We start from the raw sequence: 133,969 nt of genomic DNA, 5'->3' as shown, positions 1-133,969 counted from the left end.
GGAGCCGCCCGGCTGGGCGGGTGGAGAGGCCGAGGGTGTTACTGCCGTGGTTTAAAACAGTGCGGTTTTCTTTCCTTGCCTTTTAATGCTTGAAAGAACTAGTAGCTTTGTCAAAGCCCTAAGCTGTAGAGGTGGGTGTTTTAGTCCTTGTTCATAGTTAATTGTTGCTCTTGATGATAGTTTTTCTAGTGTTAAAGAGCATTTTTAGTGTCTACATCGCACAAGTGTAAAGTAGAAAGTAAATAAGATGTATTGTACAGATCCCTATTGGAAAAAAAAAAGTCTTAGGACTTCTGGTGTGTTCCAGTTTGGCAGTTTTGTAACCTAGATCTCATGCGGGATGTTCAGGATTTTTTTTCTTTCTTCCTTAGGAGCAGTTTTGGCAAAAATTGTTCTCTTTCGGAGGCGGCTGCCAGTGGTTTATTTGTTGTGTGTGGTATAGTACCTGCTTTCCTTTCTCCCCGGTATGTGTTGCAGGATGAATTCCTGAGGCTGAGCTGCTCTGAGAGCCCTGGGCTGGGTAGCCTTGTCTGTATCCCCTCTGGAAGTGGTGTCTTCAGGGCTGTGTTTGTCAATTAACGAATTGCACTATAGCGTGAAAACTAGTTCAGCTACATATTAATGCTTTCAGAATGTCTACTTAATATGGGGTGGGGTCCCTCCACAAGGAGCCATGTGGCGAAGACAAGGGGCAATGGGTGCAAGTTGCAACGGGAGAGGTTTCATCTTGGCATAAGAAAGGAATTTCCTGTAGTAAGATCATTCATTCGAACAATGTCCCCAGGGATGTGGTAGAGTCCTCATCGCTAGAGGTTTTCATGATGGTGTTGGGCAGGGTATTAGATAATCTCATCTATGCTCTTTTTCTCATGGAAGGTTGAATGAGGTGATCTTTCGAGGTCCCTTCTAATTCGGGCAATTTTGTGATTCCACGGGCTTTTATTTCTGCCTGAAAACACGGTTTATTGCAAGGTGTTTTCATGAGATGTAAAAATACTGCCTGGCAGTTTATTCTGAAGCTGTCCTTTATGAGTGGGTGACTTTTCAACCTGTTTTCTGATGATAGATTTAGTAAGAGGTGCAGCTAAATGCAGAAATATTAGGTACTAAAATACTAAAATCTATTATTTTTACTCTGTAATTTTATGTACAGAGTTAGTGTTCCCATTCTATCTTCTCTTCCTTATACCTTCTGTGCTTTACAGACTGCATTGATATACAGTAATATTCTGTGTAAAAGATGACTTGGTTTTTGTGATCTGCTGTGTATGGGGCAGTTCTTATAATCTTCATAGCTTTGCTTGTGGTTGCCCTGATAAGGTTGGGGTGGTGTGTTTTTTTCCTTTTTTTTTTAACAGTATGTTTTATGCTACTAATCCGAGTACAGGAAAGATGCATCTTACACTAAAGGATTTTTCTGAATAAAGACATATTGGGTTAATATATACTTGCTGATGCTATGAAAATGAACAAGGAATTTCAGTCAAGGTCTGCTTCAATTTGACGTTTAGACATAGTGGCATAACTTGTATAGCCTAAAATTAATTTGTGTATCATGGCTTCAGACTAAACCGTTTACGGATCAAATGCAGCTCTGAAGTATTCAGAGTGACACACATGTTGAAAAGGAGACTGAACTGGGCAGAACAACAGATAATGTTATTCCTTACTTAAATTTGCATGTCAGAAACATTTATTCTGTAACATAAATGAAGATCTCTTCTAGCTAATCAGGATTCAGAAATGGCACTTGGGAGATTTAATTTTTCAGTAATTCATGGTCACTGGTGACCATGGTCACTCTTCACATAATAAATGGTTTGTGTGTTTCTGTTATTAATCTACTGTAAAATTCTACAAGAAGCTTTTAAATGTGCAAAAAGTAGAGTAAGTTTGTGAGGCTTGACTGTGGCTAAGACTTCATACATATCAATTTTTGCCTTTTGCTTGTAGCAGCATTTTAGTTTTGGAACCAGATATTAAAATTGGCTCCTGTTGTTTGTAGCTGAAGAGGCGTCGGTTCTTTCCATTCTTGTTGATGTATCCCAGACATTTAAATTTTTTAATCTACGATTAACTTTTGTGTTCCATGATACTGTGCAGAAAATCACTTCCAGTTACAAATGTTCTTAAATATCACATGATGTTATTTGTGCAGAAGGCAGGAATAGGAAGTAGACAAACATTATTAGGGCTGATGATGATGGGCAGAAGCTTCATTGCTTCAGTCATTCAGAATTTGGCTGGAAAAAGTGTTAAGTACGTGCACCTGTGGTAAGAACTCAGTCATAAGTAAGAGCACCCTCTAGAGGAGGAAATTCTGGTAATTGCCAGTGATACTGGTTTCTGTCCTCCATTTCTCACTGTAAGTGTTGGATACCACCTACCTGATAAGGGTTTGCTCTACAGGTAATGGGTAACCCTATTTTTCTTTGATCTTGTATGCATTTAAACTTGTCAATCCTTCTCCACCCTGCATTTTTGTATTATAGTGTTACACACACACACACACACACACACACACACACCCCCGCACACACCCAACTTGTTCCGTTTCCCTGTTGTTGTAACTACTAACATCCCTACAGGTGTCCTTGGCATCCTTTCCTGTTATATCCCTTTTTCCCCAGCACAAATCCAGATTCCACATGCAAGCCCTCCTCTGCCTCAGTTTTTCTTACCTTTGGTGCTTTTTGCCCCGAGTATCCTTTGCTTCCCACCATCTACTTTCCTTACATGCCTTCCTTCCTAACGTTATCTAATGCTTGTTTTCTTATCTCTTCTTCCTGCCTGCCTTTTGCAGTCAATATGCTCTGAGAAGATTATAGCTGTATATGTTGTCTTTATCTTACTCCCCCCACCTCTTGCCTTTTTGCAGAGCCAATATCAAATGAAGAAATTCAGGTGTCTCTTTTTCATACTCCTTTACTGCTAATTAGACAGAATCAGCTCATTCTCATTTGTCCTTATTTGAGATGTTTTCATCCTTTTTTTCCTTTTGTCTCCCATAATGCTATAAGTTGCTATCTCCCAGTTTCTCTTCCTGCCTCTTCCCCTCCTTGTTTTTCCAAATGTGTGCTGTAGGGGTAGACACTTGCATGTTGGTGATGGTTATTAACTTCAGTTTTGCATATTACTTTACCTATTTTCTTTTTACTGCAGCCATAGCTTTTAATGCTCCCAGGCATTAAAAAAAAAAAAGCCCCAAAACTTTGGTATAATTTGGTCTTCCATGTGTATTGCTCTCAAGTGTCTGTGTTTGAATACCCCATGGTTACTTTCATTCTACCGTGGCAGTACAGAGTCAGGGCATGGGCCACTTAGTCCTGTATTCCTCTGACTGGAGTGTAGTTGGTGCTTGTGGAAAGAGTACAAGAGGGCAAATTTGGAGTAGTATTTTGTCTTAGCTTCCTGCAGCCTATGGGTTGAACTTACTTCATTGCCGGGCTTATTTTCAATGAATCAGTGTAATTGCTGCTTTAGCACATTTTGATTTTGGTATTCAAAATCTTTTCTGGGAATGTGCTCTGTAGTTTAAATTTGTTGCATGAGATAACATTCCCTTTAAAAAACAAACAAACAACCCAAAACCAAACCAATCCCCCCCATTGCTCAGTTTAAGTTTTTGCCCCCTCTCCCCTGCTTGTAAGAAATTGCGATCGCATCTTACACATCTTTTAGGTTGCCCAAAAGTTTGTGTTCTTCTTTGCTAACTCTTTTTTCATTTAATTCTTTCTTCATACATTTAATCTCTGCTTGAACAGAATCCTCTCAATACCTGTGATTTATCTTTGAGGGTCTTTTCAGTCTCCCCTATGTTTTCTTTGAGATGGGGTGACCAGAATGGTGTGTAGTATTAGAGTCATATCACTAATTTTGTATCCTGGTGTACTGTTTTATTCTGTTTTGTTCATAATGACTCCTACCACTGTATTTGCCTCTTTAACCACTGGTGAGCATTGACTGAAGTTCTGAGAACTCTCCAGAATGACTCATCTTTCCTGAGAAAGGAGAGTTTAGCATCTGCCATTGCATACTTAATGCAGCATTTTCTCCCCTGTGATTTAACAGCATTGAATTTCACAGGCTGTTTGTTACATGCACAGTGATAGGAGATCCTTGCACAACTTTCTGTAGTAGGCTTTTACAACCAGAGTGTTTGTATCACTGGCGTACCTCTTCGCCTTATTTCATGCCATTTCCAGATAACTTCGGAGTTTCTACAGTAGCTGACCAATTTGTTCAGAAGCAGAAGTTCCATAGGCTGTATTCGGGTTCCATAGACACCTACCCTGTTACCATTTTAAGAATTGGCATCCCATATATTTTATTGATAATTAAATTTTTCTCCATCTTCTTGTTAAAGAAAGGCACTGGGTGGGAACCTGCAAGTGCCCCTGTATTGAACTGCCTTCCAAACTCTTGCTCTCTTATGAGTGACATAAGAGACTATCCTTACCCTAGTGCTCTCCTTTCACAAGGCACTTTCAAAACCTTCTACATGAGATGCTGTTCATATACTAAGCCTATTGATTAGCCAGGATGGTGTTATCTCATTGATTGACCTAAGTACCACCAATTGATTATATTAAACTCTTTTCACTTCAAAATGAAATTTTTCTTGATTGAAGGCTTCTGAATCTGAACCTAGAGCCCTGATTTCTACAGATGGTACTTTTATGAAATTAAGAAGACTGATAAAGCACAGCTGAAAATAAAGCCTTTAAGTGTGTGTATATGGTATTTTAATTACTAATATGCTAGAAAGCGCTTCTGTTGGTGGGGCTTTGAATATATGAAGCTACTTGAAAAAGCAGTCAATTATAGTATGCCACTAGGTGTCCATCTACTGTTAGATTGAAGCTAGAATTTTTTTGCATGGTTAAAACCAGAAATTGAAAAAATACTTTTTTTTAGTTTGGCTTTGGTTTAGTTACAATTGTGGCTGAAGTTGCTTTGGTTCAGTTTGGTTTTGAAGTTCTCTTGACTCATTCACAGAGATTTAGATTTGTTTTTTTGTGGTCAAACATCCAGTATCCAGGCTGGCCAGAATTTTTGCGTCCCTCTGCTCCCCAAAGTCTAGAGAAAAAGCAGTATAAAATATAAACTCATGTTACCGTAATTCTGTAGATTTTTTTATACTAAATAGCACTGTTTCAGCAGTGTGATAGCAATAGAGTCAGTACAATATAAAGGACAGAAGGGTTCTAAAATATATGCTCAAATGCATTGCTCTCATCTGTTGAAAAACATTTCTGTAAAGAAAACAGTATTATTTACAAGATAGCAAATTTTTGCCAGAAACAACTTCTAAAGAGTTTATATTGGGTGTTTTTCACTTATTTATGTTGACATCGGACCAGAAGAGTTACTCTGTGCATCAAAAGGTATCTAGCATGCTGGTCAGTATGCTCTTTATAATTTAGTTCATTTTCTCAATGGCTTCAAGCTGTGTCAGGGGAGGTTTAGATTGGCTATTAGGAAAAATTTCTTCACTGAAAGAGTGGTCGGGTGTTGGAAGAGGCTGCCCAGAGAGGTGGTGGAGTCACCATCCCTGGAGGTGTTTAAAAGACGTGTCAATGTGGCACTTCAGGGCATAGTTTAGGAGGCATGCTGGTGTTGGGTTGATGGTTGGACTTGATGATCCTAGAGGTCTTTTCCAAGCATAATGATTCTATCATTCTTGCCGTGAGCTATCTTCTCTGAATTTTCTTCTTTCATTGCATTCACTGTCTACTTTTCAATGCTAATTTTCTCCATGCAGTAAATGAATTATAATAGATGTGTATATACAACACTGTCTTAATAAAAGCTAGGCTGCCACTTAACAACAATTCTTTCCTTCCTGTGTGCTGTGTTATACACCCAGGAAGTGCTGTGAAGCAAACTAACACCTGAGCGCTGATAGTTTTTTGCTATTAATATCCCATGTTATTCCTCAAAATTGCCAAAAGTAGTCAAAATAATCAACATAGCTGTAGTAAATTTTCTCAATTTCAAGGACAGAAGGGTTCTGAAATATATGCTCAAATGCATTGCTCTCATCTGTTGAAAAACATTTCTGTAAAGAAAACAGTATTATTTACAGGATAGCAATTTTTTACCAGAAACAACTCCTAAAGAGCTTATATTGGGTGGGTTTTTTTATTTTGAAGAAAAACAATAAATAATTCAGTCTCTATGCATTGAGAGGGAGGGGGCTTTTTTTAAGGTGCTATTTATTTTCTTATTTCTGATGAAGGGTTTTTAATTAGCATGAATGTTATTTGCAGGAGACTTGAATTTAATCAAGCAAGTCCTTTACTGAAACAGCTTGTTATACTGTAAGATTTGCACTCCCAAGGAATTATTCATTTAAAGCTTTGTACACATTCCTCATTGTGATGTGTTGGCTTCAGCTAGCAGCCAAGCTCACACACTTCCACCCCCACGGCAGGATGAGGCTGGGGGAGGAACAGATAGAACATGAAGAACAGGAGTGGGGAAACCTATAGGTCAAAATAAAGACAAGGAAGTCATTCACCAGATACTCTTGTTGGCAAGACAGACTCAGTTGGGGAATTTAAATTAATTTATTGCCCGTTACCATAAATGTTTAATTACTGATTTGAGCATTGGAAAACAAAGATAACAAACATTTAAACACTTTGGGAAAACACTTTTCTTCCCACTTTTCCGGGCTTAACTTCACTCCAGATGCCTCTCTTCCCCCCACTTGTTATTGACGCAAGTTACCCGTACTACATTCAGTGAGGTGGTGGGTGAAGCAGGAGTTAGGGGTCAGTATGTAGTGGTTCTTTTTGTTCCTTGTTTCTCCTTTGTTGCTTCTTCATGCTTGCTTGTTTGCTGTGCTCTGCTGTGGGTCCTCTACTGGTCGCAGTCACTTCGGGATAGTACGTGCTCCAGTGTGGGCTGCAGCCTGTTTGGGGTTTTACCTGCTCCAGAATGGAGCACCTCCTACTCTGACCTTGTTGTTCCTTTGGTACTCTATGTCAGTCCTCTCAGTCTTAGCTTTTTCTGTTCTTTCTTAAAACTTTCTTAAACTTTCTTAAAACTGTTTTCATAGAAGTGCAACAAATTTTGACTGGCTCACCTTTATCCTCCAGTAGGTCCATTGCCGAGCCAGCTGTATCTGACAGAGGGCAGTCCATACCTCTTTTCACAGAAGCCCCCCCCTGCAGCTCCACCACCACTACCAAACCTCGTTCTTTATACCCAGTACTCTAATAAAGGGATTAGCTTGAAGGCAAGTAAAAGTTAGATTATTACAAATAAAGATCCCCCCCCAATTTGTTAGCAGGTGACTCAGTAAAGCTGAGGCAGTGATTGGACTGGATTAGTTGCTATTTGATATTACACATACTACAGGCATGGCTGAAGACCTGAGGGAGAGTACCAAGACCATAGAAAGGATACATGGAGTTCAGGTTCCCATTCCAGGTTTACCCTGTGCTATTTGCAGCAGGTGTATCCTGAAGTGAAGGTTATGGGCTAAACTAATGCCACAGCAGCAGAAGGAAGCAGTCCCTGCTGCCTAAGCTGATGTTGCCGAATCCCACAGGGAGGACCCTTGTTGAAGACCTAGTTGCAACGTGTTGGTGATCAAGAGGACATAAGTTAGAACCACTGATACCTCCCATGCTTTGTCCCTCATTTACAGGTGGTATGCCTCTGTGGCCGCTGGTCTTGTGAAGGTTTGGGTATCAAGAGTGTTGGCTTCTGCTGATGGAAGGATGTTCATATAAGAATGTGGTTTTTTACCAGCAAATCTATGGCGTGAACTTGATGAGTATCTGCTCCACTGTGCCAAGTACCATGTAAATGCTTTCAGCCTGCAATACTGAATAGTAAGCGTGAGGTCAGTGAGAAGGAAAAACTACTTTGTGTACGCTGCCTTTAAGAGTGTAATGTGCTTGGGGCAACTGCTGATCGAGTTTGCACCTGACCTTGCCAAACAGTAGTTTTGTTTGCATATCATACTCTTAATTAAAGTGTCTCTTTTAGATGCATGATTGGTCTCTCTTGACTATCTCTATTTCTTTCCCCCATTCCTCTGAAAGCTTATATCTCGGTTTGTCTGAATTGAACTCACTTTCAATTCCAAGCCATTTGGAGAAACTTGGCAGGGGTGGTCTTTCCTGTAGAATATGACATCTGAGATGTCATGTTATCTAGGTGGGAGTTCAGGGTTCAGTATGATGTACTGTAATGTCTGGAGCAGACTTTTTTTTAGTGCCTGCATCCTGTAAGCTCTGTGGCCCGAAGAAATTCTATCAAACATCCATTTCTGAACTGCATCTATAACTGTCTGTAAAAACATGAGAATGGACAAGGTAAGTGTTGATGACTGTTTCAGAGAGACTGCACACACATTGTAAAAGAGACTCCAGATCCTGAAAAAGGTGCTTCCTAATCTTACAGCTGGATCTGAACAGGTGGAATTCATTGGTCTCTTGTATATACATACAGTTGCAAGACTGGTATCATATCCCTTGAGGAAGAGACCAATTTCATGTTGCACTCGAGCTTTGATCACTCCCTCTGATTTGATAGCATGTTTAACACTTCTAATGTATATATCAAAATGGGCTAACTTCCATTTAAGCATGGAAATGCTCAACAATGTGAAAAGGTTAGAAGAAAATTCACGACATTTGGATTTAATTAAAAAGGGCAGCTGAGTGGACTGTGGGGAGACTGTTTTTCTTGGGAAATCCTTGGGATCGCAGTAATGGTCTCTGGATCATAACTAAGCTGGTTTGACAGAAGACTGGATAGTTTACTCTCCTGTTGATACTGATGATAAAGTTAATCCATAAACGTTGCCTTGTAAAATTCTGATTCTTTTGCTAGATATGCTTATTCTAATTAAGAAACAAATTTTTGCTTTAATTAAAAGAATGCTTCTTCAATAAAGTAAATTGCAGGATTTTGTCAAATATCCATGTTCTTTATTACTGTCTTCAGGGCAAGCAAGACATTGGATGTTTGAAGGTCTTTCTCCTTCATGAATTAACCTCATTACTGTACTAATGACATTGGACTTAATTAATTTTGGAGATAGTTGTTTGGTAAAAACATTTACATGTTGTCATGCTGTAAAATCCAGGTGGAAAGAACAAATGTATATGAAGGAATAAGGAAAGGTGTATGAGGCAATGAGGAAAAACTGCTCAGAATAACTGTAATGGGAGAACACCTAGGAATTGCTCCAAGACTGTTTTGACCCATCTTGGTAATTGTCAGTCTACTGAGAAAGTGTGGCCTCATGAATCGACACAGAGAACTAATTTGATAGAAATTGGAGTAAATGCCAAGCCTACATCTTCGGCTTTCCCCAGTCTTTCCCCCATGCATAAATACACTTGTGCTCAGTAAAGCCAGTTTTTACTAAAGATTATTTGCATTTTTCAGTATCATCAAGTGACATGATTTGAGTTTGTGGTTTTGCAGGAGGCCAGGCCACTACTGTAAGCAGGTAAGTAGACAGGCAGCAGGCAGGTCTCACAACATGTGCTAAAAGAATGCCATTTGTACCGTGCATGAATGAAACAGAAAAAAGTAATGACACTGAAGTCCTGGGGGCACAACTGTGTGTGTAATGGTGTACTTCATTCAGTTGTTGCATATTCTAAACTTTTACTTTATCCTTGAAAATTTCACTAGGATTAAGTTATTCATGTGTGTAAGTGTTTGTACAGCTGGAACAAAAGAAATTACATTTGAATCCCCTAACCTAATCGTAAGTCTCGAGCTACTAATAAAACGATCAAGCCAAAAAATCTAGTCAGTTTTTCAAATGAAAAGCCAGCTATTATTTTTTCCTTCTATAAGTAACCAGAGTCTCCCTTTAGTCCTATGGGACCGCAGCACAGTATTTAACTGTGTGATAAAATAACACTAAGTAGAATACAGTATGTAGTGGGTTTTATCATCCTCATTGTTACAGGATGCCTACTCTGAACTACCAAGATAAAATGGGTGAGTACAACCAGAAGGATTTAAGGACAGAAGAACATTACCTGGAAATGTCACTTCCAATCTGGCTGTCATATCTTGGAACCTTTCCACCTGGTGGTGGCTTTGCATGTGACTGTCACAGTTTTGTTGCATTTTTACTTATGCATTGAATGTTTTAAAGTTTAAAGCCAATAGGGTATTTGTTTGGTTTTCAGTGAAATAATGTCTACCTTAGAAGACTGAGTGAACAGAAGGATGATTTGAAAATGTTTCTCAGAACTAAGACAATTCCTGCAGTTTTAAGCACTGCAGTCAAGGAAGCTGCCACTGAACATGGTCTGGAAACCAGAACTGAGACCTCCAGCAGTATTAGTAAATGAACACTTCTTTGCCTGTTTTGCTGCCTAGAAACAGACAAAGGAGCAGTTTAGAGCTGGAACTGGAGCAGTCTGGAAGTTATAACTGTTTAGGACAAAATCCCCAGTGTTCTTTACAGGAAATTGTCTTTCTGCTCTGTTTTACAAGTGACTTGTGCACGTGTTTTTTTTTTAAAGTGGACCCTACTGTTAAAGCTTTAACTTCGGGCTCTCTGCAATGATCTTCTTTAACCCGAGTTCTAAGAGGCATCTTTGTGTTCTGTATGACAATAAATTTGTCAGATCCTTGGTTTAGCAAAAAATTTGAAATTATTTTTCCCCCTTCCCTGGAAGTCTGAGAGAGATATGGGCTGCTAGAAGTGCTCTTGTCCTTAGGCAAGTATGAGTGTCATTTGGTAAAAATTAGTGTTGTTCTTTAACAGGCACAATCTTTTGCTTTTCAGAGGCAATAAATAAAGCTACAACAGGGCTGTACTTGATCCATAGGGCTGGATGGCTTCCTTATCTTTCGGTGGCAATGTTAGCATTTGGATAACTAGCCATTAAAGTGTGAATGGCAGAGTTAGTTTGGCCAAATGTCCCTCTGACCGGCTATCCTGTCTGACAAACAACATCTATACAAAGAAGGGTATAAGAACACAGCAGAAATGTAGTAATACTCAAGAATCAAACTCCTAGAGCTAAAAAGTGGCATCTGTATATTTAATGACCTCTGATACACTTTACTTTCCACTTGTCCATTCTCGCTTTGTGCTTATCTGAACTGCAAAGCATTCCACAGCTGTTGCTGCTTCTTTCTCTCTCGTATGACACCCTGTGATAAACTGAGGCTCTTCAATAGATAAAATCTTCAAAAACAAACAAGATGTCAGAAGAACAGAAGTAAAACCCAAGTGAAATCAAGTGTTTAGGTGACAGTGACATGGGTTATGAAATATGAAAAGGAAATTTAAAAAGTAAGGACATGCGGTTGTGACTGTTTTATTAACTTGATCTAATCTCCTCTTTATGTACCAATCAAATCAGAAGTGTTCCAGATAATATAAAAGAGCTCAGTAAACCCTCCATTCTTAGGAACATTGCAAAGGTAATTTTGCCAGATGTTCTAATTTCCTTTCTTCTGTATGAAAACCAGTGATTGCTAGAGGAGAAAAACATATTTCTGTAAAAGATGGGGGTGTCTTTGTGGATTTTCTTTGTGCCCTTTGGTTGAAATCCCTGTTATTGTCCCTAAATAAAAAAAAGCCACAGCAAGGTTTGACTTCAGTAATGACCTACATCAAAAGCCAAGAGTTGAGAGAGAAAGCAGAATGTAAAGCCTTACATTTTAAAGTACTTTTTTCACTGTTAAAGCTGTAGAGGTTTTACTTCCTACATTTCCTGGTTTGCCACACTTCAATATCTGTAGTAGGGCGGGAAATTAATAAAATGGAAATATAGTTTATTAGCTAAATGTGTGTTCTTCTAGACACTGCATGTGCATTCAGATCAAGACCCTAAAGACATGATGAAGATTTAATTTGCTGGAGTGAAAATGTAATGCTGCAGGAGTGGCACAGTAGTGCACAGGTAAGGGCAGTTTTCACTGTAAGCCTGAGTTTGATCCCGTCACAAATAACCACATAAAAATTGTATTGGACTCAAAACCTAACCTCAGCCACAACAAAGTAAGCCGCCTTCTTCCTTTCCCTCCCCCGTCTGCTTCTATCTATGAAGTACCTTAATGTGTCCATCAATGCAAGCAAGAGGAAACCAGGCTCCCAAGAGACCTTGTTAAAAGCTTTGCTATTCATCATAACAAAATCAATTATACAGTAGTTTTCTTCTGACCCAGAAAGCAATATTCTGCTTTGAGTTAACTAAGGAATAAAGACTGATTTTGCATTTGATTTTGAAAGGGATGCAGTGACGTGTTAGACTGGAATGAGAGTCCTAGGACTCAGTTTTGACTGAGTGTTTTAATAAGTTGTTTTGTAAGAACATCTTAACTTCATTAATACATAATTCACCTCTTGCTGGCTTCTGCAATGGAGATTTAAAGCTCCCTGTAATGACATTAATGTGATGGCTTAGCTCCTCTGAAACTAAGAGACTGCCTTTTTTCTTCTACTTAAAACAGGTGGCCACCTAAGGCATCTGACTGTTGGCATGGTAGCTTGTCCCTGTTAGAAAGGGTGGGAATCAGTTTTTGTGGCAGCTAATACTGCTCCTCTGGCCCTGCACCTTCACTAAACCCTGACTTGTTTCTTATAATTTAATTATCCCCATCTATTCTTTCCTTTTATTTAAAACTACCATTCTTGATGTGTGATGTAAGCCTGTGTGCAGAGGTATCTGCCTGTAACAGGCAGTATCTTGTATTGGCTTTATTTGGGAGGATGAATGAGTTCAGTGTTGCCAACTAATGGGATTAGATCACCTCATATCAATGTCAGCTACCTGGTTTTCTACATGTAGATATTTGTGTTCCCCAGCTTTGTTGCTGTTTTTGGCAACATATATCTGCTGCTGGAACTAGCATGGAACCATGAGATGTCACTGCAGGGTTGAAAACTGAGCCAGTGATATTTGTAAGAAGTTAGTCAGTTTTAAAAATGTGTTTTTGTGAAGAATTTTCACCTTCCCTTGCTTTACAGTATTCTGTAAATAGGTATGGTTTGAATGATCCCTTGGGAAAGACAAACATTCAGCAATGTCAGTCCCATACAGTGACCAGGGGACTCCCTACCCCCCAGGTACAGATTAGCAAAACATTACAGTGTTTGATGCCCAAAATCATTTGTTCAACAAAAGACACAATGAAATAGAAGCTGTGCTGCAATGATAATTTAGCCTGCTACAGCCGGGGATAGATCTGACATGCCTTTGGAACAAAAAGGGTAGTGGGTGAGCCTTTAATTGTCTTTTGGGATAATGAAGTGTAAGTGGAGATGCATCAAGCTGATGAAACTAAACATGATCACCCTTTCATGTGAGAAACTTGCTTTACAGCAACCCCTTTTTTTTTTTCTTTTTGGTATCTGGTGTCAGATTTATTTTAGAAAACTTTGTAGCTCACTGTAGTGTTGCCAGTTCAAATCTGTATCAGTGCTTTTATTGTTTTGTAGGAAACTGGCATTTAGTGAAGGGTTTATAGGTCTGCCTCTCCACCTCTGACAGACCAGTATCTTGTTATTTACAGGAAAAAAGGTAGCTTTTCCATTATCCTTTAATTTATCCTTGATTTTATTTATTCCTTAAATAGAGTTTACAAAATGGGATGAAACTATAGTAGAAGCTCTACCACATGGAGTTTATTAGGCAAGCTTAATGATGCAACTCTCACTAATAAACCGATGCTCTTGGTGACATTTTTAAATTTGTGTTAAGGTTGAGCTGTCTAAAACAAAGTAATTGTGTCGGACTGACAGGCCCTGTCTTCACATGCATTTGCACTATACATGGTACATGTTCGTGGGCAAAAGCTGCCCTCTAAGGCAGGTGTTGAAGGTAGTAGATCACAACATTTTTACTTTCTATAGTCTGTTTAAATCTGTGCTTATTGTCAGGCAAACTGACAATTTCTATCTGACTTAAAATTTGCATGATTTCTCACTTCCAGAGACTGGGTTGATGTGTTTTCATCCTGTCCATTGATTAGAAAAAGTATTATGTATTTAAAGGTATGCTCTGGGGTTAAAGATTCTGATGCAGATCCTGAACAGTGTTGGGCAACTACAGTGTCCATTAAGTCAAATATTAAACTTCTTAGTAGAATCCTGAGCAGATTCACCTCATTCACAGTGACCTATTTTTCACTGGAAAAAAAAAAAATCTGCAGAAAGAGAGCACAAAAATTTGCTTAAATGTACTTCCTTGAGTATATGTGCTACAAGTGTTCGGTATCTACCTTAAAAGCTGTTTTCATCTGAGATCTGCACAGTTTAATGAAAAAACAGGGTGGTGTCAATCAAGTATGAAAATACTGGACTTGCCGAAGCGCATCCATGTGAATGTGTAGCCATGAGGATATTTCAATCAGGGATAGTGTATATTTGCTGTCATTTAGTCCTTTCTTGCTGTGTTCTTAAATTTTTGAAGTGGATTAGCTAGTTTTTCTCATGACCAGGCCTTAGGACTGTAAGTTTAGTGGTAGCTTTAGCCATGGCACATAAATTTCCTAATTTAACTTGACAGGGATGACAGCACTAGTTTTAATGGATTAAGTATGCAGAATATAAAAGGAGAGATATGAAGAAGGACAACTTAAAGCTGGGCGTGTGGAATCAATGTCATGGTAGGATTCTTTTTTCAATTAGAAAAATCTGTTACAAGCAGTGAATACCATAGTTTGACTTACTGCTTTTTCTGGCTCACTGTAAGAAATTTCCTTCTTTTGCATCTCCATAATACAAAGTCTTCTACTTTTGGATCACTTGTCATCTCATAGAGACTGTCATGCTCCTGCTAGCAAACTGGAAGGAATGCTTTTTTTTTTTTAAATGCCACTGCGTCTTCTCTGAAAAAAACAGAACAATGCAGTTGTTCCACTACTTGGTGTGCTGTAGTCCACACTGTGTAGAGCTCCTTGTGATGGGAGCAGGGATAGATTCACCAGGAACATTGACCATGTGATCTCTGTTCCAGCGTTAGCCTTGCTTACAGTGGCATTACTAGCTCATCCACATTATGGCTGCATCTCACCTTGGTTTTACCCCTTTTTCAGTTACTGTGTTCAGAAGGGACGGACTTATCTGCTAAATCTCCCTTTCAGTGGAAATGAACCAAAAGATTTCTCTAGTACCTTGAAGTAGTGTGGCCAGTAGAGTTACTCTTACAATAGTTGGTCACTGCCAGTGCCAGGCAATCTAAAGTGTAATAGCTTTTCTTTTTCCAGGGAAAGAGATTACTGGAGAGGTTGGAATTAAAGCCCCATCTGTAGGCCAGATCCTTATCCACTGTAAACTGTGGCATTGAAGTTACGGATGCTTTGCTCATTTATATCCCCCAGGGGTATGTTGGATAGGAAGTAAGTTGAAAAAAAAAGCAGCCTATCTTTTCTGAAACAGCTGATTGTTATAAAACAGAAGAGAACAAAAAGTGTGTGGGTTTTGAGACTGTATGATACATAGATGATGTTTCCTGGGGGGGGGAAAAAATATGACACAGCTGTAAGTTAAAGCAAGTTGAAAATAAAATGAAAAACTGAAGAGAAAGGCATGGTTCTTCCAGCCTTTTTCCTTCATTGAATAAATGGTATATGCAGACAGTGCATTCTGATCCTTGGCACAAATTCAAAATCTAACGTTCTCTGAGAGGCAGTCTTCTGAGTTTATTAGTTAAGCTCGTTAATGGAGTTTAAATAGCTTTATATTCCACTGTAGAAAAATTACATCTCTTAAAACATTGTTTAGTGATGGAAAACAGGCTACTTGTTAAATTCTAGAACGCTTAGCGTAAGCAGCTTGACATATGGGTTTGTTCAGGAAGTAGAAGATATGATAGGGTATCCTATGGTAGGGCCATTGCTTTCTATAGGACTGCAGCATGTAATTAACCTTGTTATCAAGCTGTTGTAACAGTATGCTTTTACGACCCCTGGTCTCTCTCAGGCCTATGGTGATATGTAAAAAGTTCCACATTAGTAAAAAGAACAAAAGGAGCAAAAGGAACAGGTTTTCCTCAGACTCTTCCTTGGAATGGTTGCCTTAAACCCAAGTCATTCAACTCTGGAAAAGCACCTTTACATGGGTGGTCTGGCAGTAAATTTCTAGAAATATCCTGAGCAAGCAATTGGCAATGGCAGCCACTTTTTCTCTCTGTTCTATGAAAAGTAGCATTAAAAAGACCTGAATGTTCTCTTGTGCTCTCTCCCCTTTGATTAATCTAAGGGAATTTTGTCTTGAATCATCATCTTTGATCGGGGCACATAAGCTTTCAGCCTTTCCTGTCCAGAGACATCTCAAACAGTTCTGCAGCACGTACAAGTGTTTTTCTTACCTAGAACAACTCTGGATATATTGGGCTGCTTTCTCCCTTTCATTGAAGGGATGCTTACTCTCTGTTGAGACGACACTGGGACCCACTTCCATGCTCAACTTTCAGAGGATCGCAAGAGCTCTGCTTTCAGTGTTTGGAAGTAACTAGCATGCTTTAAAAAGGAACCGAACTGCAGTGACCTATATGTCACTATTTTGGGCAATGTAGTGTGTAAGATTCCACCTTTTTTTTTTTTTTAGCTTTCCTGGCACCAGGTGAAGTAAAAGCACTTCTTTAGAAGCCCTTTTGCAACCAAATTCAACCTACAACCTTCCAAGGCAAAACTAGAACGTAGAAACATAATTGCTCATGTAAGAATTCCAATCAGTAGGTAAATGGTGTATGATAAACTGAAACATTTGCCAGGAAATCTTAGTAGCACTCAGGGGGAAAAACAGTGATGCTGTATTTGTTGTTTTCTTTTGTGTGGTCCTTGAGGAAACAGGTTTCTTTTTGTAGATGATGCTGTAGACACTAAATTCCATGACTGACTCCCTGTGCATATGCAGTATGAACCAGCGTTTAATTCTGTGTTATCTCAAAGTATTTTTCCTACATAGGTTTTTCACTCTGCATGAAGAACTGACTTTGGATTAAAAAAAAATGTAGTGAAGGAGGTTATGTGCACAAACCTTGATGCGTTTATTGGGATAAAAGGAACAGGGCTTTGAAAGAAGAGAACTCAGTGCCATCAGTGCAAATCTAGAGACTCAAATGATAGTCCTGCATCTGCCAAGGTAGTCCTGTGTAACCCTTCACACATCATATATGACAAACTTTTCACAGGTAGTCTCTAATTGTGTGTTCTAGGAGTGTAGTGATTTTGTTTATTTGTTTTTTGAAGAAAAAAACATTACAGAAAAAAATCAGGGATGCTGGAGTCTAGCTTTTTTTAACTGAGGTCAGTAAGAGCTGTGCTTTGAGGGCTGGGTACTCTGAAATGCCACATCTGAAGCTGAGTAGACCCTATTAACGCATTTTTTATTCTTAGCAACTTGGTTCCTTGGCTTCCCTCTGTAAAATGAAGCAAAAAGCACCCTGATTTTGCAAGCATGATATAGCTCATTCCAGTGTTTAAAAGCTTGGTATTGTATCTTGAAAAAAATCAGTGGGTACTACTTTTTGAGAAAATGCAGTGTTTTGAGGGGTGCCAAATAACTTCCCTTCAAGGAGAAATTGAAATTTTTGGCTCTTATTTTGGCTCAATGAGAAACCACGTTGTAAATTCCTTAGCTCCTTGCAAAACTGTTTTTCCTATTAAGAGCTCTAATGAAGTGACACTGTTTCTGACTATTATTAATGAATGTTTGCATATGCGCTAACTTGTAACTAGTTCATGGTAAGTGTCACAAAAGGCATTTTCTAGGTTACCAGCATAAGTACTGTAGACACCTGAAAAAGCATCGGTTTTCCACACTTCTAGCATTTGCTTTGCTTTGTTCTCACAATGTGGCAATATATAAAACATGCTGCTTAATTTTCATTGTTTTTGATGGCTATAAAGCTATTCAGCTGATTTGCCTGCATGCAGTAATTTACATAATTCTTATACACATTCAAGTCCAAGTATAGTATCATTCAGTAAAACAAATCCTGTTTGCTTCAGTGAATAAGCAAAGATCCTTTGGATAAACAAAATTTATTCAAAATTATTCAAATTAAAATATGCACCTAATAATAATATCAGGATGCTTCAGAAATGTATATGCAACATCCCTGGGCTAAAATCTCTGCTTTGTTAATACTACAAAGACATTTCATTTGGCAAGACATGATGAGCTTTGAATTACTTATGTGTGGTAGTTTTGGTGGTTTGCAGTAAGGAAAGATAGGATGAGAAAAGGTGCTGGTGATTTTTCAGTTTTCCAAGACACACAGAAATGAGAAAAGCACTGGAAAGTTTCGGAGGTGACATAAAAATGAATGGCATCCTGCTTTCTTCATTTCTTATCACAGGATATATATACACACATATGTTGCATTTCAGTGAAAGCTTGGTTTAAATTTTGATTACTTACTTTAAAGGACTAATTATAAGTAATGTCTAGAACTGTCAAGGAAGAGGAAATACACCTCACATCTCTAGCTACAAAATGACAGTTTTCCAGTTGTTTTCAGGGCAGATCTTGTGAAGATATTCACAAGCAAAATTCTTGATTCTTTCTAGCTTCTTATTTTCCTGCTATCAGAAGTGGCAGATTCTGGTAAAACTGTATAATTTTGAGCATTATAAATATGAGGACAAATAGGTTCTTTTAGCCAAGCAATTTTAGGCGCAGATGTAAAACTTCTGCTATTGCAAGGTCACAATTTTCTTACATAAAACTTTTACAAAACAAGAACTTGCATCTTGCCACCACCAGTAAGCTCAGATTGTTGAGTCCTGTTTCAAAGGCATGTCTAGCATATGTTAGAGGATAATGTACTGGTCGTTCAAAAACTTCTGTATCATTACATATAAACTGTTGCCCTCTATTTTGAATTCTCCACTTTGTGGTAGTTCAACATGAGGTGACTTACTATTTCTGTTCTAAAGCAAGACTTTTGTAAAAATAATTTGTTCCAGATGCGCCTGGGTTTGAGTACTTACTCCTGTGCATAAGATGCTTTCCCACTCAGCATTCTTGGGAGCAGGAGAGTCACATCTGCTAGTTTTCTTAAGCACTTTTGGCTTTGAGAAGCTGCTTTCATGAATGAAATGTTTGTGCTTAGTTCGCTTAATATCCTTTACTGAATGAGTCAGTGAAGCACATGTGGGTAAAGTTTATATTCTTAGCCTTTTCTGTTCACATTTGTCTACCTTCCAGTCAAAGGAACTGGCAAGGATATGACAAATTACTTGTATCATCCTCCAGGCTTAGCTGGCCCATCTTACAAGACCTGTCAAATGGTCTTGATTTCCTACTTCAATGCTTTTTATTGGTCACCATCGTATGCTTTTCTATAAGCAAACAAACCTGATCCTTGGTACTGCTATGATACTTCTTTAGTACTGACATGACACTATGTGTCTTAGACAAAGTAGGTCTAAGCCAGGATTGATAAGAAAGAAGAATAACAACAAATGCATCTTCTACTCCGTAAGGACTTTGTGATTTGGGAAAAGTACTCCTCATACCAAGGAGCTATTTTGACCTCCTTTACTCCCTTTTAACAAAACCCTTAGTAGGAAGCAAACCCACTTTGCTGTGAAATACATATAACATATATATATATACACACACGTCATCGGTTACAATCCTAAATTATCATATGGGGTCCCCTTCAGCCCTTCTTTTAATGAGGCCAGAACCCAAAATGGTTTGAAAGTGAGCTTGTTATGGATCAGAATGAGTCATTGCTAGCTAAGAACCTGTTTAACAAGGCTAGAGCCTCTTCAGCTTCACAGCTCCACTTACCAGGGTTTGATTTTTTTCAAATTCTCTCCGCTGTCCGGGATGAAAGGTGAAATGTAACATTCCACCTAAACCAGGAGAAAGGTCTAAAGCCATGGTCCTGTGTACAGTAATGGTCATATTTTAATGACAACATGGGATAGTCTCATTGAATTCATACACTTAAAGGCAAACTTTAATTAACTTCAACTGAGTATAGCAATTAAATTTGGGTGTGATTAGTAAATAGCTATTTACAGAGCATGTGAAGTGAAGAAGTGAAAGCTTGCCAGACTCTCAGAATAGCCAGCTGCAGTCTTAGGTAGATACAAAAAATATTCTGGTTAGACCTTATTTTCAACTAATTGGGTTCTCAGCTATTTGCTTTATTTTATTCTGTGATAAAGATTAGCTTTCAGGGAAGAAAACTGATTTTTCATTGAAGATTTCCCAGAAGCAAAGCCTTGGGAGGGTGGGGGACAGGCGTCGGTGCAGTTTCAGAAATTTTGTTGTCTGAATCTTATGGAATTTTTAGTTCTGATACCTGGCTGGCAGCAAGGACAGCTCCTCTTGTCTACCTGCTTTATCTGTTCCTGAGAAGGAGAGACTACAGCGCATTGTGAGGAGTGCAGGCTGGTCATGCTGAGCTAAGGGAATGTAGGTAGATAGAACAGGTTTTTAAAGGTTTCTGAGAGCTTGGGTCTGGATCCTGAAGGAATATAAATATGTACTTAATACATTCAACACATTTGGCTTCAGAAGGGAGTACATTGGTATGGTTGCTTCAGATATGAAAACACTGTAATTAGCTGGGGTCACTGATGCTTTGGTTTTGGGGGATCCTCTTGACTGAAGAGAGAAACTATAGGTTCATTTTTAATTTTATGGCAGGTTAAGAACAGTTTGAGGCTGCTATGATACCAGGGTCCATTTTAAAAATTTTATTAATGTGTACTCACTGCAATTTGTGCTGTTTAAGCTAGCAGGAAGATACAAGCATGAATGATAATGAATGTTTAAGGCTTACAGAATAATAACAACATGCTAATTATCAAGCTTTACTCAGAAAAGAAAAATAGACAATAAGCTTATAAAAGGTGCACCAAATACTGAAGTGGGAAAAATCATTGTGTCCCTCCATTCTTTAGAATCAAATCAGTAAGTAAACTTCCATCCCACATCCAACATCTTGAACCTTATGTTGATCATGTTGACTTCCTATGTCGGGTAAGTCACCCAGAGTGCCCTTGCTTGAATCTGTGTCTGGCCATGTGGTTGCACCTGGAATCATGAGGAAACTCTTCTTTTCTCTGAAAAACCTGCAGCAGGTAAAGTTGCAACTTTCTTCCTGAGACATTTCAGTGCTGACAAAAAGATAATGTACTTGTAGGAGAAAAATGTGCCTGTAGAGAGGAGACAACTGATAAAAAGATTTCCTCATTTACATAAAGAGCTGACACCTAGAAAATATTTTGCATTATTTTTACAGCAACATTTATCCTTCTGGTATTAGTATGCTCAGTGGTGAAAGTTAAATATGTGGACATATGAAGAGAGTGTTGAGGTGGGAGAGTGGGATGGATTTCTCCTGGTTTTTGGTAAAACCAGGAAGTTGCACAGATGGAATTGAGGCTTTATATTTACTTTAGTGAGAGAAAAAGTGGGTGGCGGAGAAAAGGGATAACTAACTGTGGCATGTGAGCTGAAGCTGTCTTTCTGCTGCGCTCCAGGACTCGGGATTTTTCCAAAGACTACAGAAAGAATGAAATCAGTGTGTAGAAGTTGAAATCTGACTGGAGTACTTCAGTAGGTAGGAGAAAGCTACATGATCACATTCATTTGCACTGGTAGAGATGGGAATTGAAGTTTTCACAAGAAAGATTGTGTTCCTTCTCTTAATATATACAAACAGAAGAAGGAAAGTGTCTCCAAACCAGGGTGTGTAGGGGGACCCTGCATGCAACATGTGTATAAAATACAGGTGAAAAACAGATGTTGCCTCAAAATCTCCATGCTTTTGATAATGTGCTTAAGTAGTGTATTAACATTGGACCATGCATTTTGCTCTGGCAGCAAACATCTGCAGAATGACTTTTTTACCTGCGTAAAACATTGAAGCAACTGAAGATAAGGTTGGGATATTAGTTGATTAAAAAAGAAAAAACAAACTATAGTTGTAAGCAATGTTTGTGAAGCATTTAAAGAATTCAGGAGTACTATTGATCTTTTTCTTCCTTTGAGATTTATTGCGTACGTATTGGTGTGTCTCTGCAAACAAATAAGGAAAAATGCTGGCAGTAAAATACACTTTAAAATATGTATCATTTTATACTGTTTTCTAAGGGCTTTTAATAATTTTCCTACTGTTGTCTCCTAAAATAGCATTAAAGTGGAAAGAAGTCTTATATTTTTGAGAATTGCTGTCTTAGTGTCTTACATAGATTATGCCTATATATATTTATATAAACAACAATAGATATGCATATTTAAGTAGCTTATGCTAGGACTTTGTATATGCTGTTTTATGTTCAAATATTTTTTTAAATTTACGTATTGCTAGCTTAATATGCAGAATCGGTAATGCTCAGTGACACTGCATGTTTCCAAGTGAGTTATTTAGGCTTTGATCCATAGTATCTATGAACTGTATGACATGAGATTTCCATTAAACTACTTTCATTTCACTTTAGCAAATAATGAAGAATACTTGCAGAAGGCATAAAGTACCTCTGTTTATGCAGTTTGTAGTGCATTACTGAAATTTCCTATGTAAATGGTACAAGTAGGGAAACTAGTCTGCAGACATTTTTAAATTGCAGTGTCCCTGTGTATTTAAAGAAGCTGCCTGATGTCAGCAGAGGCTATTGAAGGGGGAAATAAAGAGAAACTGGGAAATAGTTTCCCATCTGCACTCACTGTTTAGGAAGAGTGGGAGATATTTTGCAGGTGTGGGGTATCTGACCCCATGAGCTGGGAACATTCTTGAGTCCTGAGGCTGGAGGAAGCTGAAGGAGGCAAACAGAGACTACAGCTGTTATGAGGTATGGAAATAGTTGCATAGCTCAGCAGTCACTGATTATTGTGTATGGTATAGCAGTAAGAGCTAGACTTTAGTACAAAACTTGAATGTTTACATTACAGAGGAAAGTCTAGCCCCTTGGTAAAACAGCAACTGTATTTTGTTTGTCTGTCTGCAGGCAACCACATACACCCTGGGACCCTGGTGATACTGGTGCCCTTGGGAGTTTCCCAAACTCAGTGTTTTACTGTAAAAATCTCCACCACTATAAGTAAAGGCCTTGGAAATCCTAGCAGCATCTTATGTCATGAGGCATAGTAGTGAAAACAAATACCTGGGAATCAAATCTCTGTCAAAGTGATCAATGAGAACTCTTAAGAGGTTCAGTAACTGTCAGGAATATATACAGAAAAATTAATTAAATCCAAGACAAAATTTAATTGTGAAGATGGCACTTAAGATGATTGCAAAACTTTATTTGCTGCTGTTTCATATATAACATACCACAGTTTCCCTTATGTTAGAAGTGCTTATTAAAGAAAATTGCAATGTGCAGAGGCATGAAGAATGCTTCTACAATGCACAAACCCCGGCATTGCCTTCTGTTCTTTTTAAGGACCACAGAGTACCTGGAACCCCTTTTGTTGCATAGGGACCTCAGGTACATCTGTAATCTCTGTGTTACTGCAGTACTAATAATAGTAGAGAGTTCCCATATGTGAAAAATGTCTTGAAATATAGGAAATGTGGCTTTTTTTCTCCCCACAGGAGAAGGTTCAAAAGAACTCTTCAGGGGCTACAGTGAGGCTTGGTGTGGTGATACTTGGAAATGAAGTTTTGCTGTTGCCTGAGGGTAGAATATAGAGTCAAGCAGATGATTTCTGTTCATTGCTTTTTGTTATTTACAATACCTAGAGTGATATTACATACTGTTACACTAAGAACTTGGAACTGAACCTTGTGCTATGATGTTAACTGTAGATGTAGCATTTCCACTAAATTGCCATTCAAGATCCAAGATATAGTTTAAAAACCAGTGTAATGAATTGTTAATGGCAGCATTTGATCATCAACTTGTGTTTTCACAGATACTTGGCTTGCTTTTTCACTAGAACATAAATAATGTTTACAATATGATAAACAATCTAATTGTTTGTGATTTTAATATAAAAGTATAGCTTGCTTTAAAGGAAAGTAAAACAATTTATGAAAGTATGGTCTTCACCCAAATGCAACCTGGAAACCTTTAAAGCAGTCTGTGTGGAAGGGAGAAGGTACCTACCTTCCTTAATTTTCCTTTTATACTCTTTCCTTAAGCTAATGGCCATTGTCAAAGATAAGGGATTGGGCAAGATGGACCTATGTTATGATCACTATGACTTTTTTGCTGAATAGTGGCAAAGGGAAGTTAATCAAACAAAAGTGACAGAAATGAAGAGGAGCAGCCTGCATGTATAGGTAGATACCTTGCCCCCAGCACATACCTTGAAGATACTGAAAAGACTAATGTGTGGATTAACCTGTTATGCTGTAGCCATCGCTTGGATATCCTCTCCCTCTCAGCAGATTCAGTTCCACATCCCTCCGCAAGAGGAATTTACCTGTGTCTGAGACTAGTTGATTCTGAGAAGGATGCTCCTGGGTTCCAAGAAGCATGCCTAGGAAGCCCTCCAGCTGCTGGGAGGACGAGCTAGCTTGTTTTTGCCTGCTCTCTGATTGCTTCCATGTGTCTTCACATACATTTCCCTCTCTGTTACTTAGAATTTTAGGCAGTATTCATGCAAACATAATTATTAGATATTAAGCAATGGCAGAGGCACAGATGCTGGGTAAAGTTGTGTGTAAATGAGCTCCAAAATGAATTCTAGAGTCATTGTTCTCAGCAGAATTCCAGAAGCCCTGAAACCATTGGGGGGGGGGGGGGGGGGAAGCCATGATCCTGGGTTTGCTGAGGTTGCACTCTCTGTCATACCCAATCCTAGAATATAAGTGGCTCAAACTATCTCTTTCTTCTGATCTGAGCATCTGCCAGGATCAACCAACAGGTTCAAAAGATAGCCTGAGACAGATCAGTGTTTGGCTTGTTTTATATTACTCACCAGGGCTTTGTATAAAATTTTGGTAATAAACAGGCGGTAGCACATAAAAATCAGTAGCCATGCATTTTCCAGACCAATACACCTTTAACATAGGCTGTATATTAAGTATGAGGTTCTTAGGGCAGCTCCAGTGGGATGATTTTTTTCAGTCACTGAGCATTTGAGCATAATATCTGAGTTATGTCAGGTTGCTGAATTTTACCTCGCCCTCCCCAGTGACTCATTCCTCAGTCTAATTTCCACAGAATCCTTGCTGCCAACAGATGTGTTTTGGAGGCCTGAGGAAAAGACTGCATACAGTATCTGACATGCACATCGACGGGAAAGTAGTATGACATGGACAGCATCTCTGTTGATCTATTCTTTCCTCTATAATGGGAAGAAATATGCCCTCAGTTGACAGAGAATCAGCTGCAAAGGGCTGTTGAGAGGAGTGACTTTAGCTGGCTGAAATGCAGCAGTGGCGTCTTTTGCTCATCCGTTTCAAATACTCGAATAACCAAAGATCGTAGAATAAATGCGCACTATACCTGATTTTCTCATCCTCCCTGCTGGACATACCCAGCCAACCTGGTTCTCTGCTACTCATGTCACTGGAAATGCTTCTGCCACTGCAGAAGCATTTGGCCTTTATATTAATAAATTTTACCAAAAATCTTATCTCAGTTTTGGTCTAGGACAGAATGTAAGGGTGGAGCCAGGAGGAAGGCAGCTGGAACTATTCAGAAAACTTCAGCAGCTCCAAAGAAAAACAACATATGAAATGTGTTCATATTCATCCTTTTTTGCATGCTTGGCCTCCAAGGCTCGGGTCTATTATTTCTTTTTGTTCTTTAAGCTACTTAGCCACATGTGTTCTAGAAATGAGAATTTTTCACAACTGTTTTGTTTTCACTTGTTTAGTGTGCTTAAGCTCAACATGGCTTAATTTTGTACTTTCTTGAGGAGAGATTTTTGTTCCTGTTTCCCATAGCATTGAGTTGTGCTACTTTTCTATGGCAAGTGTCTTCATTACTGGCCAACTGGCATATTTCATTTGTAAATGAATGCTTGTTCTTATCTATGTCTATTGTATGATATGTGTGTGGGAAATTTCAAGGCTAGAGGGGAATCTTAGAAGCATAACTCCCATTAGTCTTACATTGTGAATAGCTTGCTTTTTAGCTGAATTTTGGATCGTGGTAAACATAGCTGTGTGAATCGGAACAAAGCACAATTGTGTGAGAGCAGAGCAGTGAACAGTTCATTTTGGTTATATGCTGTACATCAGTATCAAACTCTAACAGCTTTGTGTTCAAAGCCTGTAGGTTAAAAGCTGAGGGAAGAAAATATTAAAGTACTGCTTTAAATTGCATACAGCTAGAAGGCCTCAGTGTTGTTAATAAAATGCACTTACTGATTTCCCTTACAATTAAAAACCTTTTTCTGAGGAAATTATGCTCTGTATTTCTTACTGTCTTTTTTTTTTTTTTCTAGGAACACTTTGAAAATGGATGACTGGAAACCACAGCTGCTTCTCTTTATTTCCACCTTCTGCTCTATAGATGCACAGCAGACTGGTAATTACTCTTCAAGTAGATAGCAAAATTAATTTTTTCCGTTTATACCCAATGCCAAAGAGATGAAGAATTGATGACAGTTTATTCTTTGTATAATTAGGGATAATGTGATATGTTTTAATGAAACATATTTAAACTAGGATAGGAGAGTTATCCTAAAACCCACAAAATTAAATGCAACAGCTCATTAAAATTTGTTTTTGTTCATGTGTGCTGACGTTCTGTATTTTCGAAAGTAATGAAAAACTCCTACAATTGTAAGACTTCCAAAAGCAACATAAGTCACAGGATTTAGCAGTTTTATTTTGGTAGTCTGGTCTTCTGGAAGATCTTCTTGAGAAAGTGTTCTGTCCAGTTGCAGAACATTTTTTGCATGACTGTTGGTTTAGGGAAATAACTGTTTCATCCATGCCCTACTAGTGTCATATGCTTCTGAAAGGTGTGGAAACATATAAGTTTAGTATTTACAACAGGTAAATGTGGTTAGCTCTAGAGGCTAGAGTTCGCCCTGGACATGTTCAATGGTAAATTGGAAATCCTGAACTACTTGAAGAACTTAGCATATTGAGGGGGGCGAAAATACACTGGAGCAGCCACAGAATTCCTGAGGAAGAAGGATTTTACTCAAGAAGCAGGCAGCAGGAAAAAATGAGGAGTGCAGCAAATTGCTGTGGTTATCAGCAATGTCCGGTCCTTGGATGATTACACTGAAGCAGGATCTAAACTAAAATGTAAAGGTGTTATTGTCTATGCTGTGGGCATCCAGAATATCACAGAGAGTAGCAATCTTGATAAAATTGCAACTTATCCCCCAAGGAAACATGTCACCACCCTGAAGTTTTTTTTACAGCTCTCAAAAATTGGATGGAAGATAAAGCAACAGGTTTGTAATGAGTTTGTGACAAATATATTTGTAGTCCCATTACAGTTGCGAAGTGTGAAAAAAGGTAAGAAGTACGTAGATAATTGTTTCAGAGGTGCCAGGCTTGGTGTTGCTATGTGCACCATCTGCACTTAATGTGAGAGGAAATTAACATTCAGAAAGGTTTTATTGAGGCTTATGAAGTTCTGGTGGTGATCAACCCAAATAGCATCAAGGTAAGAGCTAACCAGCTTAGAGCCAGGCTCAGGGGCCTGGGGTCAGAGTTAGGGCCAGGCTTAGGGGTCCCATAGCCCCTGTGTAGTGCATGGGATCATCTGGTGTTACAGACCTGCAGTTCAAAAATGTGCAGTACCTCATAGAAGCAGTAGTTAAGGATTCAGTGATTGGTGTGTATATATTTCAAGTTTCAGCTGCCCTCTGAGTCTTAGAGTAGAGAAGCAGTATTCAACTTGAAGCCTCTGCCAGGCCACCCCTTCACAGCAAGACCTTTGAGCTTTGCCAGGCAGAGATTTGGTGTGAACTAGGGTGGATGCGCATTTTTCCTTGCTGTCGCCAGGATCCTTATTCTCATTACTGATGAACCAACTGCACCATTGGATAGAGCCAACCTTCCCATGGCTGTAAAAGCTTTGAAGTGAGGTGAAATCAACTTAACTGCTTTTGGAGTGCACAAAGCAAGCAGAGCAGAACTTGAAGAGATTACTGAAGGTTAAGAAAGATTACTCTTTGCACAGAGCTATGATGCACTGCCAATAAAAATGTATAGGGAACTCTGCTTCTGCAAGGAAAAAGACAGGGAAGAATTCTGTCCACTTCAGGGGTACCAACATACTGTCTTTCTCCACAGCAGATGTGCAGTTCAAGTGGGTTTTTTTCCTCACAGTGGCCCTTCAGGTAGCAAGAGGATGAGTGTGGTGAGTGGGACAGTTAATCTGACTTCCAGGTAGGTAAAGTCTGACCTCCCTCTGCTGAGGGTTTGTCTTTGGTTACAAGCTCTCTCTTGTTATTACTCTCCCAGCTAATCTTTTAGATGATATGTAAAGATCTATGATTTCTTCTGCAAGTTAGTAGTGGAAAAGGACAGATTTTATCTATGCATGGAAGGTGTCTGGGTTAAAGTAAGAGAGATGATGGGTTGGCCTTGCATGACCTTGCTGTGAACAGCTTCTGTGACTAAAGGTTTACACTGCAGAGAACAAGAAAAAGATTAAACACTGCCAAGGTTATGTTCCTCACTACTTTTTGACTTGGATTTTTCATTTTCCTGTTTGTTTGTTTTTCCCTCTGCTTTTTCCCTAAGTTTGCAGCAGTCAAGTGGCGGATCTGGTATTCCTGATAGACGGATCAGAAAGCATATCAAAAAGTAACTTTTCTGTCATGAAGACCTTCATGTTGGAAGTTGTGGACAGCTTTGTTATTTCTAGGGACAAAGTACATGTTGGAGTAGTTCAGTACAGCCAAGAGCCCCGGAAGGAATTTTCTCTTAATGAGTTCTATACGGACAGCATGATAAAGGAACAGATCAACAGAATCGAGCAATTGCAGTCCTCTACGTTCACTGGCAAAGGGCTGAGTCTTGTCCAGAGCCTATTTCAGCCTGCCAACGGAGGCCGCAAGAGCCAAGGAGTCTCACAGAACCTTATAGTGATTACAGGCGGGTACTCTGCTGACAGGGTGGAGGATGCAGCAATGGCTTTGAGAAGCAGTGGGATCCATGTCTTTACAGTTGGCGTAGGGATTATAAACTCCTTTGAGCTGCTTTTAATAGCTGGTGATGCAGGGAGAGTGTTCACAGTGGAAAACTTTGATGCACTGAAAACCATTGAAAGAAGTATTGTCAATCAAGTCTGTGAATCCAAAGATCTTCCAAGCCAGGGTAAGTAACATAAATGTTTCATTGGGTCTGTAATGATGAATATCCACATGGCTACACGCAGTCCCTGATGAAAGTACCTGTGCTGGACAGCAATGCAACTGTTTTACCAAAGAATACTGCTTGGGTTACTCAGTATTGCAACTTTCTAGACTTGCACCTTGCTTCAGTCAAGGACCATTTCCACTCTTGTGGCAAATGCTATGAGGTGAGTCACTATGGCAAATAGCTTCTGAGATAAGCATTCGTATTCATAGCTCCTCAGTGTCTGAAAGGAGCCGGGGCAGGTATGCCCAAGATATCACAATCAAAAAAGAAAAACAGACAATTCAGTGCTACTTAAAAAAAAAGCCTTCCAGAAACCTGACTTTGTCATGTACAACTGACCATACTGTTTCAGTGGGACTCTCAGCAGCAATGTGTTGACAAAACTTAAGTGTCTCAGAGGCTCTGAGGAGAGGGGGTGTGAGAAAAATCCATCCTTGGATATGTGGGCGTATTGACAAGGTGTGAGCAGCAAATCCACAGTAATGCTGAGATGCTACCCAAAAGCTTTCCCTATATAAGAAACAGAAGGTGGTATCTCATACTACGTTTTCTTGGTGGCAGCAGTAGCTTGGATGCCACACAGCCTGAGAGGCTCCCAACCCCAAAGAAAATAAAGCTTCAGTATTGCCTTTGATTAATGTAGCAACTTTTATCAGATGTCAGATGCTGGTTTTGTATCTGAGTTTATTCCAACTTGGTGCTATGGTGTCAGTCACCTTCCTATGCGGGAAGACCGAAGCAGAAAACATACACAACTTCTCTTAAAAATTATATAGTCATGCCAGTTTTGTGGTAAAATAAGACTGTTAGATGTATTTGTTAAGTTGCAAAAAGAAAAATGTAGTGAATGATAAATCAAAAAGCTGAGCTCTTCCTCTACTGAAGGTGAGAGGGACCTACTGTGGTATAAATGGATGGTGTGTATTGGGCATAGCAGGAAGAAACAGTGCTGGAGCCGTTCTGTCTGTGCCCATCTTTACAGGGACTGTGACTGACCTTTAGACCTGCTTGTTGCCTTCCCTGTGTTTTCACTATATAGGTGATGTTTTACATGTGTTGGATAACATGCTCTTTGTTATGCCATAAAACTGATCCTACCCAGCTCTCCAGGTTTCATTTCCCTTAGTGACAGGCACTTACTGTGAGAAAGGAGCACCGGGGTGACCACACTGCTTGTCTAAGGCTTTTTGTAACAGTCGCTCAACAAATAGGCAGCTTTGCCTCTCCTGCATCCTGAGCTTGTGAGATCTTAAAGACAGCAAAACTGGCTGGTGTTGGGGGCAAGAAGAAGGGCTGAGCCTTCCCTCCTAAAGCCAGAAGCTACTCTGTGTGAATCTGCTCAGGTGGTTTTCAGAGAGGACAGCTGGGCTTGTTTCAGTATGAGCTCTGCACCCCCACTCCCTCTTTTTCCCATCAAGAGCTGAGCAAACCTCCAGCTGGAAAGGCATCACCTGGCTCCTGAAAGCAGAGAGAGAGGGCTGCTGTGGAAGCGGGGTGCACTGCCATGGAACAGCGTGATGGTTGCTGATGCAGTAGCACCTCCTGGTGTTTCACGGCCAGGGAAGAGAGAGATTTAATGGGAGATGCAGCAGTAAACTTGAGATATATATAGGTACACTTGTTTAGAGAGGGAGAAGTTAAGGAAAGCATATTGGCTTTGATCTTACTGATGCATGTATTTATTGTTAAGTTCTGCATACATTTATCTCATAAAACAAGGATCAGCTTCCTGTGAAGCTTGTTTTATCTTGTCCCGTCATCTGTTTTCCTATATTAGCTGACCTTCTCTCTTGTAATAAATCTATTTATTCCCCTTTCTCCAGTCATCTTTGCTTTACTGCCAGATTTTTCAAATTAAAAAAACTGCATTCAAGGTATGGAAAGTCAAAGATATCTTTGCAGCAGTAAGATGGGGCAGTTTAACAATATGGATGTGTGTGTGAGAACAGGTGATTAGAAAAGGTTAGCTACACAGAGGTGTTTACTTCTGCAAATAAATACAGGTTATCGACAGAGGATAGAGTACCTACCAGAAGCTATTTTACATATTCTCATGCACATCACAGCAGCACAAAAGTGAATGCTTTACTGCTGTTTTGGTGTTATTGCTGGTACACGGGGGAGTTGGCAGGGAATGTTGGAAGAGCAAGGCAGCGTGGGTGACCAATTGTCAGGGCTGAACTGCTGAATCCATGGTTGCCCTTCACACTCCATCCAAATTATTTCATTAAAAAGACCCAGGTCTCAGAAAAATCTCATTACGAAAACGTACTCTGTGTGTGCTAGACATGAGCACATACTGGAAGAAATAACCAATACATTTTATATTCATCAAAATGTTTAATCAGAAACATCCCTCACAATTAGCAAAGTGCTGTTCCCTGAACTGATGATGGCCTTTGCATCACAAGCGTTCTGTGAATCTTGAAATCAGATGTGCAGCCTCACAGCCTGGTTAAGGGGCATGACTGAGTGGGCTGTATGTAGATATATATGTGTGTATAGATATATTTAACTGTTTAAGATACTTTTTTTCTTGTGGACTAAACAGAAAGGCTGGGTAGGTTTATTCTGTTGCTCTGAGGCCCGAATGTTGGAATTTTTAGCCATGAAAACTTCTCATTCAACATGAGCTTTTTACATGTAGATTTTCATGCTGCTTACCAGCAAATCATACCCTCTAGGGAGCAGTTTGTACCACAAGTGAAAATACTGAAACATAACAATGGCCACTCTGAGGTGAAATTACTTCTGGATTTATTTGGTTAAAGAGCTGAACACATTCATCTCTTTCATGAGCGAGGGAAAACCCAGAAGACTTTAATGAAGCTTATTTGGAATAATGGTCTATAGGAACTAGCCCAAAGTAGCAAACATTGAAAATAACCTTGTGTTTGATAAGTGTTTCGGAATCAATGGGTGAAGAGGAACAAAATTAGGGAGAGTGCTCTTTTACAGATAAAATAACATGCCTCTGACCTCCTTGCAGAGGTACCACAACAGATGATAATGCATCTAGGGGCACAGAATAAAATTCAGCATGACACATAAAGAATCAAGGTACAAAAGAAATAAACCAAGTGGTTTAGCTGCTTGATGAGGGTAAGATGACTGGGGAGGGCAGAGGAATTAACCACAATGCAGCATTTGCTGCTGTTATTGGGACCTATGCAAGCAATTCCCTAACTGAGGTAGCCCTCACCCTAGAGCTACTGTTATTCACAGTAGATATATGACATTGTATGCAAGCAATGCTGCTTCTTTCTCTCATGTTTGTTTCTCTGGCCTGTTGTCCTACATTTGTATGTATCATCTGGTCTTGTGACAAAGTGATAAAGCACAGTCAGCCTTCAGGCTTCCTGTTGCAATTGGAATGTGCGTTGCACATTCTCAGTTGGTAGCAAAGCTCACAGAAACATTTGCAAGATTAGGTCCTTTGAGGGCACTAGACAGCTGGAGAACAGCTACCCATTTTGCACTTTAGGTGTGTACATATGTCCAGTAATGTAGTCCTTAGTATCTGCAAGTTCATGTAGGCCTACTGAAACTAATGGGCTGGCGGTATTTTATGTTTACGGAAAACCTATCTCACCGATTCTGACTTCTGGTTTTAAATCTACTGTACTGAATTCTGGTTTACTCCCATGATTCTGACAAAAGACAAGATCACAAATAGCATATGTTTATAGTTTACTGTTTCTTCTACTTTTTTCAGATTGCAACATAGATCTTTCTATAGCAATCGATATTTCAAGGCGCATGAGGCCAGCAGCCACAGTGCTTCTGAAACAGAAATTGCAAGCGTTCCTCCCCAAGCTTTTACTCCAGATGAAATTGCTGCCAAATACCAGCTGTAGTGCTGATTCTCCAGTCAACATTAGATTCAAGTTCCAAGTATTGGCACAGACCAAACAATTAATCTTTGACTCTGATTTTGAAGACTATAATGAAGAGATCATTCAGAAGTTCTTAGAGGCACAGATCACTGTGGACACCTACCTGAATGCAGACTTCTTACAGGTGCTTGAGAAGTTCATTAATGCAACCTCTGCTAAAGTTAAGGTAACTTAATTGTGTGAACGTATATGTTGGAAATATTTATGTAGTTTGATGTTTACAGTCTCTGATGCTGAGTACTGCAGGGAGACAAAAAGGTAGTTCAGGAATTGGTGAATCCAATAAACAGAATCACTGAATAGTTGAGGTTGGAAGGAACCTCTGGAGGTCACCTTGTCCAACCCCCCTGCTCAAGGAGGGTCAACTACAATAGGCTGCCCAGGTCCATGTCCAGATAGTTTTTGAGTATCTCCAAGAATGGAGACTCCACAACCTGTCTAGGCAACCTGTGCCAGTGCTCAGTCACTCTCATGGTAAAACAGTGTTTCCTTATGTTTGTACAGAACCTCCTGTTCTTTCATTTCCCTGGAGATGTTAAAAAAACATGTAGATATGGCACTTCAGGACATGGTTTAGCAGGCATGGTGGTGCTGGGTTGACGGTTGGACTTGATGATCTTAGAGGTCTTTTCCAGCCTTAATCATTCTGTGATTGATTCACCCTGATATAACTGCATATATCAGTTCTGATTCCCTAGGCACTCCTGCAGTGAGATGGTACCCAGAATATTTGGGTTAATACATATGATCATGAGTATTCATACAGAAAATTCTCTTCCATGTCTACCATGGAATACCATACCATGGAATGTCTTTGTACTTTGGGTAGTGGAAACAGTTCTCTTTCAGAAACTCTAAATTCTGAATCTGAACCTCTGTCCAGAATAATGACAGCTCGAAGCAGAAGTCACAGAAAACATCATCCAAGAAATCTGTTTACAGAAGTCTATTTGTGTAGTAACCTGTCAAATAATTTCAAATAACAAAGCTGAGTTCTGCTCATGGATAACTGATGGTCAGGAAAATCTGCATAGATGCTGCAGTTAATTAATCTGTCTTGAAGTGAAGGGAGAAGCATAAGGCTTGATCTAATATCTTCTGAAGTGAATGGGAAATCTTTCCACTTAGGTGAAAGAATTTTGGATCTCATTGGAGTGTTTCGGGGTGACTGCCCTGACAGTTTATTCTTAACAAGGCATTGACTGTGCTGCCTCCTTCTGGGAAACCTAGTCCACTAGATGAGTGGGCCTGAGAAGACTTCTGCTGGTTTGAAGGGGGAAGGTGAGGAGAGAAATGGGAAGAGACTGGTAGCTTGGAGGGGAACTGTAAGAAACTGTGCTTTCCTCAGCCCTGAAAGAGGTTTAACTATATCTCTTTGGCTGGAAAAGGTGGGAATGTAGCCAATAGAAAGGGTCAGGTTTAGCATCCTTAGGTGTGCTAAGCCCTATGTCTTAACAAGGACGAATATGAGAGAGTGGAGCAGGGTGGTGCACTGCCTACGTGGAAAGGGCAAGGGGACGTAAGCATCTGTGGGGAGAGATAATTGGACCGGGAGAGGATGCACTTTCCCAGGTGACAGCCAACTGAAGCTGCTTTTGCAGAAAGGGAAATTTTTGTTTGCTCTAAGTTCTTCTCCACATTCATATATAGGAGAACTCTTCTGACATCAGAGAAAGCTCTTCTGTGGATTAGTCACAGCAGAACTGGCCTTCCACCTGGCTTACTAAGATGACGGGTATAATTAATAGCAATGCTGTGACCTTGTCAGCAAGACAAATCCCTCAAATGGGAGCACTGTCAGGGAAGAGAGGCTTTTGTGTTCTGTTCTCCTTGCTCCTCAGCAATTTTTTCAGCACATTTCAGATCTACCACAGTGTAGTGCAATTTGACCACTTTTCAATGGTCAGTTTTCAATGCAAATTGCACTTTTCACAATGACTCAACTTTTAGTCTCTTCTCAATTGACTTGGCATTACTCCCTTTCCTGACAGGTTCTGTTAGTATTTTCAGATGGGCTGGATGATTCGCTGGAAGATCTCAGAAAAGCAGCAGACTCACTTCGCTTTAAAGGTATTACAGCACTGCATGGATGCTCCAGCCCCCTACTACCAACAGCCCAATGTATTGCTCCCCCACTGCAACTTTTCCACATAACGTTACCTCTCCATGCTCAGATGGCATTCCTCAGGAGTCACTTCTCCATGTGAACTGGTGTACACGATGGCTGGTCACTGCTTGGCAGATAATGCCAGAAACACACCTAGGTGTGAAGAGGGCCTGGAATGGTTCTGATTTCTGGAGTTCAGCTCCAGAAGCTGAGGCAATTCAGGGCAGCCCATCTCACTGATGAGTGTAGCACCAGAAGTTAGACCCAACTCTGACTTCTGCAGGAGAAAACAGTTTTACACTTCTGTTTGGGCACTGGGTAGCAGTCTGGTCTGACAACTGGGAAAGAATTGGAAAATTGCTGCTCTGGATTTTTCTCTTACACGTTGTTCTCAATAGCTCAATTTCTTTTAACATATTGTGTTGAAGCCATGAAATGTAAGTCCTTTAGAGAACTGCTGTTATTCACAATGATATTGTTGGTTAAATAATATAGGTCAGGCATTTACTAACTTAAATCTATGCTTACATTGAAGGTCTGGATGCCCTTCTATTAGTTGGCCTGGACAATACACAGAACTTGACTGAACTTCGGGAGATAGAGTTTGGCAGAGGGTTTGGATACAATGAACCTTTGAGTGTTGGGTTTGCAGAGATTGCAAACATCTTGCAGAGAAATCTTGTAAGTCCTTCTGTGATATAAACAAAAGGGGGAAAAATCAGTCTTTGTTTTGTGATTAATATATATAAATGAAATGTTGTCATTTTTCAGGATACTGTTGCAGAAAGGAAATGCTGTAAGGTTGTTTGTAAATGCCTTGGAGAAAATGGTGATCATGGTGGCCAGGGAAGTCCTGGAAGGAAGGTAGGAGAGCTAAGATAGACATTACTGAAGAATTGCTTTATTTTTCAAAGTGTTTTATGGTTCTTTTAGTATTTCAGAGCATGCATGCATGTGCCCATGACCTTTGCTGTGGGGACAGGTGAAGGAGAAACACGTCGTGACCATTTCTCTGCTGCACATTCCTATTGCGGAAGTATTTTTGTAATGAAAATCATTTGTACATATAAAAAAAATCATTAAGCGCTTTCCTTCACCAATTCAGCAGAAAATGGAGAGGGATTTTTAAAAATTAAGTCTGATTAACCAAGGGGCTTATTAGCTATTGTGAATGAGAAACTTCTAGCTGACAAGCTGGAAGTAGAAGATAATCCTGCTTCACTAGGTGTGAGCCTTATCCTTTTATGCCTCTGGTTATCCAAATATTCTCTTCTATAAGTTTCTTCTGATCCAATATAGTACAAATTTACATTCTTTCCTTTAAGAAGTTATATTGTCTGTTTTAAGTCTTTAGAGTATTACATATATCACCACTTCTACAGCATGCTAGTAGACTTCATTATTAAGGTTTTTAGTATACGTAGTCTCCATTTGACTACAATTCATTCCATTATTTTTACTTATTCCAGTAACAAGCTAAGTAAATTGTATCTGTAGTTCACACTCTTCAGTTATGTGGTTGCAGTTAAATGAATTTTTTGTTATCTCTTAGCAAAAGTGTAGTTTCCTAATATGTATTCATAAACAAATTTACTGATTTCTTCCATTACTTTTGTTGATTTTCTTACACCTTCCTGTTTTACTAAAATGTCTAGATTAACATGCTTAGACAAAATAGTGTTCAGAATGTAGACATAGTTGTTTTGCAGGCAGGCAGACATGATACCTGGGTTGTACAGCCTACTGTGTTAAAGCGTGTTTTTGCAGCACAAATTCATGTCTCATTTTTGTTAATTTTCAGTCCTGGAAATTCCATTTGTTATCGTTCCTTTCTGCTGAAGATTTTGCCCTAAGGGTATGAGGTTTACATAACTTCAAATGCAAAGTTGCAATGTTTCTAAAAGTCTTTGTAAGGTATTGCAATATCTTTGTCCTAATAAATTTTCAACTCCTTATATTTTTCATTTCACCTTAGAATTTAATTACTGTATAATACTTCCTTTTCCAAATCACTGAGGAAGATATTTAATTTGACCAAATATCCCGGTGAGCTTTGTAACCCAACAGGCAGTTTCCTGAAGTAACATACTGAAATTTTATATTGAGCATCATTGGTTGGTTTGTTGTGTTTTTTTTTCTGCAGCCGTGTCAGGTACGTAGGGCTGTGCAGAGTGTCTGTGAAAATGTAGTTGATGGATCCTGCCTCCCTCAGTATAACCAGATCTAATTTTCAGGAAATGTTTTCTGTCTTCATGTGCAGAGTAATCTGATAGAAGGGAACCCAGTGTGCTTGGAGAACAGTGTTACTTATCTCTTAAGTTTCTGTTTTTCAGGGAAGTACAGGTTACAGAGGATCTCCTGGCCATCCTGGTGAGGAAGGTGGGATTGTAAGTAAGCATTATTCCTTTCTGCTAAGGTGATGTTGGTTGGTGCCTGAACCTGTCTGCTTTTACTCATTCACTCAGTGCTCGTCAGCGTTAACTTAAAATGTGTTTAAGCAACATGTATCTGAAGGTAAATATATGGATCTGATTCTCTGTGCATCTGCATCTCACTATAGTTATTACTAACTTCTAATGCAGAAAAGTAATCAATTAGAAAGAATCACACAACAGCATCTTATGTGGCATGATTATGACTAAACTCAAATACTCATTTCTTGTGACAGACTGTACCAGATTCTGTGCTGGTAGTTCTTACTGAAAATGCCATCCCTTACCTTCTTAGCATGAGTGAATATGTTATGACTGGATAACAAATCTAAATTTTGTAGTGCGTTTTGGTGATTTCCGAATCGTTTACAGTGTGCTGTTCCTGACATAAACTTCAACATAATATGCACTAGCAAAAGCCCAACCAACTGGGAGTATTTCTTCCTCTTTTGCTGTCTAGAAACAAACAAAATTGCCCAAAGAATAAGACATAATTTCCTTAGCACCATAAGCACGGAACTAGGTTTACAACACTGAACCCATGACATGAATATTACTCCTAATGACAGGTGAGAAGCCTGCAAACCAAGAACCAGCCAAGGATTTCTCTCTGTACATAACTGTAAAATCCACATTGGAGTAATTCCAGTTATCACAGTAGATTGGTCAGCCTGAATTTGTCTTTAGTGAGGCAGCTTGGGGTAAGCCAACTGTCTATTCAGAGAAAGGCAGTAGTGGGAAATAATTGTCTTCTGGGATTATCAAGAAAGTGCACTGTGGTGGTAGTTTTACAGTTTCTTTGGAAATCACTGACTGTAATTACTGGAGCAGTTTCCATGCAAATTTTTTTTCAGGTGGCCTGATATGCTGAATGATAGAATAAAATTCCATATAAGGAATTTCCAGAATGACTTAAAAATACTTATTTTAGTCAGGAATAGAGCTATTTTCACATGCTTTCACAGATACAAATGACATGATTAAGTAGGAATTAAAATTAAACCCTGAGGGTTTTTTAAAATGAGAAACATTATGAACACATTGAAATGGGATGCTCCAAATTTTTCACTGCAGCATTTTGATTTAAAGATTCTAAGTCTTGTCTTTTTTGAAGTGGTGAAGGCATGAAAACATTTTTAAATTTGTTTTTGTGTATGAAATTGAATTTCTGGTTTTGACCTTCTGAGAATCCAGAAAAATCTTCTTGAAAGGTAAATTACAGAAGTCTTGTTTCTGAATTTTCTGTTACCTTCATTTTCCTTTTCTTTACTGTGGAAGGATGAGAAGTAGTATTGTCCGCACTTTCAGAAACTTTCTCTGTCTCCTGTGTATGAAGCCTACAAATGACTTCCATGTTGTAAGTTTTTCTTGCTAAAGGCTAAGCTTTTGTCCAGACACAAGATGAGAATTTGAAACATCCAAAATGGTTGAAGGAAGTAAATACAAAGCAGAAAGCAGAGTGCTGAAAATAGGCTACAGAAGATGCCACAAGGAAAGGATGTTGAGGAGATAATGCTGGACAGCTTTGGTTTATCATGGTGTAGTACTTAGCTCAGGAACTAGTCTTCATGTTTCACGTAGGGAATGGAGCCAGGCCAAAATGCTTAAACGTCTGTTTTTTCATATTGTGGCCTGGTTCTGTGGCACCACGGTGTAATAATGTAGAATGTGATCCATGCTGCTTTTTTACTAGTTTAGACACACCTTTTTTAGAGAGGAGAGAAGAGGGGTCTTTGTCTGATCTTAGCCTCTTCAAGTTTGTCTTCTCTTTTGCATGGTAGTACAGGAGCTCTCATGTTTAGTGTGTGTTTGTTCTAATTTTGTTGGTCATTGTTTACCTTTTTAGACAGCAATTTTAAGGGGATCTGCTGGGAGATGCTGCTCTCTTTCCAATTATTTTTAGAAAAAAAAATTTTCTTCCATCCTAACAAACCTGGAATAGAAGTCTTCAGGGATCAGTGACTAGAGGAAAAGTATTCAATATTCATTTAAAAAACAGCTCACGAAAAGGCCTACTTTCAAGTACAGAGATTTCAGCCAGAGATTGGTAGTGCAGCATGGCATGATGGTGAGAGCAGAGAACCAGGGTGCAACTCAAACTAGTAATTGACTGTTCTCTTATGGCCAGTATGAAAATTTCCAGATGACTTCCATTTGTGTCTTTAGTGCAGTGAATGCTGATATAATTCTGTCTGGCTTTAATCTTATATGATGAGTTAACCAGTAACTATCATTGTATAGAAGAGTTTGAACGTTCTCTTTTGTTTCTTAGGGGGAGAGAGGCCCGGCTGGTTTCAACGGGACTCAAGGAGACAGGGGATGTCCAGGTGCCAGAGGCCGTAAGGCAAGTACGTCATTGGGAAGCGTTTCCTAATTTTCTTTCCCACAAACCTGTTTTCTGTATGGAGGACAGTAAGACTCAGCTATAAGAATGGCAGACAGTTTTTGCTGTTTCCTTTTGAGAGGTACTTTGTGTAACCAAAGAATGGTCAAATGGCTAAGGAGTTTGCTAACTCAGCAACTTGCCTGTGACTTTTCTACCACCAACTCCAGACTGGCCTTAAGTAAAATTCTAAAGTTTTACAGAATGGGAATGAAAATGAAGGCTGTACTGTCTTCCCACAGGAAAGGGGTCAGTATGTGGCAGTTGGCAGGTTTAGAGTAGGGAGTCCAAATATGAGCCCAGCATGCCTCTGCACAGCAAACTATCGTACCCTGCTTGTCAGGCTCAATAAAAATACTTTCACCAAATTTCATCTATGTTTATTTTCAATTTCAGGGGGCCAGAGGCTATAGAGGAGGTCAGGTATGTGTTTTCATGTGTGATCAATTTTCTTTGAGAACACTGTTCTGCTTCCTTTCAAGTTCATGTTACCTTGCAGGGTGAAAATATCAACAAGGAAGGAAAACAGTGCAAAAACTTCAGTATACTGTACATTATTCAGAGTAATGTACTTTTGCTGTGGTTGTATACAAATGGATTTAAGTGTGAGCTGTTAGGTATCACATTGTCAAAAACCAGCAGTCTTGTATTTTTAGCATGGTTGCAGTCATAGCTGTTTTAGTCTCATAGACAGGAAAGGAATTTATTTACTGGCTATTTTAATAATCTTTCAAGGTAGTAATTCTGGTCAGCTGAATCTCATGTTCTAATTGTTGGGGAAGCAGAGCAGAACGGGGGGGGAAGATTGTGACTAATATTCATTGCATATTTGGACAACATTTTCACTGAATCATTACTGACATTTTTTCAATATCCAAGCTTCTCATCAACTGTTTTTGTCATCCACTGATCTTGCAAGTCTGCTTACTTAACCTTTCAAACATACCTGTTGTCACCAATTCATTAATAAAATGTGAAGCCTGGAAGACAATGATCTATAGTTAGTTTATTAATATTTATTACTATTTAGCAGTATTAGTTTCCAAGCTAGAGCAATTAAAATTGAATTCAAATTGTATTGAGTGCTTTTATACAAAACCACTCCTAGAAAAGATTTAGGAGTCTCAAAGTCCCAGAAGACACTTGCTTCCAAACCTGAACAGCTATACATGTGAGAAAGTTCAGAGAGTGTTTCTGATGCCTCAGCTCTGTTTAAAGTAGTGCTCTCTACTGACTTCTTTTAATCCTCCCATGTGTTTTTCTTGCCTTTTCCACTTTCTGCTCTGTCACCTGACGTAATTTGTCCTCCTTTAAATATCTGAAACATCTGATGATAGAAGAGGGAGAGTGCTTGCTGACAATTTTGATTTGTCCAAGTTAAATTGTACAGTAGGACTTATCAGGAGCACAAGCTCTACTGAAATCTGATAAATAGGTGAATGTCTTCATTATGTTGTGTCATTATATCCACCAATTTTATTTTAACTAAAAACATGAAACCTTCAGCACATAAAAAATCCTATTCAGTACTGCTAACTTAGTAAGGTTGAGGCAGTTTATTGTAAAGTCTGCAAGGCATTTGAATACAGCTATTTGGAGAAAAAAGAGAAATACTGAATATTTAATACTATGTAGTTTGGCTCAGGTTTTCTGGTAGGAAATGAGTGAGGGAAAAATTAAGACTTGAGTAAAAGTCATGATTGCTTACTTAGTGCTCAAAATGTTTCTGGAATACTTATTCAAGAAATTCTTCATGACATATTAATCTTACCAAAATGTACAGCCAGCTAATTTTTCTTGTGGTACATACAAAACTGTTACAAAGGAATGAAAATTTTCCTCGGCAACATTAACTAGGTTGTTTTGCAAAGTCAGTTTAGCATCAAAATCTACAAAGCACTTCTATCTGTACGTTCTATCAGAGTGGGACTCCTGTTTATTTAACTAGCATTTACAACATGCTCTTGTGCCACTTTCAGTGAGTTGTGGAATATCCTTTCAGCTTGCAGGGTAGTGGTCTCTGCTAAGTTCATTTCTTATTATGAATAAACACATCACAGTTAATTCCTTCATTTTTATCCTAATAAAGAAAGGTGGAAGAAGTACTTCAAAATATTCTTTAAAAATTGAGCGTGTTATTTGGCCAGGTCTGAAACATTGTAGAGCACACATAAATGAAATAAGGTTATCACAGTTAACTCTATTCAGAAGCCTCACTCTTCGTCTGAACAACAAGTTGTTGAGACGGGTGTTTTGTGAGAAAATGGCTTCCATAAATGGTTGCAACATAGTGATTTGTTTTTGCAGACAAAGGAAAGAGAAGATCACTGTGTGTTTGAATGGGAATGTGACTGATGTTTATGTAGCAAGCATCACATTGCTGAAACAGTAATAAAGTTTCTTTTAACAAGTCCTGGAGCCTTTTTTCTTTCTAGCTTTTCAATACACTGTTCACAGTATAAAATTACTAAAAAAAAAAAAACCCAAAACCCAAATATGTATGATGGTTGACACCAGAATTACAAGATTATCAACATTTTAGATCAGATACTAGTAGTTATATTTTGGCATATATCTAGATTTTGAAGGTGCTGCTGTTGGGAAAATATTTGAAAACTAACAGATAGAAAAGCAGAATTTAAATCCTGATAAAGATCTATAGTTTTAATAACCATTGTTCTTATTAAGTGTACTTCATTCTGAGTGGTTTTAAATGTTAATAATTTAAAATATGAATTATTCCTATTTACAATTATAATTCTTAATTATTCTTGCCACCCACTGAAAACCACTGTTCTTATTCAAGTTTCCAAAAGTAAGGTGATCACTTCTTCCTTTGCTCAGAGACTCATGCTAATAGGGTTGGGGTTTTTTTGCTTATTGCTACAGGGTGAACATGGTGAGAATGGGTTTGATGGCACTAATGGAGAGCAGGTAATCATTGCTTTAAATGTGCAGTGCAATTAAAGACACCTACCTGAGTGTTCAAAAGCACAGATTTTTGTGCCTTTGAACGGGCTTTAAAACAGAACAGAAGTTCTGTTGTTTAATGTTCAGAGTCATATATCTGACTGAAGTTGGATTCTGCCAGACAAAATTTGGGAACCACATTTATCAGAAAGAACAACCATTAATTTTTTTCTTCTTTCTTCCCCGTTTGTGAGTCTAGGGAGAACATGGATTTCCTGGACCTTCTGGAGAGAAAGGCAACACAGGAAAACGGGTGAAGTATCCTTTATAGTAATGTTTAGATATCTGTAATGCCCGTGAGTTGCTTTTAATAGCTGCCTGTTCTCTAGCATGATGTGGCTCCTGATTTAAATCAGTGTAGCTCCATTGACTTAAACAGATCTGTGTTCTCTTCTCTGGCTGCCTTCTACCACAGATGTTATTTATACCTGTACCTACATTGATTGTGCTCTTTTTATGAATTTAGGGCAGAAAAGGCCCCAGGGGAGAACCAGGTGAACGAGGAGAATCTGGTCTAAGAGGAGATCATGTAAGTGTATTCCTTCATTTTTGTTACATTGCACTGATTTGTGCCTGGATTTTGTGATGGAGCTGCCTGACATATAGGTGATTTGAAGAGTTTTTCACAATCCTAGATGATGCAGTACTCTGCAAGAAGTATGGCGTATTGCAGGAGTACTGAACTCCTTAGATGCAGATGGATGGATGTGTTTGGATATGTTGCTTGGAAGTGAGTGTTTAAGCCTCAGGTCTTGTGGTTGTTCCTTGCATTTTTTTTCTACTTATCTGTTTGCTTGTTAGCTTTCACTGTGGGCAACATAACTTCTTTCGGAGCTACTTAGTCCTCCCTGGTGGTTCCCACCCTACAGAGGAACTTCTGGATCACTTGAAAATCCTGTGCACTGACTTTTGGTTAGCAATTTATAATGATGCAGTTATAATGAAGTTATAAGGAAGTTATTTCTTCATGCTGATGTTTTTTTTTCCTTGCATGCTCTAGAGCCCTATATAAATGCAGTGCCTGAGGACTAAAATTTCAGTGGAGGCACCACACTTCTTGTATCACAACTTTGTATTCTCACACAAATGTAGTGTTGACTCCTGTCTTCTAATGCTTATAAGAAAAAAAAATGTCATGATATGTTGCCTTTTGGAAAGATCAAGATCTTACCTGTGCCTAGCATTAAGTGGCTAAATGGGACTCCATTCTAGTGTAACCCCATCTAAAAGTCACTAACTAGTTATGATCTTAACTCAATTGACTATACCCAAACAACCAGAACAGCTTTACATTTTCAGGATTTAATTTGTTGCCTATTAGTAATATTTCTTTTCATCTCTTTGCAAAAGAAACTTGAGGCCTTTGCAGAACTATATAGTGTTCTTACAAGCATCTTCATTTAAAATAGCCTTTGTATTTCTTGTTGGCTGCAATGATAAATCTCATTAATCTTATTTCCATATTGTGCCTCTGTAATCAGAGTAATAAAGGTGTGGTCACTGAAAATGCTGAGCTTTCTGCTTAACTTTTCCAGGGAGATCCTGGGACTAGCGATGATGTTCCTGGTCCTAAGGGTGAAAAGGGAAACTCAGCGCAGCAGGTAAGCAAATAGCTCTATGTTATGGAGAGAGGGTTTGCATAATTGCAAGTTCTATTGGCTGCCCAGTGACTAAGCATCTCTTTTATTTTGTATTTTGCTCTTAGTGTATGTCTGCAACATAGAAAGCTTTGAGAAGTGCTTGATACTGTAAAAAAGGAAAAAAAAAAAGCTAAAAAGGTTAACAAAGACTATGGAAATATTCTCATAATATAGAGTTAAGGGAAGATGTAGAATTAGTATAAATATATTATTCTACCACAAATTTATATCACCAACCTGAGAGGCTTCTAGTAATGGACTGTAAGGATAAAACCATGCTAAAAACATGCTAAACCATGTTAAAAACCATGCTAGGAAAAATGCATTGGGTATCAACAGGCTGTGCTAATTTTACTGTGTAACTGCTGTTTCCTCAGGGTGGTGGATAAACTCCATTTCGACTTGTATCTAGAAGATAAGAGCTGGGTTATGTGCTTAGTGATGTCTGAATTTAAGCAATACTGCAAGAAGAGAAACATAACAGAAAAGCACAGCCCATTTTACTGTTGCACTTTGGAAAGGATAAGCAAAGATGATAAGTAGTTGGACAGTAGTATGTAAGTGATGGTGGTTGAAAGCTTACGAGGGTGACAACTAGCAAAATGTGAGAAAAATCCACTGTTTTAGAAGTTAGATTCTATCTGAACAAGTAGGGTTGTATGCACATGTTCAGATGTGTGCATGCATACATGTCTATGTAGAATCCGCTGAAAGCAGTAGAAAAACTGTGAGGGTCACTCTTTGGAGAATATTTGTGTTTTGATGACTTTTTGGAAACAAACATCATCAAACTTACTGATCTTAAGAAGTCCAGCTGAAAGACTGAAGTCAACAAAAATTATTTCACAAAAGCCTTATAATTTTTGATTGTAAATGATTTGCAGAAAATAAGAATCAGCATTTAGCATGGTACAACTGATTGCAATGAAATAACTTAGGAGAAGGAACAAAGAAGGAACGTATGAAGAAGAATCTGTAAGTGCAAGAAAAAGAGTATTTAAAGAGCTTGTTTAATTCCTTTATTTTGCAGGGAGACACAGGACCCCATGGACTCCAAGGAGAACAGGGTGATGCTGGCCCTGATGTAAGATTAGTAATCACTACAGGGTGGAAGGTGGAAGTAACTTTTACAAGATACAGTGGGGTTCCCAATGAGAAAACCGATTTTTCTCTTCTTCCTTTTATCGCATACTTAACTCCTGCAATGAAAGGGAACAAAAATTTGTCTTCAAATTTAGTAGCTTATGTGCGCTACAATGTGGTTTGGGTTGGGTTTTTTTTAAAATCAGGAATTTGCTGTCCTGTTAATTTCAGGTCTGATTCACGTAAAATCACAAGCCTTAAACTCAATGCAACCTTTCCTATGAGCCTTTGCTTCATAATTTCACCATAGATAAATCTATCCCTTCTTTTTCCCTGTGACTGCAAGTTCTGTACGCCTGTTTAAGCCTAAATATAAACTCACCATCAGCTGAGCTGCTCTTTTTAATGCACCACGGACTGGAACTTCTGAAGGCACATCATCTAGTCTGTCAGGAAGGTGCCTAATGCCGAAGTGTGGAATGATGATCGCTCCTCAGTCAGGCTGCAGAAGCATCCTAAAGGTCTCGAGTGATGTGAAGTTTAACAGTAGCATTCACTCGTGCTGCTGAGCGGCATGCAGTGGGAAGTGGTACAGACCTCTTAGCTCAGATAAAGAGAAGAGGGCTCTTGTTCTCTTTATTTTAGCCAAGGGACAGCTGACTGGGAAGATGTTTTCCAGAATTTTGTTGAGGTGCCTTCCCTCTGCACTCACTAGGAGTCTAAAGCCTTTTTGTTTGATAAGGCTTACTTGTGTAAGAATTTCTGTCCCAATTCCACTCTTGTTATTTTTACCTGAAACCTTCCTTTGGAAATAATATCTGCTTTCTGTAAGCTGTATTTGCTGTGATTGTATGTATAATGTATTTTATTATAGGCTGTTGTTTCACATATTGCTCAGTGTTCTGGATGTAATATCTCATGCAACTCCTCCTTCCTAGGGTGCAGCAGGTCGAAGAGGCCCTCCAGGTATAAAGGTGAGTGGCTGATAACTGCTGCTACCTATCTATATAGCTACATGTCCCGCCTCAGCGTTTGTTCCTCTTAAGGGATAAATTTCAGTGTGACCCAACACACAAGTTTAACAAGTGTTTAACAATCAAAAGTCTATTTCAAGCCATTTCACGTATTGGATCTCAGGTGGAAGTACCAAAGGCCCTCCTGACCTGAAGGATTTAGAATTGGAAAGGAGCTTTCATTGAAACGAAAGGGCAGTTACTTTTATGATTAAGGCAAATGTGGGAATGTAAATAAAGAGACTGTTGCTAAAGCTGATGGGAATGAATAGTCAGGCTGCATTCCTAAAACATAAGGCCAAAAGTTTGACATTTTTTTCTCCTTTGCTGCATGCACACAGATATCTGCATGACACACATATGCAGCAGAGACAAAATTAAGGCAAGTTCTAAATGATGCTTTACTAACATGTAAACATAGCGTGTTGAGTGCAGCTCTGAAAATTGGCTCAAAGCATATAAAAGAATGAAGATTTTTGAAACAATTTAGTTTCCCAAATAGATATGTAAGAGAATATAGTATAGTTTGAATGATTGTATGGGATGCAATGAATAGGTCAACCCCAGTGCATACTGACTGATCATTCTAGGAAGATCCTCTCTTGGTGGAAAATTGTCTCATGTCATTGTTAGGTGGTAGCCTTGGTATTCCTAAACCTGTACCCCATGGAGCCACAGCGAAGGGAAACTTTCCTGAGATGTAATTGGTAAAGACATCACTGCCATCCTCCTGAATGAAGTTTTAATAATGTTCTTAAAAAAGAAAGTTTGTTTGTCGCAGGGTATAAATTACAAAATATGTTATCAAAGCAAATCTAAAAGCAGCTATATTCAAGAGTGGATTAGTGCAAGTAAGAGTTAAATTCCTGGCGCCCGAAAAGACTCAGATTTCTTTCTTTATTTTTTTCTCTTTTTTATTTTTTTTATAGGACAGGGTAAACAAACATTTTCCTTTGTCCATCACCCTGGCAAGAGTCTATAAGAACATCTAAAACCATGACTTCCATACATCTACTTGCAGGATACATCCCTTATTCTATCCTATTGCTTTCTTTCTCCAGTATAGGTTATATGATCATTCCAGGAATCACATTGCTGTAGCACAAATAGGTCACATTTGACCCAATCTCTCTGCAGAGCTGCTGACACAGATAAGACGGTATATTCCTTGGTATAGCCTTTCCCCTTTATCTTAATGCATATAAACCCAGAGAAACATCACAATTTTGGGTATGATACTGTCAGTACCTGCAGGATGGAATATGTCTTGAAGTCCTGCCCTGTGTTGGAGTCTGGGAAATGGGCAGAGTTGTAGCTTCTGAATAAATGTGCAAATCAGCATTTTGAGTAGACCATTTGACCATACTCGCAAGTGGGTGCAGTATGTAAATTGAAGTGCTTAATTTGGCAAAAGGTTCATGATTTTTCATGAAACTTTTGCATGGATTGAGTGCTTTTTCTGCAACAGGAACAAGCATTTATGCTGAAGGCCAAATGTAAAATGTTAATAACAGTGAGAATAACCATAATGATGCACTGTAAAACATAAGTTTCAGCGAAGGAAAAAGGCTGCTAGGAGAGGTGGGGTGTCTTTTATGGTAGTAATATTTCTTCAACAGCACAGTGTTTGATGTGACTGTCATTTCTGGGCTTCCTGTCCCTCCTTTGTTGAGAGGAGCAGAGTTTTGCTGTACCTTTATGGCTGTCTTCCTGTGTGCTGCCACCAGGTGACACAGATTATTTTTTTTTTTTACTTTTAAACTGATTCAAATTATTTTTTCTCTGGGAAATGACAATCAAATGTGAGAGACCGGCAAGTTCCCCAAACTACAGTCACATCCCAGCTTCAGTAAGGTAGGCCTTGTGCCAAAACCTCTGCCCTACCTGGTTTCTGAAAATTCCAGTTTGGATTTCACCTTGAAAATCCAGAATTTTCACTGCCTTGGATATCGCAGATAGGAATAGGCTGTGGAAGAATTTGATAGTCTCTGCCAATAGGGGGAAATCACTATGCCTTGGCTACTCACAGGGATCAGCATAACATGAAAGAATATGAGCATTTTATAGTTACTGTTTCCTATTTCTATCTCGGAAATTCTTTACAGGGTTTATGCAGACATTTTAGGTTAAAATATTGAACAATATTCATCAACCTGCTGCTTAATTATTCCAATTCTTGTTTAACAGCTCAGAAATCAGTTTCTTAAGTAATTATGTAACTTTGTGCTTTCTTTTTTTTTTTCCACTTGATTGGTGCGGAAATCTAAAGTCTTCATTTGCATTTTTCTGTCAGGTACCAGCAGAAAGAAATAATCCAAGTGAGCTATGAGGGTAACAGGACAAAAACTGAAGTCTGTGGAAATGGATTTGTACCTTATCTTTGTTGTACCAACAAGCACAAGAACTCTGATGTGGTTACAAAATAAAAATATTCAAGTTGTTTAGAAAAATCAGAGCGCAGAATTAGTTGAACCTTTTGAGACAACTTTTGAGACTTTATGTAGATGGGAGCTGGAAAAGTTTTGTGGGCTTGTTTTTTTATTCCCCAATCATCAAGGAAGACTTGACTTCCCTCACTGAGTAACCAGAGTGAAAGATGGGGAGTATAAAGACATCTAATTCTAGGATGAATTATGAGGTCATGGTTCCCCCTCAGAGTAGTTATTCATGGACAAGGATGAAGGGGATCTGCCCTTGTGGCCCTGGCTTTATGATTTCTTGTGGTCTCTGCAGTGGACAAGGGTCATGCAGGATTATTGCTGAGACCATGGTGTAAAATGCACTTAGCAAAATGCAAAGCAGATAGGACTGACCTCTAGTGCTGCAGCTGTTCTATTCATCACACACTCTAAACAAAAAGAAAAGCTACTCAACTCTTTTAATTGAGTTTTTTTTTTTTCTGTAGGAATTTGAAGCTGCTTGAAAGCTGCTTGTGAGCATTGAAAAATATTCTGTCAATGGATACTTTATGTAGATATGAAATTATCTGTTGATGTACACATGACAGGTGTTAATTGGTTCAGTTTAGTTGGTTTGTTGTTGTTTTCTTTTTCTGGCAGGGTGAGCAAGGAGATCTGGGAGAAGAAGGTTACCCAGGAGACTCTGGTATTCCAGGCCCACAGGTAGCTAAAAGAACTTCTGAGTTGTTTTTGTTAGCTATGGAGAAGATGAGTTGTCAGTCTTGATCTTTTGGGGTTTTTTTGGAATGCTTTGTTTACTTCAACTAATGGATATTATGAGTAAGATTCTTCCCTGTCAAATCTCCTCTGCAATTCTGAGGAATTAAATATGGCAAGTTTCTCTTTCGGTTTATGTAGGTGCAGCTTCCAGTGAAATCAAAAGCGGAAAGTGAATAACAGAAATAAGTAATTTAACAAACATATCTCAAGCTTACAGAATATTATCAAGCAGATATCTTCAAAATGAATTAATTACAAACTGCTAGCAATAAGTACATAAAATCTATTTCATTTTTGAACGTACTGTATTTCCAGGGTGCATTGAAATGACAAAAATGATATACTGATTGAAAAAAACAATGAGGAAAGCTTTGTGTTTTAAAAGTTCACTCGGTGGAGTCACTTTGAAGAGAAATATGGTGATAGACTCCCTGCAGTAGCTCCCAGTTTTAAGATGCTCTGAAGATGCTCTTAACTTTAATATAGGCATCTGGAGAAAGTGTGCATAGTTAATAGTGGGTTGCTTATGGCTCCCTTGGTATTTTAGATGCTGCAGTGGCTCTCTGGCCCTTGGGCAGTGACCACCTCAGCTGCTTCAGACAGGCAAATCCTTACAACCAAACAGCCAGAAGTTTCACCTGTGCATGAAGGCTTGCGAAACAGGCACTTGGATTCTGCTTGTTGCAGCAATCTAATCTTCACTGAAAGGCTGTCAACATTGAACTGACTTTTTTTTTAATGGCTTTTTTACATCAGGGCCCAAGAGGACTACAAGGGATCAGAGGGCCTCCAGGACCACAGGGCGTGCCAGGCCCTCTGGTTAGTTTTAAATATATTCCTGTTGTACACATTAGGGATTTTTGTCCTCAGTGTTGATCCTTGTGCTCATAAAGAGTTTTTAAAAACTTATAGAAAGAAGAAACTGAGGATTTTTTCAGTGTACTGCTTAAGGAAACTGATTTGCAGCCTCACATGATAAAATAACAGCCTTGAAAATAAGTTTAGGTGGGTGAATAGGAAGTGAACTTCAGTGTCACCAAGCTTTTACATGATTGCAATGAAAAGCCTTAGCTCTAGATTCCCCTCTCAATTCTACAGTATCGGGACTAACAGCATGGCTTGCAGCATGTGTAAACACAGATGTACAGTGCTGTAGTTGAGGGCAAAGTTAGATAATGGTCAGTGGCCTGTGAGATTTAATGCTAGGGTCTGATGAGGTTGTAACTAATGAGCACTCCCTGCTGATCTCACTCGTGTGATGCTATTGATTTTGGGGGTTCTTATTCTGGAAGTATGCCAGTGTAACTCAGGACTGGAATGTCCTGCTCTGTCAGCCTTGGGCATTTGCTTCAGTCATGTAATGATGCTCATGCTTACACACCCATTTGTGTGTGTGTGTATATGTATTAATATTGTTTGTGCACATATGCATGTATTTGCTAGGTATCTATGTAGATAGAAAATAACATTCATGTCATACTTAACATTTTGAGAATTTTAAAGCAGTTGTACAGAAACCAGGAAATAACTGGAATAATAGCTTGACCAGTAATTGTTACTGTGGTACTCAAAAACCTGTTAATGTGCTAATACTTATACTGATTCTGTAATAATGTCAAGTGGCAAGGAGTTCTTGAGTGCAATGAGTCTTCATTGTGCACCTTTTAACTGATGCTTCTGATTACAGGGTAGTCTGGGGGCCCCAGGTTCACCTGGCTCTGTTGGGAAGTTAGGTGCAAGAGGAGAAAAGGTAAAGATGTTTAAGGTACCTAACTGCAGCAATCTGACAGCATCATTCATTCAAGAATCTGACTCAAGAAGTGTGAACTAATGCTTGTGTTGTTCCTATGGAACATGTGAAGAATGTTAAGTTTTATAGACATTTTTAGATTGCATGGGAAGGCAAGTGATGTGTTCAAGGTAATCTTACAGGTGTTAGAGCTATACCACAAAGTCTTTAGTGTTGCCACGACTGCTTTTCTAATTGCTGTTGTGGTCGTGGTTCTCACTGGGGCCTGGCTTCTCGCAAGATGCAGTAGGGATAAGGCAGTGCTGACCCTTAAGCTTGTTTTATGACTCCTAGAATCTGCCCAATCTATTGAAAATACATACCAGTTAATCTCAGAATATCTCAAGTTGGAAAGGACCCATAAGGATCATCAAGTCCAACTCCCCGCTTCTCACAGGGCTGCCTAAAGCTAAACTGTATGGCTCAGAGAGTTGTCCAGATGCTCCTTGAACTCTGACAGGCTTGGTGCTGTGATCACTTCCCTGCAGAGCCTCTTCCAGTGACCGACCACCCTCCCAGCAAACAACCATTTCCTAGTGTCAGACCTGAACTTCCACATTCAGTGAAGCATAGCTGCTTATTTTAACCTTTTTGTTCTAAAGATTCCTAACCAGTTCAAGGAACCTTCACTGTTATAATGTCTGTTATGCAGGAATGAATGTGTTGAGAAGAACTGAATGAACATTAAAGTTAAAGGCTTATACTAATAGGTGGTCCACATTATGGTTCACTTAATATGCGTGTTATCCCTTATTTTCATTAATATGCGTTGATATGGGACGCTTACTTTAATAAATAAAAATAACTCATTTTAGGTCGTTGCATCTCTAGATCTAAAAGGTTTAAATAATACCAGTTAGTTAAGCCTTTCAGTCTCTTTGAAGGTTTATTACGTTCAGTGACAGGTATCAGAAGGTCAAAATGCTGCTATGAGAAGTGTGAAAACATGGAGTGAAAAAGTGACAAAACTTGAGAAGAAACATAGGGGTTTAATCCATCATACATTCCATTTTTTCAGTCTGGTTTTGTCCTGTTTAATATTGGGGTTCTTTTTAGAATAAAGTTCATTAAGAAAGGGAAAACCAGAAAAGGAACTGAAGAAAACTTGCAAGAGGACTAAGAGCACATGCAGCAGACATTATTTCTCAGGCAGGCTTTCTATCAACAGGTGCTTCAGACTGGTAGACTTCCAGGCTATGTCCTGCTACCATTAATATAATTTTTTCCAGAAAACTGGAATTGTTTTCACTGGTAATTCTATATAACAATGGGAGTTTTATTGAATGAAGGCCTTTGGGGTTTAGCTGCATGAATGCTCAGCATATTCCGATTTGCCAAGTACTTTCCAGTTCCACCTCAAAACCTTCCATGAAACATGGTCTTGTAATGGAATGCTTTTGACCAGCATCAAGTATTCTACAAAATGTATAAGTACACTTCAGTCTAGCAGACAAGTTTACATTTCAGAAAGAAGAATTCTCCTGGATAAGCCAAACTAATGCCTTTTGTTTCAATTATAACAGGGTGAACCTGGTGACACTGGAGAGAAGGGTCCAGTGGGACCAGCTGGACAGAGAGGCATGCCTGTGAGTCTTTCTGCCCTAATTCAGGGCCCCTGTAGTTTAATACCCATGCATCTGAATCAGTACAGTTCATTCCCTTATATTTTCTCTATTTGATACAACTAAAATTATTTCACGTTTGGTTCTCAGTTTCTTTATTGACACTAGATTCCTTGTGGGCTAGAGACAGTATCTTTCCCCTCAAGTTCTCTAGGCGAGAGAGAATATGCTAGAGGGAGGGCACACAGTGGAGAGGAACTGTGGCCTTAATCCTTGTTTTCTCTCTACAGATTTTGCCAACATTTGCTACTGGTTTTAGACTGTGTTGTGATAGCTTGCCCTACTTCATCAGTCTTAACAGCCTGGACACGTCATTGTAATGGGAGGTGTTTATTCCAAAATGGAACTGGATGTGAATCTAATCCTCTATTAAATGCTATAACTCATGATATCTTCAACATATACAGGGCATGGATGGCAGAGATGCCTACGGTCCTGAAGGAAGCAAAGGAGCAAAGGTAAGTGCCTAGATGCTAGGATGTCTCTCAGTCTCCATTCTGCAGTGTCAAATCATGACCATCCACATTTGATTCAAAAGAAGTGTGAGACGTGGCCACTGTGCATTTCTGAGGTTCGTTAAGAGGCTTAGCCTTCCCACAACCACCCTTGTGAGAAATTCTGCAAGAGGATTTTCTTTTGAGAACCACTCTCTCTTCTCTTTTACTTTTTCCCTTGATGTGTGTGTGTTTATGGGTATGGCAGATTGTACTTCTTGGAGTACACAGTGATTTCTCCTCACTTCAGCCTGCTTGACTAGCCACTCTTGTTGGCAAGTATTGGTGGGCTAGCCACCTTGGACTCTTAGTTTTTCTTCTTTCAGAGGAGGGATTCCTTGACCACCAAGTTGAGGGGGTGTTTTAATGTGAAATATTCTTCCTTGCACTCCTGTGGTCAGCAATAAGGTCTGAGGATTAACCTCGGGATTGCTACATATTTAGAAATTCTTAACAACCCTTCACAGCCTTGAAAAAAATAGCACTGAAATACCTACTTCTCCAAAAACATACTAGAATCCTGCTAAAATAATTGTTTGGAAAGGATGAGGGCAAAATCATGGCACCTGGGGCACCAGTAGGTCAGTCCGTGAGCAAAATGGTCAGGATGTTGGAAACGGCTGCAGACCTCCTTTCAAAGGGTTTGTGTAGTGCTACAATACTAGTTCTTCCCTGTTGCCTGTGAAACAGATGTGGTCCAATGGATCTCACTGGAGGCCCATCTGTTTCACTCTCCCTTTTTGTGGGAGAAGCAGAGTGCTGCAGAAAAGAAATGAAAGGCTTCCCAGGAGCCTCTCCAACTGATGACCTTTTTCTAAAATGGCTTTTTATTAAAATGATTCCTGATGCTTCTTATTATCCAGTCTCTTTTCTTACCTTCTTAGCTCCAACCATTTCATTTGATGGGAGAGTTTCACAGGTTACACATCTGTTATATGTAAGACTGCGTCTTTTAATCTCTTGGAATCTCCTACTTGTTCATTTCAGGGAACGTTCTCCTTGTTACAAGAAATGAGGAAAAAGCTTTCTGCTAAATCATCTTGTCATTATTCATTGTTTTAAAGGATTGACTTAAAGCCATTCTTATGCACTGATGTGTCTGTCCAAGGTTTGGCAGGGCCTGAATTAGAGCAATTAATGAAAACAAAAAACAATTCACCCCAGAATAGTGATGCAGCAAGAGTTGATCTCCCCTCATAGCTAAGAGAAAGCCTTTGGTAAGGTTTTACTTAAGGTTGCTATTAATTATACTGGTTCACATTACACTCCTGGTGTAATATGGGGCCTATGTGCATGTAACTTTCTAGAAATTGTAGGATAAAGTCATATGATACTTGACGAGCATGTCTACTTTCATGGGAGGGAACTCTTAAAACAGGGAGATATGTAAGTAGTGTGAATTCTGATAATTGATGTCAAGGAAAGATACACTTCAATTCTGATTGGTCTTTGTGAAGGTTCTTATATTTCTCATAAACGGGCAAAGAACACACCAAAAACTGAAGGAACTGAAAGCAATTAATGAAGTGACATCTAATACGCTAACAAAATATTATGGTATCACTATTTAGTATGGCGGTTACAACATTTTTAAACTGCATTCAAACACTGAGTTCTAAATGCTATACTTCATTTATGATCGCTGAACAGGAATTCCACTGTATGTTACTAGAACACCTAAATAAGTTTTGATAAAACACTTATTGAGAAATAGAATTCTACTGAAAATTCAGGAACTTGGAAATTTTTAAAATGCTCTTCCGTTAGATCAACAGGGTGTTAATCTAAAATGGTGTCATTTGAGACCTGAGTAGTAGCCACTGTTACTTGAATGGGATGGAATGCTAAAAATATTTTCGAAATTGTTTTTTGGTTTAAAGACATCAAACACTAAGCAGATGACAAAGTTCTACATTCTTATGAGGTCTTTGTCCTTTCTTTTTGGTAGGGAGAATCTGGATTCATAGGATATCCTGGTCCAGAGGTATGATTAAATGGGCATGTTTGCTCTCTTTATGTCTTGTTTTACATTATTCTCGTTTGGAAGTGGTTATCTATCTTCGTCTGTCTTCTCCTTTCCTATAAAGTTCTGGATTTCATTAATTTTCAGGGGGAAGATGGAGACCCAGGCATTCCAGGAGCTGAAGGACCCAAAGGAGTTAGGGGTAGAAGAGTAAGAATGATAAACCTGTTAACTCTGTGAAGAGTTCTAGGAGTAAAACCCTTATGTCTTAAGTGTTTCCTCACCAAAGACTTTTGAAATTGGTTCCCACTTTGATCTTTCACGGGCAAGAGATCTTGAGAGAGTGCAGGTCTAATTCTTTAGAGATCTATGTTGCTAGTAATTATTAGGGGTAGTAGTCTGTATTTATGTAAATGCAAGATCAAACTCACAATATAGTTATAGAGGTTTTTCTCTGCTGAAATTCTGCACCTGTGAGTGCAATTCTAAAGAATAAAACTTGTATTTCTATTTTTAGGGTAATGCTGGCATACCAGGTTCCCTGGGAGATCCAGGGGACCAAGGGCCATCAGGACCTAAGGTAATATATTTTTATTTTTTAAAAATCCCTCTTAGATTGCTCTTAAACTTGCTATTAGATTAATGGAATATTTAATAATGCTTCTTATGGTAAACTATGCCTAATCAGCCTGGCAGTAGTATAGAGTTATATTTTGCCTATGGATGTGTATGCACAAGAGCACCTGCTTTTGGAAATGGAACTTCAAAGATACAGTGCAGGGCAGAATTTCTTCCACAGTATTTGGTACTGTCTTTGGTTTGGGTAAAAGCTAGTTAAAAAGAGAGTACTAAAATGCAGAACTAATTGTTCTGCTGAAAGCCAATGTATTTTTTAATTTAAAAAGAAAAGCCATTTCAAACCAGACTTGCAATTACAGACACTTAACTAAAGCTTAAATTGACTGTAACCTGTTAATCCTTACATACAAGTAGATGTCTTGATGTGCTTTTCCAGTGTCTGTGATCTGCATTTCATACAAAGAAAAGTTTTGTTCTGTATCTAAGCAGGATAAAGGTTCGTGGATTTCAGTAAGATTCATGACTAACATTGTAGGTGGTTAGGAAAATCCCTGTATGTGTCTATCTTTGTCTTGCAGCAGTTCTGCAAATCAGCTCCATGGTAACCAGAAACAATCCCTACTGTTAATTATTTTCTTGTTAAGCTTTTTTAGGCTTAGTCTTTTAGTTTAAATATGGAACATTATTGATAACAGTATCTTTACCTGTATAACATGAGTCACAGGATACATGCAACTTAGAAAAAAAATTATCTTTTTTTTTTGTCATTACATTGTGCTGGTCAATGAACGTACTTGGCCCACTTTATTTTATGATGCTGGGCACAAGAATGGCCAGGAGTGCCAGCTGGAATGCTTTGCCCTCTCTGCTGCTTGGCTGCTCACATAATGTTACAGACAGACCGACCTTGGGGTGCTGATGAGCCAGATAGCTGTTGGCCTTGCCAATCCATGGTCCAAGAAGTCTACAGAGAGATTTCACACTCAAGATCATCTCTTCAGATGTAGAAGTGAGAGTGGAGCTTGAGATGTATGGGCTTGGTGGGATTATTGTAGTAGCAGTGCATCAGTGAAATGGGAAAGTGGGAATTCTGTGGGAAGTGGAAGAGGGATGCAGGAAGGGGTACAGGTAATCGGCAGGGCCAGCCAAAACAGGCCTGTTTTACCCATCCTTCCTAACTTGGTGGCATGATTATCTGTATGGGTCAAATCTGCACAGCTCAGTCATCACTTAATAAGTTGCTGCAAGTAGTATTTAGTAGGGCTCAGGCAATTCACAGTTAACTCTTGCTGAACAGTACCAAAGAAGAACTGGGACCTGCTGGGAAACATAAGATAAAAGCATTGAATGGCTGCAATGGTGCTAGCAGCAAGACAGCAGAGGAGATAAGGAAGGTAGTTCAGGCAGGAGATGGAGGAATGGAAGGGGAGGATTCCTCTTCATGGACCTCTCTCTTCTTTTGTGGGTTGCTGTTGAAATGGAGGATTGGAGAGGGAAGCAACAAAAGTGGAGATGGGGATGTAATTTGGGAATGTGAGGAAGTATATGATATGTGAGGAAATATATGATTTTTGTAAACTGCAATGTTATGGTAGAAAGAGGCCAAGGTAAAGGTCGTGGGACGTGGAGTTCAAATTTATCTGGTGTATCTTACTGCAACCCCCTATGAGTAAGTGAAAATTTTCAGTAGTCTTGATACACATCTGAATTACGTGCATGATAAAAACTTCCAAGCTGCCTTGGAAAAAAAGTTCTTTTCCCTGTGTTTTATGAAGATTAAACAGTACTTTTATTTTGGAAAAAAAAATAAATGCTTGGAATCCTGGCATTTGCCCACAGCTCCCAAGGAGAAGACCGCAGAGTAGCTAAAGCTAGCTAGACTGGTTGAGCAGTCATGATGTGTGTATGGTCTTGCAGGATCTCTCAAGGTAGAACTGTGGGGATTGTACCCTGCAAAAGGAAGAAGGCAAGCAGATAACACATCAGAGGTTGAAAAGGATGTAAGATGCAGATAACTGAACCACAGAAATTGCTGTTTAGAAAGGAAATCCAATTCTGAATTATACTGGTCCTCAAGGGCAAAAAGTATTGAACATTTATAAAACCAGGAAGGAAAGTGGACTGAGAAATAGGTCTGAGAAGTGGTCTTGCAACTCTGTTGGGAACAGGTCCACAGAAATCCGTGCTGGGAATTGATGTCTCCTCATATTTCAAATTCATCAGTGGTTATCAGGGGGACGCTTCATGTCTGCATTTTCTTTGGGCTAAGAAGTCATAGATGGAAATACGTTATTGGGGTCTGATTTTCTGAACCTGTGTTTAATTTGTTTCAGGGTGCCAAGGGACCAACGGGCACCATTTTAATGGAAGTAAGTAATTACCTTGCAGCTAACTGCTGCACACTGCTTCCACACTGTATGGAAGTAATGGTTTTAGCTCTGTACCATTTATAAGCGCTGACTGCAATAAGCACAATTAGCTGTTAGAAAACTATCCTTTTCAAATACTTGTCAGAGTGCAGTGGTTCTTCTGTTCTGCAAATAATCAAGGACTGAGAAAGAATTATGCATATGGATTAACGCCGTGTCCAAACTCTTACAAACTGTTGGACTGTTAATATTCCTTTATCTGTTTCTTCATTCAGATCAGTTTGCACACCAGCTCAGGTTTAGGGTTACTTTTCACCCTCTTCATAAGGAAGGCATTTCCTCAGCAGAAGCTATTTTCACTGGGCAGGATTTCTTCGGAATCCTAATCCCATGTAAGATGAACACTTCTGAGTAAAGTCTCCATCTAACCCTTGTGTGGACAACTACCTGCAGGCAGTACTATTGCTGCCTGAGCATGGGACTGTAGAAAAGCTTGTCACGTTCAATAAGGAAAACCATTGAAATAAACATTTTTCTCTTCCTGTGAACATTGAAAGAGAAAAAGTAAAATGGAGTCAGTCCCAGAGCCACAAGTCTTTCCTGGCTGATGACAGGTTACATTTTTAACGTCAGTTTTGTGTAACACTCATGTCATTTTTCTTCCCGGCATTTGCACAGTAATGTCTGTAAGGAGCAGGAAGATGTTAAGGGGAAGAGTTAAAGCTTGCTGTCTTGTTCCATGAAAGGTCCCCGGCTGCTCGAGGTTTTTCTTCACTTAAAAGACAACTTGCAAAAGGAATTCTCTTCAACTCCTCCATGCCATTAATTCATTTCAAGTTCAGCTTTTCTTTATTTTTATAAATCTTACTGATATCCAGCTTTCATAAAGGCATAGTCCAGGTCGCACCCACTCAGACAGAAAGGAGAAGTGTGAAGTGAATATGCCAAGCATAATAAGACAATTGGAGGACTGGTGTGTTGTGTGTCCTCTCCTCCTTTGTGGACCTCTCTCTTCTTATGTGAGTTCCTATTGAAATGTCCATTCTCCTATGGAAGTGCCGTTGCCTGATGACCTCCTAGATCATTACACCTCCTAGATTATTACACAAAATAAAAAAAATGGATAAATGGGTGCTTAATACTTCAGACCACTATTAAATGCCAAGAGAGCATGCCTAAAAAACCCCTTCGTTTCTGCAGCAGGGGCACAGCCCCTGTACTATTTGAAATAGAGAGGAACTGGAATGTGTGATTCTGGATTTACTGTAGTCAGAGTTCAGGAACTGGGATATGACCTTCAGCTGAAACCAACAGTAAGATTCCTGGTGTGGGATGGATCTGCTGTTAATTGCTTTTTTGTTTTGCTCCTGCAGCCTTGTGAACTTGTGAATTTTACACGAAAAAACTGCCGTAAGTAGGGAGCATCCTCTCTCACTTCTGATTCCACCTGATCGCTCTCCTTAAATGGAACAGTGTCCATTGGAAACCCTGTAGACTGGCAGTTTGTATCTGGGTTCAGTTTGATGATGACTGGTAGTTGTTAACTCTGAGGGGTTTTTAGTAGGTGTATGAAACCGGCTTACACTTTTTGCTTATTTTTCCTGTCTCTTAATTACAAAAACTGTAACAAATGTCTGTTGTCCTCATTTAAGATTGAATTCATTCTTTGGCATTGTGCCATTCCCCCCTTGGAGAATTCTCTGAGAGAAGACAATATTTGAATATCACCTGTCATCCAGATTTGGAGTGTTCATTCTCCCTGACTTGTGTGCTCAGCAGAACCCAGAACAATTTCTTAAATTCTCATCCAGTAAAACTGCCAGTAAAACTTTTGAGTATTTGATTGTGGAAGAGGAATGTTGTCTCTCACTGACAGATTCTGTCTGTTGTCTGAGCTTTGGATCAGGCTTTTTAGTGAAAGCTAGTGAATATGTCACTATTTTAATTAATGAGTCAAAAATAATTTATTTGCTCTCTACCTCTTCATTCCAGCGTGCTCATCAGGTAAGCCCATCTGGCCTCTGCATGTCTGTTCTTTTATAGACTCGAAGAAAAAACTAACAATGTTTGAGTTGTGGAAAGGTTCTCACACAAAGATTTTATTTCAATATACAGACACATGTCCAGTTTATCCAACTGAAGTGGTGTTTGCCTTTGATATGTCTGAAGATGTTACGCCAGCTGCATTTGAAAGAATGAGGAGCATTGTTATATTATTGCTGAAGACAATTAAGATCAGCGAAAGCAATTGCCCAACAGGCGCTCGTGTCTCAGTTGTTTCTTTCAACACCAATATGCGCTATCTCATCCGATTCTCAGAATTCCAAAAAAGCAACTTGCTGCTACAAGCAGTCCAGAGAATACCACTGGAGAGATCCACTGGAAAACGTAACATTGGGGCCGCCATGAGATTTGTTGCAAGAAATGTCTACAAACGTGTTCGTCAGGGTATCCTTACAAGAAAAGTTGCTTTATTTTTTGCTAATGGTCCGTCGCAGGATGATGTTGCCATCAATACAGCTGTACTTGAGTTGAGTGCTTTGGATATCATTCCAGTGGTTATTGCCTTCAGTGAAGTGCCAAACGTCAGACGTGCCTTCTCAGTAAGTAGGTAGACTATAGAATAATGAGTCAGTTGTCCATTTGCTGAGTATCTACTAGTATTTGAGTAAAGCGTGCTCTCCAGTCAGTGAGTTCTACAGAAACTGTCCAATCCCTTATTAGAAAGGGGTTTATTAAAGGTTACGATTTTAACAAAGAAACACTGATTTACTTGACCGTAACGATCACCATCTGACCTCTTTGTGCACACAAATTATTTACGACCTGTGCTTTTAGGCCAAATCCCAGAATTTCAATAGTGTTGTGTTAATTGCACTTGGTTACTTATGCCATTTCTCTTCTGAAGTTGACATGTACTAACCATTTAATTAACAAGCTGTGGCCCTAGTTTCTAGAAAAAGTAGTGGTAGAAGGCTTCAAGTACACCAGTTTTTTTCAAGAGAAAATTAAATTAAGCAAAACCCCTTTTGATAGATGTTTTGCCATTAGTACAGGAGAAAATTAACAACTTCTGTTTTAAAATATGACTTCATATAAAAAGATGGTAAACAAAATAACAAGCAGTCCATTTTACTAGGTACTAAAGGAACACAATTCTATGTTTCTTTGAGGTTTCATAATATGGATTCCATGTTGTCTCTTTTTTCAATTTATTTTTGTATCATCTTTGCTCAGTTTTAACTTTGTTGAAATAAAATCCCTTCCAGCTGCTGTTTCTTAAAAATTATCCTTGCAGAAGGAAACTATGTTTACTTACATGTGACAAAAAGCGCAAAACTTGGAGTCTGAGTTCTGATCTAGTAGCAGCTAAGTCAGCCCTTTAATCTTCGTATTACATTTATTCTCATGCAGCCTCATATCTCTTAGTCAATTCACGTATTTGTCTGGCTGAATGTTAATTTAGAAGAATGAAAAAATTCTGCTGGAATATGAGAAGGAAGCTTATATTCACTGGGTTGCTCCACAGGATAAACAGGAGCAAGCATCAGTATTTTGTTTACTTAGTATAAATAGATTGCAAATCCGAATGCATATGATGACATCTGGTATTTACAAAGGTGCCAACTTTCCATATATCAGTTTTGAGAGTAGAAAAGTCTAAAAAAGCTGCTTAGCAGGGGGAAAGGCAAAAAATTCACTGCCCAGCTTTCCTTTATGGTTACAGTGATGGGAAGGCCACCAACCTCGCCACAACCCCCCAACAAAATACAACCTTCCTTTTTCTTTCAGATGGACTTCTGCCCTTGCAGTTGAGAGGTGGTTTAATTGTCATGATCCTACCAGCCTGTAGCCACAGATACTTACTGGCTTTGGCTGGTTTGCTTTAGGAGCCTCAGTTTGGATATAACTTAAACAGTCATTGCCAATTCTAATTCCTTTGAAGGGGCTTATCTGTAACATCCTTTACAGACATTAATCTGAAGTTAGTTGTATTGTGTATGTATTGTATATAACACGCATGAAGCTTAAGTTTAATGCAAAGAGGTAATTATTTCTTTCCTCACCGTTTTAGGTTATCCATATATATGGTTCATATCCTGCAATGTCGTTATATTTTACAGCCATTTTTGTTTATCTCATTCCACAAGGAAATGTTTTTTCCCTTGAATCACATTGGGATGGTGTTGGGTGGTCAGTGAAATTTAGGCTGTTGGAGCTTCTTCAGAGTTCCTCAAGCATTTCTATGGTCAAGCCTTCTACTGGGGAAGATTGTCTTTCTTCAGCTAATCACAGGCAACGCATAGGTTGTTCTAATGCTAAAATTTTCTAATGCTAGAATTTTCTTTCCCAAGAAAACATGTTCACTGTGGAAGATCTCTTTGTCCCAGAAAGAGCTGAGAGAGAAGATCCAACCCTTTTCTCTGTAGCACCCTACTAAGAAAAAAAAAAAAGTGATAGGCCTTCACTGGTGGGGGGGGGAAGGGAGGTCTTAATATCTTTTGCCTGTGCTGAGATTTCATTCATACCTATAATGCTGTTTCCCCATATTTTTTAAAAGAAAGTAAGTTTTCAAGCCAGAACATAGTGCTCTGCATTGTCAAGGGGAGCATATGGTGACCTTTACAGAAAAACTCTTGATATATTAATTTAAACCATAAGGGTTTTCTTTCATTTGCATTCAGCTGCAATTCTACGGTGACTCATTTTTTCCCCTCATTTGTATTACAGTAGCACATAGCCACCCCAGTCAAGAGCTAGGTAGCCATATACATACAGAGAATAAAAGTTGAGTCCCTACCTGATCTAGGAAGAGCAGAAAGATGACATATAAAATGAAAGTGAAGAGAGGACCAAAGTTCAACGCCATGCAGAAATACCTGAGCTAGCTTTGAATAATCTGTCATGACTATCTTAATGCAATACTCTTAGCTATTAAGCTGTGCTGACACCAATTAATTGTCATTAGCGGCTACGCTAACCTGGCAATCTCCGTATGGCACACCATAGAGTTAAACTTTCAGGCACTAAGAAGTTTCCTTGTAATCCTCCAGGGCAATTGGAATGCTCCAGAATGGCAAATGAAACACACTTCTGCGTACCTGCTCGATATTACAATAGCAGTGAAACCATCACATTAGGGATAGTATCTATTTTAACAGAGAAATAGTAAGAGCATTGAGTGTTACGAACAAAGATAAAACATCTGTGTGTATCTTTTTAATGTTACTTTTGTGTCTGCTTTAAAACATAGATTGATGATACTAGAAGATTTCAATTATTTGTTTGGGAAAGACAACAGGATGAAAGTTTGGAGAACATCAAATATTGTACACTTTGCTTCGGTAAGACATTTTACAAATTCCAGCTGTTGTATTGGTCTTTTTACCCTTTAAATAACAAATCCTATGGATTTTATTTTGCACTGTGGTGGTGGGGAGTTTGCATGGTTGAACATGTTAAACATGTTTGTGCTTAAATATATTTTTTCAAAAACAAACAATGCATTGGGCAGAGTCCTGCTGCCATAAGTGGTTCTACAACGAGTCTGCAGAGATGTGTTAAGAGCTGCTTCCTTGTATACCCTTGCACCAGTACCAATCCCAGGAGTGGCTGCATGGCATGATTCAGCCCAGCTCTGCTGCCCAAAGGTGGCCCCTGGGTGCTTGCATTCCAGGATGGTTACAAGGCAGTGCTGTGGCTGTTTCTTGTCATCACCAAGAGGAACCTCACTCCCTTACAGGGAGTTCTGTCTCTGGCATTCCTGCTTCCAGCCAGTTTAACCCCTTGTGCAATTGGGTGGTCTTACCCTTCATGCCAGATCATTCCTTGGTTACAGATTACCACTGCTGAGAAGTTACAATTTGAATTTCCCCTTCAGTGGATGGTAAGAATTAGAATCTCAAAACCACAAAAGCTGTTTAATTAGTTGCTGTCTTAGCCACGTGAAATGAATTGTTGTGTTTGGCATTTCCTTTTTAACAGAAATGCACTTAAAATAGCATTATGATTCTGGGAAACTAAGCTCATTTACTGTAAATTCTGCATTGTGAGGGGGGAGAAGCTACTAAATGGTAATACTTCAGAATGCTGAACCATGGTATGAGATTAAAAATAGAGTTTGTTCCAGGATCATTTACAATGTTTAGGTCTTGATAGAAGAAAATTTCTTGAGGGAACTCTCATCTGTTAAGGTTTACCTATGAATATTTTTTGCTGTCATGCCTGAATAATTTCCCATGGTATGTCAAAACCTTGTTCAGCAACACTCATCTGTTTTTCCTAATAGAACGGAAGATTTCAAGTTGCCAAACTGATGTTTTTTAAAATCAAAATTTAAGAAAAATAAAATAGTTGAGTAGGACTGTGTGATTTTTCTCTAAACTATTGCTTTTGTTGTATTGCTAAATAGTTTGCTGCCTGTTGGGTCCTCTTCTCTAGATAAATGCAAACCAAGTACCAACTGTGAGGTGCCCTTTTCTCCCCCTGTTCTGATGGATATGGATATCACTTACATTGTGGACAGCTCTCGCAGCATCAGCAGTGAAGAGTTTCAGAGAGCCAAAGACTTTGTGAGCAACATGCTAGACCAGTTTGTCGTTTCCTCACAGCCAAACGAATCATATGGAGGCATTAGAGTGGCACTGGTGCAGCAGGCTCCCAGAGGCTTCCTGCCTGACCGAAACCAGACCCCTGTGGCTTTGGAGTTTGATCTAGTCACATACAGCAATAAGGATTTGATGAAGAAACATATCCAAGAGTCTGTTCACCAACTGGAAGGGCCATCAGCCATTGCTTCTGCCCTACAGTGGACAGTTGAAAATGTATTCTTTAAAGCCCCCAGACAAAGAAAACACAGGGTCGTATTTGCAATAGTTGGAAGCAAAACAAGCACGTGGGACAGAGAGAAGCTGAAAGAGATTTCACTTGGTGCCAAGTGCCAAGGATTCACCTTGTTCACTCTTGCACTTGGTAATGATGTGAATGATGATCAGCTGATGGAGCTGTCAAGCCCCCCCACAGACCAGCACTTACTGACGTTGAGCAGGGTTTCAACGTCTGAGATGGCATATGCTCAGAGGTTTAGTCGGGCATTTCTAAATCTTCTACAACGTAAGTAGCGCACAATGGCATTTGCTTAAGTTATGGAAAGAAAGAGAAATGCTGTGTCGAAGAAGGTAGTCAGTGTATATGTGTTATCTTTCAGCTTCTAGTCATAATTCAGCTAGCCAATCTTTCACCTTTAGTTTGTTGCAGATGCTGGATGCTAATGGAAGTCCTAGTAATGACAGACCAGCATTATATTCTAAAGGTGCCTTATGCCAAAGTCCTAAGTAGGTTTTTTTGCCTTAAGTTTATATTTAACGTGTGACTACTCTGACTCCACTTTGGCTAAAGAAAGACCAGTCTTCAGCTGAGACAACACAGTTACATTCCTGATTTAGGCCTACATTTCTCCTCTGACCATTGGCAGGTCCAGATTTACTGAGCTGTTTATGCCTATATAGGCTTTGGAGCAGATACAAGTTTAAATATTTAGCAGATTTGGCATTAACCTCTTTTTACTGCACTTATTCCTCCTCTGTAGAGGAGAGAAAGAGCTACTTTACTTTTCGAGACACATTCATGCAGATCAGCAGGTTTTAGGTGCTTTGAAATACAAATAAGAATATCAAGACTGAAACTGTCACTGATCAGAAGCATCTACTTAGAGATGTCCAAGTTTCTATAGAAGGATAAGTAATGTATTACAGAGCAAGACAAATGTATAAAAGGCTGGTTCAGGAGTCAATCTCATCTAGTGGATCTCTATCATAATTTTCATTTTCCTGGACATAGTGCCTGTCACTCTAGATATGGTGCGTTACTTGTTGAAAGGAGCAAACTCCAGTTCACAATTAAAAAAAAAAGATCATGTAGTGCCTTTTATTAAACATACTAGGGTTTGGATGACTTTAAAACTCACCCATGGTATCTGTGCTTTCCCCACAGAAGAAATGAACAGTTATCCTTCACCTGAACTTCAAGAAGAGTGTGAAAAGTTAGATCAGGGAGACACACAACAGCAACTGTCTATGATTGAGAGGTTTGGAACTGCCTATTAAACTATTTAAGTGTGTATCTCTGAACATAGGATTTCTCCCTTTGGATTAGTAGTTATATTCAAAGTAGATTTGACACAAACAGGATCAAAATTTTTTTTCATGATATTCAGAAGGAATGAACCAGATGCATTTTTCAAGGCCATACTGGTGCTTAGATACTTTTTTTTTTTTTCTCTCTCCTTGGAAGGATGCCTTTTCCTGGAACTGATGAAACTGGTTACAGTCATGGTTTAGAAGACATTGAAAGAACTGAAAGTAGAGTCCTGGAGAATATTAGAGAGACCACCACAGAACCTGTATACATGATGCCAGAAATTAGATATGATTATGAGGAGAATGAATATTTCACAGAGGAAGATGCTGAAGGAGAAAAGCCACAAGAGTATGGAGAAGCTCAGGAGAACAAGGGAAATTTAGAGACCACAGTAGAAACTAGAGCTGCCTATAGTGATTATGGTATGATTTAGAATATGAAAAACTTTTTAATTAAATAAAAAGACTCTAAGTTATTAAGAGCTCAGTTGAATATTTATACAGTATGAAGCATTTCCATTAATTACATTTTCCAAAGCATTTTGTCACCATGTTTGTATTCAGTGCAAATTGAGACAGTAGAGTTTGTAATTAAAGGCTGAACTGCAGGTGTCATTATGACTTTAGCTTTGATATGTAACTTCTTGTAATAACATAATATGAAGTTCTAATCCCTGAAACAGCTGATCATTTAAAATCCCTAAGTTGCACTATAATTACTGAGTTACTCCTGCCGCTAATTTAGCTTAACATGGAAGAACTAAATATGTCTCTGCTACAGTCTGTTCCTGTAGGAAGAACAGGATCCCTCAGCAGAGGTATCTTATCAAAGTATATATTCTTCACATTTTTTTTACTTTCCTTCCTACTTATGCATGTTTTCTTCGAGATTTGCCATTTGATACAATAGGTATGGGAAGCTGATTGTGAGATAATTTGTCACCAGCATTCTTTTAACACCATTGAGTGGTGTTACTGTTTAGACTACAATTGGAGAGATTTCTGTGGAAAAAAATGCAATGGTGTCTGCATAGCTTTGGGTGTTGTAGCTCATTACTACAGCTGCTGTCCCTTTGTTCTTCATCCCTCTCCACTCAAAAATTATTCTGGGAATGTCAGGTAGCCCTATCCCTGATGAGAGAGGCCTAGTGCTTTTGCACAGCTGTTTTAACATTGGATCTTTGATTAAGAGCTAATGTACCTCTGGGAATGCCATACATCGTAGTGCATGGCAGACTTGCTGAGCACAGATGGAATTCGTCCTGTTGCCTAACTGCAAGTGTACAGTCTTGAATCAGTGCTCCCATTAAGCAGTGCATGAACTATGTGGTCACAGAGAAAATTCAGTAGCATGAAGATATGTTACTGTTTATACTTTACAAATACAATATTTCCAGTGAGGAAGTAGTCAGGGTCATTGCACTGAGGTTGTGACCAGTGACCTAAGTGGCTTACTAGAGGCGTATGAACTGCCATTCCCAATCCTGAGTTGTAATTAGTGGCTCAACAGTTTACTTCTACAAACATGTAGTGTAGTTCTAAATCTTGTCTTTTGAGAGATGTACTGTTGTAACTGATCTGTAACTGATCTGTTACTTGTCATTACGGTTTTTCAGTTGATTAGGAGAAGGTTATGTCATTTTAAATCTTTAGGTTGGGTAGTTTTGTCCGAATTTTGCTTTACTTCTCAGTGCTTCCCCTTAGATGTCATACAGATACCAAAGCCTAGAGCTGCTCTGACTTCATTTGACTAACTCTGAATTTACGTTGGTGAAAGCTGGTTAGATCTATACTTAATACCAGATTGCTACAAAGTATGCCAGTCTCACCTACTTTGGGGCTAATTTATGCAATTTAAATCTATATTACCCTGGGTTTGGCTAAGAGGTTATGGATAATTTAACCATCTGTGTATGTTTATTTATGTTGGAATAAAGAGGAGGGACATTCTGAAAAACTTTAACTAGTCCCTATAGACCAGGTATAATCATTTTACAATAGTTTTCGTAAGAAGTCTATGTTAGAAGACTGAAAACCTTTTAGCATTCCTTCTGTTTATGCCACTGAAAATCTAGTTGTTTCAGTCATTCCTTTTTCATTGAGTCAGTCATAAGAAGCAGGCTTCAGGCCACACTGTCACTGTGGGTTTGTGGATGAATCTTTGTGAGACCTCGAACACTGGCTACCTCTTTCATCTGCTAATTTCCACTGAATGTTACTTTTCCCTGAAATTACAATGCTGAGAAGGGTTGATCTTTCTTTCATTAAATCTGTCTCTTATTTGCCTTTTCCAGATGCATGTGACCTTGTTCAAGACAGTGGAGAATGTCAGAATCACGTTCTGAAGTGGTACTACGACAAAGAGCGGAAAATGTGTGATCAGTTCTGGTATGGAGGCTGTGGAGGCAATAAAAATAGATTTGAAACGCAAGAAGAATGTGGATTCTTGTGTATAGAGTCTTCCTAGTGCAGAGACACTGAATTACTTTAATTCTTCAGTTACACTATCAGGGTGATGGGGAAAAGGAATTGAAAGAAAGCTTTACATAACCACTCAGCTCCCATGTTTCAGTTGACAGAAATAATTGATTGTGACATTATTACCTATTAACTTAACAGTGAAAATAAGATTAAAACTATTTCTCAGTTGATCAGATACAACATGCTGAGTACTGAGAAACTTGTGTTAGCCAACAGTGTATTTTTTAAAAGCAATAAAAGTATTGAAACTTGACTTTGTTCCATAAACACCCAAATGTGCACTTTTTAAATGTATTGAATAATATAAAACAATACCTTAGGGATTGTCATTAAATAACATCGGATGCGAGACACTAATGTCAAAATGTTTTGATGCGTTTGCTTGCATTTATCCTGCTTATAGAAAATACCAAAAAGCATTTAGCTCTCAAAGGACATAGTCTTACTAGAATTTACATCACTTTGATTTAGAGGATTTTCTACCATAGAGTCATCCTTGGCTTTTTAATTTTTTTCTGAATAATCCAACATGTGAATAAAATCAATCATTCTCAAATATTTCGCTTCTGTTGTTAGTTCTTGAAACAGATGTAAGCATATTCTCATAGTGTGGCTTCTCATATGTAAATAAACATTGGTCCCTTTCCCTTGTAACTGAAGGTTAGACAAGTGCATTCATTTTAGAACATTAGATTTTTTGTGGTTGCTCTTGAGGGAAACTAAAAAATCTGAGGACATTTACTGACTAAACAGTAATTCACACTTTGCTGATTTACCCAAGCTCTGTTGTTGCCCATTTTATATCTGTAGAAGTCACAATGCGTTTAACTTTGTCACCTTGGGCCACTCTTTGTAGAGGTGGCTGTACTCATCTGGAATTTTGTTCTTTTTATTTGTCTACAGTAGGGATAGATATCTTGTTAGATTTGCATGGGCTACTGGCCAAGAGTTCCTCAACAAACTTTTAAGGAACATACATGAACTTGGATTTTCAGAGCCTCGTGCTTTTGGCGGACACCCAGAGGGAGTCTATCGTGGACAGTGACTTTGAACAGAGCGGACTCTTGTAAGGCTCTGCCAGTCTCAGAGCTATAACGCTGAGCAACTCAATGCTAAAGGGGACAGTGACACCTTTAGCTGAGGAAGGGTCAAAATGTCTCATGGGTTACTGCTACTGACCCAAACTCTGAGTGGGGATGGGTGAGTTGATGAAGCCATTGCTCTTTCACCTTTGGGTTTTTTTGCAAGTGACAGAATGAGACTTCCATGGAGTGGGAGATAATCTATTCTCTCTGTTCTTTTTCTACATTTGAGACTGGGAGATGGTACTTAAGGAGGGCACCTTAGCTGTCTGTTTGGGAGCTTGAACTGTTCTATTTATTTTGTGAAGCAATAACTTGAATCTGGGTTTGCTTTTTACTACAATGTGTACAGTGCTTTTAATTCTGAAGTGTTTAATTTCCAAAACGCTGTTACCTGTCTCTAATAGCTCTTTCTCCAAAAATGCTGCCAGTTGGCAGTAGTTTCTCTCCTTTTTCAAAATCAATGGCTCCCTCCCCTTAAAGTCAGGTGTACATGAGAAGTGAGTTTGCCTTTTTTTGGAGAACTAGGTTTTTTACAGGAGACTTACAGAAATCTTGGCTCTAAGACAGGACAGCTTGGCAGTTTGATTTCCTATTTTCTTTAGAACTTTAATGTTCTCATTTTGTTCAGATAAGTAAATAATTCTTTTGCTTGGAAGGGAAAAGTGAAAAATCAACATCTCTGTAGCAGAAGCAATATTTGATATGTCGGGTTTTCTTTGGCCCAGGAGACATGGAGTCCCCTGACGGATCTCAGCTGCCTGCAATCCATCTCTTCCTTTCAGCTGGCTCTTGTCATCTGGGGCTAGTCATGCTGCTGCCTCAAAATTCTTGTTTTTCAGTGAGGAAAGAGTCCCACTGCATGGGATCCTCTCTCCTTGATAAGGAGAAATTTGTATGTTGGTGTGGACTGACCAGATCATGCTTTGTACACACACATCTTCCATCTCATTACCTCAGAGAGGTTGGTTGATGATCTTCTTTTTGGAGCGATGCAGGATAAGACCAACCAGCTGCCCCGCCTTGAAGAATGATTATCAAAGCCTCCTAATCTGTTATTTTTAGTTCTTTCACCCCTGGCATAAATCCCTTGGGCTCTTTTCCAAAGGGAGCAATATGCTAGCCTCCATAGAATGCTTAAGGGTCTGTTGTCTAACCCCTGTCTCATCCTTCTGGTTGTGTCAAATGGTCCAGCAAGCAGCATTCGCAGGCATTTTTTTTTCCTTTTCAGACATATGGAATCCTATAGGAATTCAGATCACTTACACAGATAACATATGAAAAGGATTATTTTGAAGGCAACTGATCAGATTACTCTGACTGCTGCATTTCACTGAGTTGTGAAACATCAGCATTCAGCAGATGATAAAATGTTTTTGTGAAATATTAAGTTCTAATGCCAATGAAATATTCTGGCGTTGCTGTTCTAGGCACTTAACAGGCTTTTGCGAGAAGCCTAGGTGCTGAATTTCTTATGTTGCCTGAGTTGATACTGTACTTTTGGTGCTGTGGGTGCTTAAACTTCAGAACTTTGCTCTAGGTAATGGAATACCTAGCACCTACTTTTTTTGAACCCTTGGCATTCTTTTGAATGGCTGTCGTGTAAACAAATGGTGGAACTGGAAAGGATCTCTAGTGTACGGTGTGGCACATAGTGATCTCCTTGGATTCCTGCCTTTCCTCCTACCCTGTTCCCCAGCTGCCCTTGTGCAGCTATGCTTACATAGTTACATAGCCTGTGCTACCGTATGTCTTCTCCTGCAGCTGGCTCCAGTTTGAAAGCAGTTTAAACACTGTAGCTCAAGGCCTTTCTGCCAATGCTAATAAATGCTGCTTTTTAAAGACAAATTAATATATGAATAGTTGTCTGTTAACAGAATAGAAACCGAGGTATGACTGTTTCTACTGGTAGATGACTGTCTGCCATGAGATAACGTCTCTTCTCTAATGAAAGCAGCCTTCTGAAGATGAACCTGCTGCTCAGCTGAGTGAATTAAGAGCAACCTTTCCCTACTCAATCCCAAATTCCTCCCCAACTATAAAAAAAAAACAAACATTAACCTCTCAGAAGTAACAAGGAAATGGCTTCTTTATAGATGTTGTCAGAGGCTGTATTTAGAGAGTCAAGACACATATCTGTTTAGGGAGCAGTTTAGTTTTGTCACACTAAACCTGTGTGTGATGTTCATGCTGTTGAGGGCCTTGGTTAAGATAATCTGTAGTTTAAAAAGTGCAAGAAGGTAGATATACTAAACCTAATGCTACTACTGTTATATGTCAACCCAAATGCACATAGTCTAAGTTTTGTAATCCAGAGTAGCTGAATTCTGAGGCCCAATTCTCTGAAAAGGAAGGTGATCAACAGAGAACAGATGTCCCTGGGACCAAAACACTGCCTGTGAAATGAAATGCGTGCTGAATGAAAGTGAGTAAATTTAATGCCCTTGTTTATTTGCTTATTTTTTGTTGTAAGGGTTATAATGATGTGAAAATGCTCATAATCTAGTACTAATTTGTAAAAGGTTTTGATTGCATCTTATATTAATTAGACCTAGTGATACATATCTTAATTTAATGGGGGCAGTCTGTGTTAGAGAGAGAAAAGATCTGGAGCATGTTTGAGGGGAAACATCCAGCTTTCTGGCTTTGTGTTATTTTCTAGCTCCTCTTGCAGAATTTGGCTGCATATCTTACAGGTGAATTCACCAGCTTTTCTAATGAGAAAGGAGCCCAGCTCATATAAAGCATGTAATGGGTAAATTTTACCTTTTGTAACAAGGCTGGTACCTGTCCTGGCCATAAGTTGAACCCAGTGTGAATGAGATGCAAGTCTTATGTTCTTCCTCAAGACATAAGCTGAATGCCATCATGTCTTGGCAAGGTGCGGTGTATGTGCAGAATTTGAATAGCATTGGCAGTTATGAATGCATAAGAAGTCAGTGTTGCTCTTTCAACTGACCTGTAGAGCCCTGATGTTTGCAGGTTGCTGGTAGTGACCTGGTGCTGTTTTCCAGCATGTGACAGGCCTTCAAGAATCCCAGGTCCTGGAGACCAGGAGCATAATCTGGAGTAAGGAGGAACTACCTTTGGTGGAAGAGGATCCAGGTCAGGGAATGCTTAAGTAAACTGGACATACACAAGCCCATGGGCCCTGATGGGACGCACCCATGAGGCAGCTGAAAGATTTAATTGCAAGGCCACTCTTGATAATCTTTGATCAATCATGGTGATGTGTCAAAAGACTGGAAGAAAATAGATGTTACTCCCATCTTCAAGAGGGTAAGAAGGAGGACCCAGGGAACTACAGGCCAGTCAACCTCACCTCGATCCCTGGGAAGGTGGCAGAGCAGCTAATCCTGGAAACCATTCCAGGCACATGAAAGACAAGGAAATAGTCAGGAGTTATCAGCATGGATTAATCAAGGGGGAAGTCATGCTTTACAAGCTGGACAAAATTCTACAATGAAATGGCTGGCCTGGTAGATGAGGAGAGAGAGGTGGATACTGACTACTTGGACTTCAGTAAGGCCTTTGACACTTCCTCCCATAAGATCCCCATAGCCAAGCTATCGATGCATGGGCTGGATGAGCAGTGAGGTGGATTGGAAACTGGCTGAATGGCTGTACCCAGAGCACAGTAATCAGCGGTGCGAAGTCTAGTTGGAGGCCAGTAACTAGCAGTGTACCACAGAGGTCAATACTGGGTCCAGTCCAGTTTAACATCTTCATTAATGGTCTGGATGATGGGGCAGACTGTACCCTCAGCAAGTCTGCAGATGACACAAAACTGGAAGAAGTGGCTTATATGTCAAAGGGTTGTGCTGCCATCCAGAGAGACCTGGACAGGTGGGAGAAATGGGCTGACAGGAACCTAACGAAATTCAACAAGAAGTGTGACTTCAAGAACTCCTGTTGTTTTTTTTTTTTGTTTGTTTGTTGGTTTTTTTTTGCAAAGTCCTGCACCTGGGAAGTAACAACCCCCTGCACCAATATATGTTGGGGGCCACCCAGCTGGAAACCAGCTACGCACAAAAAGATGGGGAGGTTCTGGTAGACATAGAGTTGAATATGAGCCAGCAATGTGCCCTTGTTGCAAAGGCTGTCTGTAACCTGGACTGTATTTAAGTATTGCCAGCAGATGGAGGGGGATGATCTTTCTTTCTACTCAGCACTGGTGAGGCCACACCTGGAGTGCTGTATCCAGTTCTGGGCTCCTCAGTGCAAAAGCAACATGGACATACTGGAGAGGGATCACCAAAGGGCAACATGGATGACAAAGGGATTAGAGCACCTCACTCATGAGGAAAGGCTGAAAGAGCGGGGACTGTTCAGCACAGAGAAGGCTCAGGGGTGGATCTTATCAATATATGTAAATACCTGAAGGGAGGTTGCAAAGAAGGCAGAGCCAAGCTCTTTTCAGAGGTGCCCAGTGATAGGACAAGAGGCAACAGGTACTAACTGAAACACAGGAGGTTCCCTCTGAACACCAGGAAAATTTTTTTTACTGTGAGGGTGACTGAGTACTGGCACAGGTTGCCCAGAGAGGTTGTGGAGTCTCCCTCCCTGGAGATATTCAGAAGTCATCTGGACATGGTCCTGGGCAACTGGCTGTAAGTGGCCCTACTTGAGCAGGTAGGTTAGACCAGATGACCTCTGGAGGTCCCTTTCAGCCTCCGTCATGCTGTGGTTCTGTGACTGTGTAGCTACTGCTTCTGTGAGAACTCTGCTAACTGCCAAAATATACAGCAATTTCTCTCCTGTTGAGACAGGGTGAAACAATTCGCCATGAGAGCAAGCCAGCTATTGTGATTAGAAATATTTGCACAAAAATTTGCATAAAACCATTAGCAGAGGTTTGTGCAGTCAACTGGACACAGAACCTTTACCAGTGTGTGGCAGTCAGGAAGCCCTTTTCTCTTTACCACAAGAAGTCTCATTATTTTCCCTTCTTATGTCTTGTTTTTCCATTCTTATACCACATTATCTGTTCCCGTTGCTACCTCTGTCACTGAGACTTAAGCGAATATGTTGTACTTAATGACTAATCCCACATGTCCCCAGTGGTGCAAAATATCCTCATTTGTCATTTTGGGATCTTCAAGCAAAATTCTCCCATAACGTGAGCAAGTACATGGAATCATGGCTGCACAAGATAGTGTCATCCAAACCTGCTTGGATTGAACTGCTCAGACCTCTAAAGCGAGCTGGGGGCTTGGACGGAGCTGTGTTTGCTTCCAAAATTAAGTTACTTTGCTGTTCTACATAGGATGTGCAACACAACCAACCACCCTTGCTTTTTAACAGGTCGTAAACATACATATAATACATGTACAAATATACGTAAGCTCCGAATATTGACTTTCCTACCCAGCCCTACTCTTGGTTGCTCCAGAATAACTCTGCTGCCTGCAGTCAGGTTTCATGAGTGAATCCAGCTGGAAAACGTGCTTTCAGCAGCAATTACGTGTTCTGGTATCCAGCCACTGTCATAAAAGATACATAAAAGTTTCTTGTTAAATAAAACCTTTTAATTTTAACCTGCAAAACATTTACATTACTTGCTTCCTCTCACTCAAAGTGTTCTGCATATCCTGCCAAAAGCAACCGGTTTTAGCAAAGTTTTCTGTAGCTCTGAACAGGGGACAGCTGGACACATCATGCTTTATTGATGCACGACAAGCCAAACTCAGAGAGTCCACTGGAGGGACATGACTGACTCCATACCGAGAACTCCTGCGAAGAAGGCAGATTTCCCTGTGATTCATCTCTGTGTTTAGTAGCTTTGTCTTCCAGTGGAAGGGCTGAGGTGCCTTGGACCAGCCCCACCTCTGCGAAATGCTTCCACCTTCACAATGGCAAGTGTAAAGCTTCCTTTACTATAAAAAAATTGTTGCATAGTCCCTGAGGTGCCTTAACCTTTGTATTGCTGAGGGCCTGCCATTTGCACACCCATGGGTAGCAGAACTGGGAGGTCACTGCCTCTCCTTTGCTGTCTTTTCACCTTCTCAGATCTGTTGATGTAGCTGCTGGTGTTAAGGTTCCCTAATGCACTTCTGACAAAATAATCCTGATTTGGGGAAAAAGAAAACAAAAATTTTGCAAGTCTCAGGGCTAAGCCTGAATATTTTACCTGATAGGACCTGGGACCCCTCATGTAAGAGGTTTAGCTGGCAGATCTGCAGTGTGAGACCCTTACCTGGAGTGGAAGGGAGATGAAGAAGCTGATCTCTTCCTATAGTTTGCTGGCCAAAACAAAATCTTTGTGACTTCGGCAGTGCAGCTGTTGCAGTCTGTACTTGTTGAGGGAATGCCATGAGCACCATGGCAAACTTTAGCTTTCCCTTAAGGCAGCAAGAATCCCTTGGGACTGGGCTGGGTTATTGGCTGTGTGGTGGCAGTGGCAGAAGTGAAGAGTATTTAACTTGCACTGAGGCTGATTCCATTTTCATAACCATGCTGATAAACCTGATAACCTGGCACAGCAGAGCAGTGTTACACCAAGTGGTATGCCACCGAGGAAGAGAGGAGAAGAAAGTCTGTTAGCAGGTGTACATTGCTGTGTCTGTCACTTGAAGCCAAAGGTGAGATCCCAATGACTTTAGAGGCAGCTGGCGTAGGTCCAACTCACATCAAACCTGAATGCACCTGCTGGACAATGGACACCTTTGCCATGTACATCCACTGTTTTCTGGAGTCAGGTAGTGTTGTGAAGTATCTTGTAGGCCTGTTTCTGCTCAGACTGCTTTCTTTCTGGATGAATGCATGTTTCATGTTCCAGAGAAGCCTGTCAGCAGTTTTCAAGACCTTAGGGAAAATCAAGGATTACTTACTTCCAAATCCCACACCCTCTCTTTGAAAAAAGGGGGAAAAAAATTCTTGCTGCTAGCTCTGAAGTGTGTCTAATGGAAGATCGTTTCCACTTCATTTGAGAAATAGTGTGTTTGACTGTGAAAACCAGGGACTGTTTGATGTCTTTATAGAGTTAAAACATCTGTTAGGTAGAAGCTGTGTATTACGTCTTTCCAGATATTTATTGCAAGCCTGTAGAAATAACTGAGAGCACATGAACAATCAGTTAACTTACATCTATAGCAAGGGAGGGCATGGGTTTACTGCAACATTGATGTGAAGAAAAAGATTGAGCGTTCTCTAGGAGAATCTAATGAGGAAATAACATGATTATTCTTCTTTAATTAGCTTTCTTGGCTAATTTAAACCAGAGCTTTAAGTTCTGAAAGATTCTCTTTTCTTTACACTTTCTGTGACAAGAGGATGCTGAGCTGCCATAGCATTCCCTAGGCAAGGCAGTGCTAGCAGCTGCAGCCCCAAGAAAGGCCATGTCTGAAGGGCCATCAGGAGCCAGTTCTCTAGATAATTACTGTTGAAATGCAGGACTGCCAGCGCTGGCAAAAATGTTCTAGCAGTGAAAGACCATGTTGCAATTATCCTATCCCTGTTCTGGTCCTGTCTCCCTGTTTCAGCTGTACCTAACTTACACCAAATATCTCTGATGGAGTGCAGTAGACTCTGCCAGGCTTCTTAGATTAGCAGAGCCTGAGCTCCTGAGGAAACAAAGCACTTTGCTGTAACCTTGTTGGAGTTCTAAAAAAGCTGCTGGCTTTGTGCCCAGAAATATTGCATTGCTGTAGTTTACACTAGTGTTTGTCCAAAGTTGGCTGACTCAGAGCAGAGTCTCCTAGCCAAGCAGTGGTGAAAACTATTACTAGCAAATACTATTACATCAGAATTTATTGTTGGTAAGGAAGACTCCCAAAATATTGCTCACCTGCATTGAAAAAACAAGGGTGAGCACAACCAATCTAAGAAGACTAAATCACGGCTCCAAATTCTTCCAGATACATTCCTCTCCCGTGTCCATATCATTCCTGGCCTGTTCAGGCTCAGCCTCTGCCAGGTGGTTTACATCCACCAGCTGATCTTGCTGGGGGCCTGTGTTACTGTGGAAGAAGTGTCCTATATGCTGTGAAAGGGAGGCAGAAATTTGTAGCACCTGATCGCTGAGTCCTAGAGAGTCTAGTCTGTGTCAGACTGACCCATTCAGCGGAGGTGGAACAGATACAGCTTTCTTTGCAAGCATCTCATGAGATTGATATAGTTATACCTCACAAAATAAGCCCAAAGCAAAACCAACCAAACCCACCACCTCACAACCCCCCCCCAAATACTCCTGTGATTGTGAAGGGAGCTGGAGTAGGCCCTGTGAAGGTGAAACACAGCTATGGGAGGACATACATCTCCTCCGTAAGTATCTCGGAGAATATTTCCATGCTTTTCTCTTTGTGAGGTGAGGTCTGTGGGTGAACATGATGCAGCTTGTTTACTTGGACCTGGTCTGCCCTTAGATCCAGAAAGCATTTCAGGATTTTGGTAAATCAAGACTTTAATCTACTATCAAATTCTTATCATGGTGAAATTTCCTTTGAAATCAATGGAGATAAATAAGTAGTTATTGCTGTCAGGCCCATCACTCTGTGGGATTATCTTAAAAAACATTTCCTATGATGTCCTACAATATCATCCACTAGCATCCTGAAGTGGAAATAAATGTGAGAACAGCAAATTGCATTAAAAAAATTTTCCAGTGGCCTACAAATACTCTACAACTCTACAAATATTTTCAGACTGCAAAGGCTCTATATAGATTTTCTTATTACAGCACCTAATTTTGGGCTTAAAACCATCAGGTTTCTGTAAGTTACGTAGACAAAGAGCAGCTGCAGCTTTTGGCTAGCTGTTTGTCATCTATACACTAAATCTGTTTTTTAAATTCCAAGAAGTTACTGTGATGCTACAGATATATTGAATTTTGAGAAGTGAAACAATGAAAGTGCAGTCCAAGAATGCAGGATAGCAAGGCCAGAAATGATGTTAATGAGGCATTTGGAGGCAGTGAATCTCTATAGAAGCCTGTTTATTTTCCCCCATATATTCCAGTAAGACTGTGCCAATGCCCCATCCTTGACCAGTTTGGTGAAGACTTGAAAAATGGTGACTGAGAGTATCAAGATGTTATTCCCAACTAGGAAAAAGAGCACCAGCAACCTTGAAGACACTGAAGGAGCTGCTGGCTACTGCCTCACTGCTATGGATGGAGAAGGCTGAGGGATGCTGTGGGTGACTGTGCTGCCAAAATCCCAGAAGAGGGATGTCATGGGGGAGCCAAATGTGAGTTCCAGAGCTGCTGCTCCAGATGTCTGAAGCAGCTCAGTACTGAAGGTCAGCTTGGCTCTTGGTCCACAGAAAAAAAGGGTGGGAGGTGAAGAAGGGAAAAGGAAAAGAATAGTAGGAGGGGAGGATGACAAACATGGGTTATTTTTTTTAGAGTCTTCCAAACCAACAGAATGTATCTATTTAATACCATTGTGGGAGGATTTTCAATGGCCAATTAATTGAAACTGTATAAAAGGGTATCACTCTACATAAGCCATTTAGGGGTCCTGATGGTCTGAAATGTTCCATTCAGACACCTTTCCTTTTGTCTGGTAAGTGTTACAAGCTACCTCTTCTGCTCATCAGAAAATATTTTCTTCAAAAAAACCAGCAACAACAACAAACTTCTCCTTATGAGAAATTTCTCTCTGTATTTATTTGCTAATATGTGACTCTGCAAAATCTTTGATTTGAGTTTTTGAAATTGCTACTGATTTTCCCTAAAAGCTATTGGACTTGTTCTGGGTTTTTTTTTCTCCTCTGTTTCTGCCTCTGTACTAGGCATATATATTAATGTTTAGTTTTGAACATATACCCACGCAGGCTAACACTGCACTGAGGATTTTGAAAGGATGGTTACTTAAGGAAAGTAAGTGAAGTCTTTCAGCTTATATCTGTTATACACACTGATGTACTTATGCGTGAATGGTGGTAAAATCTTACAGAGCTCCAACACTTAATAAAAGCAATGTTATTATAGATGATGAATGATATCCACTGGTTTTAATCATGTTTTCTGTAATGGCCTAGCAATGAGGACAATGCTGGGTGATTCTTTTCTTGAAAATTTAAATATTTAAAATATAACTGAAAGCTAATTCTATTGGACTTGATAAATAGAAAAAAAATAGTTCTGTGAGTGGGAGGAACAAGGTATAGTCTATGTAATGGCAATGCATGGAAATCAGTAGTGGGTATCAGTAGTGGGTATCACTTTCCAGGACACCTGACTGAAAAAATGTAAAAGAACAAATATAAATGTAGCAATGAACAACGAACCTTAGACTTACAAGCCTTACTCTGTTATATAGGGAGAATCTGGAGAAAAACGCTACTTCCAAGGGCATTTCCAAGCCTGAACCTCATGATTTCTACACCTTGGGAGTGTGTGTGTGCCTTCACCCTTCTCTTTCTTCGGGCTTCCTCTTCTTAAGAGTAGCCCTTAAGAAACAAACCTCCCCTTCTTCATGCAAGTTTGCTTTGTACCTAAAAACATTGCTCAATAATACAAAATTTCTCCTTAAAAAAGCTTTTAAAAGAACAGTGTAAGTAACACAATTTCTGTGTCCATTCAGAGGAGCAGGCATCCCTAAATTAATTACACTTTTTAGCCATTTGTGCACAATTATTTTGAAGTTTTACAGTGGTATCTTTTATTGAGTACTTTGATTATTACTTTAGTTCACAGAAGATAAAAAATTGAAGGTATTTCTAATAATCCTGCATTTGCTCTGGTATGCTTGAGAGCAGAATTTCAGTTCAGATATTTAATAAGTAAGCTTATTATTTTTGATTTAATAGATGGAACATTTATGACTTGTCAGATAAAATGAAAACAAGCAGAGTTTATACTTGTTATTTCAGCTATTATTTCAGATTTCATTGATACTAAAATGTTCTTAGAGAAAGCATGGGCCAAACAATATTCTCAGTTATACTGTAAATCAAGAGCAGATCTTTGGAGGATGATGGAGAATCACTGGAATTTTACCACATATGCAAAATGACAGTAAAAGGCAAGAATGGTAAGTTATACAAACGCAATATCCCATTTCAGCTATCTGAAGTGACAGCGAAGATTTTGTACAGAGCCACTTGTCAGAACTTTCAGCACCTGGCACCTGAAGGTGCCCATTTGCCTTTGGTACTGGGCAAGGACTTTTCCCACTGATGCTAGATTTTTGTCAACATCAGTTTTCTGTGTTCCTCCTTAGAAGATAGGGATTGAGAGCCAGCTCTCCTATACGGTCCTGCAAGTGACTGTGCTTTATCAATGCTGTCAGAAAAAGGAGGAAATGTGGCTTTCCAGGAGTTTTTAGGGGAAAATATCAAATTACTTAGACCAGCACCACAAGTCCCTGGTGATGAGGCTAATCCAAGGCTGAGCCAGGCAGTCATGTTCTAGGCTGGGGTCCGGGTGAGGGAGCAGCTGGGCAGTTGCATGCCAGCAGTGTAGTACAGGGATGGACTGAGGGTGATGGACCAGCCTGCAGTGCAGCCCCCAGAGGCAAAGGGCAGAGAATCTGGGCAGGGCTTCTCCAAGACCTTTCTTACTCAGCTCTTCCTTGCAGTTGAACTGTTTTCCCAGGACCCTGATCCAGCGCACAGAGCTGCTGGCACCAGCTTTGGCTTCCAGCACAGGCAGCTGTGGCTGTAGTATTTCTATAAAGCAGGATGGTTACAGGCATGAACAAATCATAGCCTGAGATTGGGGGGAATATTTACATGATAACTTACTTAAGATTTCCTATGAAGGACTGGAAATTATTTCTATGAAGTATTTTTGCTTTTAAAAGCCTGCCAGCTGGCAACCGAGCTGGCATGCAGAGGACTTCACTTTATAGAGAGGGTCAGGGTGACTGATTGCTCACAGAGATGTTTAAAGTGCCATTTTCCATGCAGGGCTGGAAACGCCACACAGCCCACGCTGAAATAGCCTTTATCTGGCATAGGTTTACTCCTGCAGCTCTCCAAATTCAGTGTAGTGTGAATAGAAAAGCTCATTTTCAAATGGGGCTTTTCCTCCCGCTTTCATATTGGCTATCAAGAGCAGGAGCAACATTCAGGAGAGCAATGACTCCTTTGGTTGTTAGATTATTTCCATAAACTTTCAGTATCTGAATGCTGTTACCCAATGGATGCTGGATATCAGCTAAAATAAGTTCACACAAATCAAGCCTCAGAGTACAGTCTTGCTCCTGCTAAAATCAGCAGAAGTTGGATCATCTATCAATATTGTGTTAAAGGCTTCTCACCACAGATTACTTTAAAAAACAAAACCTTTCATGGAAAACAACAGTATTTCAACACAAGACACACAGCCTTTCTGAAGTCACAAACATGCCCATTCATTAAGGGTTAATAGCTGTTCAAAACCACTACTTTGTAATTATTTTTTGTAATAATAATTACCATTTGCTTAACAGGTGACTAGTTAAGTGCTTTCCACTTTCCTCCAAATTAAAAAAAAATTACAAAGCAGGGTGCATCTGGGTCTCAATATAGCTGGGTCTTCCTGATACACATGCATGGTTAAAAAACAGTTTCTTCAACTTTCTGACCGTGGCCATTCTTTTCACCTTCCTTAGAGAGGATGCTCAGAGGACTCTGACTTGAGATGAAGATGCTGCTGTCTTTGTTCTTCATCCTCTTTGAGATGCACATGTCTGTTCCCCAGACACTGGTATTTTAATATCTCTTTTTAAAATGTAATTCTTAAAGGGGAAAAAAAAATCTTTGCTTGTCATTTTTGCACTTAATGCTGACCAGAAGCTTGAGAGGTTAAAGAAACTTCCATGCACAGTAGCCAAAGCTGAGCTTGAATGGCAACGAGTGAAGTCTGAGGTGTAAGTTCTGATGTGGCAGGTAAGGTGAGAGGTGATGTGTGAGGTAACAAGAGGTGTGAGGTGAGGTTTGAGGGGTGAAGTTTGAGGTGAGATGAAGTTTGAGTGAGGTTTGAAGGGTGAGTTGAAGTGTGAAGTGAGGTGTGAGCTGAGATTTTGGGGGTGAGGTGAAATTCAAGATATGAGCTGAAGTGTGAGGTGTGAAGTGAGGGCTGAGGTGTGAGCTGGAGCATGAGGTGAGGTATGAAGTGAGACGTTGAAGGGGAGGGGTTAGGGGTGAGGTGAGGTGAGATGAGGTGAGGCTGGCCATTTTCCAGAATGCAGCCTTGCCTGGGAATGGGCTGCAGGAGGTTTGTCCCTGCCATGACCCCCCTTGCAACTCATTTCCACAGACTTGCCAGGGGATAGTGTAGCTGCCAGTCACCCCTATAGAGGGCTCTTGGACTTGTGTAAACATGGTTTTCTGTGGCCCTTTTTGCTGAATTTCCCATGCTGGCAATCTACCTCCTAACCTGTTCATCCATGTTTTTTGTGAAACAGTGAACTCTTGCCATTCTTGGAAAATTTTGCCTATATAATGATCTTGTGTGCAAGAGAAACCACCTAAGAATGACTTGCATGTAAGCAGGCAAATCAGAAAGGTAGAGGTTGTATCTTAGTCCTGCTCTCCTTCATTTGTATGTTGCTAAGTCAAACTACACTTGGTGGAATATCTGGTTAATTTTGTCATGGTGCAGTTGACTAGAGATTTCCCTATCTGCAGGCATCCATTTTCCTGTGTGGTCACTAGCACACTTAACTGACGTGCAGAATTTCTTTCAAAGTCGTGTTTCTTGACAGTTGCAACGTCTGACTATGTTACAGCTCCAGAAGAGAAAGCTGATGTAGCAGACTAAGTTTTCTGAGTTTCAGTCCCTACACATATTGTCCTCTTAGCTGACAGTTCCGACAGTATGGAACCTTCATCTCTCCCCTATGTGAAAAATTTTATGATCCATATGATTGACAGCCTACCAATGGGGCCTAACCAGTTTTGACTGGTGCTTGCTCAGTACAGTGAATTGTCCGCTGAATTTATGCTGGATGCTTACAGAAGAAAGGGTCGCATGGTGAATCATATCAGAAATGACTTTATGCTTAATGGTGGGAGTCCAGTGCAAATTGGAAATGCCCTCAATAAGGCTTATGAAACCTTTTTCCAAAAGTTAGCAGATGAAAAAGGAAAGCAACAAATCATTGTGATTTTGACATTAGCACCCTCAGAAGATGATGTTCAAGAAGCTGCCAGAAGCTTGCAGTCTTGGAGTACAGTTAATAGCTATAGGGACAAAAGAAGCTCCATATAATGAATTTTTTGAGATGGCCGCCCCACCATGTCATTACCAAAATCCAGCGGTAGAGGAGCTGACTAAATTCTCAGAGTATATGCCAAAGATCATTGATGATATTACCCAAGTAAACATCAGCAACTTAATAAGTATACCTGATCACAATGACAGCTGTGCAAGAGGCTAAGATGTGCTACTTCATGTCAGTTCCATAGAGAGTAATGACCATTTTCAGTATTCTAATGAAAAAAATCCATCAGAAAAATTGGAGTATACTGCATTGTATTTCTAAATGTTAAGATAACTTTTGTGTAGCATTTAAAAAGGAACATCAGTTAATAAATATTTTGTCTGGGTTTGTGGCTAGATATCAGGTTCTGAACACTAGTTCAATATTGCGTGTGTGATCTGTAATGTATATTGCGTGGTCTATACAGAGAAGAGAAGAGAAAAAGAAAGAGCACCACATCACCTGTGGGCTTTTTCTTTTTGGAGTAGGCTCCTTACCATTCAGCTGGAATAAGGCAATAGTTCTGTGGCAGATAAAATGGGAAGATTGCTTGTAGTCTTAATCTTTCCTCTGCCCTCTTTAGACTTCTCCTACTTTTTAAGTGTGTATATTGCATTTCTGAAATACAGGGTTTTTTGGCATATGCAGTAGACTCTGCACTGGAGCTTTAGTGCAAGCCGTTTTTCTTCCCTAACTGCATCCTCAGTGAGAGCTATGAGAGTCAACAGGCATGCAGGCTCTTGAGTGGCACAGTAAATTTCTGTGCTGAAGATCAGACCTTGCTGACGTAGGGAACTTATTAATATATTATGACAGCACATAATTTTCATATTTCAACTTACAGTACCAGAGTTCCACAGGATGAATGCATTTGCAGGGATTTAGAAGATACTACTCTGAGATTAGGGCAGCTTTGTATTACTTTTAAAATATTGTCAGATAGGGGGTCCTAAACCATGTATTCCTTGCAAGGAATAAACATTATTTTCCTGGAGTTTTTCTACCATCCAGAAGGACATTAGGATGGGAAGGAGCACACCAAGTGATCTCACGTCCCATTTCCGGCAGCCCTTGTGCGGTTGTGGTGCTTGGGGGCGGTGCAACTTTTACTGCTTTGGGCACTTCTGGCTGGCAGTTGTTTCATCCAGCTGCCGAAACTCTCCTTGGTAAGAGCTGCAAAGTAAAAGAAATATTAATTTTGAGCTGTATGCAAATTTCCTAACTCTGGATAGAACTTTTGTGGGATAAAGCTGTTTTCCCACCTTGTCTGAAAGGGCTACAGTAGGCAAAGGATGTGTAGGGTTTCCTTTAAAAAAATCATTGACATTTTTCAGCAGAAAGTCTCAAATAACTCTACACATAGCTAGTGAAACCATGAATTCTCCTGTATTAGACAAACATCACACAGATAGAAGGTCAAGGTTGCCTAAACAATCCCTGCAAAGGTAGAAAAGCATAAACTGAAAGTTTCCTGAGCAATGTAAAATCATACTCTCGCTTGCATGTTAACTACAGGCTTCTCTTTAATGACTGTCCAATTTTTCCCAGGGGAACTCTGTGTCATGCAGAAATAGGATGTATGGGTCGCAAAACTGGTGCTGACAAGCAGTTCTGAACCTGACAACTTCCAAATGATGGAATTTGCAGCTTTGTTATATGTTGTATTCAATTCTTTGAAAAAAATCATTTCCATTTCCACAACAACTCGTCTGTGGAGGATTAGTTAGTTGGAGCAGAACTCCTGTGCTGGGTTTTGACATATGAAATATTTCAAAATGTGAAATATTTCAAAATATGAACTGAATCCAGGCCCTGTATATTTGTAACCGAAAGAAGGCACAGAAATGAAATTGCTTTCAGGAATTCAAATTCTGAAAGAAATTAAATACTTGAAAGCATTTTCTTTACTAGGAGTAATGTAAAGAATTCATTTCCTTTATAAGAAATGTAAGATCTCAGCATTTCCTCAAGTTTGATCTTGAGGAATTACAGATGTGGAATCCTCTGCTAAAGTCAGCGAGAATCTCAGATTTTGGGCAAGTCAACATTTGTCTAGAATCCTGTTAGTTAAATGTTGTAACAGTGAAAAGGCTTTTTAAAAAGTAAAAGCTATATTGACCAGCTTCTAGGTAGAGAAACTGTTTAAGCTGGACTATTGCTGAGTGAGCACTCTGTCACTTTATTGCCTCAACAATGTATTCTTTGTGTCTGGATTCTTAGTTAAAAATCGTTAATGCTATGTTTTTGTGTGGCCTCTGCAGGTAGTACAGAGATTGCCCTGTTTTTTCTTGGCCAACAGGACACAGAAAATTACACGTCTCCTTACATGAAAGACGTTATTAGCAAATTGATAGAAGACCTGCCACTGGAATCTAACCAATACCGCCTTACACTTCTCCAGTACAATGATGATGTTCATGAAGGGTTTGAACTGTACACATATAAAACAAAGAAGCATGTATTGATGCGTGTGCAAGAAATGCAAGCATTGCAAGGTGGGCTGCTGGAAACTGGCAATGCCCTCCGTCTCATTTATGAAAGGTATTTCAAAGTACTGATTAACGGAACAGATAGGAATCAGATTTTAGTGGTCCTTTCTTCCTTGCCTTCTGAAGATGATGTGGAAGAGTCAGCAAAAATGTTACAAGAGAATGGAGTAAAAGTGATAGCCCTTGGGATACATGAAGCAGTGGTACAACAACTGAGCTTGATGGCTATGCAGCCATTCTTTTATTATTTTCCTAAGGTATGGGACCTCCCTATATTTTCTAAAAATGTCTCTAATATTCTTGTGGAGTTCCAAATAGATACCGTTAAGGAAGTAGAAGGACTTAGACCTTCAGTCTGATGCTAGCCACTCTAGCCCTCATGTACCTTCTCATCTCCAACAACTTGTGTAACATTCAAGATACACAGGCTGCTGAAATACAGAGAATAGGATTGTGTTAGCCAGGGTTCTAAATACTTTGCCTGGCCTTAACATGTTTTAAAATAGGGAAGCAGGAATATGGATGAGACGGACATACTCTCGTGCCCATGAAGTTTTGTGCTTGACATTATTCTTAAAACTTGGTAATTTTATGTGTGTAGGTGTGTGAGAGGCACCTGTGCTCTCTGATACTAAGAGGAGTGAGATGTAGTAATCTTTTTTTGCTTTCACTCATTGGTAATTGATACAACTAGTAACTGTTAATGGAATACAACTCCTTGTGAGTCTATGGACCCTCCACAGTTAGTAAGTTAATGATTAATCTTTGAGCACCTTTGGCAAGTGTGAATTAAAGGAATTATATTATACTCTCCATTATCAAATCCTTAATGGTACAGCTGTCATGTAGCATTGAAAATAGGTTTGTGTATTGGCATTTTTATTATATATGTATCAGACGAGTGATCAAAAAATAAATAAAAAAACCTGTACCTGAAGATTTTTAGCATGCATGGTCTAACCACCATCCTGACATATGTATCCTTCTGGATCAATACACTAGAAAATACAGACAAGAGTTGAAGTTACAAAAATATGTTTCATATAAAACCTATACACCCTTCTGCTATTATATATCTTTTGGTCATTTATTTTAACTTAAAATGAGGTTTTATTGGTTTGTCTCTCAGTAGCCTGTCATCTTTGGCTAAAAAACATTTTTATGAACTTGTTTTACTTTAAAATAAAGCAGGAAACCTTGCCTTAGGAAAAAAATAAACCACCCAATAGTCCATAGTTAGTTAATTTTAGAAATAGCATAGAAGATGGCTACTAACATTGCTTTATTCTCATCCTTTTTCCACTTCAGTATGTTATGAAGACTCGGTTGCTGACATTGTGTTTATAGTTGATCATAGTACTTCAAAGTCAAACTTTGAACAGTTAAAAAATTCTTCTGGTCCTACAAAACCTAACATCCTCATTTGACATGAAAGAGAAGTGCATAAGTATTGGCCTGGTGATGTACACTGATGGACAAGAAGTGGTGTGTCATCTGAACACAGACACAAAGAAAGCTGAAATTCTGCAGATGATACAGAACCTTTGCTGCTGGGTCAAGAAAAGCCAACACTGGTGCAGGTATTAATGTCACAAGGCTAAAATTCTTTACTGAAAGTGCTGGGAGCAGAAGGAAGCAAGGGGTAGAGCAAATAGCTGTTCCAGTTACCCACAGACTCTCTCAAGACCGTGTGAGTGATGTTGCTACTCTTCTGCAAAGTGGTGTGACAGGTTGCCATAGGTGTTGAAGATGCTTCCAGTCAACGGCTTGTCCAGATAGCATCTTGTCCTCAAGAGCAGTATGTTAGCAGTCTCAAGGTTTTTCTGATCTGCAAAGGCAAAATACAATTTTTTGAAAGAAGCTCTTGAATTAAATACAAAACAAGCTCTATGTCCACTCTGAAAGAAAAGAGATTCTCAAAACCGTTAAAGCTTTCCAAACAATTTTGGTTCTTTCCAGGTTAGGGGGTTTTAACTGAAGACTGTCCTGAACTCTGACTGAGGTTTTGAGAACCTTTGCACGTTCTCAAACAGAGCTTTTCAGTTTGAACCTTTGAGGAGTTTATATTTAAAGTTGAACATGGCTTCACGTTTTACTCATTAGCATACTGCTAAAATTCAGTAGTACTAAAAGCCTGCTTATTTGTACCATTATTTAATAGGAAGGACTAATACTGGCAGAAACATCAACTATTCCTGTTAGAGAGTAAGTTAAACACCTACTAAGGCACTGTTAGAGCTTGATCTGTTGGAAGATGCTGCATCTGAATGAGATTTCCCTCGGAATGTTAACCTTCCAGTCAGTTTACCCTTAATTTTAATCAAACCTAGAAAACATAGACAAGAATGTGTACATCATGGGTTTTTTGGCAGATCTTAAGCCATCGGGTTGTATGTCACGGCAAAATGAAGAGTCTGAGGTTTTCAGGCTGGTCTAGAAGTAGTAACAGTAGAGTAGTCTTAGATATTTTATTAAAAATTACCTGTGGATTTATGTCTAAGAGCACTAAAAGTCAGTGGTTACCTGCTGTGGATTATCAGAACATTAAGTGGACTGTTGCTGGCCCATGGAACTTTATTCAACAGTAAAAACAATCATACCGGTTAAATGTTTAACATGGCTATGTAATGATGCATGATGAATTCTGATGGTTGCTGATATAAGTTGTACTCAGAAGTCTGGGAATTGCTGGAGGTAGTTGCTTAAAAGCATTTCAGATGTATTTGAAAGCTCCAAGCTGTCAGTTTTGTTTTCTGTGAGGAAAGCAGTCATACAGCCATGGATAAATAGCATTTTGTTTCTTGCTGCCATGCCTAAAATACCTAGCAGGTCAAGTTTGTCAACTTTTTTGTTACCAGAAGGAGAGTTTGTCCATGTTTATTAGGTATTACTAAAGGAGGGGAGATAGGTGATCTGTCCATGCACAGAAAGGTGATTTAACAGAGACTTTCTCATTTCATGTAGGATGCCTCGACACAGAAGGAGCTGATATTTATTTGTTCATTGATGGTTCACCAAATCTTGACTACTTGGATTTTGTGGATATGAAGAATATTTTGAAGGAAATTATTAGGCTGTTTGACATAGGAATGAATAAAGTTTGATCTGGACTTGTGCAGTTCTCACATTTCAATGAACTGGAGTTGGAACTTAATAAATACACTTCAGCAAGTGATTTGATAAAAGAGATTGAAAATATTTGGCAAATAGGTGGAAATACCAGTACAGGGGGAACTCTAGCTTAGATGAAGCCATTGTTTGAAAAGGCCAGGAGGCAGTGAGGAGTCACAGTGCCTTGTCATCTAGTTGTTCTCACAGATGGAGAATCACAGGACAGCGTGAAGGAACCAGCCATGAAACTCAGGGAAGACGAGAATAACATGCCATTGATGTGAGGGAAGCTAATATAACTCAGCTTTATGAGATTGCAGGAGTGAAAACCAGAGTATATTTTGTACATGATTTTGACTTGCTGAAAGACATTAAAAATGAAGTTGTCTGAGAGATCGGTACTGTAGAAGGTAAGGCTATGCTTTCACTTTGTCCTGACAACACAGAAAATCAGCAAATTTGCTTTGATTTGATAGAGAAATGCAGCTATGCATTGTCAGATTCAGTTGCACTAAGACATAATGTATTGCTGTGGCAGTGCAAAAGACTTTAAAGGGTGTGTACTTTTTGATCTCTGTTGTATAAACGTAGAACGTAGGGTAGCTTGCTAAAACTCAGATTCAAAGTTGCTGCTTCAGTCATGGAAATTGCACTCATTTAAAAGAGGCTGGGTTAAACTGTTGAGTTCAGTACCGGATTCTACCCAGCATCTAGGTTCTGAGCTTTCAAAACTCCCTTTTTTCACCTAGGGGTGAGGTGACAGAGGTAGAGAGGAGAGTGGGGACAAGACCAAAGCATAAGGCATGCAAGGGTGATTTATTTGGAGTCCTAAGACGTCCAGTCAACGTTCAGACATGTGGCTATGTCTTTGCTCTACTGCAGTACAAAACTTGTAACTACAGAGAGTTTTTAAGTACTACTACAATTAGCCAAGATGCTAAGCATCGTTCTTCTCAGCAGTTTTGGAAAAGACATCAGTCGCTATGTAGTAAGAATGATCGGGTATAAACAGGGAAGCTTGAAATATAAGCAGTCACCAGCTATCATCTGTGCTGCTTTGTATGTCTGTAACTGGGAGAACACTGCCCTTCAGAGTTACAAACCAGTAGTGCTCATCTATCTCAGTAAGTATACTGCAAAACTGGAGGTGACTGAGGCTACCCAGAGAGATGACCCTCTGGGAAAAAAAAACTTGCTCGGCAATGACACTGGTCCATTCAGAAGTGTTCTTCGCTGAAGAACACGGCAGCCGCAAGAGCAAAGGAGTTCCCCAAGTTCTGGTAGTGATAGCTGATGGGGAATGCCGTGATAACACCATGCTGGATGACGTGGCCCAAAGATTAAGGAACAGAAGAATTATCACCTACACAGTTGGAGTAGAAGGAGCTAATCAAAATGAGCTTCTGACAATGGCTGGATCAAAGGATGAGTATTTCTATGTGGATACCTTTGAAGGACTTGAGAACTTAACCACAAATATAACAAATAATATATGTGATATTTCAGTACCAGGTAAGTGTATACTCACTATTGGCTGTTGTGGTTAGCTTCCTCTTCCCCTACAACTGTTTAAAGGAAGGTTTTGCAAAGGCATCTATCAGATTGATACAGATAACATAATCTGTTCTGATTAATGTGATTTAAATTACAGTCACCTCTGTTTCCCTCTTGTTTGGGTCAGCTTTTGTATTGGCTACTCTTTCCTACCTTCTCCTTCTGCCATCTTTCTGAATGGAGGTAGCTATGTCTGTTTTGCTTTGTCTGGAAGTTGGTCCTTTTGGGCTATGGTAAGCATGCTGAGAGCAATTTGGTTCTTGGATGGGGGAGACACCTCATGTATGAATCGTGAAGGGTCTCAATTTTGTATATGCACATAGGATGGGATTTATCTTAGTCAGCTTTAGCTGTCTGTAGCTGTCATGTCTACTCACTGTAGTTTGCCTTTCGAAGCAGCAAGGATAGAAATAGGCATTTTTGGTGTGTGAGTCACCTGACTTGGCATTTGTGTGAGGCTGAGATGAAATGTGCCCTTCCCTGTGGGTGTTTGGTTAGGCTTATGTAACTTTGTTTTCTTAGTAGGTAAGAGGGAAATCTACCTATGGTTACTCTGCAACATACATGCCTACAGGAGTATGTTTTGTATTCTGGGACTAGGTGTCTGTGTTTCTATGTACATTACATTTTATGTGCTTAAATTTCTTTTTGTAGATCTATTTGTTGGGGGGGTTGTCAATATGACTAGTAGGATGTGGGAGGTAGAGGCAGGATTACTAATGATAGACATAGAATTGTGTACTTTATTAGTAATATATTTTCCTTATTTTTCTGCAGTCTGTCCAAAGAAAGATGATGTTATTTTCCTAATGGATGGTTCCAGAAACGTAAATGAAGAAAACTTCAGGATAATGATGGACTTTGTGACAAGAATAATCAATCCAGCTGTAATTGTTCAAAATACCAAAATTGGGTTTGCACTGTATTGTGTGTCTATAAAGAAAAGTTCAACCTAGGCTTTTTTCCAAACAGATCAGAATTAGAATTTAATATTCAAAGCATCAAACAAATTAAAGGACACCAAAGTAATATTGAAAATGCACTTTAGAAATTGAAACTCAACCTCCAACCCCAAAAAAGTAGCAGAATACATGAAAATATCCAACAGATTTTACTGATAATTATTGCTGGATAAACAAGCAGTAGAGCTGCAAGAGCAGCAGAAAGCCTGGGGAAGAAAGGTGTTGATATATGTGCCATGGACAGGGGAAATATTGATCTGTCCTAGCTAACACAGACAACTGGATCGTCAAGTAGGAAATATGCCATTCATGATTCTTCTGACTCAAAGACCATTAAAAAAAAGGCTGGTTGGTGTTATCTGTAAGGATAAAAATAGAAAAGGTAAACATCTCTGAACCAAACTCTTCTAAGATCTCTGTGTGCTGCTTTAAGTATGCTTCCCAGTTAGAGTGGTTCTTCAGAATACATTTGGTTGTTCTTCTGCAACACACTGAAAACAGAATAGTAAAATTCTTCTGACTCACCTGAAGATAATGATCTCTGTGGAATAAATTAGCTACATCCAGTCTCTCTAAAATTGCTCAAAGAAATTACCCCAATGTTTTCTCTTTGCTCCCTCCACAGAATAAAGGATATGAGCTGACAAACAAATAACCCCCCCATGTCAGTTTGCATTGTGTTGGCTTCTCCCTTGCTATCCATGCAAATACTCTCTTTCCCTGGAACATAAGGGAGTTCCCATTTTGTCCCCTTCAGGAACAGTAAAAAGACACATGTGAAGAGTTACTGTGTATTTAGTAAGTTTTCTGCAAGCTCATACCCTGCTGTACTCTTCATTAACTGTGCTGGTTTTGGCTAGGGTAGAGATAGTTTTCTCCACAGCAGCTAGTATGGGGCTATGTTTTGGATTTGCGCTAAAAAAAGTGTTGATAATAAAGAGATGTTTTAGTTACTGCTGAGCAGTGCTTACACAGAGTCAAGGCCTTTTCTGCCTCTCACCCCACCCCACTAGCGAGCAGGCTGGGGGTGCACAAGGTGTTGGGAGGGGACACAGCTGGGACAGCTGACCCCAGCTGACTCAAGGGATATCACACACCATATGACATCATGCTCAGTATATAAAGCTGGGGGAAGAAGAAGGAAATGGGGGACGTTTGGAGTGATGGATGGCATTTCTCTTCACAAGTAACCGTTAATGTGTGATGGAGCCCTGCTTTCCTGGATATGGCTGAACACCTGCCTGCTGATGGGAAGGAGTGAGTGAATTCCTTGTTTTGCTTTACTTCCGTGTACAGCTTTTGCTTTACCTGTTAAACTGTCTTTATCTCAGCCCAGGAGTTTCCTCACTTTTACTCTTTCTCCCCCATCTCACTGGGTAGGGAGTGAGCAAGCGGCTGTGTGGTGCTTAGTTGCCAGCTGGGGTTAAACCGTGAGATTAATTTAGCCATGTTCTTATGATCTCATTTCTGCAAATTTGAACTGATTGATTCAGATCACACAATCCAGGCTTGAAGATTTCAGTTGTAATTTTTTAAACTTCTATCTGAGCTTCAGAGTGTACGATTTTCATCCACTTCCTTAGTCAAAGTATAGCTTTAGCGCTTTCAAGTAGGTTTTGCTTCTGGGTTAACAGCAACTGTGATGCCATATCATCTAAACACTAATTTGAAAAGTTAGAAGCAGTTATAGGTATTGCAGAGCAGAAATAAAATACTACCAGCAACAGGTGTAATTCTTAAAAACGTGTATTTTCTCTTCCGAGTTGCAGACAAATAATATGAGAAAAAAATTAATCTCATAGAATACCCGTGCAGTGACTTGGTCATGCTACAGATTAGAGTGACCTTATATCTTATTAAACAAGGAACGTTGTGGCAGTACTTCTCATTTTGTGGCATGTGCTTTCATTTTGCTTCTGATTTTCCCATCACCTCACATGCAGAAAGAAATTATGCTAAAATGTATTTTGAGAGTTGGGGGGGCCCTGCTCTGTCTGCTAACTGTGCAGAGCTGTGCATGCCACAATGAATGTGCAAGAACAGGTAAAAAGCCATGATGAGGAGCAAAGAAGGGAAGTGATTTGGCATCGACCCAAATCTTAAACATTAGGCATAGCATTACTTTTAAAGTAATGAGAATACTACAGCAGCTACGTGTTAAGTCTTTGGCACAAAATCGTAAACAGTCTGCTGATCTTCTAGATGATACCTGCCCAAATGCCTGTAGCTGGGAAATAAGGGGAAGGAAGGGACAAAAACTGCTGATGGAGAAGTACCTCCAGTGAAGTAATTTCTGAAGCTGATGCTGATGCTGCTATTAAGAAGGATTTGTTATATAAGGATATTTGTTATATAAGGATAATTACAGAACACATTTTCAGTTAAAGGCATTTAGGGATTTTTGACAGCTTTATCTATCCAATAAGCTTTTAATTTCCACAATTTTTCTCTAGAAACCAAAAATTCATCTGAGTGGGTTTAAGAGGAACATGTCACTAAATGAATTAGAGGCCTAAAGATTCATTTTAGGTACTCTATCTGAGGCTTGGAGATGACAGGTTCCAGAGGCTCCTGCCTAGTTAGCTGATGTGCATTGGTCTCCCCTTGTTGTGTTTTTTGTAATCTATTTTTCTTTACCTGAAATGAAAATTGTTTGATGCATTTCTTTTTCGTTTTCCCAGCAGTAGCTTGTTTTGTGGATATCACTGTGGGATTTGACGTCTCATCACAGAGGGAAGGCCATGACCTATTTCATGGACAGACCAAACTGGAAAAGCATTTCCCTGACATTTTCCGAGCGCTCCTGTCTCTAAGGGACATGAGCTGCAATGTTGGGTCCAAGGCACAGAGCAGCATAGCTGTTCAAGTGAAGAATACTGCTACTCCAATATCCACAAAGTTCCATGTTGACAGTGAATCTTGCATAACCTGTCAGATGCTGTGATCGAGAGACCATCCCAACTTAATATTGAATTCTTGCAGTCACTCTGGGAAACATTTCAGAACAAGGATGAGACCTGACAAAAGGTAACGTGATAACTTAGTCAAACTCCTTAGTCAAAATTGTATAAGAAAGAATGAAATACAATTGTTCTTTGATTCTGTGTGATTTAAATTCTCTCTCTTATGTCTTTGTAGGTATTGCTTGTGTTTTCAGATGGTGTGGATGATGACTTAGAAGCACTCGGAAGAAAAACCTGAAGAACTTAGAAAGGTATCTATTTTTAGAAAAGTCAGAATGTTTCATTTCTCAGGGTGAGAAGAGGTATTTAATTTTTCTGCAGAAAGAGCAGAAGGAAATTAGGAGCAAATAAAAGAAGTTATAGTCTTAGATGCCCAGTCAATATAAATCAAGATAGCTCCATTCACAATGGAGATTGACAATGCCAGATAAGGCTGTCTTCCTAGCTTGGGCCTTATCTTTGTCCGTGGCCAGCAGTGGATATTTCAGAAAACACCTAGTAACAGGGTTAAGTAGACAGTAATGCTTTTTTGGGGTTACTTCCCTGTTTAGATATTTTATGATCTGAAACAATCTTTCTTACAATGTTTAACTAACTTTCCCTCAGCCACACATATCTTTTGTGTTTCACCAGTCAATCTGCCTTGTCCTCACTATCTGTTATCACCCAGAAACCTAGCAGATTGGGAAGACAGATTGAGTAGTTATCTTCCTCCCTGCCCTGTAGGCTTCAGTATTTGCATTAGCACCTGATTTCAGAGCCCAGAGTCAGAGAGGTAGGGCTGGAGGAATGGAGAAGCTGCCACAGGCTAAGCCTTTCTGATGTGTGCAGGAGACTCATGCAAGAAATGGTGAAAAGCAGAATTGGAGCTGAAAGGGCTAGATTTGCTAAAGGGAGATGCAAGGGGCTTCTCAGTTGGTAGCAGTCCCTTTGGTGTGTGCTTGCCCCTCATTCCGTGCAGATATCTGTTGCCTCATGTCTATTGTCTCTTCCTCATTTCCCAACAACATCCTTGCTAAGAATTCCCTTTTCTGAACAGCAGGCAAGCTATGGTGGAATACAAGAGTGACAAGTTGCAGGCAGCAAAATTAAGCATAACAGTCCTGTCAGCAAAGATGCTATTAACTGCAGAGCAGTAATAATGGGGAGAACATAAGGCTTCTTTTGGCACTTTGGCAGCCACGTGGGAAAGATGAGAAGACAGATAGACATGCCTAACAGCTCGTGCAGCTGTACCAAAGCGTTTTTCTTGGGGTATTGTGTATTGTTGGTCAGCTGACCTGCGTCAATAAGCAAATTAGGTGTAGAAGTGTGTTTTGGGATTGAGTGTCAAAGTACATTTTGAACTAAATTTTAAAATATCTTTCATCTTACATTTGGGTGGTTTTTTGTTTGTTTCTGGTTTGTTTTTTTTTTTCAATTTTATCTGCTGGGGCTGTGCAGCATCATTCAGTTAGAGACTGCTCTCATCTCTGTTCCAGTGAGTCAGGTTTCTGTCGGCTAGATTCAGGGAACTTAAATCAGAGTAAATTCAGTTTGTTGCCAGCTGCATTGTACAACTATAAAAGGGACTCGACCAAGCCAGAAACCTGAAAAATTACTGCTTGTTGCTGTTGCTGTGACCAGCATACTCCTCAGTGCATTTGGCTCCTTCCCAAAGTCTCACCCTGAAGTCCAAATATAACTGCATTTTCAACTGAATAATTGCCTCACTGTGCTTTTTTCCTTTACATGAGGAAATAGGCTTTTTCCTGTTGTTTCTCTGAACGATCTGAGTTCAAGGGGAGCACTTCAGGAAATTACTGAACAGGATATCTCTTTGCCTGTTGCTTTGCAACATAAGGAAGCATCTTGTGACCACAGGCTTACTCTGACTTCACACTGGTGTCATTCCAGATCAACGTAAAGAGTTGCATTCTTACAGCAAAACTGGCTTGGAGAAACAGGGAATTCAGATCTGTAATTTCTCTGATATCTACCTCAGCTTTAGTCTGCTATTGTAGCAGATGGAATGATGACTTGGGACACCAACATTTGTTATTATTTTAATGTAAAGAGAAGTGCAACCTAGAGCGTCTGTTTTTCCTAAGAGCTAAATGATTAAGTGAATATTTATGTTGACACTCAAATCAACCATATGGTCTTGAATCATTAATCATTATGCAAAAAGGAAGATTTTTATGTTGAGCCTTTTATTGGCTTTTCATTGTCACTAGCACGTCATTTGAATCATTGAATTGGGTACCATCAAAAGTGTGGCTTTTACAGCTGGCATTTCTAATAGATATCATTCACCTTTATGATGGATGTATATATAAGGTACAGAAACTATTTTTCAGTGGAACTGATAGTTATATTCATATTTATTATAATTAGGTTTGGATGGTCTTAGAACTGTTGTTTTGGAAGAAGCCTCTCCAATCACCAAAACCTCCAATCCCTTGAGTTTGGAAAGGATTCGAATATGGGACTCACTTAGATATTGGCATGACAGATATCACTAGCAGGCTATCCAAGTTCTTGGTAAGTTACGTGATAAAGAACCAATGTACAGAGTAAAATCTTGGGTAAAAGACCTGCACAATGAGACCATAAGTAACAAGTCTGGTAAATATGACTAAAAAAGGAGTCACACTATTAATAGAGCGTACAGTCCAGTTGTATTTGTATAGTGAGTGCTTCCAGTAAGAGCAGGAGCAGAGCCATGAGGAAATTTTTGGAGAATACATTTTCATCAGCAGTAACTACTTTTTAAGAACAATTTCACTGAGAGGACCTGCTGCTGTTTGTCTTTCTGGGGAAGGAGGTGAAATCAGAGATAGGGGAGAATGAGGGATAAATGTAAGAATGCATCCTAGCTTTTTATTGCTAAGTTTGAGTTGTAAATAATCATGGGCTGCATGTGGAAAAAATCACGCCTTGGGGTCCCCACCTGCAAGTGGTACTTACTGCCTTTGCCACAGCTACTGATGAGTGTGAATGTGAATGTGAATGTAAGTCAATGCAATGCTGCTAGTGAATGTAATCAGCATTCAGTGATGTCTTCTACTTCTGGGAAGGCCTCTTTTCCAGCCTGATGCTATTACCTTGCAGGTCAGCAAGAAGAGCAGTGGATAATTAAAGCAGGTTTTTCTTTTCTGAGCTTCTCTTAAGCTGCAAATAGATTTCCAATAGTCCCCTTGAGCTAGAATGAATGATTTAGGTGAGAACTAAACAGTCTTTTTGAGGCTGCTGGTCACTGAGATGTAAGAAAATTATAAACAAAGCAAAGGAAGAATCTTGTCTTAAAACCAAAACACGTAGCTCCTTTACTTGTGTTGGTAATTTCAAATAGAAGCCAGTTGATTCTTTCACTGTTAGCTGTCTGCTATTTACTGTTTTGGAAAAAGGCAAGAGGGTGAGGATGTTTAGCTACCTGTGCCTTATGGCACTATTTTGGTATATCTTCCAAGATCACAATGTACCCTCTGTCTAACAATGCAGGAGGAGGCATCAATCACCAGTTATGAGTAGTACGGAGGTTGGGGAACGTTTCATAATTGATGAGCTCATCTAAAGATTCTAATAATGGTTTTGCTTAGCAACCTGCCTGCTTTTCCCTAGAATGTGTATCTTTCATACATCTCTATTCAGAGTTGTCAGGAAGTTCCTAATGACTGCTTGTGGTCCTAACGACTCCATTTTTTAACAGTCTTGGAACAACTTAGGCTAGCAATTGGTTGTTTCTGCAGGAGCTCCAGAAAGAACCACAATCTCATGAGGACACTGCATTTCATTTTGATAGTAAAGGCTTCCATTAAAGTCGATGGAAAGATGCCAGTGAAATGCTACAGGCTAGGGAATTAAAAGTTAACCCATACAAACAATTTAAAAACACATTAAATGAAATTGTTTGTCTTTTTTTTGTTGTTTTTTTTTACTAACCAGATGTCAGGTTAAGGAATGCAACAGAGCCCTTCTTGTATTCTTTTCCTTTGATCTAGTTAAGAAATAGTGGAACATTCTGTACTGTAGTTCAGTAGCGTAACATTTAATTCAGTTCAATTTTAAGTAACTTCTTTTGACAGCTTTTGTAATAATTGAGAGTTCTGTCAAATGTGTGCATTAATTCTAAACAAAATTATGCTCTATCTTGTGGGTATTTGAAGAATATACTTTTTCAAACCCTCAGGAGTGAAAATATGGTAGAACAATGTTCCCTCTATAAATGAAACATTACTTTATATACAGTCCCAATGTCCCTGTGGACAAACATGTTGACTGGTCACTCAGTAATGGGTGTTGCTTCGCACCTGTATGTTTCAGCAGCCATCAGCTCTGCTGCTGGAGGCTTCAGACCTTCTGCCTCCAATAACTGACAAAATGGGCAGCTTAGGCTTGTATAATATTAGTTCACAAATACTTTTTGACCAGCCATAGCTTTATTTTGCCCTCTAGCTCTTCTCTGCTTTTCCAGACTTACAGAATTCCCTTGAGTCTTTTCACTCTAATCACCTTGTCCCCTGCACAACATCTCTTCCACCCTTGGTTCTTCTTTCATTATAAACATTAAGCAAAGTCCAATATAGGTTTGCAGGTGCACTCACAGGAGAGCTATGCCCTGCTGCTATTTCTAATGGTCTGCCAGGCCAGATGGTGGGTTCCTGCCTTGCCAAGGCAAACCACTGCCTCTGTCACCCGCCAGCATAGCATCTGTGATCTGGTATTTTGCTTAATGCTGTGAGTTTTCACAGGAAACTGAGCGACAGTAGAAGAAAGTGCTCCTTTGCAGCCTTGGTTCACAACTAGAGCAAACTTTGTTACCCCAAAAGACAAAGTACAAAGCAACCCCTTGCAGGGTAACACTTTGCAGTGCTGATGACTAAGTGGGGTAAAATTTGTGGGGTTGGATGCTTTCTCTCTCAGGACAGAGTCTATATGAAGGCTTTTCACTTTCCATAAATCTCTCTCAAAATATTGTGCCTGGGGCAGCAGCTTCCCCTGCCTGTTAGCGTACTCTAGGCACACAGATGAAAACAGCTACTCACATGAAGACCTACCTCAGAATTCAGTATAATGGCTGTTGTGCCAGGCTGTATTTTCACTCTCTAAAAATTACACTGTAGCAAAAGAGGGCAATTCAGGTAGGAGCTTCTTTTTGGCCTGTGAATCTTTTTTAGCACAAGGGAAGGGCAATGAGAGGCTGAAAGAATGTTCTCTCTTACCCTCTGTGCTATACAAGGCTCATTTAATACTGAAACATTAGGAGCACTATTAAGCCTGTGCTGAGACTCAAAGTCCCGGACAGCTGTTTCTGGTGCAGCTTTCATCTGTGTGGAATCATGAGACAATGGAAATGCCCACCTTGGATTCAGAATGGTTTGTTTTGCTGATTAAATCTCTCCTAAAACAGTCCTCATCAATCGTAAACATTTTCAGATACTATCCTCACAACTTATTTGTTTACTGATATCCCTCTTTCCTCCTCAGCTCCAAACCAGGGTGAGCAGCGCACTCTCAACTCTTCTATAAAGATATGTTACGTGAACTCCTTCAAAAATAATTGGACTAGTAAAAAAAAAAAAAAAAAAGAAAGAACAGTGTTAAATCAGAAACATTAAGAAATTTTGTAAGTTTTGCGGTTATACAGAATATAGTCTGAAAAGAGATTTACTTCTAAAAAGCTGCTTGGACTACACAAGGAAGGACTCTGCATGGAAGCCCTAAAATCTCTACCATATCTGTTCAGAGGTATTTCCTGGCTAACATCTATTTGGGGCTTATTTTTTAAAGTACACTTCTTTCTCACAAGGTACCAGACTCTCTTGGGACAAATCCTTAGTTTGGCTTGTGTCAAAAGTAATGACTTGGAGAAGGCATGTTTTATCCTATGGGTCACAATTGCACTTTGGTCAATCTCAGCATACTTCTGTGATCACCCAGATTGACAAATGTGGAGCCGTTAAAACAACCAGTCTCATTCCAGTGTGGAGAAGCTGCAATCATACAATCATAGAATGGTTTGGGTTGGAAGGGACCTTTGAAGATTACCTAGTCCAACCCCCTTCACTAGCAAAGACAGAAGAGCAATTGATTGACTACTAATGATAAAATGGCATTCAAGAATAAACTATTTGAAGCGGAAGCAGCCAATGACACTTGTTTTCTACCCAAACCAACAAAACATTTTTCATTAAAATGCAAAATAAGCGTTTATATATGATAGCGTGAATCTTCTACAAGGTGTTATTTTTTCCTGTCGATCAGCTTTTAAATATTCAGTAATTAAGATATATCTCAATGCTGTCTTGAAATGTATAATTAATTGCTGGAGGTACTATAAAACTTTGAAAGAGCTTTTCCTGGGGCCTGCAATGAAAGAAAATCGTTTCTCCCTGGAGCATCTAATAAAAACATTGAGCCACCAACAAATTTAGATGTGAGACAAATAATGCATTGGTGATGAATTAATCTGTTAGTAACATTAGGGGAAGCATTAGGAGAGAAATGATCAGGAAAGTTGTTGTTATTCAAGTTTTCAACAGTGTTTGAAGCCCAGGGTAAGCAGAGGGACAGAATTGGCAAAGAACAATATAGTGGCCCATTGAGTTTTTCAAAAATTCCCCAATAGTTTCTGAAGGTCAACCAAGTATTATAGCATTATCTCTCATTGTTTAACTCCAGGGACCCAATGGTGTTAAAGCCAACCTGGGATATCTTGGAGATGAAGGAGAACTGGTAAGTTATAACACTTTAAAAACCTGTGTTTGTGAAAACTAAAACTTTTGAGCAGGGGGAAAAAAAAGAGCATCTAAACTAGCTGGAGAGTGAATTTACAAAGCTCTATTACCTTTCCAAGGTAAGAACTCCCTCACGTCATTTGAATAAAACAGAGATAAGGTAATAAAATTTTCAGTAACATTTCTTGGCATATAATGGACTTACATTCAAACATGTATGTGGCTGGCTGGGTCCCTACTTAGAAAAGCTATTTGGGAACTTATTTTCATTTCTGTAGGAGACTTCTGCAAAAAGCATTTTTTTGTTTTCCTCATATTTTTTCATTTTTTCCTAAGTTGTTATTGAAAAATCAAAGTTTTGTATGAGGAAACTAAAAGTGAACAAATGGAGACAAACCCAGTAATTTTCTGCAGAAGGAACTGTTTATAAGCTAGTTTTGGCCAGTCAAGACCAGCTTTTTGATCTAGGCATCCATTTTTAAGTATTTTTGGTTGTATCCAAATAGATGTGTTTTTTGAAGGCCATCTGAACCATATCTTTCTTGATTTGACCCAAGTGTCGAATTTTTTGATGCTGATAGGTTGCTGAAACAAAAAACATGAAAGGGAAAGAGACTGGAAAGCTTACTGCAAGGCTATGACCACCTCTTGATGGATACGTTTGCTCCCAAAAAAGAAAACAGTTTCATCTATATAGCTTTTGTTTCAAATTAAAAAAAACCCAACAAACTACCCAATGAGCAAAGACCTATCAGTGGAAACTAAAAAAAAAGCTACAGTGAAAGTAAGGAAGTAGCATAGCAGTGTAATGGGTATTAGAGAGGAGCTTGACTCAAGCTGTCATCAGGAGGATTCAGCAACTGTTTCTGTTGGTGTTGTCAGCCAGTTTGTAATAGTTTGTAGGCATTGCTCTGGAAGACTCCTCTCTCTTTTATATGTCAAGATGCAGTACTCCAAAAACTGGCCTGCAGATATATAATGGCATCCTCACATTGTATTTGCTTTAATTTCATTGCACTGTGTAGGAAGAAATTTTTCATGGAAATTATGTCAGCCAGGCCCAAAAATATTAGTTCTGCTCTGTGAGATTTGTGTAGTTGTGTGTAGTTTCAAATTTAAGATGTGCTAGCATAGTGATACTTTTTAATAGGAGTTAGATTTGTCGAAATGGTAGCTGGAGACTTGGGGTTATAAATGTAATCTGAATATTAACAGATCAATTCATATGGCTAAAAAGAAGTCAAAATCATAGCAAGGGAGATTAAAAATATTTTAACATTTGCTAGGATACTGCTAATATGTTTGATCTTTCATAGACGGTCACTGAATTCTGAGGATCTTGCAGTTGCACATTTCTCTGTTGCAACCTCTTTAATCCGCAGTCAGTCAGGGCCTTTACTGGGGCTACAGTTCTTGAGAAGGCGGCTTTCCAGGAGTACAGGACCAGATATCTCTGAGAGATAAATTAGCTGCCAGCTTGTGTAAACCTCACATAAATTTAAACAATTGAATTATTCTTTTCTCTCTTTCAGGTCCCAAGTCAACCACTTGGACCACAAGGAAGACAAGGCAGCATGAAGTGTCCAGGTAAAAGAGGATTAAATCTTAAACAAAATTTCTGAAAATACCATTTCATTGTGATTTAGAATAATCCTTCAATGTTTTTGTTATATGTTATTCTAACTTTTGCCATCTTTTTTCTTTTCGGGGGTTTCAAGGATTTGTTGGAAAACAAGTAGCGTGACCCTAGACAGTTCATGTTTGTGAATGCAGTGTTCTTCTGTGCCTTTTCTTGCACTAAACAGAGATTTTGAAAGTTTTGCAAAGATGTCAGTGAGTGTTAAGTCAATGTTACTTTCTTTTAGGCTACTTTGCAGATGTCTGCTGCAATGCCCAGTTTATGGTTGTGCCCAGGGAACACACAAGAAATTAAACTTCAAGAATGGACTCCTGTGTTTAGTTTTTATTCTGTGTGTTTTGGCTTTTTGTTTTGTTTTTTCTTTTTTTTTTTTAAAAAAATCTTGGTCTGTGTCACCCTATTCACGCTGGAGTTTGTAAATGTGTGTTGGTTGTTTATGTGAAAAATTCATGCACATTTGTATTATTTCAGGGTGACAATGGGGAAGATGGGAGTGATGGAGTTAGAGGAGAAGAGGTACAGTATTTTCTTTCTTTTGCCTTCTTGACCTCAAAGTTACTGAGTGATAAAAATGAATTAATATGCCATATTTTGTCTTAAGGGGTCTCCTGGGGTTCCTGGCAAGAAAAGATAAAAGGGTGACATTGGCTATCCAGTAACATTTTGTTATCTTTTATTGTTCAGGGTTTGAATTTAAGAACAATAGCGTGGCTATTTCATGAAACTGTCCCTGTGAGAAATGTCTTTAATAAACTCTCAAGCACAAGGAGTAGACCTTGTACCTCGAAGTTATTTGCACATTTTTTTTTAACTCCTATCAGGAGAGTTATTATGGGTTTTCCAGCATCTGAAGGAGAGCAAACTACTGGTGAATAGCTAGCAGATATTTTTGTAAATAGGGTATATAAGAAAATAGTTGTTCTGTAGGATGCTTCTGGTTGAAAGGGAATTTGAAGAATAATTAGATCTGTACCTTATAGCCTTCTAGGAGGGCATTTTCTCATATTTATTAAGGCATCAAGGTATTTCTGCATAGGCCTAATTTTTATTTGGCTAAAGATAGGTATGAAGCCTCCTACTTCTGTAGTACCCTGACAGATTCACATACATGAGACAAGAGGATTTTTTATATTCTTTGTTTGCCAACATCAGATAGTTCGTTCTTCATAAAGTGTGGAGCAGCCCTGTTGCCTCTTTAGTTACCTTGCAGTCTGAAACAAGGTGTGACTTAAGACTCCGAACAGCAAAAAGCGACATTGCCTTGTGGCAGCTTCAGTAGACAGTTGGTGAACTGACCATTTGTCTTTTCGCTGATGAGACACTAAATGTAGAATGGCTAACGGAAGCAGAAACCCCAGCCTTGTAGACGCTGAACATTTTGCCTTGGCCCACGTAATAAAAACATTCCTCAGGGGGAAACCAAGGTGATAATTCAGGTGACTGGTTACAGTATAGCCTCCACAATTCAGTGCCTGCTATTAGGCATGGCAGGCTGGTGGGTGGCCACCATGCAGGTCTATGCATGAACAGTTTGATCTTGCAGGAGCCTGTTTCAAGTGTGGAAAACAATACTCTTAAATAACTGCTTGGTACCTCTCTTCCAGAAGAAACTGTCTTACTCTTTCTGCCCTTATACAGATACCCAAGGAGGCACAGGACTGCTGCTCAGAAGTCTCTGGTTTTTCACAGAATAGGGAACATTGCATTCAAAACATGAGATGTATGTTACCACATGCCTTTCAAAGATGTAGTCTACAGACAAAGTTCTTTGATATTTGGAATAATTTCTGGTTTGTTGCAATAAGTATTTTGAATCTATTCTTTACTTTAAAAAAACAGCAAAAACCAAAACATGAAACAAAATGTAGAGCACAGTGCCTTTTCCTATATTGCCTCCTGCCCAAGAATCCCCAGGTTCCTGGATTTTTTGGGAGTGGAATTGGGGCAGAAACTGTGGCTGAGACTATTTGAAAATGAAGGTGGAAATGTTGGAGCTTGGACCTATCTCTTGGCAGTTCCTGCATGAAAGTAGTGCTTCAGGTTACTACTGAGAGAGGTTCTGCTTTCAGGGAAGTCCAGGGCCAAGAGGACCCCCTGGTGATTGTGGAGCCCCCTGGCTATTGAGGAGGTCCTGTGTGTTTTTTCAAGTGCATCATTATTTTCTGGATGTAGACTGTCTTTGTGTATGTACTCATAAGACTTTTTACATAGTCCTCTGTGCACCAGGGCAAAACTGAGATGTTCTTCCAGCGTGTTCACATGATATTGCAATGACTGTTAGCATGTCTAACACATAGGCTTTTTATTAATCTTTCATACAGGTAAATCTCTCTACTGTTTCACTAAAGGAGAATGTTTACCGGATTTTTTTAGTAGTTAGTACTACCAAATTCTTGATCTATTCTCTCTAAACAACATTAATCATATGCATTGACTAAGGACTGACTTGTTTATTTAACATCTAAGATTTTCTAAGAATAAGCATTCTTACTGGGAGGTGTTTCTTTTTTTCAGGGTGTCCCTGGACTGAACAGTGCAATAGCAGGATCAAGAGGTTCTGCAGGAGAAAAGGGGAAAGAAGAAATCGTTTAGAAATATGTAGAATTTCTGTAAGATATCTGCTTACCACTTATACAGTTTCCTCCTCCTATCTGCGTTATTTTAAATACAGCTTTGCTAAGGATATGGGAACTTACCACTTCTCAAATGTGATGCTAACAAATGTCTGAAAGGTCTTTGAGCAGAAATGCCACTAAAAAGGAATGAGTACTGCTGTCAGCATCAAACCTGCAAGGCAATCAAACCTGGCAAACACCTGATCTGATTTCAGTGTGCAAATCATTTAAATCTTCAGATTTTAAGAGAAGATGTTAAGATAGCCACTGAATCCCATGGGCTCTGGGACCTGGGAACTCCTCCTTCCCAACCACTGAAGCCCAGACAAGTGCACACTAAGATCTAGGAGGTCTATCTGTCCCAGTCCAATGGATGCTGCCGCTGCTGCTCCTGTTTGCACGTTTGGCCAGTAGGGAGGATTCGTCCTGTATTCCAGAGATATACACACACCAGTGCAGCCAGACACAGAGACTACCACAGACAGAGCACTGGCTTTAGGAGCATCCACAGATAACACTACTGGAACTCATGTGAAACATATGTACAGATAGTAAAGTCCTGTTCCTCCTCTCTGGAGGAGGAACATATGTCCTAGCAGATTAGATTTACAAATGCAACCGTATTCACAGATCCCTTAGATATCAGCATAGCTTCTAAACCCTTTTAAGATCCATGCCTGGAGCATTGACAAGGGAACAGAATACTCTCCTTTTCTTCTCCTGAAATCAGCTCAGGGGGGAAGCTCAGCTGCCTCCAGGGAAAAGGAACAGCCCCACTTGCACTTAGAGTGAACTGAAAACAGATTTTGTCATCTGGACAAAAGACCAGAGAAAATGGTCTGCTGTAAATCCCTTGATGCTTTCAGGGAGAGTTAAAAGACTGGGTGAGCCTTTTTTTTCCTGTGATACAACAGTACCAATGCAAAACTTTCCAGCAAGCGTATGCCTTCACAAGTGGTCTGTGTCATTATCCTCAGTGCAACAAAGGAAGAATGTGAGGCACAGAACAAAGAAGTAACTTGCCCGATATCAAAGAACAGGCTAGAAGCAGAGCCAGGACTCTGCCAACTCTCTAACCCCCAGCGCTGTGCTCTTAACAAGGGCCTGCAGGAATCTCTCCATGAATAGCTGTAACAGTATTTGCCAATTCTTATACAGTGCTATCAGCTAGGCCTGTTCAGAGGTGTGTAACTGGTTGCTTCTGGTGGTCCGTGCTATTTACTGAAAGGCTTTGATAGAGAATGTTATTGCGGGGAAATCCCACAAGGCAGTTTTTGACAGTCTTAAAAATTTGGCAAGCAAAAATGGACAAAAGAAACAAACTGCAGTGATGCTAAGGAAATTAAATTTTCCATGAACAGGGTGAGAGAGGACAAAAAGGCTCATGTGGCTCATCAGGAGGTGTAGGCAAACAGGTAAGTTCCTTTAACAGAGGAAGTTTGTACACTGTGAAAATGGAAAACAGTTCTTAACTTGTTTGAGCTTGATTTAGTGGGAGAATGCTTTTTAGCCTCTGCCTTGCAAGCGCTTTTGATAGCAATAATTAGTTTGGTGACTAGCAATACTCTTATTGTTAAATAAAAATACATTTTCCTAAGCAACATTCAGAATGGCACTGAAGGACAAAACTGGACTAGTTTTTGTAAGCGTTTTTGTTTTGTAAAAAAGCATAAATTTTGCATTTGTTTGTTTTTCAGGTGAAATGTTTTAGTGAAGTTGCCCACTTTTAACAGCATTTAGATGATACCTAACTGGGCCTCACAGCCGTTGTTTTTTCCTTCTCTTAGGGAATACCAGGACAAAGGGGACAATAGGAATCAGAGGTAAGAACTATTCTTTTCTTATATCTGCCCTTTTCCACATAGGAGTTTAATTAAGAATTTTGAAAAAGATAATTCAAAGTAGTTGCAATAGATATGTTTGAGAAATATTTTTTTTAATTGATCAGGAGCCTCATCTGGACTTTTATGCATGTGCTTCATGCTATTACACTAAAACAATTGTTCCAAATATTGCATGGCTAAAACTGCAAATTTTAGGTATCTATAGCTTGCTTGTAAGTATTGTTAGATACATAAAACTTCTTTTCTCATTTGTTTGTCTCAATTTGCAGCATTAGGCCTTTGAAAGCAGAGGGTGCTGCTTTCAGTGCTCAGCAAGTGTTTCATGGTGGCTACAGTATTAAATGATTTTTAGTACCTTGCATGTTGTCCACACACAAGATTTTACTTCAAGAACATTATCGCTGTGTGGTTTCAGGAGTACTGTCTTTAGACTGGTTTTGCTGTGTTGATTATGTGTTGATTCTGGGTCTGCAGTGTTCAACTTGTTGAAATCTGACTGGTTAGATAGACCGTCTGGAATTTTTCTTGACATCTGTAAATGCAAGAAAATATGTTATCCATAACAGGAAGATGTAGGTAAAGAAAAAAAATAGACCTTTTTAATACAATAAATCCCAACATGTTACGGTCTGTTAGATCACATGAGAAAACGTAACAAAACTACGTTTTTTTGTAATTTAAAAACAGGGCAGTTGTGGACAGCCTGGACAGTATGGCTTGCAAGGAAAACAAGGATAGGAAAGACCTCAGGTAAACATTATTATTATTCACAAAAGGAAAAAAACCAACAGTAACGGTTTGTTTGTTAGATGAACTCTTTTGTACACTTTGTGTTTTAGAGACAAAAAAGTATTAACAGTCAAAAAGGACAGAAGGGGAGACCAGGACATAAGAGTTGTTTAATTATAAGGTACTGGGTGTGTTACCAGATGAGGATTACAATCTGAATGTTTTTCGTTCCACTGATTTTTCAAGTTTCTTTTCAGTACATGGTATTGACCAGAAAAAGAGATACATATTGCTACAAGACAAAAGCAAGAAAAAATTTCCATAAAACTTAATTATTACTGATAAAATATTAGCTTTCTAATAATGCCACCTTCCTAATGATGCTGAAGGAAAAAGTGATAGCATAAGGCACTTCTGCATCAGTATTTTTTCCAAGCTGTGGTAAATTCTGCAATAACAACTAATACATTTTTGTAGTTATCTATAACCACCTATTAACAAAGGACTTGACAGTTTTATTATAGTAAGCAAAGACAGAAAAAGAGATGAAAGGTCACAGATTTGGTCATGCAGAAACTATCAAGTATGAATTAACATGCTTAATCTAACAATCATCATAATTTTAGTTCATAGGAATTCTAGTTCTTTCATTAGCAAAAATCTGTTTTAGAGAGGTTTTCTGCCTTTGCTCCTTAGTCTCCTTCCTGGGTGTAAATCTTGTTCCAAGTGCTGTAGCACTGGTTTTATTTTTGTAATGTCTTGCTTTCAAGAGCAGTGATGGTATAGATGTTTTGTTGTGAGTGTTACTAGCTTTTTTGTTGTTCATGCTCTGACTTCGTACAACTTCCTGTCCGATGTCAACTGATCTGTATAATTGTAGTTGAATACTTTAATGCAAAAGCAAAGTAAACAGACTGATTTTCACAATCCAGTGGAATTATTTGGCCAGACAAGCTAAAAGTTGGTGGTTAAACACATTAAGTAACAGTTATGAACTAATACCTTTCAAGTGTGTGTTCCCTTAAGCCCTCTTACAGGCTTCCTGGTGATAGGCTTCTCCAAATCCCAGGGGAGTCCCTTGCTCACTCCTTTCTCTGAAACTACCATTCTCTCCTCTGTCAACTGCCAAACATTTCCCATCTTCCACACAGCTGCATGTTTTCATGAATTCCCTTCCCTTGTACTTTGGATATGTTTAAGGGGATGTGGAGAAAGAGAAGTATAGCTGCTGCCTTTTGTACTGAGCAGATCAGTGGTCATGAAACCAGCTCAACCTCCTGCTTCCTGGTCTGATTGCCCTTGCTCTGAACTCACTGGCAGGGCTGCGGGGTGGAAACCAGGAGAGGGGGAAAGGATGTTGTTCTCTGCAGGTGTTTTTTCACCTAGCTCATTTGTACAGTGTAGCCCCCACCCACAGAAATTTCCCCCTTTCCTGATCAGTAGCTCTCTGGTACACTAAGGAGATGATGCTGAGTTCCCACCCATGGCAGCCTTCCCAGGTCTGCCTCTGTCCCTCACTTTGCTATTTCCTGTTATCCTTTTAAAAGTAAATACTGGCAGGATTCAAGAAAATTGTTGTTTCTCGGTAAAAAAGAGTGAAAATACTAGTGGCTCTATATGAGGCAGTACAAACTAAATTGCTTGTGTGGCTTCAGTCTGTTGGAATGCCAGTCGATTAGTGGCTTATGGGAGATGAGTCTTGTTTTCATTGTAACATCATTGCCTGAGTCTTTGGTGTTGAAAACATAATTACGCATATGGAAAGGAGGGGGTCATATTGATGAAAGCAGAAGGCTGCTCTCTATCTAATATCTCTGTGTTTTCTACAAAATTAATGCCTGATTTTTTTAGTACCTCATCCTGTAAAATTTGAAGCTATGTTTTTGTTGGGGACAACTTTGGTGCTGCAAAGTCACGGTCTGCATAAATCTTTTTCAGACTCAAGTATAATGGACTGGGACTATCGTGCCTTACCCTGCTTCTGATGTGAGCAATAACTTCGCAACAGACTGGTTTTGAACTGTAAATGTCCTGTAGATCACTCTGATATGTCCTCTTTGCTATTCTGGTGCCAGATCCCAAGACTGTCATGGAAAAGAAAAACTGTTTTCACCTGGTTTTTTTCAGAGGCCACTCAACATTCAAATCTAGATAATATTTTTGATGTTGTGTGCTTATCCGTAAAAGTGCTGTCTTTTTGTCTTGAGAACAAGACTATTGAAACAATATTTTCCGCAGGCGTGGAATGCTTGCTGTTATTTTGGAAAGATATCTTGAATGCTTCCTTAATGTGACAATTAATTAATTTTTTCTTTTTATACGCAGCCTTATTTAAAGATATGTTTCCCAGCAATTTACCATGGGAACCAACTGCTTATCTCTATTTTCCTCTGCCAATAGTGAGCTGAGGAGGCTTCACTTTGACTTATGAAGCACATATCTCGATTGAATTCCACTTATTTTTGTCATTTGTGTCCAGTTTTCTCACTGTCTTCAGTATTTTGTGACCAGCCCTAAGCATTTTGACTGAGCATGCTGTGTAGACGTTAATGCTGTGTTTATCTGCAAGTGTAGTGTTCAGTGACCAAAAAGGGAATTGATTTTCCATCTTCCAATTAGTACTCCAGTTGTCATGCTGTGTGAGGTGGGTCACAACCACCAACTGGAAGCAGAAGCAGTGAGCCAGGGGTAGACTTTCCCAGGAACACAGTGCAGGTCACAGAACCACATTAAAAGCAAAGGCTGAGTCAAATTGCTTAATGCATTAGGCTTTTTTTTGTCCCACTTTCTTTCCTGCTGTATTTCACCACAAGGAAACTGCCTCTTGTTCTGGTGCTATCATTTTTCCCCAGGAATTAATGCCACACGGTTACGCAGTTCCTTATATCTGCAAAGCCATTTGTCATCAATAATACTTTTGTTATCTGACCATATCAACTTAATTTTGTCTGGAAGCAAACTATTCCATTTCCTTATACTCTAAAATGGTCCATGCTAGATACACTGTCATTTGAAGCATTCGAGTTGAAAATACAATCCTGTATTATTACAGAAAGATATTTTATTCTTCTGTTTTCATGGCATTACTATCCGGAATGATTCTAGTCCATGTTCATCTTTTCACTCAAGTTAACTCTTCCAGTTTTCATTTGTGTATCACATATGTGATATGCTGGTCTGGGCACTGGAGAAAGCATTGCTCGTTCTGATGTCCCTTTCCCTAACAACTCGGTGATCTGCAAGATACAGAGTATTTTTGATATTTCTACTCTGTGTTTTAGAATACAAATATTTAATTCACACCATTCCAATCCTCACCTAAGTCCACTGAACGCCACTCAGTGTTGCTGGGTTTTTGTCATTGTTGTTGTAAAAGAAATAAAGTTACTGCAGTTGTTTGACAGCTTTAGGGATAGTACCCCTAACTACAGTACTCTCACTGGTGTAAGCCTTACTTAACACATAGTCAAATTAATTTCCAGCCCCACTCCACACATTTGTAGATACCCTGAGAGGAGGCAGAGATAGAAATTGCCATGTATCTGCCTTGTATAGAGAAAAATGTGCTTGCCACTGCATCCGTTGTAAAGCGAATGCAGAAGAGTATTTTTCCTCTTCATTACCCTATAATGAAACTTGTTAATTTTAAAAGATGCTAAAGTAATGGAGAGGGCTTTGTCTTCTTCTCTGTCCATTTTCTACACCTGTTTAAATAAAAAAAAAAGCATGTTCTTCTTTAGAAACAGATTAGTTTTGGTCTTTGAGATCTGTCACGTACAAAGGTATGTGGCCACATTCAGTAACAGAAGCCATCCATCACAGCTTCTGGAAGCCAGCTGTGAAGGGCTGGGAGGGCAGATCTGCCTTCACTCTGACATATCATCCAAACCCCACATCCGCTGATTTTCTTCAGAAAAATCTTTAGAATAGTGTGGCTTTCCTTAGGATAACATGGCAGCTGCTCTTTGGCCACAAATATGAGGCCAAGATGCTAACCTGGCTTGCCTAAGCAAAGTTCCCATTGCTACTGATGCAGTACAAGCTCCCTAATAGTGGTCAGTATGTTGCCCTGCAGGTTTTTAAATGGCCGTGTTAATGGACAGCTGCTACCAATTTCGTTAAGATATTTTTGCTAAGTATGGAGCATAAGGACAAATAATAGTACCCGTTTGGAACTGACAGAAGAAAAGATTGGCACGGTGAAGACTAGAGAAACTGTGCTATCCCAATAAAAGTAATAATGGCCTCCATGTTTTTAAAGCTTCTGCTATTTAAGGGAGGGGAAAGAAAGAAGTGGAGCGTGCTATTTTACAACTAGGAAGCTAAGTTTTATTTACATTGACCGGCTAACCCCCACCAAGTGACTGGAGCAAAGCATTTAGTTCATACTATGTGAGCTTGCTACTGTCATTCTGCAGCCAGATATTTCAGAGAGAGGATACTGAAGGATGTACAAACTTTGCATAAGCCAAATTCTTGTTATTTGGAAAATACCTACATTGGGTTAAAGTCCCAGAGAAAATAGGATCATGTTCTCTGAGCCACTTCCAAGACAAATTCTATCAATACCCTTAATTTTAACTTACAACTAACAGAACAGCACCCACAGTTTTCTTCCTTTTAGTTTCCCTCTTCTTAGTCCTTCTGTTCAACTGTGGCTTTTTTGGTCCCAGAATCAAACAGGAAGCTTGAAGAGTAGAAGAAGGACCTTCAGTACAGTGTTTCAGATTCCCTTTACAGAATCTCATTTTGAAATTCACGGTATCCCTTTAACCAAGCAAGACCCAAATGAGTACAGGAATAGTTTACTTAATTATTTTTTTTTAATAGGGACAACCTGGTGATCCAGAACCAAAAGGAGAAAGAGGTCCATATGGTTTGTGTGGAAGGCAGATTTATACTTTTACTTTTATCCTTATGCTGCTTATTTTGGCTACACCAGACCTAAAGCGGGAGGCCTGGCCTGGCCTAAAAGACATGCAACTCAAGAATAATCTCAGTTTGGTCAATTAAGACCTGTAATAACAGAGACAATATAGATTTTTTTTCTTTCAGAGTAACGGAGAGAATATAAATTTTAAACTGCTTTTACTGAGAGTCTCCTAACAGTTACATTACAGTTATTCTGAATGAATACAAGTGCAGATATGACCCCAAACATTTGCTACATTCTACTGTAATATTACAATATTTCTATTAATAGTGTTGCGTAGAAATATCATTTGAGTTAGTAGAAGAAGAATGAGCAGGTTCTTTAGGTTTTGAGTTTGAACCTTTCTGTCTCTGATATTTTGGAATATGGTTCTAATTGTGCTGGTTGTGAAAAGAGCATAAACAAGAGTTTGATCTGTTCCTACTATAAAAATGCAGCTCCTTTGGGGCTAGGTTTTCTAAAGATTTGCTTTGAGGTGCAGTTAGAGACAGTGCAGTAGTATTTTCAGAGTAATCAATGACTGCAGGAGGATTTTTTTGGTGGACTCGGCTTTCTCCTTTATGTATAATGCCTTCCTTTCTGTTAGGCTGGCTCATCTTTGGCAGCAACGTTATGCGTATTCCCACCATCCCTCCTGTCTTTGCGGGTCAAGCCAGGACCAACTTCCACCTTTGTGTTTGCTTTTAAGATCTTACTTCCCACAGACTGTGAAGGTTTTGCTTCTCTTTGGACAGGTTCAGGGGCACAGTGTGCATATGTATGAGGTGGAATGGGAGTAGAAGTCATCTTGCTCCTCCCCAATGTATTGCAATTCCTTACATCAGACTTCCTGTGATTCTGTACTCCAAGGCACTTGAATTAGCACCTGGTCAGTAAAATAAGGTGCAGATAGATGTGAGAAGAGTACAAATGTACATATTTAAAGAAAAATGGTCTGTTTACAGGGAGAAGATAGTGCTTTTGGATATGTCCTATCTGGAGAAAAAGGAGTAAAAGTAAAACTGAAAGAGGAGTCATAAGGAAATTGTTATTTTCTCCATTATTTTAGAAGTAATTTACAACAAAAGGGAAAGCTGCTGGAAATGGAAAAAACAAGCACCATTTATAGCTATTTGAATTTCATCACAAGGCATATGGAATAGAAATGTAACCTATACAACTACTGATTTTATTTCTAATTGTCACTCACTATGACTAATTCACTAGCTGTTCTATGTGAGCACGTACCTGAGACCAAACAATGAATTGCTAAAATCAGTGTGGTTCACAGTGGGTTTTGCACCCTTAACCTTAGAATGTAAGGTCCCTCTGGCCAAGAGCCATTATTTGTCATGTCTGTGAATCTACTTCGAATTGTGATTCTAGAATATATTTCTGGTAGTGGATGTAGGTTGCAGACGGCTTCGGTAGATTTTTAGATAAATTTTGATGCTTTCAGAGGCAGGATTATATGATGATTTGGCAGAAACACCAGGCAAATCTCATAGCAAATTTACTTCTAGTTTTACATTCCTACAATTTATAAGAGCTGGTCACTGCAAAAATGTCTTTTATTCAGAATATGTCTAAAGGACCCATCAAGCTCCTTTGTGCACAAAACTGAAACACAAGTAATGCTATTCAAAAAGTCATTAGCAAGGTCCTGGTGAGAAGTGAGCAGTGTGGCCTTGGTGGTTGCCTTGGAAAGAGCCAGAGACTGTGGCAATTTTTGGTGAAATTATGAGCAAGGAACATGCAAGAAAGAGAAAACAAACTGGAGGTGCTCATCCCACATGCTGACAAGAGCATTATTGGCTTGGTCTTGAGAAATACTGGAGAGAGATTTTGGATCCAGCAATGGCTAAATGAGCCATGAGCCTGTCCATTGAATTCAAAGAAGTAAGAGTTGTTACCATCCTTAAATGTTGCTCATATGTCAGAAAGCATCCCTACAAGACAATGTCTCCTGACCAACACCGAGCTCTTGCTAATATGTTTTTTGGAAATGAAAAGTACAGCTTGGCATATCACCACCAACAAATACTAGCCTCTGCCCTACATCTGATTTACTAGAAACATACCTCAAGAATTTTCTTGTGCTGAGACTCTTTCCCTTTAGCTGCCAGTGTAATAACAATTTTTTTCTTTATTCATGACTGGGAGAAGCTAAAGCTATAAGTATATCCTCATCAGCAGTACTTTTTGTGTGTATGTGTGTGTGTGTATCTTCCCGTATGTTTTACATATGCAGTGTATATTTTATACGTATAATGTAAGTATTCATACTTATACACACAAAATAGCATATCACTTTCAAATGCCAATTAAAAAGTAACACGGGGGTGATAACTGTGAATTTAATTATCCCTACTCTCTATGTTATAGGGAAATAAAGGTTTTCCTGGAGATTTTGGGTGAAAGGCATATGTGGGGTTTTTTATCTCAACAGTTCTCTGGCTTTCATATATGTTAGCTTAAATAATCTGTTCTTTACTGTGTTGTGGTTATACGGGTGTAACTCAGATGTAGCTGACAGAATTATGCCCTTCCAAAACTGGCAGATACTACTGCCAATATTTCTTTTTAAAAATGAAAATAGTTTTTGGAGACAACTTTCCATACACTGCGTGAATGTTCCTGGCATTTTGTGAAAAGAAGTAGGATTCGGTTTTGTTAAAGGAGCAGGGGGGATTAACCTGTGTAAGTGGGAAGCAACTGAAAGCTTTCATCTGCCATTCTCCCCGCTCCAGCCATTGAGCACTAAATAAAAACGGAGCAAGTGTTTTGCTAGGAAGAACAATCTGAAGCTGGCTGCTATAAAATGAAGCAACTTTCACAAAGACATGGAAAGGGAAGGCCTAAGTGTCCTCAGTGAGCCCTAAATTTGAGGGAAACAGCCTAGATTGAAATGGTTTTTGGAAAGCCGACCTAATATTTGCCTTTGTACCTCCTATAGTTTACCCAAAAAAGTTGCTCCGTGTGCAACTTTTCAGCAAGGTTTGATTTTTTGCATCACTTTAATCATTTAAGCAAAGATAGAGTTTATAGGCAGAGGTTTCTTCTGACGTCCAAGGATCCAGAGGCTGCCACACAAGTGGGACTGGCAGTGGTTTTTCCTACTACTGAAGCTTCAGACCAACTTCCTTATAGACAGGAACTTTGGGAAAACAGCTTCTGCCTTCCCTACAGTAAAAGTAGATGGACATAGGAGGTCTTGCTCTGCTGCATTGTATGACTGCATTGTATGAGTGAATTCATTCAGGCTAACTCTGTGCTACTAATATATGGACAAAGGAGAAAAAAGAATTTTGGAGAGAAATAAATTGGAAATTTATCAGCAGAAGTCCTGACCTTCCTTTTCTTTCAAGTGCATTAATTTTGCAAGTCCAACAATCAGTTGACATATGTTTTATATGGCAAGAGTTTTAAAAAGAGAACGAAAACACAGAAATAATGATTTTCTGAACATAAAACAAAGTAGTTGCTAATTTATAAAGTAAGATAACAAGCTAGCTTGTTGTGTATTTCTGTATGTTTCTAAATCCAGCTAATTCATTCTGGTAGTGTTTATATAATAAGCTTGTGTTTGATATATGACAACCATTATTATCCCTATGGGCTTGCTATGAATTTAATTTTCTTGTGTTGAAATGCCAAAATATATTTAGCTGGGAAAAACATCTTTTGCCCCTCCACTGTTTTACAAAACAAAAATGGTTTTTATAGAAGTTTTTGATAGGACCTCTTTTCCTAATAGGAAATCCATGATTGTTTATGAAATTACAAGTGGAGGATTTCCTTTAGTTAATTTATTAAATAATACAATAATGGCAACTGAGTGAAACAACAAATTTCTATCCCATGGAAAAATGCAATGCTTCTTTTTCCTTTTTGGTTTTTTTTTTTGGTCCCAACTCAGGATCACAAACTGAGTTTCCAGAAAAAGATTGAAACATTATTTTCAAGCTGAATGTGAAGTATAGAGCCTCAACCAGTTCTAAAAACAATTAAAATGCTGGATGATCGGATTGCATAAACAGGACTGAGCTGTGAAATTGGTATTATACGTTAGGCTTCAGCCAATAAGGCTGCTTAACACCTATGCTTTCTGTGGGTGTAGAGCTACGGCCACAGCAAAAGCAGAATCAATCTGCTGAACATCGTGGCCAGGAGACAATGAGGGCAAGTTGCGTGCCAGATCTCTGACCCAAACCTTCCTGGTAAGTAAGGAGTGCCTCATGCTCTGACAGTTTGCTGACTGATATACGTTCTCCCATAGCTGCAGAAACCCTGACAGGGTCTTGTTCTTGTTGATATCACCGGACATTTTCAATGTTATGTGCACAGAAATTGCCTGTTAATATTTTCGCCAATATTTTTACTTGCATGGTAATTAGGGAGCAATTAGAATTTTTGTTAAATAAATTGAACTGCTAGCTCTTCACTGTTCTCATGGGAAATCAGTGTGTCCTGTAATAAACAAGTAGATAAATCACATTTTGGAAGCAGCACACTTCTGCCGCAGAAGGTATTATTTGGAGACAATACACCACAGTCAACAGCATGGTTTTGGCAGATTAGAGGGAGAAGTGCTTTCACTTGTGTGAAACAGGATGTTGCATGTCTTCTGTTATCTTAAGAAGCCACATTAAAGTAACAGCTCCATCACATTTTATTTTTCCCTCGTAAAAAAATCATTAGCTGGTCATTGTGTAGGTTTGGTTTGGTTTTTTTTACATGAATCCATGACTAATTTTTTGTGTGCAATCTTTCATATCCCTGTGTTTCACAGGGGAAATGCTGTCATGATTTCTTGAGAAGTTTGTATTTTTATCAGGAGAGCCTGTTTTCACATTTTAATTACATTTTTTTCCCAATTAACTAAGGTGAAGCTGGGGACAAGGGAATTGCAGGGGAACATGGACTAAAAGGATATAGAGGCAGAATGGCAAGTACCCGATCATTGTTGCTCTTCTGTGGATTTTTTTTTTTTTAATAGGATCCTCCTTGATGTGCTGATTGCACAGTTGTATTGATTTTTAGATGTCATGTATGTCATTTTCAAAAGCTGCTAATGCTGGCCATGCTCTGTCCCTTTGTACGTCACACTAAATGGAAACAATGGCGATTTCTGAATGTTCTACCTGCTGTTCCAGTTCATTTTGCAGTTCTGCCTTTTAGATAGAAAAATGCTGTAGAATAAATTTGGTGTTTAAGAGCAGTATGATCCCATTTATTCCACATTAACTTCTTTGTCCTGATTTTTCTGTTTTCTTGTGTGTTTCTTTCTCCCTTTATCCCCCAAGATTTTCTATGGCTGAATATTAACTTCAGATCTCCTCTGCTGTGACAGCAGGTAACAAGGGCTGGCTGCTCCCTACAGAAAGGAGAGCTGGTAGCTGTGGATGGTAACAAACCAGGAAGAGTTCAGTCTCACTGAAATCTTTTTACTCAGCACTGCTTTTCCAAAAAGCCCAGAAATTAAACAAGGCTCTTGCCAGCAAAAGCAAAGATGTGCATGTGCTTGTTTTATTTTGAGGTTTGTATTTCTAAATGGGCTATAAACATATTGGATGAATAATACACTTTAAAAAAATGAGCTGAACTATTAGAAGAAAATTGGAGCTTTGATGCTATCCGGGTTGTTTATCTCATAAAAGTGAAAATTATGTCAGATTTGATGCTCTTCTTTCTTACTTCTCATTTACACTTAAGTCAGTGGAATTTAAGCATGTAGCAAATAAAAGAAGAAGGAAGGAAAGCTGCTGATTTCCAATAAAAAAGGTAAATTTTGTCACCTGTGTGTGTTCTTTGATTACCATATATGTAACATACTACTATTCATAGGTTATTCCAGGACCTGCTTGTCTGGAAAGCAGTCCAGGAGACAGGGGATCTTCAGGACACAGGGTAAGACCCAGACACCATATATTTTGCCAGTATTGGAAAATATGTTTGTTCATTTTAATTTTGAATGGAAACTAAGGAATGAAACAAAACACTCTGTTTTGTTTGTATGATTGTATTACACTGTGAACTTCAATACTTTATTAAATAAAAAAGACTGTAAATTCATCTGTATGAAGCACAAATCCAGGTACTCCTGAATTCAAATGGCTAATTGTATATCTACAAATGTAATTTTCATAAGTCACCATCTAAATGGCTAGCTTGTACATGTTTGAAAAGTGTACCTGACTCATACTTTGAGCCTCTCCTTTTAACTAATGCAAAGGACAATGCTTACTGTATTTTTTGGCTGTCACTAGCACAGTAAATTTTACAATTATGTGTTTCTAACACACCCTGTAGAAGTACCATTGTGGGAGCTTAGCGGTGTGTATCTTAAGTTTCAAATGAAAGAGGCTCACTTTAGAAATATTTATTTCTTCTTTGACTTCCAGCTTTCAAATTCAACATGGTATAACAGAGAGATGTTGGTTGCTTAGAATAATTTCTTTTGCCAAAATTGCTATAATATAATTTCTTAGAAATGTTAAGTGTCTTGGTATCCAGTGCTTCCAGTTACCATAAAGTAAGTTTGCATTATTCTTTCCTAGTCTATCTATCCTAATTCCTTAGAAAGCGACTGTGCCAAATAGTGGGATTTTCTACAACTAATGGTGTAAATCTGTAAACTCTGTAATCTGTAAACTCTGGTGGAAACCCCTCAATGAAAATATTTGGTCTAGAGCAGGGCCGGGTAGTGCTTGTCCTTTTACTCAATTCTCCAATAAAACCAAAGGGAGTTTTGCAAGCATACATAGCAGTGGAAGACAATAATGCATACATCATAAGTTGCTGAAAGTCTTCAACTCTGTACAACTATGGAAATTAAATTCAGTGTATGTTCCACCAGTACTGCTTAATCCTATGTTACTGTTACTAGATGGGCAGAATGGTGGTGTTAATTTGTCAAACTGACCCAGCAGAGATCTCATAAGCTACTTTGCCTTTGTAGTATTAGGCTCCCCTCAACAAACTTGTTGAGGTTTAACAAGGCCAATTGCTGGGTCCTGCACTTGGGTCACAACAACCCCAGGCAATGCTACAGCCTTGGGACAGAGTGGCTGGGAAGCTGCCCATCAGAGAAGGACCTGGGGATATTGGTCAACAGTTGGCTGAACATGAGCCAGCAGTGTGCCCAGGTGGCCAAGAAGGCCAACACTATCCTGGCTTGTATCAGGACTAGTGTGGCCAGCAGGAGTAGGAAAGTGATCATGCCCCTGCACTCGGCACTGGTGAGGCTGCACCTCGAATGCTGTGTTCAGTTTTGGGCCCCTCAGTACAAGAAGGACATTGAGGTGCTGGTGTGTGTCCAGAGAAGGGCAACAAAGCTGGTGAAGGGTCTGGAGAAAAAGTCTTTTGAGGAGCGCCTGAGGTACCTGGGGTTGTTTAGCCTGAAGAAGAGGAGGCTGAGGGGAGACCTTATCGCTCTCTACAACTACCTGAAAGGAAGCTGTAGCGAGATGGGTGTTGGTCTCTTGTTCCAAGTTACTAGCGACAGGACAAGAGGAAATGGCCTCAAGCTGTGTTAGGGGAGGTTTAGACTGGATATTAGGAAACATTTCTTTACTGAAAGAGTGGTCAGGCATTGGAAGAGGCTGCGCAGAGAGGTGGTGGAGTCAACATCCCTGGAGGTGTTCGAAAAAATGTGTAGACATGGCACTTCAGGGCATGGTTTAGAAGACACGGTGATGTTGGGTTGGCAGTTGGACTTGATGATCCTAGAGTTCTTTTTCAACCTTAATGATTCCATGATTCTGTGATTCTGATTCTAAACATTCCAAGTTGTGTATTCCCTTCACAGGGGTTAAAACCTATGTTATGAGTCAGGTGTTTACTGAACTGGAGCTTTAGTTTCTTAATCCATGTGTAGGGTGGGATACATCCCCTTTTAATTTAACTGTCTAAAATGCAAGGGTTTAATCTACCAGATGCTTTCTCTGCAGTTTTTCTCTCTCCACTAATGACTCAGTGAGACTAAACATGTCACTGTCCACAGCTGTGGTAGGTGTTCTTAATTAAAACCATCAGATATTATTCCACCATCACTAGCTCCATTTCAAATATCACATCTCTGTGATTGTGCTGATCCTAAAGAAACTAGGGCTTAATAGTTTCTATATGCTCTAAGGTATGCATACAGTAACACTGATATTTCTCCTGCTATGCACACGTGCTCTTGCCATCTGTATAAGCTCTACTCCCATTCTGCAGGTGGATCAGCATGGCATAGAAATGCTAAGCCTAGGAACTCTGTGGAGAGCAGAGAGTTCAAGTCTCTGAAGTCCTAGCACAGATCTGCTGAGCCCTCTAGTGCATCTGATTCCTTCTTCCTCCAAAAAGTAATGTTATTTACTTGTCTGACTTGTTTACTTACCTTCTATTTTTTGACATTTTCAACATTATTCTATCCCCTTATGTTGCTGTTCTGTAAAATGTCTCAAAAGCTCAGATTTGTTTACTTGTGATAAATCTCTGGATATGCTTGACTGCTATGAGTTTCAAAATCAAGGCATACCCTTTAGGTTTAATGCCAATAGCAGCGATTATCTTAACCACTACTGTATGTATGACCCTCATTTCCATTCCCTGAAGAGTAGGTGTAATAGTAAGCAGTTGAAGATTGTCCCCATAGTAATATGGCGCTTGACATATTTGTCCCTGTTTTATACCCAGTGCATGTGCTGACATGTATTTGGATGGTACAATGTGCTGTGAACTGTTCGTGTGAAGGTAGGTAGGAGAAACTGATCTGAAAAAGAGCATTTAAAACTTGATGCAGTTCCTTCAGATCTTTTATATATCACAGACTTCTATTTGCAATAAAGGTTCACAGACCTTCTTAGTGCCTTGTATCATTTTCTTTCAGCAATATTTGATTTAACCCCATTGGTAAGAGTATTGTTGGCAAAATCAAAACAGCATGAATTCCTCCTTTGTAATTTTCCCCTATTATCTATGTGGTAGTGTTCAGTTCTTGTGCATGTTCTTTTTTGTTATTTCTTTCTACTTGTCCCTGAGAGATATAGCTGGTGTAATCCTTCTCTGACCCTTCATAATTCTAATTATCTTGCCGCTTCAGCACTGCAGATTAATTTTCTTCCTTATCCCTTCTCTGACCTTCTTTTCGGTTCTTAACTTCATTCCCACAAGTTCCTCCACTAATTTACACTGAGCTGCCAAATAATTTTATCACACCTATTAATTTAAAACTTTCTCCTTTTTATTTGCCCTGATTTCAATACTACTCTCCTTGGTTTTGCTTCGGTTTTTTCCTTCCTAACTATCCTCTTTGCATTATGGCTTGATGTCCCTCAGTACTTGGTGTGTTCCATGCCCAAATGTTTCTGATACCAGTTTTGTATAGCAAATGATGATGGTATTTTTGTCCTACACTAAATTTGGCTGGAATAGTGAGTCAGTAATCTCCTCACTTTATGAGTGCTAGATAAATGATCTTGTTATTACTGTAGTTATGTTACCTGTTACAGCCTGTGATTTTTAAATTACACTTTTCTTCATGCTGCAGCAGATTATTTTCTTCAGCAAAATTTCTGCTTTTAGATGTAATATCATGGCTGGAGTAATTACAAGATGAAATGTGTTTTACTCCAGAAGTGTCACCCTGCATTATCAAATCTTATCAGTGTTCCTAGGAATAATGTAGTCATAATAGCATCAAATCAGATTTGGAGCTGCATGGCAGTACCTGAGTTAATGTAGGCCCACATTGTGCCTAAGAGGAGCCTTAAAAGGGGATATCATGTGCTGGAAATACAAGACACTTCTATGCAACTCAATGCAAGCTCGCTCTGAGGTTGGTAGTGTTGGTTCTGCCTCTGCAGGCACACCCAGCAAGGGGGCACAGACTGCAGCAGACTCACATCCCACTGGTTCAGGGTGAAGGTGAATGTAGAGCCTGTCAGAATTTGGACAAAACCCAAGATCACTTCTATTCCTGGCCTGTTGTCCTGTCTGGGTGATGCTGGAAAAGCCACTTTTACTCTGTGTGCTGCAGCTCCTCCATCTGTAAAATAGTGCTAATATAGTTTAGTACCATTTTCCAAATATCTTTGTAAAACCTCTTCATGAGAATGAGTAATTTATACTCTCTGTGCCTCACTTCAATATAATTTGGGCAGGTTTTTGTCTGGCTCCCTCTTTTTCTTTGTGCATGTGTCAAGTGCAGGATGTAGTTTAGCTTTATATCATTTTATGTATGGCTTTCAGGTGCATTACTCTCTGTGTCTGAGATGCAAGGGAACAAAATAATTTGGGAGTGGTTTTTGTTCTTTTTTCCTAGGAAAACTGAAATGCCCAGTATATCAAACAGAACTGGTACTTGCCTTGGACACCTCTAGGACACTTACTTCTGAGACATTTGAACTAATGAGAGAGATTATAATAGCAATAGTGAGTGATGCCAGAATAAGAGACATCAACTGCCCAGTGGGAGCCAGAGTTGCTGTTGTTTCCTACAGCTCAGTTACCCACCACCTGATCCACTTCTTAGAGGTTCACAATAAGAACAAGCTACTCAACAAACTAAAAACTATTTCTTACCAGAGATCCTCCAGTGAATGGGACACTGGAAATGTGATGAGGTTCATTGCCAAGAACATTTTCAAGAGAATTCTACAAGGTCCTAATGTGAGAAAAATAGTTGTGGTTTTCAGCCATGGACCAGCCACAGGTGCATCTTCAGTTAAACAAGCTGTCCTGGAGATGAGTGCAGTAGAAGTGATTCCAGTAGCTATTGCTTTTGAAAACACACCCCAAATTTACTTTTCTTCTTTATGCTCAGCAATCTTAGTTTAAAACAAGAAACCTTAAGTGTATTAGGTCATGCTTATCCCACATGTAATGCTCCTGAGCATAGCAACTCACCTGTATCAAACTTTGATCCAAATTCTGCACACCAGTAGCTGTCAGTTAATCTTCAGTGATGCTAATGAAAGGTGTGGGAATACTGGAGATTTTATAAGAATACTTTAGCAGACCACAACAAAGGTAATGTGTGCAGACCATAAAATACAGGGATAGCTTTATAGAGGAGAGATTTCATGGTCAATAGCTTTCTGATTAAAGCATCTGTTACAACTCTAATACTTTGGAACTATTCCCGTCTGGTTATAATCCCATGAAGCAGATCGTGGAACTGCATGTTCTCAGCTGTCTGGATGCTTCACTCAAAAATAGTAAAAACTCACAGAATGTGTTTAGTAGAAAAACCTTCAATGTACCAGCAAGCCTTGTACAGTAAATGGCTAGGTGCAAATGTCTTCTTTTTATCACTTGACAAAACTACCAAAAGGGAGTGAAATTATGGAAAATGCTTCTAATGCATAATAAATTATTAAGAGTTAGAAAACCTCTTGTTCTTCATAGTAGCATTTCCATAGCTTTAATGTCTATGAAATAAGTGTAGAAATGAATAGAAAGAAAAAAAATCAAAGAACTAAAATATTGAACACTAGGTAAAACTCTACTAATGTCTGATATTGGAATGTTCGCATGCTGAGTTTTTTCAAGAACAAACAATGGAAATAGTTAAGATAGTAAGATCTGTGGTTTTCCTCTTGTCTGGACTTGAGGAGTCAACTCTTGTGAGGATAAAAATGTAGTGTTTTTTGTGAGGATAAAAATGTAGTGTTTTAGCAGTGGAAATTTCTGAAGAAGGTAATTTTTCCAGTGCACCTGGAGCATGCTCCATGCCTGCTTCTTGTGGCTCTGTTACTAGATGTAAATGACCTTTATCAAGGTGATAAATGCTACATTAGTAAAGGACATCCACTTTCACTGCCAAGGATACTAGAGATTCTAAAAACAATTGCTCAGATTAAAAGGCAAGCTTTGCTTTCTAGGCCAGTGTGACTTGTGAGCTTTTACTGAGGCTGCCTTTCATCATCCTTTTGGAATGCTCTTTCCTAGAAACGAATGCCATGTGTGTAGTAAAGTGGTGTGGTCATCTCTCCCCAGGTCTGTATGTTGTGCTTTCCCAGCAAAGTATTTCAGAAGCTCTCTTTTCTTTCCAGTGACAAACAGTTCCTGTGCTGGAATTTGTTTTTTCTATGAAATAGCATTGAAATGAGGTCGCTGGCTTTATCTCAGAGAGGGCTTAGCTTTTAATTAAAGTCTCACTTTCTTACCTAGGATCAATGCAACTAAAGATTCTTCTCTGCCTATTCCATTATCTCTTTGCTTCCAAGCTCTTTTCTAATTGTAAAACAATTGTCCTGACAAACACTTCCACAAATGAAATGAGATCACGTACTTGGAGGCACAAAGTTAGGAGCAGACTTGTGTTTGTAGATTGGATTTTCAGTATTCTAGAAGATGGCAGATATTGGCTGGAGTTTTGTCACAGAATATCTATGACAGTTCAAGGTGTGTACTCTCTGGTGTTTATCATTGAGGTGCCCTAAAACCACTGAAATGCCTGTGGGAACATTAGGGGTTAATGTGTTTGGAACTCTGTGAGAGTGGAAGGCGTAATTTCCTAAAGACTTGTGTTACTACTGCTGCACTGTCTTGCTGAAGACCCTTAGGTGGGTGTTTAAATGCAAAATGTATAAAACAGGCCAGCTTTGGTGATGCGTAGGGATGTGCATCTCAAAGGTACATCTCTGTCCAGCATCATCTTTCTATCACCTTTGAACATGTTCATGATCAAGAATGGTGCTAAATCCTTTCCTCCCTCCTTCTTTCATGGGCTTCTGACAAGTTATGTGTATGAGGTATCATTCTGGAAAAGCTCTTATGAGGGTACTCTGTCTCAAGGCTGTGTGCCTGGCAGGTGTCCTGTTTTGCTTTGCGCTGCCTTGTATTAGGTGAGGTTCCTTATTGAGAGGAACTGGGTGCAGAAGGAATGGTGTGGAGCTTCTGCTTCAAGAGAAAAACTGTAAAATGCATCTGCTTGTCTGTTCTAGTGCAGAGAAGTCTTCTTATATGTAGATGTGTCTGTCCTACTTTTACCTGTGAGTGAATGCATGTTCACTTTACAAAGTTCTCAGGAATGTGAGTAGGACTTTGTCACCTGATGTGCTTTCCTCTTGTAATCTTATTTCCCTTTCTCTGACACTTTTCTAAAGAAAATGGGTGAAAGGCCGATAACTGGCTTCTGCCATCTTGCCTGAGGAGCACAGTGCAGGGAAGGGACACCAGGAAAAGGCATATTGTGAGGCAGCGCATCTGACACAATTCACGCACCATTTTCACAAGGGAAAAACTGTGAAACAGCCTGAGCGTAGGAAGTCTTTGGAGCCAGAAGACCATTCAGCTGAGTAGCCTGGCTACTTAGTTGGATATTGTGGCCCACATTGCAAATCTCTCCTATCCATTGTTGCGAAATCAATTATTAGAGTTAAGTTATAAAGGTAGATGGCCCTCATCACTGATGACTTCAAAATTCTCGAGCCAACTATTTCTCTTGCAAAGTATAAGGTGAATCAATGGTGACCACAGAGCAGCTAATGAAAAGTCAAAAGCTGTTCTGAGGTGGTTTCTGCCTTTTTCTTATATTTTAAGTAATAAAGCTCAAAATTATTAGTAGTCACCTTGCTCTTAATAAGGCATTTTGTACAAGTACTGTGGGTAGACTTTATCCTCCAAAATAAATTGCTATATACTGCAAGTTCACTAAAGCATGGATTAATTTTTACTATTCTGCTGTTTAGTTTCTGAAAGGATGTTATACTCCAGTCACTTGCTGTAAGGAAGAAATGTTAGAAAGGATTTCATAACTGTAGCGCTTCGTTTAATATTGCCAAGTGGTTCTAAAGGGAAATGTGATTTGTGTATTATAAATGTCCTAGGAAATAATGTAATTTCATTTTAGACAGAAGGGTTGAAATTCAATGACATTCCTTGGCATTGAAGAATATGTTCTGGAATGGGGGTGTATTTCTATGGAATAATGTAAAAAAGATTGTGCAATAACTATAAATTTTGTGTTGAGAGATTATTTTTTCTGTCTGATGATGAATGAGAGAAAGGATATATGAAAAATGAATTGTGAGTAAGACATGGAAGATTTTTACATCAAGAAAATGGAACTATTGATTTAGATTGTGTTAACGCTCACCAAAAATAATACGTGACCTTGCAGAAATTATAATACTGCTACATAGGAAGGATTTTATGAATTTAAAGGATGTATCTCTTCCTTTTTTCCCTCCTTTACAAAGTAAAACTGTTTTAAAATTGATAGGTTATGTTTCTCTAACATGCAGTTGAAACTCATGGAGCAACGTCCAAGATTATTTTATCCTATTGTTTTTATTCCGACTTGCATAATTAAATAATGTTATCCAGGAAAAAGACTTCCATGTCAAGCGTAGTCTATTAAGAGACTATATTAGCTACAGTGGGAGTCATGTGGGAAAAACCAAAGGGGGATCATGTTTCTCATTAAGATTGAATTGTTTAGTCCCATTCCTGTGGTTTCTATTGCAGATAAGTTATTTGAAATGGAAACCTCTTCATTTTCCTCAAGTGTCATGCTCAGCTTAGAGGTTTGGGTGGGAAGGGACCTTTAAAGGTCATCTAGTCCAACCCCCCTGCAATGAGCAGGGACATCTTCAACTCAATTAGGTTGCTCAGAGTCCCTGACCTTGAACGGTTCCAGGGATGGGGCATCTTTCACCTCTCTGGGCAACCTGTTTGGGTGCTTCAGCACCCTCACTGTAAAAAAAGACTTTCTTATATCTAATCTTAATGAGGGTCTAGATGAGAAACAAGCTTACTGAATATCTCTGTTCTTGCGCATAAACCTCAGGCTTCCTCATGACAGCAAGCCCAGCAGGATCTGACCTGCCATTTCTTTCAGATTCACTAGATTTTACTTATTTCCTAAAGCATTAATTGTCTTCATCCAAAAAGGGGTGTAAATTCTTTCTAAAACCAATGAATTACAAAAAAAATTAACTTAAAAACATCACTATAAAAGATTACCTACCATGGTAATCCAGGATCCAGCACAGATTTAAACTTTCTTCCCCTTGCAAAATCACCATAAGGTGCCAGTGATCACTGCTGCTGCTTCCTCTGTGTGAGAAGAATCACATCCTAGACAGCTAGGAAGTTTGCTGTCTGTCTTTCTCTTGTAAATGTCAGGAGGTTCGTTTCAAGTTGCATCTGTTAGAGTAGAGCGAACGGTGTGAGAGGGCAGGCACAGGTAGGGCACAGGTAAAACCAAAGAACTAGTTTTGCTGTTTCAGATCTTTCTGTAAGGAAAAACAACAGTTGTCTGGAGACAAAGTTCATAAGTGCGGATGGAGGTGATCCAAAAATCTGGTACCCAATGACCTGGAAGCCTCCCAGGAGTTTCAGCCCAGACAGATGATATTCTGATCATTACATTACCTATATTTATGATGGTGAAGTCAAAAATCCTCCCTTTGTTTATTCTGAAGAGAAGGCTTGTTGGAGTAACTCCTGGAAGGTGAGCTGTAATGATGGATACTAAGGAAGGAAGGAAGGAAGAGGTGGGAGGGGAGGGAAGGAAGGGGTTGGGGGAGAGATTAGTTGCTTCCCCACAGTGACCACAGCTCTTGGAAGTGTTATTGGTGTAGATAAAGCTAACTGTTCATTATCACTGCTTATCACTGTCATTCCCTTTAAGCTGTGAGAGAACCTAGGCAGACATACTCGTTGAGGGGTTTGTGCCTTGGCACAAGGACACAACAAAGCATGGAGCTTTTGTGGATTCAGACAAATAGTGCTATAAAAAGCATTCTGGTCTCTTTCCCATGAGGTGCATAAATACTGATATCTAGCAGAACCAGGGCATTTGTAAGATAAGGAACTTCCTTTTAGGAGAATGTCAAAGCTCTGTGCAGTTTCATGTATATGCCAGACTTCACTGTCAGACTTTATGACAGTTGATTCACAGTTTAGTAAGATATAGTAATGTATGGAAACAATACCTGTGTTTAAATATATATATATCTAAACATGTGTATGGATGTTTATGAAATGTGTAAGGTTTTTGTCAATGACATTATTTGATTTCCCTTTGTGACCATCAGTAGCTTTCAAAAAAATTTCAAGAAGAAACAGCTATATTCAAATCCAAGTGTTGAAGAAATATTTTAAAGAGGACAAGAAATCTGGTATCAGAAACCCTTGGTAGTGTTTTAGATAGGTCCTAACTTTGCAAGGGATCACTGCGTGTCTGAGACACAGCCATCAACTCAGGTTGCTTAGTTTGCTTTTTCTGTAGATAATTTTTTCTTCCTGAAGCTTTTGCCAGACATTTTGACCATGCTACAAAGATTTTCAAATGTAAAATATTTATTTTATCACACTTGGAGAATGCAGAACTTCCACTGGAATCTGTCAACTGAGGATCTAGCATAGACACAAATAGATATGAAGTCTTTTGCTTCTTTCATAATAGCACTAGGAAAATGGTTTTATAATTTTAAAAGGGCTTAATTAGGATCAAATCTACATGAGATTACCACAACTGGGATACGTGCACTAATTGTCTACAGTGCATCCCTCCTCCCCTCCTTCCCCCTCCCTCCCCCTCCCTTGCAATGGGTCTTCTGGGCCAAGTTTGTGCACTAAATTTAACTTCATCAACAGCAAGAGATCATAGAGCACTTACTCAGCAGTACTTACCTGCTGTCTTTATTTTTTGTTTCTAGGTGGATGGTTCTGGATTGTTTCAGGTGCTAAATGTTCGTGGTGGACAGCATAACGAAACATTACAAAGATTTCAGCTCTGCACATTGTGCTATGGTAAGACCAATACCATATTTTGAATTGTCATTAAAGGAGAAATACAGTATTATGTAGAGTTCCTAGTGAAGAGCAGTGGGATAAGCAAAAGGGCTGAGGCATTCCTCTGGCCTTACATAACCCTAGCAAAATTATTTGGCCTTGTTTCTTGTTGATGTATTGAATTCCTAAAGTAGACTCTGTTTCCAGTGAACATTATTTACTGGCAACCTATCACCTGCATTTTCATGACTGCTAAATCCATTTCAAAGGAAAATAAATTGGTAGAACACATTTCCTTCATCAAATGTGGTGTTAAACATCTAGAGCTGTTCCCTTACTCCTGTCTTTCTGGGCCTTCTACCTAGGATGAGCACATGCTTTTCTTCCAGGGTATTTGAATACTTGTCTGACCAGATTGCCTGGTTGAAAAGAATGTGTTTACTTGAATGGCATCCTAAGAGCAACTGTTAATTAAATGTGACAGAGCAAGGCTACCAGTGTCCTTCAGCCTTAAAAGCCTGCATGACAAAGTTTGCTAACCTTCAAGAAGCTGCAGTAGTGATAATCAATGTCGCCTTCTGTGAAACCAGTATTTTCCCAGACTGGTGAAGAGATGTAATAGGGCTAGAGACTACCTCCTTCCCTCCTTCCTTCTTCTGATTCTTCAGAAGATAATTTCTATCTTCTATCTTTCTATCTTTCTATCTTTCTGTCTTTCTATCACTATGTAAAGCTGGAGAGTACCCCTACGTATTCCTACCGGGACACACAGTGTTCAGAAAGACAGATGAAGTATTAACAAGGAATATCTAATTTTGTGATGCAGCTAATGGTCTGGCGTTCATGGCATATGAGGTCCCCTGACTTCTTTATGATGAATCTGTGCAGTGCATCAACTATTAGCACACCTAACGGCTTGGGAGAAAGGCTTGTTATCCTGCTGGAATCTGGACAATCTACTTGTATGTTCTGAGTCTGGGTTGGATTTACTTTTCATAGAAAGTAGTTTGAAAGATTAGAAAATGTTTTAAAAGTCTTGACTGCAGCCATTTTGCAATTTTTGGAATATTGATCAACTTTGACGCCTGACCAGAGTCCTCAACGATTTTGTGAAAGTCACCAATATCACAGAGACTCTCTTCTGTGAAGGACATCAATGTGAATATTGACCCTTGTGCTTTCTGCAATACTGGGAAAAATTCCAATTCTGAAAATGCCATTTTCTTCTCTTGACCCAAAGTTCCTTTTCAAAAAGTATTGCTTTCTCCTCTTAGTGCCATAATAAGTTAAGGTTCCTCAAAAAACTTCCAGCAGATGTGTTAGTTAGGAATAAAACTTCTATTTAAATAGCTGCATAAATACATTCTGACATGTTGCTCAAACTTTTTATAGTTGATACGGTTGGTGTGTGTACTGATTTCTGTCATAACAAAAAAAATTAAATACCTTATGAAATACACACTAAAGTAAACAGGAGAGTTTGGGGGTTTTATTGATTTTAATGGGAAGTAAGGACGTGGTTTACCATTTTTTCTAAATCTTGCTTTTTTTTAAACCTGTCCAAAAATAAACAATTATAAAGTAATTAACTCTATTACTATAATCTTTTATTTTTTTTATTTCAATGGGAAATACAGCATCAATTGCCTTGCAGAACCTGGTGCATAATTATGTGTTTTGAGTCAGTCTTTATTTTCCTAACATGCACTGGGGTATTTCTAGTGGTTTTGGGTTTTTTTCCCTTTTTTTAAAACTTGGCTGTTCTGACACTTTAGATCTGTGATCACATTCATTGTTACATATTTGCGTTTTGATTTGGCTAAAAAAATCCTCATTAATTTTACATTCTTTTGCAGACAAATGTAGACCAGATGCTTTTTGTGAACATCCCAGGTCCTGTTTAATGAGGGCACGTGTGGGTGCTGCATTCATTCTGGATAGTTCACAGAAAATGAGTGGTGCCGAACTTGAGCAAATCAAAGACTTAATGAGCAAAGCAGTCACTGCATTCAACATTTCCTGGGATCCAGAAACATCTGTTGTAGGGGATAGAATAGCTGCGGTGAGCAATGCACTATCATATTTCAAAGCAGGCATAGGGAAGAGGCCAGTAAAGAAAGAATTCGACTGCGTTACCTATCACAGTAAATACTGAATGAGAAGATTTATTAAAGAATCTCTTCAACAGCTGAATGGAGAGGCTGCCATTGGCTATGCCATTCAATGGACGATTGCTAACATTTTCTCAGGTGCTCCCAATACAAGGCCACTCAAAATTATCACCATTATATCTCCTGGAAAAATGAGTCAACGGGACAAAGGAACATTAAAACAAATTTCCCTGTAAGTGCCAAGGCTATGCACTGCTTGCAATTTCACTAGGAAAGCTGTATGACAGAAATGAACTGGAAGAGCTCGCAAGGACTCCTCTGGAACAACATTTGGTTCAGCTTGGCAGAATCCACAAGCCTGAACCTGACTATGTAATGAGGTTTCTGAAGCCACTCATACATTTCTTCAGGAGCAAATAATTACATCACAGGTGTTTTTTGTTTTGTTTTATTATTCTCCTGTGAATTTTCAGTATTCTGCAAAAGCATTGGATGAATAAGGTTGGGGTGTCCCCACGGATGTGCATTGCTTGGCAAGTTATATTCATTCTCCCTTCACAGAGGGAGAATAAAATCAGGGATTATATCCATCCTCCTTCATTCCAGGAGTTTTTATTTTGATGACTGACATCTATAGAGCCTGTTGTTTGCCATCAGTTTGACAAAAAGTTTAGCCAGGAGCAACTGATGGAATGGATATGGCTTTGATGCTGAAAGAAGTGTTGCTAAGCTTGCCATTGCCATGGAGCACAGCTGCTTTTTCTTTGCCTAGAAATATCCCTGATTTTGAGATAAAAATATTTGGCTATAAAAATATTCTTTTTCAAAAGCACAAACACCACCAACTTTCTCGTGCAGAGCACCCTTGCTATCAGATAGTTAAGGTTTTCCATTGCCTTTGGACTCTAACATCACTGATACCTGTGGCTTCTAATAGGATAGAAACTCTTCAGTGCAGTTCTCTGAGCGAATTTGTCCTGATCATATATTGTGTATTTAGCAAGGCAAACATATAGCTAGAGAGG

General features: G+C 39.3%; 1 protein-coding gene and 1 pseudogene across 1 annotated transcript; both read left to right on the top strand.

The window, feature by feature from the left end:
* The first annotated feature begins 21,441 nt into the window (after positions 1-21,441).
* LOC104049392 (collagen alpha-4(VI) chain) lies at positions 21,442-69,906 on the top strand. Its single transcript, XM_064444141.1, has 32 exons — positions 21,442-21,539; positions 26,324-26,406; positions 28,590-29,165; positions 32,926-33,272; positions 35,098-35,176; positions 35,749-35,894; positions 35,985-36,077; positions 37,547-37,600; positions 39,918-39,989; positions 40,425-40,451; positions 42,918-42,962; positions 43,198-43,251; positions 43,465-43,527; positions 44,534-44,599; positions 45,669-45,722; positions 46,660-46,695; positions 49,794-49,856; positions 50,670-50,732; positions 51,601-51,663; positions 53,226-53,288; positions 53,732-53,782; positions 55,767-55,802; positions 55,929-55,991; positions 56,299-56,361; positions 58,694-58,729; positions 60,103-60,139; positions 60,845-61,332; positions 63,984-64,074; positions 65,171-65,842; positions 66,722-66,815; positions 67,022-67,290; positions 69,162-69,906. Exons 2-32 carry the CDS (start codon positions 26,337-26,339, stop codon positions 69,332-69,334), a joined length of 4,107 nt encoding a protein of 1,368 aa, XP_064300211.1. The 5' UTR covers positions 21,442-21,539; positions 26,324-26,336; the 3' UTR covers positions 69,335-69,906.
* A 14,271-nt stretch (positions 69,907-84,177) lies between these two features.
* LOC104049391 (collagen alpha-6(VI) chain-like) lies at positions 84,178-133,394 on the top strand (annotated as a pseudogene).
* Positions 133,395-133,969: the final 575 nt, after the last annotated feature.

The sequence above is a fragment of the Phalacrocorax carbo genome, chromosome 2, assembly GCF_963921805.1.
Source record: "Phalacrocorax carbo chromosome 2, bPhaCar2.1, whole genome shotgun sequence".
NCBI classification, from domain to species: Eukaryota; Metazoa; Chordata; class Aves; order Suliformes; family Phalacrocoracidae; genus Phalacrocorax; species Phalacrocorax carbo.
This window is presented reverse-complemented; position numbering and strand designations above follow the sequence as displayed.

Excerpts from the sequence above, each read along its gene's own strand:
- LOC104049392 (XM_064444141.1), top strand. The coding sequence starts at position 26,337 with ATGGATGACTGGAAACCACAGCTGCTTCTCTTTATTTCCACCTTCTGC. Across the intron at positions 37,601-39,917 it reads CTGGTGAGGAAGGTGGGATT|GGGGAGAGAGGCCCGGCTGG; the intron begins GTAAGTAAGCAT and ends TTTGTTTCTTAG. Across the intron at positions 60,140-60,844 it reads TTTTACACGAAAAAACTGCC|ACACATGTCCAGTTTATCCA; the intron begins GTAAGTAGGGAG and ends TTCAATATACAG.